This window comes from Pelophylax lessonae, assembly GCF_965119305.1.
Source record: "Pelophylax lessonae genome assembly, chromosome: 3".
Taxonomy (NCBI): Eukaryota; Metazoa; Chordata; class Amphibia; order Anura; family Ranidae; genus Pelophylax; species Pelophylax lessonae.
In genome coordinates, this window is record NC_138770.1 from 250,954,273 (window position 1) to 251,098,451 (window position 144,179).

The 144,179-nt window shown below is 46.0% G+C and overlaps 1 protein-coding gene across 1 annotated transcript; it reads right to left on the reverse strand.

Annotated features, from left to right (window-relative positions):
- Positions 1 to 41,002: 41,002 nt before the first annotated feature.
- KPNA4 (karyopherin subunit alpha 4) lies at positions 41,003 to 108,207 on the reverse strand. The gene is made up of 17 exons (XM_082249524.1): positions 107,777 to 108,207; positions 80,885 to 80,929; positions 80,029 to 80,118; positions 79,219 to 79,248; positions 79,066 to 79,118; positions 78,886 to 78,981; positions 78,718 to 78,803; positions 61,078 to 61,164; positions 59,920 to 60,089; positions 59,406 to 59,450; positions 47,009 to 47,140; positions 46,781 to 46,909; positions 45,395 to 45,499; positions 45,198 to 45,269; positions 44,179 to 44,341; positions 43,071 to 43,162; positions 41,003 to 42,012 (listed from the first exon to the last, which is right to left on the reverse strand). The coding sequence occupies exons 1-17, from the start codon at positions 107,843 to 107,845 to the stop codon at positions 41,914 to 41,916; spliced, it is 1,563 nt and encodes a 520-aa protein (XP_082105650.1). The 5' UTR covers positions 107,846 to 108,207; the 3' UTR covers positions 41,003 to 41,913.
- Between the last annotated feature and the right edge of the window lie 35,972 nt (positions 108,208 to 144,179).

Sequence of the window (144,179 nt, forward strand, 5' to 3'; positions counted from 1 at the left end):
CCCGATGAGGCACCGGAACCATCACCCCCTGAGCCCTCAGGTCCCGCACCGCTGGGTGCAGATCCCGCAAACGCTCCGGAGACAGTTGAAGATTTGAGGGAAAAAATCTGCTCTCCGGCCGAGAGAGAAACTCGATCTTGTATCCAGATCGAACGATTTCCTGAACCCACCTGTCCCGAACACGGGCCAGCCAGGGCTGAAGAAAACCGAGCAAGCGTCCCCCCACCCCAGAACTGGGTGAGGGCGCCCCTTCAGGCCGCATTGTTATTGGCAGCGGGTCCGGACTGGCCGGACTTCTGCTTACCTGACCACGGCTTCTTTTGGGAGCCTTGACCTTTGAACGGCTTGCCCTTATAGTGCGACCGAAAGGCACGAAAGGACCCCTGAGAGGGCCGAAAGGAAGCATGCTTCTTACCAGGAGCCGCCTTAGCCTTGTGGGATTGGGGCAAGAGCGTGCTCTTACCACCCGTGATCCCCTTTATCAGAGTATCCAAGGATTCTCCAAAAAGGCGAGATCCATCATAGGGCAGATTGGCTAAGGTCTTGCGCGAAGATTGGTCCACAGACCAACACTTCAACCAAACCAGGCGGCGAGACAATACCGCCACGCTGTGTACACGTGCAGCCAACGGTACTATATCCAAGTCCGCATCACACAAATACATGACACCCTGATGGATTTGATCCACCATATCCAACGTCGCCGGTGAGGCAGAATCAGCCACCAGGACGCGTCTAAGCAGCTGCGTCCAACTCGCGACAGCCTGGGCTGCCATAAGAGAAGCAAATATAGCTTTTAGCATAGAACCCATAATAGAATAAGTATGACGGGCAAGAGACTCCAGCCTCCTGTCCGTGGCATCCCGGAACACCGGGGCATCCTCTGCAGGAATCGCAGTGGACTTATTCAAAACCGCTATCACGTGATCCACTGGAGGCGGTACACACCAACGCTCATCAGTAGCGGGCGTGAAAGGATAGCGCAGCTTGAACCTACTTGGCACAGCAAAAGGCTTGCGTATATTGCGCCATTGTTCCTTAACAGCGTGCTGAAAATCATCCGTGCAGGGAAAATCCTGTGATGTCTTGCGTCTTTTCTGCGTCCCATAAGCTGCCAGGGCAGCAGGAGGACATGGTTCATCCTGCAAACGCAGTGTTTGTTTGATAGAAGCAACCAATTCATCCATGAGTGCAAGCTCTTTAGACGAGCCAGGGGGAGAATTATCCACCCCTTCAACCTCAGCCTCCACCTCGGACCCCACAAGATCCAGGGAGGAACGGGACCCCGATAAGGAGACCCCAGCCATAGCAGCCCCATCACCATCACCCTCTGAATCAGAGGAAATTGAAACTCTGGGCTGGGTTGAGCAGCCACAAGCATCTGCACCTGAGCAGCAAGGTTAGCCACAATCTCAGCCAAATCCCCCCCTGGGGGGGGAAACAGCAGTCCTCTGGCCTCCCACCAAAGTGGTAGGAAATTTGCTCTCCTGAGAATCCATTGCCCCCAAAAAATATGCTGGAGAATAAAGGGTTAACTGCCCCTTTAACAAGCGCGGCGAACGCAGCCCACCGCACATACACACTAGCACAAGTAGACCCCCACAGAGATAAAAGCTCAACTCAGGCAAGGATATAGGGATAGAGAGGATAAAAAACTGGAGAGACCACTGCTGCTGCTGCTGCTGCCTCGATCGGTGTGCCCAGGGAAAAGGAAGCGATGTAACTCAGGGCGCTCTATTAAAGCCTATGGAAGGCTACAAGAAAATGGCCGCCTGCAGTGTTAACATGCGGCCGGGGCGAGCGCTGCCAAAATGGCGCCGTTTGGCGCCGAAAGCGCCGCTCCTCCACCACAGTGAGGACCGCTGAAAAACACTACAGTACAGTAAAACATGGCGGACCGCCGCAGCGGTCACTGTAATGTGCCCCAACACGATACAATCATGCCCCACAGCACACAGCCTGCCACACAGTCACAGTCTGACACAGAATAGTGCAGCACAGCCCCCCTCCTTGCAGCCCACAGAATGCAGCCAGACAGACAGGGAGCTTAACAGTGTGAACAGAGGTAGGGTTACACAGTCCCAGACTGACACCCCCCAAACAGACAGGTCCCCACACTGATACACTTACCTCCTAGATGGCGTGGGGAACCCGCACAGGCGAACAAGCCACTGCACATGTGACAGGGAGAGTCGCATCCAGGACGCAGAAAAAACTGGGGTTGAGAAACCGCACAGCGTCCAGTGAGGTAGCCACCTCACCATAGCATCCCTGCAGCGAACAGGGATGGGTCGTTCATTGTGCCAGGAGCATTACCTGACTGAACGCTCGAAGGCAGGCTGGGAAGCCACTGACCCACAACCTGCGACCAGGGGGATCAGCCCGAGACCCAGCCCGCACGAATCCTCTTCATCAGAAGAAATAACTGATGCTGACAAAAAAAACAGCCAAGTAAGGAGAGAGAAAAAAACTCAAACAAAAATCAAAAAAAGAAGAGAAAGGCTGAGACAAAATGCCCCAGCATAGAGACATCCAGCTACTCCTGACAAGCTAGACATTGAAACTGAGGTATGGATACAGGAAGTAGGAGGGTATTGACTGAGGGGACCACCCCCTGGGGGTGGGATATGTTAAAAGCTTTAATATTAACATATTCTGTTGCCTAGCTACTCCTACGGAGCAAAGTCTAATACCCCATTGTGACGAATATGAAGATGGCGGCGACTGTCAGAGGACGTAAGAGAAAAACTTTTTAGCTTCTCTTGGACCTCCAGGGCCAAGGCAGTGCCTGGATCTCCATTCTACAATAAACCATGGGCCCTTAAGTCCTCCTCACAATGAAGGGTTGACCCCACTTGCCAAAGTAATGGGCATCTGTTGGCCTTTGCAGCCATCTGCTCCCAGAATTTTCAATTTGTTTGGGTCCAGAAATATGTATCGTGAGGCTAGAAGCTGAAATTTCAGTCTCTGCTCCCATCCACTTTGTTGTTGAATTTTCCATCATCCCTGGAAAGATTAGAAGACCTTCTCTGCTCAGCTCCCCTTTTTAGGGGTCATAGCCATTATTAGAGAGAGTTTTTTTTTTTTTTTTCTCACACCTGCTCACTGTTCCTTACAGGTAAAAGGTTGCATCCGGCCTATGCTGGATTCAAAGGTTCTCAACACCTTCTGCCAAATATAAAAATTCTGTATCAGACTGATCAGTAACTGCCTCTGGCTTCTGTGTACATCAAGATTTTCTAGTGGCTCCAGACTGGCCTCGCTAGTCTTGGTACGCAGACCTGATAACGCTGGTCGCTGATACCCCGTGGAGACTTCCTCTCAGGGAAGATCTGCTGTGTCAAGGTCCAATCTTCCATCTTGCTTTACAGTCACTGGCTTTAACGGCATGGCTGTTGAAAGTCAGGTGTGATTCCTAGACTCTTGAAGGCTAGAAGGTCAATTTCCAGGAAGATCTACCATCGTACATTTCATGATGTGAACCGCTGAAAGTGCACCCTCGCTTGTTTTCGATCGCTAGGGTTTTGACCTTTTTGCAGAAAGGGGTTGAACAGCGGTTGGCTTTGGGTACTATCAAAGGCCAAGTTTCAGCTTTGGCTATATATTTTCAACGCCCATTAGCCCCACATGTCCTAATCCAGACTTTTATCCAGGGAGTGCGCCATATGGCTCCTCCAAGGCGAACCTCGTTACCTCCGTGGGATCTAAATCTGGTGTTATCTGTTCTTCAAAAGCCTCTTTTTGAAAAAATTCCGGAGATTTCGCTGCTTTCTTTGTCTCAGAATGTTGCCTTCTTGGTGGCGATCACTTCTGCCCGAAGGGTATCTGAATTGGCGGCACTGTCTTGCCGCTCACCTTATGTGGTGGTACACAGGGATAAAGTGGTACTTCGACCTAATCAGTCGTTCCTTCCTAAGGCGATTTCTGATATTCATCCTAATGAAGACGTTGTGTTGCCTTCACTTTGCCTTAAACCTCAGCATCCTAAGGAATATGCCTTGCATTCTTTGGATGTGGTTCGGGCAATCAGGGTTTATTTGGAGATCACTGAGTCCTTTAGAAAATCAGACGCTCTTTTTTACTGATGGACCTCATAAGGAATTGGCTGCGTCTGCTGCAACCATTTCCAGATGGATCAGGCAGACGTTGGTACAGGCCTATTTACTGAAGGGTCAGGTTCCTCCTTCCCAGTGAAGGCTCATTCTACGAGAGCGTTGAGTGCTTCTTGGACTTTTCGCCATCAGGCATCGGTGCTACAAGATTGCAAGGCGGTAACTTGGTCATCTGATGCCTTCGTTCACAAAATTCTACAAGGTAGAAGGTACAATGTAGAACAAGGCCCCAGGTGTGTACAGGTAGATGTGTTGGCATCCGCGGATGCTTCTTTTGGCCGCAAGGTTTTGCAGGCTGCAGTTTAAAAGAGAACTCTGTTTAGTTTCTATTTAAGGGTTCAATTTTTTCCGGGTGAGCTCCAGTTGTTTATGGTTGAGCTCCATGTTACCTGGTTGGCTAAATTTAGCCATTGGGGACTTACGTTTTGTTTCTGCGTTGTTTCCCACCCCTCAGGATTATACTGCTTTGGGACATCCCTATGAGTAATGAAGATAGGGAGCTCCATCTGTTTATGAACGATAAACTAGATTTTTGTAAGAACTTATGGTAAAATCCTTTTCTCCTGCCCCTCTAATTCTGAGTTATGGGAGTTTTTTTGTCTTCTAAACACTGCCTGCAACTAAAACGTTTGATGATAGCAGAGTCTGAGGGGTTATGCCTGCAGGGACAGCCCCCATAGGCGCGGTTATGTTTTTTTTCCTGCCTAGTGCCTATTCCTAGAAGGAGGAGCATAACCCTATAAGTCATGAAGATAATGATCTGCGTCTGTCGAACTTCAGAGAAAAGGATTTTATGGTAAGTTCTTACAAGGAAGAAGTATTGGGAAGGAGTTTTCTGCTCCATCCCCTGCAGCACCAGTTTCACTAGTTGCTGTGACTATCTGTGACTCAGATTCAGGATCCCCTCGGTCTCTGAGATGGGTTTTGAAAAATCTGTCTCCTGCCATTACCTCAGATATACAAGAGATCATTTCAGTCTCCTATTGATATGGTTTGTATTTACTTGGCCTTCTATCTTAACCCTTGGATCATATAGCGCCCCTACAGCTCTAAAGACCTTTCCACCATACCTACTAGTGGCGGTTGTCCTCTGTGAAGATTGTAAGCACCCTCTGTCTTTAGGAAAGATGGATAAGCAGACATGTGGATAAAGAGTGAGAGTCATTTATTACATACAGGTATTCTGTATCTCAAGCTCTTCCATCATACTGTTGTGCAGTAATATTGATTTCTGATTAAAGGCAGTACACTACAATCCTTTATCTGAAATGAGGGTGCAGTGGAACCTTGGGGGAAGGCAGTATTTCTGCTATTGGAAGAATAATAATGAAATACCTAAATCTTGCTCACTTGATATTCTCTAGACCTGCTGAGAGTGAGAGAGAGAGAATGTGTGCTGCAGCGAGATGATACTCTGACTGTCCTGACTCCCCGTCTCTATACACAGATCGGGCACATCACTCGGGGGGGGGGTTCAACAGTGCTGGTCAGTAATGGAGACTCACCTCGGAATTGGGGGTGTCCGGTGCTCGCAGCTCTACACTCACCAGCTACTATATATCAATGCAGCCGCATATCGCCCAGTAATCCCTCCGGGGTAGTGGCAGTAATTCGATCACATGCCCCGCATCATACCACCCGTTGTTCTCCATGGACCGGACCAGGATCGGACTGATAGTGTGTCCGGTGTGAGCTGTGTGCCGCCTCCTCCTTCCCTCTCTGCTCAGCGTAGCTGGTTTCCCTGGCCCGGGAATGGAGAGGACAGCAGCAACAGCACAGCACCGGGAAGCCAATATCATGATCGGACATGGGATGACAGACAGTCACAGTGTAGGACTTAGGATGGCGCAGAACTAGGACGTCACTGGTTGCTAGCAACCAGTGTAGCTCACACTAAAGCGCTCGGCGGAGGAACAAAGCGGAGATACCCGCCTGACAGGGAAGTGTTGGGCTCAGTTATTAGCGGCCGCTCGCTCTACCGCCCGGTGTACTTCATCTGCATTGCGACCATTCATTTTCGGCATCTTTGGTATGTTTTCGGCCGAAATGGGATAGGCCCATTTTCGGCCGAAAATTTCGGTGCACCACTACTGGAAACAAAGGAAGAAACAGAAGGCGCTTCCAAGTGCAGTATTAAAGGGTAAAAAAAAAAAAACACTTACAATGTAGTAGATCAAATGAGTATAACAATAAGCATAACAGGCATCCTGTAGAGTCCTTTGCCTCTAGTGGGACAGAGAGTTGGCCCCAGGAGAGGGAGAAGTGAGGATGTAAGATTGCTAATGGACTTTCGGGACCACACTGCATAGACCGAACGTCAAGGCGGTGGCAACACGTTTTGTAGCATGCGCAATTCGCTCCTTCATCAGACCTCCATCGGCCATCTTGCTTCCTCGCTTCTCCCGCTCCTGTCACAGCTGCTCTCCCTCCCCCTAGAGGTGGACTCTACAGGTTGCCGAATATGCTGACCGATAGGCACATTTAATCTACTACAGTTTTTTAAACGGCTTTTTATGAATAAATACTCTTTAATTCCTCTAAGTCAACATACGCTGCTCTAGGTAAGCCCAAAACACAGGGATCCACTTGTTCATCTCAGAAGGGTGTCAACCCAGGACATAGATGCATACCACAACTAAAAAAAAAAAAAAAAAAAAAAAATGTATATTATATATCTCTATCTATCTATATAAATTTTCTCTTTTGTTCATTGACAGACGCATCTCCTGATCTTCTTAACCATTGGGTTATACTGCCCCCTACAGGAGTAGGACACTAGGCAGAAAAAAAGTCTGAGTATGCAGTGTCAGAAGAATTACAACTCCACAGAGGGGTGGGTGCTGTCTGTGTCTGTCAATGAACAACAGAGAAATAGATTTTATGGTAAGTCAAAAATCCCATTTTCTCTTTTGTTCATTGACGGGACACAGCTTCTAAACTTCTTAACCATTGGTACCTCCCAAAGCAGTGTTAAACATGAGGGGTGGGAACAGCGAAAAATAAATTCCCAAGGCTAACTATAGCCAACCAGGTAAACAGGAGCTCAACCAAAACAACTGGAGCCCACCTGAAAAAAACAATACACCCTCAAATAGAACCAGGTCCTCTAAACAGCAGCCTGCAAAACTTTGCGGCCAAAGAAAGCGCCCGCAGATGCCAACACATCCACTTTATAGAACTTTGTGAAAGTGTGCACCGACAACCAGGTGGCCGCCTTGCAAACCTGCGTCACTGACGCCGGATGATGGAAGGTCCAGGAGGCACTGAACGCCCGAGTAGAGTGCGCCTTGTCAGGGAAAAGAGGAACCAGACCCTTGATGGATTAGGCCTGAATCATTGTCTGTCTGATCCATCTAGAAATGGTTGCAGAGGAAGCAGACAACCCTTTCCAAGGCCCATCCGTAAGCACAAATAGTGAGTCTGATTTCCTAAAAGACTCCGTAGCTGCCAGGTACATCCTAATCGCCTGGACCACATCCAAGGCATGCAAAGCAATTTCTTTTGGATGTTTTGGCCTGGGACACAGCTAAAGCAACACAATGTCTTCATTCAAATGAAAATCAGAGACAACCTGAGAAAGGTAAAGTAAGGCTGGCCATACACTATACAATTTTCTTATTCAATTTCCTTTAGATTTACCTTAAACTATGTAGTGCAAGGGCCTGCCTGACCGCATACAAATTGAAAGTGTTTAGGTTTGACCCTATATTACATGGTTTTGGTAAATCTAAAGGAAAGTTGAACAAGAAAATTGTATAGTGTATGGCCAGCCTAAGGTAAACGACAGGGTAACGCCGCCAATTCAGACACCCTGCGCGCAGGGGTTAAAGCCCCCAAAAAGGCCACCTTCTGGGACAGCGTAAGCAGGGGAATCTCCCAAAGATTCTCAAAAGGAGGCTTCTGGAGGACTAAGAGCACCAAATGAGGTCCCAAGGCAGCAACAGAGACCGCACTGGAGGGGTCAAGTGCCTAACTTCCTAAGAAAAGTACGCACCAAGGAGACTGCTAAGGGGGACACCTGAGCCTTGATAGTACTCAAGGCCACTTTTGCTCAAGCCCCCCATTGAAGGAAGGACAAGATCCAAGCCACCAAAAAAAGAGTGAGAATGAACCCCAAGAGACTCACACCACGCAATGTACGTCTTCCACGTACGATGGTAGATCTTCCTAGAAGTAAATTTCCTAGCTTTTAACAGCGTTGTAATCACCGGCTCAGACAAACCTCTATCCATCAGCACCTGGCGTTCAACAGCCAAGCCGTCAAAGCCAGGGACTATAAAGCAGGATGTGAGATTGGTCTTTGGGACAGCAGATCCTCCCTGAGAGAAAGTTTCCAAGTAACATCGGCGACCAGCTGCACCAGATCGGCATACCAAGCCCGGCGAGGCCAGTCCAGGGCCACTAAGATGACCGGAATCCCTTCTGCCTCGATCCTGCATAGAAGTCTTGGCAGAAGCTTGAGGGGGGGGGGGGGGGTGAGGGAGGCATAAAGCAGACGATACTAAGCCCACAGGGCCACCAAAAGAGCCTGTAAGCGAACCGGGACAGTCGCACGCTGGAAGGAGGAAGGAAGAACCTTACAAGAGGGTAAGAATGAAACTTGATCTTGTAGCCGGACGGAATGACCTCGTGGACCCACCTTACTTGTACCAGGGGAGTCCACGTGTCCGGGAACCAGCAAAGACATCCCCCCACCCCAGATACAGGTGATGGGCTGAAGGGGCATTGTCCGCAGGCCTAGAGAAGCCCGATCTCAACTTGCCAGACTAAGTTCACTTGGATCCTCCAGAGGGGCCCCGATCCTTTGTCAGTCTACCCTGAGGGACGGACGAAACAAAACTTCCTATGAGCCAAGGAGGAGGGTTCAAATCTACGACGAGGGTCCTTGCCCTAAGTAGCCTGCGGAAGAAAAGGTACTCTTCCCCCCTGTGAGACCTTTAATGATGTCATCCAGGGAAGCACCAAATAGGCGATCTCCTTGAAAGGGAAGATCAGTCAAGGCCTTCTTAGAAGTCTGGTCCACAGACCAGCATTTGAGCCAAAAGACACGCTGAAGGACCACTGCCGACAGAGAGCCGAGCCACTAGAGGGGCCACATCCAAAGAGGCATCACAGATAAACTGCAGCCCCTGGACCAGCTGGTTCACCAGCTCAGCAAAGGCAGGGGGGAGCTACTCCCCCTCTAGGTCACGGCAGAAAAAAAAAACCTAGCCCATTCAGTCAGAATCGATGGTGAATATTAGGTGCGTAAGGCTAGCGCTTAGGATTATATATAAAATTACTATGCAAATATAAATAATTGATAAGCTGCTGCTGGTAAAAAAAAAAAGGGGTCCCGCGTCCTTGACTGGTACCGCCATGGCTCACTGAAGCAGTGGGTGCGGTTGGAGCGGCTTTCAGTGAGGTTTCCTCCGGAATCGTCGCTCTGGACTCCCTCCTTTGCTCCAAGGGAGCTGTCTACTCACCCAACCATTGGCCCCACGTTGAAAGTTGGAAGACGGCTGTGTCATGGGGGCCAATTGGCTACTCTGCCGTCCCCCCTTCTCCCGGTTGTTGGTAGCCCGGACTTTCTGCCGGGACTGGAGTGCCCCGGATTTCAGTCCTTGGGGGCTGCCGGCATTGGACAGGCTCGCCACTACATACGGAATGGGGAGTGGATCTCAAGAACTCTCCTGCACTCCGATACTTCATTTTCTGTGCTGTCATTTTGGCAGCAGGTCCAACTTTCCCATTTCCTGCAGTCCCTGCCACCGGCGCGCTTGTTCACCAGGCGTCTCACCTATTTCGAGGAGCTCTGTTCCGAATCCTCTCCTCTGCGGCATACCATCTCCCTAGTCTATAGGGCTTTGGTCACACCGGAAGCTCCATACCGTCCTCCATATATTGCGCAATGGGAACGGGACCTTGGTCTGACTTTTACCGACCATCATGTCGACCGCCTTTTGTTCTTCGCTTACAAAACCTCGATCTGCTCACGCTACCAAGAGGTGGGATACAAATGCCTGACCCGGTGGCATTTCCCCCCGACGAGGCTACGTCGGATGTTCCCGGCATGTGCCGACACCTGCTGGAGATGTGGCAAGGAGGTGGGTTCCTACCTCCATGTTTTTTGGTCCTGCGAAGGGCTCCAGCCCTTCTGGGCCTCGGTGCTTCGCATAGCTCAAAAATTCACGGATCACCCGCTTGCCCTGGACCCGGCCCTCTTCCTTCTTCACCATCACGATTTTCCGAGGGCGTCCTATAAGAAATCAATCCTGCCGTTATTGTTTACGGCAGCAAAGAGTTGCATCCCCCCTTTGTGGAAACAGACCCAGCCCCCTACTGTGGCTATGTGGATCCGTAAGATAAAATGTATCAATGAGATGGAAGACCTGATGTCGACGGAGCGCGGTGACAGAGAGAAATTTCTGAAGCGCTGGTTTTACTGGCATGAATTCACGTTCACAGCAGAATATCGTGATCTCTTGATCTGAGGGTGCCGCTGTCATTGGGCCGGACTGCTCCTCCCCCCCCCTCTTCCTCCTGCCTCTTTCTGTTTACTTCCACCTCCCCTTTGATGTCTTCTTTGACTCTTTTTCTCTCCCCTGCTTCCAATCTGCTATGTTCTTGGGTGTCGCGGATTGGATCTCCCTCTTTTCTTTGCTGTCTATCTACTACCAGATTTTTTCTGTAGGCATATCTCTGCACGTCTTTATTAGTTACATACCCCGAAGAGATTTTGAGTGATATTCCCCCCTGGGGCCGCTGTGATACATGATGACTGCCCGGGGGACTTCCCCTGCGCGCCTGCTACCGGCCAGGTGATAGATGCCGGGGGGTGTCGTGGGGGGCTCTACCGTGGTCAGTACTCTATTGTCACTTGTTTTGCACTTTACGTTTCTCCATAGAGAGGTCTCAGGGGTGTTCTTCTTCTCTATAGCACATTACCTTGCGATATTCATATTGTTCTCCCAGTCATTTACTGGTATTTAGCATATTGTCAAGTTTTTCTGTACTGATATGTCACATGTGTTCTGTTTGCTCGCTTCTGCCTGCTATCGTTCCTTGCATTTCTCTGTTTGAACTGTGATGTGCCTTCTCTGTTTCTTCAATAAACGAATTTATAAAAAAAAAAAAAAAAAAAAAAGGGGGTGCCTTTTTTAGAACAGATAAAATATTGGAGTACCTGCGCTGCTTATCTACTAAATAATTATTATATGTGTAAAAACCATTAATATTGTGCTCAAAGTGCTAGTGCCTAAACTATATCAAATAAATCAATAATACAAGAATTTTACCAATTGTGCATAAATAATTTGCTTATGTGACAACCTGTGTAATATATAAATAAATCAATAAATATATGTAAATAAATAATTAAATAAACAAATAAATGATCTTCCACAATTAAATAAATAGTCTTCCACAACAAATCCTTGTGAAAAAAGTTCATATAATCTTCAATCAACTAAGTGATATTGGAGTGACAGTCTTAATGACCAACAAAAATTCGAAGTGCTGCGTGCTCATATAAAGTGCCGGTGCTCAATATTCACGAGTAGGTGCTCCCCTCCTTGTCCCCTACTCACCAGAAGCCAAATTTAAAACTGCTCTAAGTATACTTCTTGGTGGTGTTAGCCTCAAGGGACCGCCAAACGATCACAACTTCCAGGTATTGCTCATAAAAAAGAAAGGTGCTATCATCGTGCAGTATATTGGAACTTTATTGGTTGCGCATTTAAAATGACACTTACAGTGTTGAAGATAATCAAACGCCTTGACACTATCCCACGGGCCGCCAAACAAATGGCCGTGCTCTCCGCCCGTGTCCCCGGAAACCGGAAGTCAGATGTGGCTGGACGTGACGTAGTACGTATTCGGACGGACGGCTTGACGCGTTTCGCTCCGCCTCTCAGAGCGTTATCAAAAGGGCTTTTGATAACGCTCTGAGAGGCGGAGCGAAACGCGTCAAGCCGTCCGTCCGAATAAGTACTACGTCACGTCCAGCCACATCCGACTTCCGGGGACACGGGCGGAGAGCACGGCCATTTGTTTTGCGGCCCGTGGGATAGTGTCAAGGCGTTTGATTATCTTCAACACTGTAAGTGTAATTTTAAATGCGCAACCAATAAAGTTCCAATATACTGCACAATGATAGCACCTTTCTTTTTTATGAGCAATACCTGGAAGTTGTGAGATGCAGAGCACCTTATAAGCGGATCGTTTGGCGGTCCCTCGAGGCTAACACCACCAAGGAGTATACTTAGAGCAGTTTTAAATTTGGCTTCTGGTGAGTAGGGGACCAAGAGGGGAGCACCTACTCGTAAATATTGAGCACCGGCACTTTATATGAGCGCGCAGCACTTCGAATTTTTGTTGGGCACTAAGACTGTCACTCCAATATCACTTAGTTGATTGAAGATTATATGAACTTTTATCACAAGGATTTGTTGTGGAAGACTATTTATTTAATCGTGGAAGATCATTTATTTAATTATTTATTTACATATATTTATTGATTTATTTATATATTACACAGGTTGTCACATAAGCAAATTATTTATGCACAATTGGTAAAATTCTTGTATTATTGATTTATTTGATATAGTTTAGGCACTAGCACTTTGAGCACAATATTAATGGTTTTTACACATATAATAATTATTTAATAGATAAGCAGCGCAGGTACTCCAATATTTTAGATGGTGAATATTGACATCAGTGCCGAACCAGCCAGGGTGTTCATATTGCGGGCCACAGCCTCCACCTTCCTGTCAGTTGGGTCTTCAAAGGCCAGGGACTCGTCAACCAGAATCATGGTTGCCTTGTTAAATCTGAAAACCGGAGGGTCCACCACAGGTGTAACAGTCTACTTCTTAAGAAGGAACTCCTCATAGGGGAATTGCCTAGCAAAATCACTTAGGGACCCCAAGGGGACGCTTTGGTCATCCCCACTATTTAGTGACAATTCTGTAAAAATAAGAGGGGAAGGGGGAACTCCTTTTCCGTCCTAGATGGCTTGTGAATGCCAAAAGAAAACCTGCGCCTCCGCTGCAGCTTCAGCTGCGTCCTCTATCTTTAGGTCTCACGCACAAATACAATCAGTGCGTACACCAGCGCTTTTTTGTACGCGGTTGCAGAAGTGGAGGAATCCTCCTCACTATCTGAGGATTCAGGGCGCGTAGTTGCAAACCCAGCAGGGTGACCCGCGTCCGCGGCGGCCAAATCAGATTCAGGATCTGTAGAGACAGATGAGGCAGGGGAAGGCAGGGGGCGCTTTTTGCCAGTCCGTCACCCAAAAGCCACCTCCACGGGACACCAATATCTCCAGGACCGCCGTCAGTGCATCGATGGATGGATGAGACCCGGAGGGCCCCGAAGCCTCAGAGTGGGGATCAGTTGGGGAGATGTGCTCCAAGACTCCATGAGTCACCAGGAGAACCCCAAAAAAAGTGTAAAAAAACACTGCTAAGGGACAACCCCCACCGCTCTGGCAGCCCACCCGTTTGCCAGCCACAGAGCACCAATCGATCCTCAGTAGATAGGGAGAGGACCCAAACAGACTCACCACTCTGCAGAAACCAGGCACCGCAGCTACCAGGAAAATCTGCACTGCATGAATGGCGATCAGGAAATAAAAAGATCCAGGAGTCAGCACAAGGGATGAGGAGGGGCTCCCACCGCCGAAGTTGCCACCCAGAGGGCTCCACTGTCATGGCCACCGCAATTTTCAATGGCAAACCACCGAAAAATGGCCGCCGGACTACACAAACATGGACGTCGTGCATTGTGCACACAGGCTACAAGAAAATGGCGGCACCATGAGACTCCCAGGGACCCAGGAGTGATCCCTAGGCCTCAGAAAATAGCACAGGCAGGAAGGGTGGGCCCTGGCAGAAGCCCCTACAAGGTAGAGCCCCCCCACAGCCAATTGCTGGAGGCGCACCCCCCCATCGCCAGCACAGCACCCTGCCACCACCCCAGGCGGTGTACCAGACCACCTCACAGCCCCAGCGTCAGTGGAGGGAGGGGCAGATGGAGGGCGAGATAGGTCACAGGGATCACCAGACCAATGAGGGGGTTGCCTAACTGGGAGGGGAACCCAGGGGTCTGACCTTCCCACGGAGGGGCCAATGTCCACCCCAAAACCCTCCTTTGGGGGAGACAGTTACTTACCATACCAGGAGGGCACCGCTCCAGACAGAACCTCCTCTCCATCAAAATGGTGGGGCTGTCGGGCAGGAGGAAAGCTGCGGCTCGGGCCGAGACTCGGTCGTATGCAACCTCGCGAGGCGTTTAAATTGCAGGCCAGGCCAGCCCCAATCCGGTGTGGCTATGTCGCGGCTGACCTAGCGCGGAGCTGAGATGTTAAGGGTCATGCTGATGGTCAGATTTTATGCTAAGGGGCACGCTGATTGGCACATTTTATGTTAGGGGCACTCTGATGGGCAGAACAAAATGTGCCCATCAGTGTGACCCTTAACATAAAATACGTGCCCATCAGCATTGCTCTTAACATAAAATGTGCCCATCAGAATGCCCCTTAACACAAAACAAGCACATCAGCGTGACCCTTAACATAAAAAGTAGCATGCTTAAGGGGCACTCTGATGGTGAGGTAAGGGACACTGAGGTGCAGGTTGGTTGGTAAGGTAAGGGACAGGGAGGTGCAGGCTGGTTGGTAGGGGACAGGGCGGTGCAGGTTGGTTGGTAAGGTAAAGGACAGGGAGGTGCAGGTTGGTTGGTAAGGTAAGGGACAGGGAGGTGCAGGTTGGTTGGTAAGGTAAGGGACAGGGAGGTGCAGGTTGGTTGGTAAGGTAAGGGACAGGGAGGTGCAGATTGGTTGGTAAGGTAAGGGACAGGGAGGTGCAGGTTGGTTGGTAAGGTAAGGGACAGGGAGGTGCAGGTTGGTTGGTAAGGTAAGGGACAGGGAGGTGCAGATTGGTTGGTAAGGTAAAGGACAGGGAGGTGCAGGTTGGTTGGTAAGGTAAGTGACAGGGAGGTGCAGATTGGTTGGTAGGGGACAGGGAGGTGCAGGTTGGTTGGTAAGGGACAGGGAGGTGCAGGTTGGTTGGTAAGGGACAGGGAGATGCAGGTTGGTTGGTAAGGGACAGGGAGGTGCAGGCTGGTTGGTAGGGGACAGGGAGGTGCAGATTGGTTGGTAAGGGACAGGGAGGTGCAGGTTGGTTGGTAAGGGACAGGGGGGTGCAGGTTGGTTGGTAAGGTAAGGGACAGGGAGGTGCAGGTTGGTTGGTAAGGGACAGGGAGGTGCAGGCTGGTTGGTAGGGGACAGGGAGGTGCAGGCTGGTTGGTAAGGTAAGGGACAGGGAGGTGCAGGTTGGTTGGTAAGGGACAGGGAGGTGCAGGTTGGTTGGTAAGGTAAGGGACAGGGAGGTGCAGGCTGGTTGGTAGGGGACAGGGCGGTGCAGGTTGGTTGGTAAGGTAAAGGACAGGGAGGTGCAGGTTGGTTGGTAAGGTAAGGGACAGGGAGGTGCAGGTTGGTTGGTAAGGTAAGGGACAGGGAGGTGCAGGCTGGTTGGTAGGGGACAGGGCGGTGCAGGTTGGTTGGTAAGGTAAAGGACAGGGAGGTGCAGGTTGGTTGGTAAGGTAAGGGACAGGGAGGTGCAGGTTGGTTGGTAAGGTAAGGGACAGGGAGGTGCAGGTTGGTTGGTAAGGTAAGGGACAGGGAGGTGCAGATTGGTTGGTAAGGTAAGGGACAGGGAGGTGCAGGTTGGTTGGTAAGGTAAGGGACAGGGAGGTGCAGGTTGGTTGGTAAGGTAAGGGACAGGGAGGTGCAGATTGGTTGGTAAGGTAAAGGACAGGGAGGTGCAGGTTGGTTGGTAAGGTAAGTGACAGGGAGGTGCAGATTGGTTGGTAGGGGACAGGGAGGTGCAGGTTGGTTGGTAAGGGACAGGGAGGTGCAGGTTGGTTGGTAAGGGACAGGGAGATGCAGGTTGGTTGGTAAGGGACAGGGAGGTGCAGGCTGGTTGGTAGGGGACAGGGAGGTGCAGATTGGTTGGTAAGGGACAGGGAGGTGCAGGTTGGTTGGTAAGGGACAGGGGGGTGCAGGTTGGTTGGTAAGGTAAGGGACAGGGAGGTGCAGGTTGGTTGGTAAGGGACAGGGAGGTGCAGGCTGGTTGGTAGGGGACAGGGAGGTGCAGGCTGGTTGGTAAGGTAAGGGACAGGGAGGTGCAGGTTGGTTGGTAAGGGACAGGGAGGTGCAGGTTGGTTGGTAAGGTAAGGGACAGGGAGGTGCAGGTTGGTTGGTAAGGGACAGGGAGGTGCAGGCTGGTTGGTAGGGGACAGGGAGGTGCAGGTTGGTTGGTAAGGTAAGGGACAGGGAGGTGCAGGTTGGTTGGTAAGGTAAGGGACAGGGAGGTGCAGGTTGGTTGGTAAGGGACAGGGAGGTGCAGGCTGGTTGGTAAGGTAAGGGACAGGGAGGTGCAGGTTGGTTGGTAAGGGACAGGGAGGTGCAGGCTGGTTGGTAGGGGACAGGGAGGTGCAGGTTGGTTGGTAAGGGACAGGGAGGTGCAGGCTGGTTGGTAAGGTAAGAGACAGGGAGGTGCAGGTTGGTTGGTAAGGGACAGGGAGGTGCAGGCTGGTTGGTAGGGGACAGGGAGGTGCAGGTTGGTTGGTAAGGAACAGGGAGGTGCAGGTTGGTTGGTAAGGAACAGGGAGGTGCAGGTTGGTAAGGGACAGGGAGGTGCAGGTTGGTTGGTAAGGTAAGGGACAGGGAGGTGCAGGTTGGTTGGTAAGGTAAGGGACAGGGAGGTGCAGGTTGGTTGGTAGGGGACAGGGAGGTGCAGGTTGGTTGGTAAGGTAAGGGACAGGGAGGTGCAGGTTGGTTGGTAAGGTAAGGGACAGGGAGGTGCAGGTTGGTTGGTAGGGGACAGGGAGGTGCAGGTCGGTTGGTAAGGTAAGGGACAGGGAGGTGCAGGTCGGTTGGTAAGGTAAGGGACAGGGAGGTGCAGGTTGGTTGGTAGGGGACAGGGAGGTGCAGGTCGGTTGGTAAGGTAAGGGACAGGGAGGTGCAGGTTTGTTGGTTGGTAGGGGACAGGGAGGTGCAGGTTGGTTGGTAAGGTAAGGGACAGGGAGGTGCAGGTTGGTTGGTAGGGGACAGGGAGGTGCAGGTTGGTTGGTAAGGTAAGGGACAGGGAGGTGCAGGTTGGTTGGTAAGGTAAGGGACAGGGAGGTGCAGGTTGGTTGGTAAGGTAAGGGACAGGGAGGTGCAGGTTGGTTGGTAGGGGACAGGGAGGTGCAGGTCGGTTGGTAAGGTAAGGGACAGGGAGGTGCAGGTTGGTTGGTAAGGTAAGGGACAGGGAGGTGCAGGTTGGTTGGTAGGGGACAGGGAGGTGCAGGTCGGTTGGTAAGGTAAGGGACAGGGAGGTGCAGGTTTGTTGGTTGGTAGGGGACAGGGAGGTGCAGGTTGGTTGGTAAGGTAAGGGACAGGGAGGTGCAGGTTTGTTGGTTGGTAGGGGACAGGGAGGTGCAGGTTGGTTGGTAGGGGACAGGGAGGTGCAGGTCGGTTGGTAAGGTAAGGGACAGGGAGGTGCAGGTTTGTTGGTTGGTAGGGGACAGGGAGGTGCAGGTTGGTTGGTAAGGGACAGGGAGGTGCAGATTGGATGCAGAAGCAGCAGGCACTATGGCTGTACAGACTGGATGTTATAAGAAAGTGCAGTTTTCATGTATTGCAGACAGTAGAGTAGTAGAGGATGGGAGGTATAGAGGATAGAACGTCCCGGGCTCCCTAACATGACATAGTCTAGCCGTCTGTGAAGTCCTCTATTCCCCGGATACATGTCTCCGTCTACATACACATTAGTTATAGTATATCAGGCGCTCACCTGTGTTAATAGGCGCGATGTATCCCGAGGTCCGCTAAGCACCGAGTGATTCTGTACAGTTCACTGACTCGTCGGGTCCGTCCAGCAATGCGTGCTGCGCATGCGCAATGTTTTCAAACCGGGAGTCGGCAAATGGCAGAGCTGGATTTCGAATGTAAGCAGTGCGGCGTGTCAGTGAGCTTAGTGTCGCCTTACCCATAGAACGCTCTGATCTTTTAAGTAAAAGTAAATAGCGAGTATTACATGAGTCATACAGCCTGAGCACGTTATACTGGAATGTGGGGAGGTAGCCATGGCAGACATTATTTCCTGAAGGAGATATTCAATCATGTGATCAGAAAATTCTAGTTTCTCTCCCGTTTATTGATGACACAGCTCCCTATATTCTTGACTATTGGGTTATACTGCCCCCTACAGGAGTAGGACACTAGCCAGGAAAAAGCTTGTATATGCCTATGGGGCACTCCCAGGGGGATAAATTATCTCTCTCGCACTCTGTTTTTTTTCTGACTGGTCAGGACCTGGTTTCTTGCTGGGATCTCTGGTTCTGGCATTTTTTCCCCCTTTTAAACTGAACTTTTTCCTATTTTTATTGTGTTCCTGTGAGAATCTAAATCAACTGCCAGACTGGGCAACGGACTGGATAATCTAGATCCAGAGGGTCCCCCCAGTCTGGCCAGCAAGCGCGTGCAGACCTCAGCTCCACGCTAGGTCAGTCGCAACATAGCCCCACTGGATCGGGGCTGGCTTGCATGTTAAACGTCTTGCGAGGTGCATACAACCAGGCCTCGGGCCTGAGTTGCTGCGTTCCTGCTGGCTGACAGCCCCCACATTAGGATGAAGAGGTGGTTTGTACGTAGCGGTGCCCACCCTGTTTCCTGGTATGGTAAGTAGCTGTCCCTCCTCTACCCCTGGAGGGTTTTGGGGTGGAGGTAGGCCCCTCCTTGTTCCCCTCAGCCTCTCTAAAATTTAGGGAGGTCACTGTGGGTCTTTTGCCACATGCTCTAAAGGGGGGGGCTTGTTGGAGGCACCCTGGGGGTTGGTGCCTAGGTCAGGGATGTCCTCTGGGCTCCCTGCTTCAGTTGTTGGGCTGGGGGAGCGGATGGTTTAGCAAAAAGGTAGGCTGCCGCTTAGCGGCCTACTGGTCGGGAGCTATGTGGGGCAGCCCCAGTGAGGGTGGCTGAAGCAATTACCCTCTGTTTGGGCATCCGCCCTCCCCTCCGCTGCCCCTGGGTGGTCGGCTCTACTGGGGCTGGCGCCCAAGTGGCTGGGCATCCACGAAAATCTAGGCCACTGCTTGCGGCCTACTAGGCCATGCTGCGGAGTCAGGCGCCTCCGTTGGGGGCAGCCCCAGTGGGATTAGCTGAAGCCCCTGCTCTTCCTTTGGGCATCTGCCTGGCTGGGATCCCTGCACTTGCAGCTGGGCCTCCAAAAAACTTTAGGCCACAGTTGCGGCCTACTAAGCTATGCGGCTAGCTTGGCGCCTCCCTTGGAAGGGGTGGGTTATTTTTTGGGCATATGAACATTTCAACTACTTTTGTTGTCTGACCGTGGTGGCCAGTTAAGGGCATTTTCAACCTTCGCCCCAATTACAGTAGTTACAGTAGATACTGCGCATCCTCGTCATGGCGGGCAGTCCCCTTTTAAGGGGGCTATTTCTTATTATGCAGGCCTTTATGGAGGGTGACCCCCTTGTTTTTTTGCAGGGTCCAGTAGGTGGTCCATTCGTGGGCCCTTGGTCTGCATCCCCTTTGCAGGATCGCAGTCGGCGACCGTTCCCCTAATTGTTATGTTTTCCGGGTGCTCTTACTATATAGCGCCCCTCCGCCCTCCCTTGCCTCATCTGTCTCATCAGATCCTAAAGGGCCATACACACTATAAGATTTTCTGAAGACTTTTTCCTTCAGATTTACCTTTTCTATGTAGTATAAGGGCCTGCCAGATTGCATACAAATTGAAAATGTTTAGGTTTGACCTCATATTATATGGTTTTGGTAAGTCTGAAGGAAAAAGTCTTCAGAAAATCTTATAGTGTGTATGGCCCATTAATCTGATGAGAAAGTCTGCGTCCACGCACCATGAGTGCTCAGATAGTGAGGATTCATCTGCTCCTCTAGCCGCGCATGAAAAGGCGCTAGTGGATGCACTGCTTAATACTGGAGGATGCGGCTGATGCTGCGTCAGAGGCGCTGGTCCCTTTTGGCACCCACAGGTCCTCCAAAGTGGCAAGGGCATTCCCCTTTCCCGCTTACTTTGACAACAGTGTCACAAAACAGTGGGGTTGTTTAACCGGTTGCCGACCGCCGCACGACTATATACTGCGGCGGTCAGCCCCGGCCAGGCAGAGTGACGTATCGGTACGTCACTCGCCTGTCACTGACTTGCGAGCCTATCGCGGGCGGGCGCGCGCCCGCCGCGGCTCGTTCACAGACAAGTCAGTGCGTGTGACCGGCGGACTCGATGTCCGCCAGTCACACTGCGATCGCTCCTGTGAAGGGAGAAAGACAGAGCAGCTTGTCTAAACAAGCTGCCTGTCAGTTCTCCCTGTGTAAAAGTGAAGATCTGTCCGTTCTACTATGTAGAACGGTTGATCTTTGCTTTTACACCAATAGGAATGTCCCTACACAGTTAGAATCACGCCCCTAGGACACACTTAACCCCTCCCTGTCCAATAAAGTTAACCCCTTCCCTGCCAGTGTCATTTTTGCAGTAACAGTGCATATGTATAGCACTGATTACTGCAGTAATGTCACTGGTACCCCCAAAAGTGTCAAAAATGTCAGTCAAGGGTCCGATCTGTCCGCCGCAATGTCGCAGTACCGAAAAAAAAATCGCAGATCGCCGCCATTACGCGTTAAAAAAAAAAACACCAAAAATGACAAAAATCTTTCCCTTTGTTAGTAAACGCGATAACTTTTGCGCAAACCAATCAAAATACGCTTTTTGCGATTTTTTTTACCAAACATAGGTAGCATAAAACAAATTGGCCGAAAAATGTTAAAAAATTTTGATTTTTACTTTTTTTTTTGGGGAATTTCATATAAAAAAATGTGAAAAATTTTCTTTTTTTGTTTATAGCGCGTGATCAAAAAATCGCACAGGTGATCAAATACCACCAAAAGAAAGCTCTGTTTGTGGGAAAAAAAGGACGTCAAATTTGTTTAGGTACAGCTTCGCACGACCTCGCAATTGTCCGTTAAAGTCACGCAGTAAAAAATCGCAAAAAAACCCCTGGTCCTTTAGCAGCCAAATCCTCCGGGGCTTAAGTGGTTATAAAACACACTCTTGTGGTTCCCTAAGGGTTTTGCTATGCAGTATCCTGAGGCTCCTTTCACGCACTCCGTCCGTTGGACGGAGTCCGTTTTTCTCAGCGGGGGATCAAGCCGCCGATCCCCCGCTGAGCAGCAGGAGGACAGCTGTGTCTCCTCGCTGTGTGCGGAGACACAGCTGTCAGTTCCCCATGTATCTCTATGGGGGAAATCGGATGTCAACGGACCGTCAGTCCGTTCTCACCCAATCCCATCCGATCCGCTGGACGGATGGAAAATAGGGTTTCCATCTGTACAGATTTGACGGATCGGATGTCAGCGGACATGTCTCCGCTGACATCCGATGCCCCATAGGAATGCATGGGAGGACCGTTCAGATCCGCCAAAAAAACAGACAGGCGGATCTGAACGGTCCGCCTGTGTGAAAGGGGCCTAATGAGGATTCCCTGCTTAAGAAGTGGACAGTCCCACTTGTAGTGGACTCGCCAGTTTCCAGGGTAAATAAAGCTACCTTAATTCCAGTTGAGGAGTCCCCAGCCTTTAAAGATCCAGCTGATAGGAGGGTGGAGGCTCCGGCCCGCCATTTGTTCACTGTGGCTTGTTCGGCACTTAGGCCGGTATTTACTATTGCCCTGGTGTCGCAAACTCTAACCAAGTGGGCTAAACTTTTACGCCGGGACATGGAGAGGAAACAGCTTCCCCCTGCCTTTGCAGAGCTGGCAGATCAGTTGGTCCAGGGGCTACAGTTTATCTGTAATGCCTCTTTGGATGCAGCTCCTTTTATTTCTAGGCTGTCTGTATCTGCAGTGGTCCTTCAGGCATATTATCTGGCTGAAATGCTGGTCTGCGGATCAGACTTCTAAGAAGTGTCCTGCCAGCTCGGGAAGTAGCCAGCGTTCTAACGTAGGCAGAACAACTTGTTCCATCCCTGTCTGCTGTACACATTCCAGGGGTGGAAAATTGGCAAGCGGATTACCTCAGTGGACAGGTGTTGGACCAGGGGGAATGGTCACTTCATCCGGAGGTGTTTCATTAGTTGTGTTCTCGGTGGGGTACTCCTAAGGTGGACCTGTTGGCCTCTCGTCTCAACAGAAAGGTACAGAGATTTGTGGCATGGTATCGGCATCCTCTGGCCGACGCCACAGATGCATCTTTAAGTCAGTATCGTCTGATATATGCCTTCCCATGGGTGAGGAACACAATGCAGAAAATACAGTATACACTTCTAGGGATCTGCAGCTGTACGATGGCCATGATAGCACTCCTACAGTGCAGGGACTTGTCATAGGTGAGGAACACAAAAAATAGAAAATACAGAACACGCTTCTAGGGGTCTGCAGCTGTATGATGGCCATGGTAGCACTCCTACAGTGCAGGAATCTGTAATAGGTGTAGGGGAGGAACACACATTTCTGGGAGTCACACTTCTTGGAGTCTGCAACTGTATAATGGCCATGATAGCACTCCTACAGTGATTGCCTGAGAAAGAAGCACACATGGCACCTCCCACTCCACTTTCTACCTGGAAGTAAAGTCAGCGGCTCCATCCAAGGGACACCTCATGCCCAGGAGTGCTGGGAGCCACTAGCACAGCCCGAAACAGTGAAGATTCCCCGGCTCCCCGCTGCTCGTCCTCCCACTGGAGTGGATAAACCCTTTACATGCTGGTTTATCATGCCCATCCTGTGAGTTTGCATTTGTCTGTTGTTATTAAATGCATCTTTTATACTGCACTTAGATGGCGCTGCTCTCCTTTCTCTTTTGGAAGCACAAGGTACAGAACACATTTCCAGGGCTCTGCAACTGCCTGATTGCACTTCTTCAGTGCTGTCACAGCCCCTGGACATGTGTTCTGTATTTTCTGTACTGTGTGTTCCTCATCTACACCTAGGACAGCTTCCTGCACTGTAGTGCTATTACAGCCCTCAGCTGCAGACTTCTAGAAATGTCTTCTGTATTATCTGTACTGTGTGAAGGATCTCTGATTTAGACCTATGAAGCCATCAGCCCTGTGTTATAATCAGCAGGGGAGGTTATGATGACGATGACAGGTAAAAGCCACATGGGGCCCCTTACCTGCAGCTTCTACAATGTGGCCTATCAGGGATCAGGAACTCAGCTTGAGGAGGCAGAGAGCACAGGAAGGAGGCTTAGAGAACAGGGGGAGCACAAGGGGGAAGTGGGGAGCACAGCAGGAGAGGTGGGGAGGCAGGGAGCACAGAGGGGAGGAGAGCACTAAGGGGGATGTGGAGAGCACTGGGGGGTTGGGAGATTGAGAGCACTGGGGGGGGGGGGGGTGGAGAGCAGCAGAGGAGGCAGAGAGCACTAGGGGGGGGGGGGGGTGGAGAGCACTGGGGGGAGATGGAGAGCACTAAGGGGCTAGAAGTTTGTCTGGTGTTCATTTTCACAAGCTATTAGATTTCTGATGGGTTTCATATAATGGAAACCAAAGAAATGAAGCAACTGTGGTTTTGCACCAAATCTAGAACTGTGTGTTTGGGGGCAGATATGGATGCAGGCCCGGACTGGGACAAAAAAATAGGCCCAGGCATTTTGGACAGAGCAGCCCGTGACATGTTAACCTGCCCCTTTTCCCACTCTCCATCCTGACGGATCCCCCCGTGAGAAGGGAGGGGGGAACCCGTCAGAGGTGGGGGGGCTGGGAAAGAGCATGGGGGGTCAAAGAGCACAGGGAGGAACATGGAGAACCCGGGGTGGGATGAGAGCACAGGGACGGCTAGAGAGCACTGTGGGGGGGAGGGGGGCTGGAGAGCACAAGGGAGGATCTGAAGAGCACTGGGAGTGGGGGGGTCGGAGAGCACAGGGGAAAGAAAAAACACAGGGTGGGGTGGAGCGCACTGGGGGGGGGGGGGCTGAAGAGCACTTGGGGAGAGGCGGAGAGTACAGGAGGTGGTAGAGAGCATGGGGGAGAGGCAAGCACTGGGGGGGAGGGCTTAGAGCACAGGGGGAGCACATGGGGGAGGTGGAGAGTACAGGGTGGAGGTGAAGAGCATGGGGGGAGGCAGAGAGCACTAGAGAAGAGGCGGAGAGGACTGGGGAAAGAAAAAAAACACAGGGTGGGGTGGAGAGCACAGGGAGGAGGCGGAGAGCACTGGGGGGGGGGGGGGGGCTGAAGAGCACTTCGGGAGAGACGGTTGAGTACAGGAGGTGGTAGAGAGCATGGGGGAGAGGCAAGCACTGGGGGGGGGGAGGGCTTAGAGCACAGGGGGAGCACATGGGGGAGGTGGAGAGTACAGGGCAGAGGTAAGGAGCACGGGGGAGGCAGAGAGCACTAGGGGGGGGGGGGGGGCGGAAAGCAGTGGGGGGGGGGGAAGAGAACATGGGGGGTGCAAAGAGCATGGAGGCAGAGAGCGGGGGGGGGCAGCAGAAAGAGGCAGGATAGGAGGAGCGGGCAGTTGCTGCATATAGAAGGATCATTCTCTCCCTTTCATCCTGAAGTCTCTGAAGGCCTGCTTGCTTCTCCTCTCTCTCGAAGGCCTTCACAGGCTGCAGGAGGAAATGGAGAGAATGATCCTTCTATATGCAGCACCCCCCCCCCCCCGCTCATCCTATCCAGGTTACAGGGGGGCCCCACTCACTTTCTCCCTGGTGTCTGTAGCAGTTGAGTCCCCTATCTCCCCCCCCCCTTCATGGCTACATCCCCCAGCACCAACGGCTGAACTATGGTGGTGGTTGTACGGCCGTGGAGAAGCAGAAGGTGTCTCTTCTAGCTCCTCCCCTTCAGGTTTCCATCCCCCCAGGACCAATGCCTGAACTAAACTGGCAGCTCAGCGGCCACGGAGAGGCCAGGTAAGCGGTGCGAGCTCAAAGAGCAGCCCAGCTGCCTTGGGCCCGCAAGGACTTGCAGCTTGGTGGTCCCGGGCAGCAGTGCCCGGTGTGCCCTATGGCCTGTATGGATGTATAAGTATGGTGCGATCCTGCACTCATATTTTAATGTTGCAAGCTGATGACGAATGTGTTGTGTCAACAATTTGTGTGAAGCAGCTCTCACAAAGGTGACATTTCCTGCTTTGTACCCTCCACATGCCCAACAACTTACAACTTGAATAGTTTTGTTTTTTGTATCACTGATCATGGCCAGAGCCTTGGACTTTTTTTTTTTCTGTTTACCCTGCACAGATACATATGCTGTTGCATTCTTTCATTTGCTAAGAGAGTGTGTGTTCCTGATCCACAGGTGTAAGAACATAGTCGATTTTGGACCATCCGCTTGCTTCTAGGTCACCTGAAACAGAAATGGATAATTAAGATTTTTTTTTTTTTTTTTTTACTTACCTTGTAATTGCAGAAAAATATACTCACCTTTCTTCCACTTCCTCCCTCGGCAGCCGTGGCCCGCGCCGTCACTTCCGCTTTGCAATGATTCCTGGGAGCTGAACGTCATCGCTCCCAGGAATCAATGCGCCTGCACCGGTCCCGACGTCAGTTCTGGTGCCGGCGCGTCATACCTTGCTAAACAGCTTCTGGGCATGCCCAGAAGCTGTACAGGGATGACGCTGCAGCCCCGGAAGTGACGGCGGGCCGGCGCAGTGCATCGTGGGACCGAAGAGGACGCAAAAGAGGATCGCGCTGGCTTCAGCTGCCCACACCTGAGATGGCAGCGCTGGAGAAGAAATTTTCAAAGTAAGTATTTCTTCTAAAAGGTAAGTGCAAACCGGGACAGATCAGAGGCTATCCATTGTGGAATGTATTACCCCTGACTGTCCCGGGGGTTTTTTCATTGAATTTTTTTTTGGGTGGCCGGAACTCCGCTTTAAGGCATGAAGAGACAGAATGAATTTCACTGGTGGGTGTAGGTGTGCTTTCAATCCAACCTATGTTATATAAAGAGCTGCACTAGTGGGATTTGCTTTGCCTGAGAAGAGGCTACCAGAATCTTTGCTTGCATTTGTTATTAATTGGTATTTTGAGGGGAGGGGGCTTGGGAGTAGCGATAGTGTGCATAATGACTGACCCACACCCTACTAAGGCTGTGGTTTGATGATTGTTTGATCTGTTTGCTGGAATTGTTTTGCATTATGGCCCTCAAAAGGTTATTTTTGTGGGCATGGTTTCAAAATTGTGTGTCTTTGTCAAGTCTGACCATGCGTTTGTGAGCCTCTGTGGACCCATATCTTTTTCAAGTTACTTATAAACCTCACTTGTTAGACTTACAATTACTAATGTTAATATTATGGTGTAGATGGAAAGGAAGCTCCCTGCTAATGCTAACCATAGATGTACTATATTTTTGTCCGTTGCTACCTTTTTGGATTTCATTTTCATATTGTCTGTTTTGCTTATCTTGCACTTAAACTTTTGATGGGGTTTTCCTAAAATGTTTGTCATTGTTCTTATCAGCCTTATTTTTCTTCCTGTTCTATAATGTAACTGTTAAGGTGTGTGCAATTATTTGTGTCTTACCCTTGTAGATAGTAAGCTCTTTTGAGTAGGACCCTTCTAACCATATTGTAAAAAGGCTGTTAAATAATTTCCATGTTTTTGTTTTTTTTGGGCCAAGTACATTAATGTACCAAATGTTGATATTAATGTTCTAATAAATTGTTTTATTGTATTATGTTTTACTTTTGCAGACTAGAAATAAATGTTGGAGAAGTAAACTATTTACCTCTTCAAAGTGGTAGAAAATCTAATTGCATACCTAATCATTTTTCTTTTGCACACGTACAAGTACTTTTAATAAAGTAGAGATAATGTAACATGGGGGGTGGGGGATAAATGCAAATATTTAATAAATAATGGATTCATGCATTGCTCAATCACTTCTGTGGTGGCTTAGGTAAAACATGAAAGATGTCAACGTGTGTGAGGGATTTTAAGGATGGGAGGAGGGAACCTGCAGCCAGGTCCGACTTTCCCTGTATGTTACCACCCAAACAAATTCTGTCTGGAGCGTTATCCGTGGTGCAGGAAGTAGGGGCGCTGTCGGCCAAGGGAACGCCGCGACTCAGACCCAAGCCCAGACGTATGCGACCCTGCGAGACGTTTTCACTCAGAAGCCAGCCTCTGTCCAAGAGATTATCTTGCGGCCCACCCAGCTCATAGCTGCAGCCTGCACGCACTGGCTGGGCTAGGGGGACCACTGGATCTAGATTATCCAGCCTGTCACCCAGGCAGTTGATTGTAGACCTCCCAAGAGGAAAAAAAAAAAAAAAAAGTAAGAAAAGAGAAAAAAAATTGCCAGGAGCTTAGGTCCTTACACCTAACTAGACAGATTAAGGCTAAAATACCTAGAGCAGAGATGGGGTTATATACCAAGCTGAGGACGGCTAATGGGCGAAGCCAGGTTTTTTTTTTTGTTCTGCCTAGTCCTACTCCTGGAGGCAATATAACCCAGTAGTTCTGATATATGGAACGCTGTGCTGTGTCTGTTGAACAAAAGGGGGGAAAAAAGTTTTTTTTTTTTTTTTTCTTTCCTGAAGTCTGCGTCCGGAGTCCATTTGTGGTTTCCCAAAACTGTTTGCTGCTACAGTAGAATGCCGCATTAAAAACGTTACAGCTGAAAAACTCTTCAAACCCACTAGTTTTGTTTTTTTTTTTTTCCCAGCCAGAAAACGGCCCTGCCAAAAAACGCTGATAAAAGCCTATGTGCGCATGGACACATAGGATAACATGCTGGGAAGTTTACTGGCTGCAGAAAAACGACGGAAGCCAAAAACAGCAGCTGTAAAAACGTCCAGTGTGCATGAGGCCTTACCGTATGTACATTTCCTAGTTAGTTATACATAACTGTAAAATGTATATTCCATTTTCCAAAAGACCACTGAATAATTATGTAACAATAACTTGTTTTTTGTACTGTGTAGTTGACAAAAACACATCACAGCCAGTAGATTCTTCACAAAAAAAAATTTATTGTAGTTTTCCAAAATTAAACTTTCACATAAGGGGGAATTTTTTTAAAAAATGTTGCTTTTACTGAAAAAAAGGAAACAAATGTTATTTGGTTAACTGGGACTCCAGATAATGGTGAGAGGCTTGTGTCATGGCCAGCAGGTAGTGTGACCACATAACTAGATATAGTATCTATACAGTGATTTTATAAAAACATCCCACACAAGTATGCATGGTTCATCAGCATGCCACATTAACATTTCTGGCCTTCTACTTGTCCCATGCAAAAAATATATCAATGAACTTAGAATTAGGTCACTTAGGAGCCATTTCTTACATAGGTGTCAAATGCACCACAAGATCACTTCACTATTAAGTTTTCCTAAAATGGAAACCAGTAGCAATATGTTGGCCCCAATAAAGATTACAAAATGTGAGTTTTATCAGTGGAAACTAAAATCACACTTTATTATATACATACTTAAAAAATGTACTATTTGGAGTTAACTACTATGGAACACAAAACAATGTAAATAAGCATTTTGTGGGTATATTTCTTTTTAGCAATGATCACTCCTGAATAACTCTACAATTATGCCAATTACCCATTTATACCTCCTGGATAGAAAAAAAAAAAAAAAAGGGGGGGGGATTTTAGTAAAGGTTTAGGATTCTTCTTCTTCTGAAATATGAATCTGCACACGCACTCTCAGGAAGAAAGCCCATCCAGGCCTAAGATAGCAGAGCCCAATTACACTGCAGTAGCTCTTCAACAAACCAAGATTACATTTTTTTTCCACTGCTGAACTGCAAAGCATGTAAGAATTTAGAGAAAAAGAATGGAGCAAAATGGACTTTTAAGGTGCCAACAAATAACTCTTTAATAAAACCAGTATGTTATTACTCTAAAATGAGTCTAAAAAACATTAGGACATAGGCCATGAAACAGTCCACCCTTTAGGACCCTCCCACAGCAATCTGGCAAATCATTTACCTCATCAATGTGCTAGGTGCCAGTTTTTGCTGTGGGAGGGTCCTAAAGGGTGGACTGTTTCATGGCCTATGTCCTTTTATGTTTTTTAAACTTATTTTGGAATATATACTGATTTTATTGAAGAGTAGTTTACTGGCACCTTAAAGTCTATCTTGATCCTTTCTTTTGCTCTACCTCTTAGAATCCTGTAACAACTTTTAGAAGCAAAGGAAGCTGTACATTACTAAAACAGAAAACTACCAAAAAATAAGCGCTATACTAAATAAAAAAGCATTGGTGCCCTGGTTCCTAGGATTCATTAAGTCACTGATATTGCTTTCAGAATCTTAGTTTTAGTTTGGAATAACTAAATCGATCACACTATACTGGTTAAAGAAAATCAGGCAGTCATGTAAATCAACTGGTTTCAGTACTATGAGTCACTGACCCAGAATAGGTATACAGATCTGGAGCTCTGACTTGTCTGCCATTCTAACCTACATAATTATTCCATAATAGTATTTTCAGGTCTACAATTGTTGCTCTTGTTATTCTCTCACTACACATTCCCCTAAAGATGTTTTAGGCCAGTTTCTTTAAAAAGAGATAAAGACTATCACATGCACTGGCTAAAAGAGGAAGAGGTTATATACATATTCACACAATTCCTTTATTTTAAATCAAAAGTGTAATTTTACACCACTTATTTTACACAAGACTAGGTTATCAGCGCTAATCTTAGGATCACAGCTAAAAGTTATATCAAAGAGTCACTGAGAAATCCGGCATCACAATAGGTCTTATGTCGAATAGATGGAGATAAGAAAAACAGAGGTTTTGCAGCCAATTAGGCAAAAACGTCTGTTTTCTAACTTTTTTTTAAAAACAAAAGCTGGAATACGATTAATGTAGTTAATCTTATTTGACTCCAGTGTTTAAAAACACAGGGTGCCTGATGCGTTGCCTTCCCCTACAAGAGATGGGAACACGCAACTAGAAAAAAAAAAAAAAAGAAAAAAAAGACATAGGTTTTATTTTGAAACCTGCGCCAGCTTTAGATCTTTTCAGTGAAATCAGGCCTGGGCCACATGATTTTTTACTTTTTCTATACAGATTTAGCATGTCGAACCACTCAACTATACGTTATATATTTTTTTCCATTAAGTTGTTCTTCGATCTGGACTTAGTACATTTTTTCATCCAGTGTGTTTAGACTGGAGTGTCTTCTATACATAGAACACTTCATAGGTAGCAAAATGTATACATGACAATGGTCAATGACCCTGGAACAAAGGGATTATGCCACAAGACTTAAGGCCCGTACACACGTACCGATTGTCGTCATACAAACGTCGGCGGACGAAAGATCTGCCGATTGTACGCTTGTTAGTATGGTGCCTCCGACAGCTGTCTGCGCACATTCTGCGGACAAGAGTCTTTCTTGCAAACATAAAAATTTTTGTATGCCGACACCAGAACGGACGATTGTTCGCCAGTCAGTACAGAAATCAGCCGACAGACCGCAGATTTGCAAGACTGGGCATGCTCAGAAAAGAAAAAACACGGAAAGTTAACCATTACATGACATCACTTCTGCAGTCAGCTGAAGTCGGCGGACAAAATTCTTGTGCTGTCTTTGCACTTTTCAACAGACATCGACATCCCGGGGAGAAAAGACGAACGTTTGTATGACGACGATCGGTACGTGTGTACGGGGCTTTAATGTAGCATGCAGATTGTGGACATTTATTGAAGTAAACCAGTAGGAAGGACACCCAGCAAGGATATACTTAAAGAAAACATTACACCTGCTCTCCCGCTGCCTGAACAAAACTCCAATGATGTGAAATAGTCCCTCAAAATCTGCAAGCAGACACTTGCAGGAGTGTATCTTCTGGGTTCCCACAATTCTCACTGGTTCCTCCCACTGACCTCCACTCATTACAGATGCATTGACACGAAGGTCATTGAGAGCTACAGGGGGACCCATAATTACAACACTGACGTGTCGGTTTACCAGCAATCTTTGAGGGACCATTTCACAGAGTGCAGGCAGTAGGAATATGCATATTTTTTGCATATTTATAGGTACATCTCAAATTTAGAATATCATAATTTTGAGGCTTATGGCTTACAGCTAGTGAAAAATCAAAATTCAGTATCTCTGAAAACTAGATGACATGAGACCAATAAAAATCCCCTTTTTTTAAATACAGAAATGTTGGCTTACGGGAAAGTATGTCCATGTACATTATAGTATGCACTCAATACTTGGTCAAGGCTCCTTTTGCATGAATTACTGCATCAATGCAGTGTGGCATGGAGTCCATCAGCCTGTGGGACTGCTGAGGCATTATGCAAGCCCAGGTTTCTTTGATAGCAGCTTTCAGCTCATCTGCATTGTTGGGTCAGGTGTTTTTCCACCTTCCTCTGGACAATACCCCACAGATTCTCTATGGGGTTTAGGTTTGGTGAGTTTGCTTGGCACCTGCTTACACTGCCAAAAGTACCAATACCTGGTTTAATGATCATGGTATCACTGTGCTTGATTGACCAGCAAACTCACCTGACCTAAACCCCATACAGAATCTGTGGGGTATTGTCAAGAGGAAGATGAGAGACACACCAGACCCAACAATGTAGATAAGCTGAAGGTAGCTATCAAAGCAACCTGGGCTTCCTTAACACCTCAGCAGTGCCACAGGCATTGATGCAGGAAAATAATGCAAAAGGAGCCACGGCCAAGTATTGAGTGCATGCTATACTGTACATGGACATTCTTTTCAGTAAGCCAAAATTTCTGTAATAAAAACTTTTTTTTTATTGGTCTTATGTAATTAATTTTCTGAGATACTGAATATGGGGTTTTTATTAGCTGCAAGCCATAATCGTTAGAATGAAAAGAAATGCTTGAAATCTAATCACTGAAATAAATTAAACTTTTTGATGATATTCTAATTTTAGGAGATGCACCTGTATATATTTGCTGCATGATTTCTTTGTAGGACACCATTGATTTAAATCAGTGGTCTGCAAACTGCTGCCCAGGGCCGGATGTGGCCTTTTGCCTGCCTTTATCTAGCCCTTTGGGGGGGGGGGGGGGGGGGGGACTATTGCCTCCACAGACAAAATTATATGATACCATTTCTCCCACTGATAACAAAGGGGCACTATTCCTCCCACTAAAACCAATGATGGGGTATGGTTTATTCTCACCGACGTTGGGGCATTTTCTACTGTCCAAAGTCTGGTCCCCCTAAAGCCTGATGACAGTAAACTGGACCTTTGGAACATTTGGAGACCCCTGCTCTAGAGCAGTGGTCCTCAACTCCGGTCCTCGGGGGGGCCCCACTAGCAGGTCAGATTTTAAGTATTACCTTGGGGAAATGCAGACTAGAATACTGCAATCACTGAGCAGCAAATGAGATCACCTGTGATGCAATTTATTTATCTTGCAAACCTGGCCTGTTAATGGGCCCCGAGGACCGGAGTTGAGGACCACTGCTCTAGAGGATCTCCAATACACGCAAACATATTAGGTATTAGAGTCTGCTGGTGAATGAGACTGGGTCCTTGAAAACAATGTTTGACAAACTTTTCATAAAAGAAAAATTAACCTTAGTGAGCTAGGGAAAGGGAGGAGCACCTGATAAAGTAGTAGATGCAGAATTAGCCCAACAGATGCTTTAGAACATGTGTTCAACCTGCGGCCCTCCAGCTGTTGCGGAACTACAGGACCCATGAAGCAATAGAAGGAAAGTCCCATGAGGCATTGAAAAGTTGAGTTGCAAGCATGACTCCCAAAGGCAGAGCATGATAGGACTTGTAGTTCCGCAACAGCTGGAGGGCCACAGGTTGGACACCTATGCTTTAGAAGCTTCTCAATCTTTCTGCATTTATCTCCACCTTACATACATTTTAGACAAAGGTCAGGAGCAGATTGATGGTCACAGAGTGATCATGCCTCCGTTTGCTAAGAGACATGTTGCTTACAGTACAAAGGTGTAAGAAGGAGCTATTTATTGATCCTCTAGAAATACTCACTGACCCAGACCAGTGCACCAAGGTTTAAGCAAAAGAGGCTCTATGCTGCTTAGCAATGCAGGCAGAGTAATGTGGAGACTGTCAAAACAACAAAGCTATAGGGTAGGGAAAGAGCAGCCATCTGTACTCCTCAGACAACTAGTTGTCTTACAGCCTACAGAGCATGTTTAGAAGCAGGTGAGAGCTTGCATGTCCACTCTGCAATATACAATGGATAGCAATGGATAGCAGTAGCAGAGCATCAGCACACGAGTTGTGGGTAGATGAAAGAGCCACCAGAGTGCAACCAGAGCACTCATAGGGCAGACAATGAAAACTGACAGCAAGAGAGAAGTCCTTCAGTGTAAATTGCAAGGAACTCAAACCAGCAATGTAGCTTAGAAAACAAGCTTCCCAGCTGTCAGCACAGAAACACTGCCTTGCAGAAACAAAAAGGAGGGAAGTCCAAGTCCCCTACACATAATACAGACAAATAGCAATGGTAAAAAAGATATATTCTTTCATAAATGATGCATGCAAGACTATTGAAGTACAGAGCAAATCCCTAGCAAAGCCATAGTCACAGCACATACTCATGATCTACCACAGCCCTGGTCTCGACATTTAACAAGGAAACCCCAGACAAATATTAGACTGACCATCAATGTAGAGTCCTGCGATTGCTGGGACAGATTGAGTGGTCACTGCTAGGAATACAGGACATTTGCAGAGGTACATAAAACTGGGAAAACCTGCATTTAGCAGACTAGGGAGACTTCCAGGATTTAAAACATCTTGCATAAATCTAGCAGTGCTCATTGGCTGACTGGATAATTTTAAATATTGGATTTTAAATATCCAGCATGAATCTATCAGCAGCAGTTGACGGATAAAATATTTCCAAAAGCCAGCAAAAGCCCAGCAGAAGTAGACACCCCAAGTGCAACTAGCAAAGTGTGAGGTGAGAAGGATTAGTCTTAAGGGGGGAGACTTCAGTTTTTACCTGCCTCATGTCCATCTTTCCTGTAGGCTGCAGTATAACCCTTACATAGTAGGTGAGGTTGAATAAAGACAATAGTCCATCCAGTTCAATCTGTGTAGGTGTGTGTGTGGCCGTAATCATCTCACATAGCCCTGAATGTTCTGATCCTTGAGATGTACGTCTAAGAGTCTTTTGAAAGCCACCATACTTCCCGCAGAAACCACCTCTTGTGGTAGAGAATTCCACAATCTTGTAGCCCTAACAGTAAAGAACCCCCCACGTTGCCTGAGGTTAAAACGTTTCTCTAATCGCAATGTATGCCTCAAGTCCTCATGCACTCCCTACAACTAAATAGCTTTTTTTCTATGCCGAGATCACCATTGAGATATTTATAAATTGCTATCATGTCCCCTCTTAGGCGTCTTCTCCAGGGAGAATAAAGCAAGCAATTGCAGATGCTCTTCATAATTAAGGTCCTCCAATCCCCCTAATTAGTTTAGTTGCCCTTTTCTGGATCCTCTCCAGCTCCAACACATCCCTCCTGAGGACTGGCAACCAGAACTGGACAGAATACTCCAGATGTGGTCGGACCAGAGTTTTATAAAGTGGAAGGATTATAGTCTTATCTCTGGAAAACATCCCTTTCTTTATGCATGCTAATATTCTGCTGGCTTTGGCAGCTGCCGCTTGACATTGCATGCTATTGCCTAGTCTATCAACTACCAAGACTCCCAGATCTTTCTCCATTTGATTCCCCCAAGGGTTCCCCCCCTAACATATATTGTGCTTTTATGTTTTTAGTCCCCAAGTGCAAAACCTTACACTTCTCCACATTAAACCTCATTTGCCATGTCGTAGCCCACTCCGTTATTTTGCATAGATCATTCTGTAGGATATCTGCCTCATGCTGTGCAGTTATTGCCCTGCCCAATTTTGTGTCATCTGCAAAAACTGATATAGCACTACTGATCCGGTCCTCAATGCGGTTTATGAATAAATTGAACAAGGTTGGTCCCAGGACTGAGCCTTGGGGGGACCCCACTTACCACCTCAGTCTGAGTATGCGCGGTTTATTACCACCCTTTGGACACGCCCTTTTAGCCAATTCCGTATCCAAGAGCAAACCCTGCGGTTGATACCTGCAGACCTTATTTTATAAATTAGGTGCTTGTGGGGAACTGTATCAAACACCTTGGCGAAATTCAGGTACACCACATCCACTGGTCTGCCCCTATCTAGCTCACAGCTCACCTCCTCGTAGAATGTTAAGAGATTGGTTTGACAAGAACGCCCATTTGTAAACCAGTGCTGATCACTGCTGATGATGTTGTTGTCTTTAGCAAACTCTACGATATAGTCCCTTATCCCCTCCAGAAGTTTATATACTATCGATGTCAGACTGACAGGTCTATAATATCGGTATCACGTTAGCATTGCTTAAAACCATCAAGCTGTGACCCTCAATGGACAATATAAATAAAGTACACCCAAATTACACCACATGAACGAGTTTGGTGTGGAGGAACTTGACTGGCTTGCACAGAGTCCTGACCTCAACCTGATAGAACACCTTTAGGATGAATTAGAGCGGAGACTGGCCTTCTCGTCCAACATCAGCGCCTGACCTCACAAATGCACTTCTTGAAGAATGGTCAAACATTCCCATAGACACTCCTAACCCTAGTGGACACAGCTTTACCAGAAGAGCTGAAGCTGTTTTAGCTGCAAAGGGTGGATCAACTCAATATTGAACCCTACAGGATAAAAATGGGACGCCGCTAAAGTTCATGTGTATATAAAGGCAGGCATCCCAATACTTTTGGTAATATAGTGTGTATGTATATGTATATATATATATATATATATATATATATATATATATATATACACACATATTATATATATATATATACACACACACACACACACACACACACACACACACCCTTGCGAAAGTATTCGGCCCCCTAGAACTTTTCGACCTTTTGCCACATTTCAGGCTTCAAACATAAAGATATAAAACTTGTAATTTTTTGTGAAGAATCAACAAGTGGGACACAATCATGAAGTGGAACGAAATTTATTGGATATTTCAAAACTTTAACGAATAAAAAACTGAAAAATTGGTCGTGCAAAATTATTCAGCCCCTTTACTTTCAGTGCAGCAAACTCTCTCCAGAAGTTCAGTGAGGATCTCTGAATGATCCAATGTTGACCTAAATCACTAATGATGATAAATAGAATCCACCTGTGTGTAATCAAGTCTCCGTATAAATGCACCTGCACTGTGATTAGTCTCAGAGGTCCGTTTAAAGCGCAGCGAGCATCATGAAGAACAAGGAACACACCAGGCAGGTCCGAGATACTGTTGTGGAGAAGTTTAAAGCCAGATTTGGATACAAAAAGATTTCCCAAGCTTTAAACATCCCAAGGAGCACTGTGCAAGCGATAATATTGAAATGGAAGGAGTATCAGACCACTGCAAATCTACGAAGACCTGGCCGTACCTCTAAACTTTCAGCTCATACAAGGAGAAGACTGATCAGAGATGCAGCCAAGAGGCCCATGATCACTCTGGATGAACTTCAGAGATCTACAGCTGAGGTGGGAGACTCTGTCCATAGGACAACAATCAGTCATATACTGCACAAATCTGGCCTTTATGGAAGAGTGGCAAGAAGAAAGCCATTTCTTAAAGATATCCATAAAAAGTGTCGTTTAAAGTTTGCCACAAGCCACCTGGGAGACACACCAAACATGTGGAAGAAGGCGCTCTGGTCAGATGAAACCAAAATCAAACTTTTTGGCAACAATGCAAAACGTTATGTTTGGCTTAAAAGCAACACAGCTCATCACCCTGAACACACCATCCCCACTGTCAAACATGGTGGTGGCAGCATCATTGTTTGGGCCTGTTTTTCTTCAGCAGGGACAGGGAAGATGGTTAAAATTGATGGGAAGATGGATGGAGCCAAATACAGGACCATTCTTGAAGAAAACCTGATGGAGTCTGCAAAAGACCTGAGACTGGGGTGGAGATTTGTCTTCCAACAAGACACTGATCCAAAACAAAGCAAAATCTACAATGGAATGGTTCACAAATAAACATATCCAGGTGTTCGAATGGCCAAGTCAAAGTCCAGACCTGAATCCAATCGAGAATATGTGGAAAGAACTGAAAACTGCTGTTCACAAACACTCTCCATCCAACCTCACTGTGCTCGAGCTGTTTTGCAAGGAGGAATGGGCAAAAATTTCAGTCTCTCGATGTGCAAAACTGATAGAGACATACCCCAAGCGAATTACAGCTGTAATTGCAGCAAAAGGTGGCGCTACAAAGTATTAACTTAAGGGGGCTGAATAATTTTGCACGCCCAATTTTTCAGTTTTTTGTTAAAAAAGTTTGAAATATCCAATAAATTTTGTTCCACTTCATGATTGTGTCCCACTTGTTGTTGATTCTTCACAAACAATTACAGTTTTATATCTTTATGTTTGAAGCCTGAAATGTGGCAAAAAGTTCAAGGGGGCCGAATACTTTTGCAAGGCACTGTATGTATGTATGTATGTATGTATATATATATATATATATATATATATATATATATATATATATATATATATATATCCATCTATCTCTATATCTATATCACTCTCACACACACACACATATATATATATATATATATATATATATATATATATATATATATATATATATATATATATATATATATATATATATATACATATATATATATATATATATATATATATACACACGCCTGTACACCTGTGTAAGAAGAAGGCCAGAACTCCGCTTTAAATGCATTTTAAAAAGAAAAAATATTGCACTGGAGAAAAAAAAACAAAAACAAAAAAACAAAAGAACACAAAAACACACCTGCCTTAGTTAAAGCTGCCATTTTACCCACTTGCCGACCAACCGCCGTAGTTTTACAGCAGTAGGTTGGCTCTGTTACGCAAAAACGACGTACATGTGCATTGCTTCGTGTAGCAGTTAGTGTGGGTGCACGCACGCGCTGATTGGCTAGAGAGGGAGCCAGTCAGAGGGTCGAGCGGCCGCGATGTATGCCGGGCACCTGCAATCGCTCCCCATGGAGCCAAAATGGCAGTCTGCCGATGTAAACATGGCAGACAGCGGTTCTGTAAGTGATGAACACAGGGATCCTGTGTTCCTAATTAGGAACACAGGTCTCTGTTCACCCCCCCCCCACAGTTAGTAAGCACCCTCTAGGCAAACATTTAACCCTTTGATCGCCCCCTGGTGTTAACCCATTCCCTGCCAGTGTCATTAGTACAGTAACCCTTGAGGTCCCCTCAAGTGTGACAAAAATGTCAGTTCGGTGTCCGACCTGTCTGCCGCAATGTCGCAGTCCCGCAAAAAAACAAAAAAAAAAAAGAAACGCTGAGGTGATCAAATACCACCAAAATAAAAGCTCTATTTGTGGGGGAAAAAGGACATTAATTTTATTTGGGTATAGTGTCGCACAATCATGCAATTGTCAGTTAAGTAACGCAGTGCCGCATGGCAAAAAATGGCCTGGTCATTAAGGGGGTAAAACCTTCCGGTCCTTGGGTGGTTAAAACTACTGGACTTACTAACCTAGCCTATTGGCCTCCCTATGTTGTTCTGCAATTAGTATACAGCTCAGGAACTGGAGAATGTTTTTGTGTCAGACTTCCTATAAAAGCGTTGCACATTGTTACTGAATTAGCAGATTTGTTATTTGTGCAAAATGCTAGCTGCTAAACAAGTTAGCAGTGGCTGCCTAAAGTAAATTAGAGCTGGCATTGCCTACGATTTCGTTAAGTGAATTTTGGTGCCCATTTTTGTTTGCATTTTTACTCTTTTCCCAGAGAGGCAATTCTCTGGTCCATTTTGTTTCCTTATAGAAACATGTACTGTATATGCCAGTGTATAAGATGACTTTTTAACCTTAAAACACCCCCCCCCCCCAAAAAAAAAAAAATCGGAGGGTCGTCTTATACGCGGAGTATAAAGTGTGAACCTTAACAGAACACCGGGTTCAGGACTACTTTACATGCGTTTGGGCCAAGCAGACCCAAAACTATCATCCCTAATCTGTCAACCCCCACCGCCCCCCCCCCCCCGGATGTGTGGCAATACTGTATTGTACTATAGCTTCAGCTACATACAGTATACCATGCTGAGCCAATCATGGCGAGCGATGTATTCTATTAATACAAAGCCAGCCCTGATTGGCTGAGTCAGAGAGGCAGGCTGATGTTACAACCTCTGACTCAGCCAATCCGAGCTGGCTTTGTATTTACTAATAGTATTAATACAGTGATCGACGTGATTGGCTCAGCGCAGTACACTGTATGTAGTCGAAGCTACGGTACATACAGTATAACTGCACAGCCAGGGGGCTGACAAATTAGTGGGTGAAACAGAACGGCTGCTAGACAGGACCCCATCATGGCTCCACCAGCAAGAAGTAAATATAAAGCACGTTAGCAAGTTAGAAGTAAATATGAAGAAAGTAGTCTTATATGGCGAGTAAAGCCCAAAACCTATGTTTTAACTGAAAAATTAGGAGCTTGTCTTATACGCCGCCATATAAAAAGGTAGCCAAGATACAATGCTGTAATCATCCTTAAAATGAACCATGCCATAACATAATGGAAATCACGTTTGTTGACAGGGTCCATTAGCTAATGAAGAATAAAACTACATGGCACTAGATATTTAGATTGTAAGCTCCATTAGCAGGGCCCCCCTATTCCTTCTGTATTTAACGGTGTTGTAATTGTACGGCACTGTGCAAGCGGTTGGTGCTATATAAATCCTGTATAAAAGGAATATAATCATGTGCAGTTAATCAGTTAAGGTTTGCAAATTCATACATTAAATATATAGATTTAACGTCGTCTATACATTAAGGTGGTCCAATATTAGAGGAAGAAAATAAATAGGACAAAAGCTTGTCGTAAGGATTACTCTTTATTTCCCCATGACAGCCTAGCTTGTCTTCTACATTTTACAAGCTTTTTTTGTATCTAGTTTTAAACTTTAACCATGTTTCAGATGACAAGGAATGCTGCAAAAATATTCTAATCCAACAAAGTTTATAATCACAAAATAATCTGTATCCATTCTACAGTGTTTCAGAATTACCAGTTAAACTTTAAACACAAAAGTAGATATTGATGCTCATAGTGGCTAACTCAGTATGTTTATCATAGCAACTTGTTGTTCATGCAATACTTGTGCTCAAGGGGAAGGCACAGCAATTCCTACAATGAGCCACCTTATAAAGAGTTCAGCTATTTATACAAATACTTTTGCCTTGTTTTTAATTTAGTGTGCATTACCTCTGAAAGAGGCAGTCTGCCAATTAAAAAAAAAAATAATAAAAAAAAAATAAACACGACACTTGCATCTGTACAGCAAATGCAAGTTTTAAAAGATAGAAAGTTTATCTCTTTAAAGTGGCTCAAAATAGATTGTTCATGGCTGCCTACATCTAAAAGGTAAAACAATTATAAAACAGACTGCCTAGGCAGAGTAAAGGTGATGAAACCATGAATCAGTTTATACAGATAATCACACCTCCTAATAGTCTGAATGTAGCAGTACATATGCACCAAATACCATTGTGGGTTTCCATATCATTTTCATAGAAAACAAACGTCTGAAAACAAATAGGGTTGTAATACAGCACAGCTTCTACCACAACTGAAACAATCTGTACAGGACTGAACAAAATGGATCTAGAAATAAACTAGGTTGTCCATTTCCACATGCAAATAGATCAAGGTTATGTTATATTTCAAAACGAAAGGATTGCTTCGCTCAAATCACTCGTTACGTTGCTCTACACGTTCACCTATGGAAACGCTTGTACTGAAGGGGAGGGAGGGAGGGGGGGGGGGGGGGACAAAAAAAAAAAAAAAAAAACAGAAAAAAAAATAGTCTGCAAAGGGACAATCCTGTTCTTTTTGCAAATTCCTGTACACAAATCAGCTTTTTTAGGATATGGAACAGACTGCATAACAACCATTTTATCTGGTGCAAATGCACAGGGTTGCCTTCTTCCAACTCTTTGATGTATAAGCAACTTAAAAAAAAATTACAAGCCATACAAGTTAGAAACTAAAATGAAAGGAAAAACTGAGGCAAAGTAAAAAGAAAGCACACAGGCTGTAGGAGTAAACCAAAATCTGCTGCTATACCGGTCTTTGTTTTCACGTCCAGTGTAAGGTAACACTTATGAACTTATTGTGATTTTCTAGGTTTAGTATCATCCCCCTGAAGGCGATTCAAGCTTGCATGCGTCCACATACAGCACCACACCCATACTCTCGTACACACGCCACTCCTGGACTGGGAGTCTGCTTCATGATTGAATAGCCTCACGTTCGTAAGATGAGCCTGGCTCCACAACACTGTGTCCAGACATTCATTCAATGCTGTCCATTCATACGGAGCTTCTTAGCAAGGCCTGGGCTTATTCTCCTTGGACTTATGTGGGCATCCTACCCATAGGTTTCTTTTTATGCTTACAAGGCTTGATGATGAGAGTACTGCATTTTCCTCATTTGCTCTGTAAGATCAATGATCCCTTTCAGGCACTGAAAGATCTTTGACCTGTAGCCCTTTTCCTCTGCACAACCTATAAGCATTCGGTGTGAAGTTTTCATTACATTTGCCATTCATTCTCACTCGCACCCACTCGCCATCTTGACATCATTTGGTCTTTACTGTCATCCAAATGAAGTCCGCACATTTCTGTCTCCGATTTAATGCAGCAGCAGATCCCATGAGCCAAGCTTGATGGATCAAACCAGTTTTCAGTGCTGCACTGTACCTAACTTCCAACAAATCTTCCTAGAAATGAAACCCTTCTGCTGGTACGTTGGCAGACGAATTGAAATTGAATGTTCCACCTTGTATTGTCTCTGGAACAAGGCTAGAATCTTCATCAATCTGCCCAAAACAAAAAAGAAGAGCAATTAAATCATATAAACTTTAGAAAAAAAAAGAAAAGAAAAGTGAGTATGGATGCACTATTACATGTTTACAAGCAGCTAGTGAGTTCCTTCTGAAATTAGCCTTTTACAAATACACCAATCCTCAAGCCAGAGGATGTCAGGCTGATGCAATTTTATTAAAATGTTTAAGATCATTATCATTAATGCAACAAATACAAGTTTTGTCTGGGATAAGGAAAAACATTTTCAGGCTAGTGCAAAATAATGAGATCCAGAAGTGAGCAAATTCCAGCACAAGCAGAAAGTGAAGTGCAGAAGGAAAGACTGGCAAAATTTGTTCCATCACGCACACAGCAACAATACCATCACTAAGCTCTGTACTCCATTGTACCCATGCCACCAATAAGATCTATATCGTTCACAGGTCAGCATTTTACCAATGATTTTTGGATTACTGTACACACTCGCTTTTTATTATTCACAACAAAAATCAAGAGATTAAAAGTTCAGATTATCCCAGATAAACTTTTAACAATACTAGCATAAGCTGTGCAAGGTTGTGCTGCTCAAACAGCTTCCTCCCCAGCAAGTCTATGCAAGCCAGTACTATTTTTTACATACCACAACCAGGTGGTGGTGATAATACTAGATGATGCATTTAGGATTTTACAAGCCTACAAACGGGGACCTTCGACATGAAAGCAGTCATTGACATCTTCCTAAACCACTGCAGCTGCTCCAGATCATCACTAGAGGGAGCAAAAGGTAAGGACAAACAGCAAATATACCCCCCTTGCAAAGTTTGACTATTTGCCCTAGTAGTGGCTGGGGGCAGCCATTGCAAGAAAAGATGCAAGCAGATTGCTTCTGGCTTGGAGGCTCCTGTGTCTTAAAATTTAAAAATCACAAAATACACCAAGTTAATCAGTGCAAGTTCACCTGTACTTGCCTGAACAACAGCTGTATGCACAGCATTTATAGTGGAATTGGAAAGTAAAAATTTTACATTTTAGCTTGTCTGCACAAATTTAGCAACACTAGCATTAAACTTACGTCTGATGAGAAAAACTGGTCAATTATTTCAAAAGCCAGTTTGTAGATGTCTTCATTCTCATGGCTTTGCAGCTGTTCAATCTTCTCCAAACCTGTTTTAAGGGGTAGAGGGAAAATATTACACAAAAAAAATTCTAAATATAACATTTTTTCCCCCAAAAAGTAACCCAAAAAAAAAAAATCTAAAAACAAGCTTTATATGACTGGGCGCCCATTTCTATTACATATAAAAACGAATACCACAAAACGTATAAAGATGTAACTTGGCCCTGGCTAGTTTTTCCAACATAGGAAGATAAATGGCACAGAGTTTAGGGAGTTATTTACTTTGTAATGATATCTGAAGAACTATGCATCTGGCTTTGAGCCTCTGTTCTCCATTCTATGCATGGCTAATACCTTCTACATTTCAAGCGAATACACAAAGCATAACATTTGAGAGAAAACAGCCTAAAAATATTCTGTCCTGTTTTACATATCAAAAACGTGCAATTTAAATTTGCACTAAACAGTGACAGTTGGGGAATAAAATACTTCTATGGTTGGAAAAGCAATCTTCTCCCCTGGCAATCTAAGATCCATGGGCTCGACAAGGAACAATAATGAAGCCTAACAACCACTAGTAGGCATCACAAGGTGTCAGCACTTCTGCAATTTCACTATAGGCACTTTTTCGGCTGAGTTTGGTTTAATTAAAAAAAATAGGTTATAGTTGGGCGATTTTACTTTAGGCACTTTTTAGGCTGAGTTTGGTTTAAAGGAATGGGTTATAGTTGGGCTTCAGGGAGACGTTTGTGCAGAGCCATTTTAACTGTTTTGGATGCTTAAAAGCTACTCACCAAAGCCTGTTGGTGCTAGCCTCCTGGCGCATTATATAAAAGGCAATGGTATATAGGGGGCTTAAGTAAACCTGTATTCCTCTGTCTACTTCTAAACATGAAGGTCTTGGCTAAAAGTAGACAGTTATTACCTATAACCATTCACTTCATTACTAGAGTGTCTCCCCATTCAATGAAATTGCCTCAGTGGAAAATAAGGGAATGGCGTAGGCAAGGCAAATGTGAAAATAGGGAATTTAAAGCAAAGCTGGTCTGCATGTATAACATACCTCCACACTCCTCAATAAGGTTGGCTATGGTCTCAGCCTCATCATCGGCCATTTTCAATATATTGCTTAAACCGTCCAACACTACTTGTATGACCTGGGCATCTTTTACAGTCAGCAGATTGCAGAAAGGAGGAATTACATTCTGTTGGATAAGATATGCCACCTACAAGGAGAAAACCATTGCAATTTAAAAAAAATCACAAACTTCATCAAGCTGACTGAAAAGTCATTACTCACCAGCAGATTAGCTACATTCCCTTATATTTTACACACCAATACTACACAGTAGTGACTACTTCCTTCCTGTTGTCCTTTTGATTATAGTCAATTGCTATAGTGACAACAAAGCAAACACACATTCAGGCAGACTCTTTAAAGCTCCCCATGAAAAAAAAAAAAAAAAAGCTTCATGTTCTATAACATAAGGTTTCATTTACAAAGCTGCTGAAAATATCGGCTATATGTCCCATTCAGATGTTTCACACAACAACTTGTTGGCCATCATTAACTTACAAGACAGTCCAATTCTAATATTGTTCCACTCCAGGGGTCTCCAAACTTCGGCCCGTGGGCCACATCTAGCCTGCTACAAGATTTTACCCAGCCCTCAATTAGGGCAAATGGCCTATCCTCAATGTGCACAGATTGAGGATTTAGGTCAGCAGAAGATAAATGTGGTTTCCACTTCTCCCTTCTGACATCCTTGAAATCAATTGTTTGGCCTAGCATTCACAGAACAGCGATCAGACATTCTCCATCACCTGGCTCCTGCTACAGCCACTCTGTAAAAAACTTACAGTGGTAGTGGAGACTGATGGGGACGCTAAAGGGGAGACTATCATGAATTTTGATCTGATATGGAAATGGTACATACATTGTTATACAGGATTATTATAGCAACAACAGTTTACACAGCGCTTTAAAACAAAATGTCAACAGTCTTTATTTTATATAAAATGGAGTCACTGAAGAAATCTGAACTGATCAGAAAACTGTAAAAGAGGGGAGAAGTTACTCACTTGATCTTTCCTTCCACTGATCGTTAAATTGCTTATTGCCCATGCAGCCTCTTTTTGAGTTCCAAAATCACCCTGTACAGAATTAAATACAAAACACAATATTTAAGATATACATCATGTTACGGCTACAAAAAAAAAAAAAAAAAAAAATTAAAGCACACACCACAGACACCAACACAAATCACGTTCAACCTTACCTTATCCAATAAGTGTATGATCATTGGCACAAGGTTAGCATCAATAACTGCTTGAACTTGTTGTTGGTTTCCTGCAGTGATGTTGGACAAAAACCAGACTGCCTCCTGCAATATATACGTATTGCATATCAAATCATACATAATCACAAAATGCAACCATAAAATTGTCAATATGAGAAAGTCACAATAACTTAACATGAAACTAGCCCCTTTTTTGGCAGAACTGGGAAGGGTAAGATCCCATTTTAATCGCTGTATGTGTGCTTATTGGGGAAATGTCCACTACTTCCTGTTATGTTGTCTATCCAGGAAGTGAGCTGAATTTCTTCATGGAGCAAAAAGGGGTCAGGGGCGCCAACTCCTATTGTATCTCCCCCACAGACAAGTTTTAGCTAGAGGTACAACCTAGTATCCAATCCAAGTGATAAAGGCATGGCACCTAAAGCAGAGTTTCATCTGACTGTTGAAGTTCGCCGCCTCATGTTGTCACATTGCCATGTGTAATCAGATTTTTTTTTCAGATTACCCGTTTTGCCCATTATACAGATTGACTTCCACTCCGGCCGCCCTTGGCTCCTGGGATATATGCATCATCAATCTCAGGAGTCAATAGGCAGCCCCCGCAATACAAGTCTGCTGCACTGTGTATGCAGTGTGCATGCGCGAGATGGAAGGAGCTACAAATGGGCTTCAGATGCCCACACTGAAGATGGGAGTTTGCTTACTTAGGAGGCGACAGTGAGTAATTTCCACAACTAAAAATGTTCATTTACTAAATATGTCGGAAGGTATTATGCAAAATGTGACCATTGCGGGGGTGTTTTTTTTTTTTTATAGGCTGGAACTCCGCAGCAGCAAGGAGCGGTCCAATAAGTTTCAGCACATCACACCCCCAAACTCTGTACTTTATGCAGGTCTCCACGTGTTGTTTTATGCTGAATTGCAGCTATATGTGGTGCACAGTGGGAAAAATGCAGCAGGTCTACAATTTTCTGTATTACACATTACACCAGTGCTGTGATGTGAACGGGTCACAGAAAGAAAAAACAAAAAAAACAAAAACAACCCACTGTTTTCTATGTGCCTAGTGGTGACTGGCGTTTATCCAGTGCAGAAAAAATGCAGGTGTGAAATTTTAGTACTCATATTTTGGAAGGCAATAAACTATCACCTGTAGGCAAAAACCAATTAAAATGCCCTTAAAGATCTTAAATAGTCAAACTTCTTGGACAATGTGCTAAATACTTAAAATGTGATAATAGACTGTCTGCTACATAAACTCATGCAAAGATTTTCTGTGTTCAAGGCCTTTTTTTTCGAAATTAAAATGTACTCTTAATTGATGCTGATAAGTACACACATGTACAGAAAGTGAGAAGTACTTACCTTGTTAATCTTTTCCTTTACATGAGTAAGCAAGGCTGGGAAGTGTGACAGAGCATCACAGTTCAGAACAACTTGTGTCTGCTCATCTGTGCCAGTGACAATGTTACCTACAGCTCTTAAAGCAGCAGTCTGGAAGAGGAATACAAAGCAACAACTTACTCAGCATTGCTAGAAAACACAAAATACTTTAAATAGAAAGATGTTCTGTAGAATCTTTCTAAGGCTCACCTGCACTTTCACCTCTGGGTTACTTAGAAGAGGAACCAGGTTTGTCACAATCCCAGAGTCTATAACCATCTGTATTTGTTCATTACCAGCATCTGTCAAATAGGAAAGAGCCCAAACCGTGTCTACCAAAATCTAGGCATAAACAAAGTTAATTTGTTAAAAAGGTTTAACCTATCCTTATGTTTAATACACAAAGTAGGAATTTTTTCAACTGTGCAGTAAAATAATATTCTTAGAGTAAACTGATGACACAGAAAATTATACTGTCAGGTTAGGATATATTGCCACCTACAGAAGGATTGGACACTAACAAATTCTGTAGGCCAGCCCAGGGTAATCCCTCCTTCTCCCAACATGCAATACCAAAAGCATGATTAAAAAAAAAAAACACACAGATGTGCACTCCAGGAAAAGGACACAGGAAGTCCGTCATAAAATCTAAACCAAGTGATAAAACAGATGTGAGCAACAGTGAACAAAATGCTAAAAATACTAAGAATACTAATAATAATAATAATAATACTAAGAATACTAATAATAAAGTCTGCCTGGAAAAACTCAACTGCTAAAGCTCGCATCAGAAGAGGCTTTGGAATCTCTGAACAGAAGGAGGAGGCAATATACAATGCTCACCAATTTTGATAGCACAATCATTAATCTGTAATGTACGTTACTTGCTAAAGAACTTTTTTTTTTTTTTTTTATCGAGTCATCAGTAAAGTTACGCTTTAAGCCCATAGGCTTTAAAAATGGTCTCAAAGCCACCAAAAAAAAAAAAATATGGTAGAACGAGGAGCTGGTTCACCTACAGGGGAACTGAAGGAGAACAAGTGTGGGAGTGGAGATTTTTAATGACAAAAGTCAGTCTCTTTGGAAAGAAGTGGCTGTGGGAAATTCTCAGCCATAACATCCAGGCAATGCAGGAATGAGGAATGGAAAGACAATTTCCTGGTCAATTTGAAAGGCTTTTGAAGCTACCTTAGTTAAGCATGAAGTTTTGGGCTGCAACAGCACCTTGTTCCTGTGCAAGAACAGAGTGTTCTTTGCAGGATAAGGCTGCTAACCTCAAACTGTGAAGATACCATTAGCCACATGACTCATAAGTAAAAGTGAAGGGCTGGGTGACATGAACCCTGTTCTAAGGAGTCAGGGAGTGGAGACTTTGAAGTTTCTCCTGGGGCAGAAAAACTCTGGCTTTTGCAGAGTCTGGCACCAAAACAAGATATTCCAGCGATCACTTTCAGCATTTATCCAAATCAATGCAACGTCTGGATGGTCAGGCTACACTGCTGCTACAACCCCTATGCCAAATGTTTCCATATCAAGAGGTCATCTAGACACCCAACAATGAAATGACCCAGAGAGCAGAGTAGCACTAGCAATGAAGCACCTTTCTGAACGTCCAATGTGCAGAAAACAGGCTTGGATGGCAGGGGCACAAACTGGAGTTCAGAAGACCCATAGCAAAGCGAAAAACAAAACTGCCGATGTGCTGGGAAAATAGGGACATGCATATTCGTATCTTTGATCAGAGGTCAGAAAGTATCCCAGATTTAGGGAGGCCATGAACGACTTAGATTCCATACAGAAATTCTGGGCCTGAATTTAGGCTTTTTGGACCTTGAGATCCAAGATTGAGTTGGTACCCTCTTCTTGGTTTTAGGGCTGAACAAGTTGGAGTATAACCCCTGAAACTATTCTGGGACAGGGACAATGGCAATCTGTTCCAAATGACTTGCCAAGGCTGCATGGATATCAGCCAATCTGTACAGTGACACAGGAAAGTTGAAACTGACGACCCTGGGAGGGGGTTGGGTGTTAAACTGTAGCTTGTATCCTCCATGAAAACAACCTCCTGTATCCAAGCATCGAAGACGCAGGCTGTGCAAGTGTCTGTAAAAGGGCAATTAATACCACCTAGGGGAGTACCCCCATTCTGAATACTTGTCAGGGCGGTCTGAGACACTTGAAATATGAGCATGTCGCATAACAAAGAGGACATTTGCTGGGACCCATCGAGGAGTGAGCCTTTCCCCCCCTTTTACATAAAGGGTCCGATCAAGTCTGCCTGTGTTTCAGGTGGACCTGATGAGATGAACTATTCACCTCTATGGACCTGCGAAAGTAAAAAGGGAGTCCATTCACTCCCGACCACCCATAGAGCAGAGCAGGCTCTGTCCCGTGTCCACTCTGCATAAACTGAGGACATAGATGGCGCATTGCCCGCTCTGTTTGGATCAGCAGACAGATCTTCCTGCTGATCTCAACAGAGTCTGGCCCGTGTAACAAGGGTCTAACACAACCTTTATTTTTTTTTTGCTGAGGACAAGAGCTCTTACCAGTGCCACATGTGGCTCTTTTGATGAGGGCATACCAGACAGCCCAAAGCTAGGCTGGTTAAGAGTCTTTTAGATGTAGGCTTTGCAGTCCAACAAATACTAGTTGGACAACTAGTCAAAGATTCCTCCTCATATTAGCCAACAGGCAGTTTAGTCAAGGACCTAAAATGGCAGACCAACAATCCCTCCACAATATAGACCAGTCAACCAGGGTTTGACAAAGTAAGGTTACAGCTAGGGCTGGTTGTATAGCAGAACCTGTCGGAGAACAATTATCCAATAAGACATCATCTGCTCATTGGAGAGATCACGAATGACAGTTGTATTCTCCACTGGGTTGGTAGATGCTTCGTTAAGATGGGACACTGCCAGCTTTTAAACAAAGCTTCCCTCAAATTTGTACAGGACTGATGAGCTATTGGGCAGTACAAATACTTTGCCAATATATTTCCAGTGATCATAAAAGGAAGACCAACAGCAGGTGCACTGGAAAGGTCTAGGAAGTTTTAAAGAATCCCAAATTCGAAATCATACTGATGGAGGCAACAGGCTAAACATGGTGCATACCCCATTAATAAGAGCTCAGTCTTTTAGTTTGGGAGTGATGGCAGAAGACTGCTGCAGGTTTGTTCCTCAAACTAGCAGCAAACTCTTCCTTTGATAGAGAAAAGGAGGTGGCAATGCAGAATAGAGCCAAAAAAAAGTCCCTGAAGATGGCAAACTCTAGAAGAAGCAGAGGACAACATTCCAGGCTGCAAATGTTAGCCACATCAGTAGATATGCTGCAAGCAGCACTGGAGCCGTCACTGAAGTGTAAGCTGGGGGCACCCAGTACAGCAGTACTGACTTCCCTGCACCTACAGACATGTTGCTCACAGTACAAGGCAAGACCTCAAGGTACTCAAACCCTACAGCTGGAAGCAGGTGTAGGGTTAGACAGCCATAAGTGACCAAGTCACTGTAGGTAGGCAGAAAGAACAGATTAAGGTTCGTAGCACCATGTGACTCTTGTAGGCCAAGACAGCAGGGTATGTGCTTCATCAAGCTCATTCGATTTCACCCAGCGGATGACAGTGCTCAATTACCCTTCTGTGGTCAACTGAAGAAAGCAGAAAATTTAGGCTACTAAGCAGAAACAAGATCGCTTCTTGTACCTGTACACAATTTCTTGGTAAGTGCCACAAACTGACCCAGTGCATGAAGGTCACATTCCAGGCCAGCCACCCAACAGCCAGACCAAAAGGGTTTGGGTACAGCACTCCAAAGCTCAGCTAATGAAATTAAAAATCGGGATAACTGCCGTGTAGAGAGCAGCTCAAAAACAGACATACTGGGAGTAGGAGAGGTTATCCTGGGCTCGATTACAATTATGTTTGTTTTCCAGTGTCCAATCCTTCAGTAGGCAGCAGTATAGGACATCCTTTGCCCATCCATTGGGCAAAACAAACGTTTTTTGGCATCTTCAGTTTATTTAAGGTGAATGTAGATCAGGTTAATTCTGCTATATAGGATGCCCTGAATCCCCAGGAAATCCAATATGCAAATACTATCCCAGCTATCTAGATAACAGCTAGGTCCCATTCCCTCTTAAAATGTATTTTTACTTGCAGCCAAAACTACTTAACAGGTGCATCTCAAAAAAATGAATATCAAAAAAAGTTAATTTCCATAAAACAATTCAAAAAGTGAAATTCATTACATAGATTTGTTACAATGATATATTTTAAGCATTTCTCCTAATTATAATGGCTTACAACTAGTGAAAACCCAAAATTCAGTATCTCAGAAATTACATAGGACCAATAAAAATAGGATTTTTCACTTACCGTAAAATCCATTTCTCTGATATTAATTGACGGACACAGCTCCTGGTATTCATACCCTTGGGTTATACTGCCCCCTACAGGAGTAGGACAGTAGGCAGAAAAAAATTCTGGCTACACCCATGGACAGTCCCAGGGGGTATACTCCCTCTCTCTGCTATAGCCACTCAGTTTTGTAACAAGCAGTGTCAGGGGAAATTAACTCCACAGAAGGGTGGGTGCTGTGTCCGTCAATGAACATTAGAGAAATGGAATTTACGTTAAGTCAAAAATCCCATTTACTTTCGTTCATTGACGGACACAGCTCCTGATATTCATAACCACTGGGACGTCCAAAAGCAATGTTAAACATGATCGGTGGGAACAACCAAAAAACTCCCAAGGCTAAACATTAGCCAACCAGGCAACAGGGGCTCAACCAAACAACTGGAGCCCACCTGAAAAAATAATACACCCTCAAAGAGGAGCAGGTCCTCTTAAACAGCAGCCTGCAAAACCTTGCGGCCAAAGGAAGCATGCACAGATGATAAAACACATCCACATAATAAAACTTTGTAAAAGTGTGCACTGATGACCAGGTGGCCGCCTTGCAAACCTGAGTCACTGATGCCTGATGACGGAAGGCCCAGGAGGCACTAAGCGCCTAAGTAGAGTGCACCTTGACAGGGAAAGCAGGAATCTGACCCTTGATGGAATAGGCCTGAACCACCATCTGTCTGACCCATCTGGAAATGGTAGCAGAGGAAGCAGACAGCCCTTTGGAGGTCCATTCGGGAGCACAAAAAAAAAAAAAAAGTGACTTACTGAAAGACTTCGCTGCCAGGTACACCCTAATTGCCAGGACCACATCCAAGGCATGCAAGGCAATTTCCTTTGGATGTTTAGGACTGGGACACAGGGAAGGCAACACAATGTCTTCATTCAAATGAAAGTCAAGACAACCTTAGGAAGGAACAACGGACAGGGGTGAAGAACTACCTTATCCTTGTGAATCACCAGGTAAGGTGAACGACAGGATAACGCAAGTTACGACACTCTGCGCGCAGAAGTAATAGCCACTAAAAAAGACCACCTTCTTGGACAATGTAAGCAGGGGAATCTCCCGAATATTTTCAAAAAGGAGGCTTCTGCAGAGTTAAAACCACCAAATTAAGATCCCAAGGCAGCAACTAATACCGCACTGGAGGAACCAAATATCAGACACCCTGAAGAAAGGTACGCACCGGGGTGTCACGGACACCTAGCCCCTTGATGGTACTCCAGACCAATTTCTGATCAACCCCCTTTGAAGGAAGGTTAAGATCCGAGCCACTGAGAAGGAACAAGGAGAAACCCCAAGCGACTTACACTATGCAATGTACGTCTTTCATGTACGATGGTAGATCTTCCTAGAAGTAGATTTCCTAGCTTTCAACATTGTAGCAATCACCGACTCAGATAAACCCCTATCCCTCAGCACCTGGCGTTCAACAGCCAAGCTGTCAAAGCCAGTGAGTGCAAATCAGGATGGAAGATCGGCCCTTGGGCAGCAGATCCTCCCTGAGAGGAAGCTTCCAAGGGACGTCAGCGACCAACTGCACGAGATCGGCGTACCAAACACAGCGCAGCCAGTCTAGAGCCACGAAAAATGACCAGAATCCCTTCCGCTTCGACCCTGCGTGGACTTCTGGGTAGAAGCTTGAGAGGAGGGAAGGCGTAAATCAGCCGATACTGACCCAACTTGGCCACAAGTGCATCTGTGTCTGCCAGAGGATCCTTTGACCGAGCTACAAACCTCTGCCCCTCTGATGAGCCGAGATGCCAACAGATCCACCTCGGGGTTGCCCCACTGGAGACACAGCTGATGAAACCACTCTGGATAAAAAAGGAACCAATCCCCGTGGTCCAACGCCTGCCGACAGATAATCCCGCCTGCCAATTTTCCACCTCGGAAATGTGTACGATGGAAAGGGATGAAACAAACAGTTCTGCCCACCTTAGAATGCTGGCTACCTCCAGAGCCGCCAGGACACTTCCCATGCCCTCTTAATGATCGACATAAGCCACAGCCGTGGCATTGCCGGATTGATTGCGCACTGGACAACCCTGAAGCCGACCAGTCCAATGATCCACAGACAGTCTGATCACTCGGAGTTCCAAGACATTGATCGGTAGTCTAGACTCTTACAGCGTCCAGATCCCCAGAGCAGAATGCTTACCGAGGACGACTCCCCAGCTGGAAAGGCTGGCATTTGTGATTTTCCCAGTCGAAGCGCCGGAGAATGAAGCCACTATTATCAAGGACTCCCTCGTTCCCCCAACTCAGCCGGATCTGATTTTCCAGAAACTGGGGAGTCTTGTCCCATTTGGCCAGAATCTCCCTGTGCGGAGACCTCATATGGAACTGTGCAAAGAGATCTGCCTCGAAGGTAGACACCATCAGGCCCAGCACCCGCATACAAGTCCGGAGGGACAACCATCTGTTGGACAGAAGGAGGCGAATTGCAGTCTGCAACTTTTGAGTTTATCCAGAGGAAGGAGCACTCTGGCTAAGGCAGAGTCCAGAGTCAGGCCCATATAGTCCAGTTTCGTGGATGGAACCAGAGCAGACTTCTGAAAATTAAGATTTCAGCCGAAATTCTACAGTGTTCCTATTGTGATCTCCAGGGTGTCCACCAGAGCAGGAGGGAGACTCCGCTTGCAGAAGGAGATCGTCAAGAAACCCAGTACCGCGATCCCTCGTTGGCGTAGCAAGGCTAGCACCGATGCTAACACTTTTGTGAAGACCCGAGGAGCAGAGGCGAGACCATAGGGTAATGCCACAAACTGATAATGCTCCTCCCCCACAGCAAAGTGGAGAAAACACTGGTGACTGGCACATATTGGAATGTGAAGGTAGGCATCCTTGATATCGATAGGAGGCGAGGAAATCTCCCTGACGCAGGGATGCCACCACCGTTCGAACAGAATCTATTCTGAACTTCTGTACCCACAAAAAGCAGTTCAGCGCCTTGAGGTCCAGGATTGGACGCACCTTGCCCTCCCTTCCTGGGGACTGTGAACAGGTTTGATTGCAAACCCTGAAAACATTCTGAGGTCGGAACCGGGACAATCACCCCTTGAAGGAACAGGTCTTTGACAGCCCCAAAATAGGCCCTATAAGCGGTCTGGGAATAGGCTAAGGATGAAAGGAAAAAACCTTGCAGCTGGACCGAAAGACTTCATGGACCTACTGTCATGCACTAGGGAAATCCACAGGTCCAGAACCAGCAAAGATGTACCTCATCCCTGATACGGGTGAGGGCGTACCTTCATGCTGAAGGAGCCTTGTCCACAGGTCTGGAGAAGTCCGATCTTGGCTTGCCAGACCAGGTTCGTTTGGATCTTCCTGAAGAGGCCCTGAAAGGCTTCAAGCCCTTGTCAGTGGACCTTGAGGGACGAAAAAACTTCTGAGCTGAGAAGGAGGGCCCATGTCTACGATGAGGTTCCTTGCTCTTAGTAGCCTGCAGAAGAAAAGTATTCTTCCCCCTGTGAGACCTTCAATGGAATCCTCCAGGAAAGCTCCAAACAGCTGATCTTTTTGGAAAGGAAGATCAGTCAAGGCTTTTTTTGAAGTTCGAGCCGCAGACCAGCCCTTAAGCTTTGGGGTTGGGCGCTTTTTGCTAGCCCATTTGCTGGAAAGCCACCTCCACCCTGGACAAAAAAGGGACTCCAGGACCGCCCTCAGGGCATGGATGGACAGTAGGGACCCAGGACCTCAGAGGATCAGGTGGGGAAATGTGATCCAAAGACTCCATGAGTCACCAGGGAGCCCCACAAAAGAGTAACACTTCAAAAAAGGGACATCCCCCACCGCACTGGCAGCATCACCCGGTCACCAGGCACAAAGCACCAGCAATCCTCAGCAGAGAGGGAGAGGACCCCACCAGAGTCAAGCACCTACAACCACTAGGATAATTTGCACTACATGTGCGGCGATCAGGAAGTAAAACAATTCTGAGTCAGCACCAGGGGATGGGGAGGGGCTCCCACTGCCGATTTTCAATGGCAAACCACAGCAAAATAGCCGCTGGACTATACAAACATGGCCGACATGTATAGAAAACACAGGCTACAACAAAATGGCAGCCCTACGAGGCATACAGGGATGCAGGATTGGGAAACCAGGCCTCAAGGACAGACTCAGGCAGGCTGGGGGGCCCTGGCAGGAGCCCCCACCAGGTACAACCACCCCCTGCACAAGTTGATTGTCCGGTCGCCGGCGGCACAACCCCCCCCCACCCCAGAATATGGCCAGACCACCCAAACAGCCCAAGTGTATGTGGAAGGGGGAGGCCAGGATAAGGCAGGGGGGGGGGGGGGCTGCCTGTGGGAAAGAAGGGTAACTCGGAGGTCCGACCATCCCAAGAAGGGGCACATGCCCACCCCAAAACCCTCCAGGGGGTGGGGACACACACACAGCTACTCACCATACCAGGAGAGCACCCCTCCAGACAGAAACCATCTCAATGGAAATGAGGGGGCTGTCAGCCAGGAGGAACGTTGTGACTTGGGCCGACACCCAGTCGTATACAGTCGACCTCCCGAGGCGTTTAACTGGCAAGCCAGCCCCTGTCCATCCAGTGGGGCTATTTCGTGGCCGAAATAGGTGATGAGGTCTGTGCGCGCTCGCTGGCCAGAGTGGGGTGACCACTGTATCTAGATTATGTCCTTCGCCCAGTCCGGCAGTCGATTGTAGATCTTACAGCAAAAATCCAGGAGGAAAAAATTTGCCAGGACCAAAGATCCCAGCAAGGATCTAGGTCCTTAATCCTGACTAAGTAGAAAAAAAACTGGAGTGGCTATAGCAGAGAGGGTGTATACCCCCTTGGGTGTGGCCAGAATTTTTTCTGCCTAGTGTCCTACTCCTGTAGGAGGCAGTAAACCCAATGGTTATGAATACCAGGAGCTGTATCGGTCAATGAACGAAAGAGAAAATTTTTTTCTCAATACAGAAATGTTGGCCTACTGAAAAAGTACATCCATGTACAATGTAGTATGCACTCAATACATGGTTGGGGCTCCTTTTGCATTAATTACTGCATCAATGTCGTGTGGCATGGAGGCGATCAGTCTGTGGCACTGCTGAGGTTATGTAAGCCCAGGTTGCTTTGATAGCAGACTTCAGCTCGCCTGCATTGTTGGGTCTGGAGTCTCATCTTCCTCTTGACAACAGCCCACAGATTCTGAAAGGGGTTTACGTAATGCAAGTTTTCTGGTCAATCAAGCACAGCGATACCATTTTTATTAAACCAGGTATTGGTACTTTTAGCAGTGTGGACAGGTGCCAAGTCCTGCTGGAAAATGAAATCGGCACCTCCATAAAGCTGGTAAGCAGAAGGAAACATGAAGTGATCTAGAATTTCCTGGTAGAGGGCTGTGTTGACTTTGGACTTGATAAAACACAGTGGAACACCACCAGCAGATGACATGGCTCCCCAATTCATCACTGACTGGAAACTTCACACTGGACCTCATGCAGCTTGTATTCTGTGCCTCTCCACTCCTCCAGACCCTGGGACCTTGATTTCCAAATGAAATGCAAAGTTTACTTTCATCAAAAGAGGACATTGGACCACTGAGCAACAATCCAGTACTTTTTCTCCTTAGCCCAAGTAAGATGCTTCTGAGGTGGTCTCAGGAGTGGCTTGACACAAGGAATACGACAGTTGTAGCCCATGTCCTGCATACCTGTGTGTGTGGTGGCTCTTAAAGCACTGACACCAGCTATAGTCCCACTCCTCGTGAAATCTCCCCCAAATTCTTGAATGACCTTTTTTTGCGTCTCAATCTTCTCAAGGCTGCAGTTAACCCTGTTCCTTATGCACCTTTTTCTACCATACTTTCCATCCATTCAACTTTCCATTAATATGCTTGGATACAGCACTGTGAACAGCCAGATTCTTTAGCAATGATCTTTTGTGACTTGCCCTTCTTATGGAGGGTGTCAATGACTGTTTTCTGGACAACTGTCAAGTCAGCAGTCTTCCCCATGATTCTGTAACCTACTGAAGCAGACCGAGACCACTTAAAGGCTCACCAGGAAATCTCTACAGGTGTTTGAGTTTGAGGGTTAGAATTTGAGATTACGAGTCTACAGTATTGAACTTTTTCACAATATTCTAGATAAATTTTGGGTTTACACTAGCTGTAAGCTATAATCAAAATTAAAAGAAAAATGCTTGAAATATATCATTGTGTCCAATTAATCTATATAATATACAGTAAAACCTTGGATTGCGAGCATAGTTTGTTCTGGAAACATGCTTGTAATCCAAAAAACACAAAGTAAATTTTCCCTCAAGAAAGGATGGAAACTCAGATGATTTGTTCCACAACCATTTATTCATAAATCCCTCAGTTTATAGTCCATATAAATAGATTACAGCAATGCGATAGGTTGTGTAACCATAAAACATCCATCCACAAATGGCAGCCTCCACAAGGATTAGAAGCAAAATTCAGCAGGAGCTACAGAGTGTAAAAGAGAAGAGATTAACCTCTAAGTGTAGCAATATGGTTACCTGTAATGAAGGTTCAACATTTAGCAACTCACATGGTTGTTGAATAAAAGTACCCCAAGTATGCAAGCATCTGGTGTAAAGCTGTGCACATAGACCACCCTCCACACCAGCTCTCACCACTGTCAGTCTGAAGTCGTGACCAGGAATACTACCTTGCAGTAGAGCGATCTGAAAGCGAGGCTTGAAGCGCTCGTGGAAGGGATGACGTCGATGGAGGTGTGGAGAATGGTCTATGTTGACAGTTATACCCCAGATGCCTGCATACTTGGATGTGCCAGTTTTAATAATCAACCATGTGAGTTGCTAAATATTGTACCTTCATTAAATGTAACCATATTGCTACACTTCGAGGTGCCTCTCTTCTCTTTTATACTCAGTTGTGACGGGGACGCTACTTCTAGATCAAGACATCACTTGTTTACCAAGTCAAAATTTACCTAAAGTTTTGCTCGTCTTGCAAAACACTCAAACCAAGTTACTCTCAATCCAAGGTTTTAATGTAGACAAGTTTCACTTTTTGAATTGAATTACTGAAATAAATTAATTTTGATGATTTTCTAATTTGAGATGCACCTGAATATTTGTTATATCTTCCAATTAACATAGTACACCTTAAAAATATTTAAAAGATTGTCAACCCAGAATTTCATATTCTTGATTATGTGCCTGCTGTAGCATGTAAAAATTTACGACGGTTGGAGGAATATGGCCGCAACCACCGGGAAGAGGGAGGCCAGCAGTTCCATGGAATCACCTAGATGACTAGATGATTGAGAACCACCATTGAAATATCCACCAGCCTGGGTGGTACCATTGCCTGATTGCCAAACACGACACAGTGTAAGGCAACAAGATGTGGTGAGTGCAGACCTTATGGGGAAGTGGCGACATGCTTGGCACGTGGTGTGGAGAATATTAGAACACCAGAGATTCAGCACGGATTACATCCTAACTGGATATATGTATTTTTGGATGTTATTTTCATTTAGACACTGAACTTTCACTAAATGTCACTGTTTGATTTTGCTTTGATTTATATTGTTTGTGGACTCGCATTGCTTTTGCACCACTTTATAGCATTATTGGTAGATTTTGGTTACACTTAAAGCGGCAGCATTTATATCACATTTTACTCATATTTTGTATACGTTGTTACTGTGGCGCAGTAGTAGGATCAACAGCTTAGAAGGTTTCGATCACTTTAGAACCTGTGGGGTGTTTTACTCTACCATGTGTGCTTTGGTCTCCTTACCCATTCTAAAGCTGAATGCGCATTATACAAACGCCCCTAATTAACTGCCTATTAGTTCTAAGAACTATTCATTATTATTTATGTGCAAACCAGTGAGAGTTATGCAATATAGTCAACAGGAGCATCTAGAGCAGGGTTTCTCAACTAGGGTTCCCCCTGAGATTGCTAGGGGATCCCTGAGCAATGGGCAATTTCTGCCTCAGATAGGTTTCCAATTACACCATTGTTCCTTTTAGCTATCTGTAAGGGGGTAATTCTTCCCAATGACGACAAGTGTCATCATTCTTCCCACCGACTGTCACGGGTTGTAAATTTTTAGATTTTATCAGGGGTTCCCAGAGACCAGAAATTTCAAGGGTTCCCTCTGTTAAAAAGGTTGAGAAAAGCCGATCTAGAGGTTAGATTACAAAACATAAAAAAAACCCTTATTCAGATACTTACATTTACATCTGTGTGGTGGATAAGGACACACAGCGCTGGAAGAATCTGTAAAATATAGGATTACCAAATAAATTCTTTACGAATTAAAAATGCATTCCAACATAAATGGGGGAAGCGCTCTTTGGTCAGATCACAGATACACAATGTGAAGCATATCTGTTAGAGAATTAGGGTTTAAAAAAAGGTTATCAAGGAGACAACAAAGGGCCATAATCACAGGAATTGCTGCATTAAAGCCCCTTAGTTTGCAACAGTCCTCAGATGCACTCCGAAATCAGCAATGTAATTTCAGAGTCCCCCTGTATAACCCAACACACATTCGAACACTCACACTTAATATCAATACAAAACACTATCTTCATCAATATATATTAAATGTATAGACTACATTATAAAATACTAACGACTCATTCTCACAACACCCTGATGCCTCCATATCATCATTTTCAAGAGCAAATAAGTTTAAAAAAAAAAACTGCCATGCATTCTTTACTGTTGGAAATTGTTGCATTACCTCCTGTATGGTTTCCATAGGTGGAGGAGGATCTTTATGGCGACACAAATTGACCATTACCCAGGTGACATTTCTCAAGAAAGTAATGGGAATAGTGGGACTGATGAAAGACAGCAAAGGCTTGACCACTCCAAGGCTGATAACATAATCCCGACACTGAGGTCCATCACCTGATCACCGTGACAGGAAATTAAAAGTAGTTGTGGTTGTGAACATACAATGTTAGACACTTTCTAATGAAGTTATATCTATGCAGGCACTTTTGCTTAGTTTAAAAAATGACACTTTTTTTTTTACACAAGTTTAAAAGGTTTGGTCAGGTCATCATGTTCTCTTCTTCCTGATAGGGCATGTAGAGGGGGTTACAGGACACTGTGCTTGTATTCCATAGTCTTAAGCCTAAGACAAGATGCTGGCTGTGCTTGAGCAGGGTGTATGTCTTAAGCCTAAGACAAGATGCTGGCTGTGCTTGAGCAGGGTGTATGATCAAGAGGCAGACTGATTGGGAGAGGGTGTGCCAGAGGCAGGCTACAATTTGTCTAGGGACAAGATGGCTGGACTACCCAATTCAGGCATGCTGTGCATCTGCACAGTGTCCTGTACCTCAGAATGACCAGCCAAAGGATGCAAACTGACCATGCAATGCACAGATTGGCTTCTGTGCTTAGTGTGGTCAGTTTAGATTAGGAAAGAAAGGACACTTGTAGGTTCTACCACATACTTCAGATGAAGTATATGAAAAATGATAGAGACTACAATTTATCAAACACAAATAAATAAAAATTAAGGGTATCCCTTTAACTGCAACAGACAACATTTTAGGCCAACTGGATTATTGTATCTTTAAGGCCAGGTTCACGTTAGCTGCGGCCCACACCAGGGGTCCGGTGCATTCTCTGTTTCAGGTGCAAATCAGGTCCGAATTTTTGCCCGAATTGGAGCCAAAGACACACAGGACCCTTTTCCAGTGCGGACCGCGTCCACCCCAGAGCTGTGGGAACCGGCTCCATTGAGAGCCGGTCAGTCTCTGGTCATGCAAACTGGATGCGAGGAAACCGGCATTCAACTTGCAAAGGGTGAACCCAGCCTAGAGTAGTAAAACAATTCAACATGAAAAACAGTAGCTCAAGATACAAGAGGAAATACATAAAGGCTTACCAATTATATTTCCCAAAGCCCACACAGCTTGCTCACATACATTCTGATGAGGAGAATGCAGAAGCCTCAAGAAAAGAGGAACAGCATCTAAAAGATAAAAATAAAACAATGTGTTAAATACAAAAAGGCACAAAACATCCATTATCACAAGTCAATAACTGTAGTAAAATGTTGAATGACAGGTATACATTTGACTCATAATATATGCAAACACACTGATATTTGACGAGCCAAAAGCAAAATAAAGAGATTAGAATGAAAATATCTAAAGCCACATTTTCCCACTGCATTTTGAATGGATTAGTGAATAGCTGCAACCTTTTTCATGTTATTTTGCCATCGGTTTCCCATTACGTCCTGTAAAATAGGCAGAGGAAATCGCTCCAAAATGAGGGACCATCCCATCAGATGTTTCTGAAATAAGTGTCCGTAGTGAAAAAATTCCTCTATTCTTGCTCCAGTGACAGCAATTTAGTGGAGGGCACATTTGTTCCACTCAGGACACAGACTGCAATAAACCCAAATGCAGTTCTAACCCTCATATCTTCCCGCAAAAACTGGATTTTTGACTTCTCGTAAAATATCTTTCCCTGAAGTTCATTGACAGACGCAGCTCCATATTCTTCTTGACCATCAAGTTATACTGCCCTCTACAGGAGTAGGACACTAGGCAGGGAAAAAAAAAAACCCTTACCACACCTATGGAGCAGTCCCTGCAGGCATACACCCACACACTCTGCTATAGGCTTCAGTTTTGTTGCAAGCAGTGTTTAGACGAAAAAAAAACCCCATCCCACTCAGAAGAGCGGATGCTGCGTCTGTCAATGAACTTCAGAGAAAAGGATTTTACGGAAAGCTAAAAAATCCAGTTGTTTTCTCCATTGTTCATTGACAGACATCTCCATATTCTTCTTGACTATTGGGACGTCCCCCAAAGCAGCATTTGCATGAGGGGAGGAAAAAAAAAAAAAAAAAAACAAACACAGAAAAGAACGTAATTCCCCAAAGGCTAAACTTTGCCAACCAGGAACAATTGGAGCTCACCTAGAAATAACCCACACCCTTTAAAGAGAGACAAATTTCTCTTTTAAATAGCAGCCTGCAAAACCTTGCAGCCAAAAGAAGAATCCGAGGATGCCAAAACATCTACTTTGTAGAATTTTGAGAACGTGTGCAGAGACGACCAAGTTGCCGTCTTGCAAACTTGCATTACTGACGCCTGATAAGCCCAAAGAGGCACTCAGCGCCCTAGTAGAATGCACCAGTACAGGGAAAAGAGGGACCTGATCCTTCAGTGGATAAGCCTGTACCACCGTCTGTCTGATCCATCTGGATATGGTCGCAGAAGACGCAGCCAATCCCTTAGGTGGTCCTTCAGTTAGGACAAAGTCTGATTTCCTGAAAGATTCAGTAGCCGCCAGGTAAACTAATTGCCTGAACCGTATCCAAAAGAATGCCAAGCAATTTCCTTGGGATGCTTGGGCTTAGGACAGAGTGAAGGCAGCACAATGTGGAAATCAGAAACCACCTTAGGAAGAAACGACTGATTAGGTCGAAGTACCACTTTATCTCTGTGGACCACCAGATAAGATGAACGGCAGGACAGCACCGCCAATTCAGATACTTTGCAGGAAGAAGTATTAGCCACCAAAAAGGCAACCTTCTGTGACAGTGGAAGCAGATGAATCTCCCTAATGTTTTCAAAAGGAGGTTTTTGAAGAACAGACACTATCAAAATTAAGACCCCACAGAGGTAGCAGTGATTGCCTCAGAGGAGCTATATGGTGAACCCCCTGAAAGTTCTAATCCAGGCATGCGTAGCTAAAGGACATTGGAAAAACACAGCCAAAGCCGACACTAGACCTTTGATAGTGCACAAAGCCAACCGCTGTTCAACCCCTTTTTGAAGAAAGGTCAAAATCCTAGCCACTGAAAAAAGGCGAGGATGCGCCTTCAGCGATTCAGACCATGAAATGTATGATTTCCACGTACGATGACAGATCTTCCTAGAAGTAGACTTTCTGGCCTTCAACAATGTAGGAATCACTGAATCAGAAAGACCCATCATTCAATACCTGGCTTTCAACAGCCACGTCGTTAAAGCCAGCGACTAAAGCAGGATGGAAGATCTGTCCTTTAGACCACTGTTTCTCAACTCCAGTCCTCGGGGCACACTAACAGGCCAGGTTTGCAAGAGAACTGAAATAGATCACAGGTGATATAATTTGCTGCTCAGTGATTGCAGTATTCTAGTCTGCATCTCCCTAAGGTAATACCTAAAATCTGGCCTGTTAGTGTGCCCCGAGGACCGGAGTTGAGAAACACTGCTTTAGACAGCAGATCTACCCTGAGAGGAAGTCTTCAAGGAGCAACAGCCACCAACCTTACAAGATCTGCATGCCAAGACAGGTGAGACCAGTCTGGGGCCACCAGAATGACCGGAATCCCTTCCACCTCTATCCTGCGCAGAAGCCTCTGCAGGAGTTTAAGCGGAGGGAACGCATAGATCGGTTGATACTGACCCCAAGGAGCCACCAGTGCATCTGTGGCATCAGCCAGAGGATCGAGACCTGGATACAAACCTCTGAACTTTCTTCTTGAGGCGAGAAGCTAAAAAGGTCGACGACCTCCGGGTGCAGAGACCATTTCCCCTGATCCAACATCTGACGACTGAGGTAATTGGCCTGCCAGTTTTCCACACCTGGGATGTGCACTGCAGAAAGGGCTGGAACAAAATTTTCCATCCATTTCAGGATCTCGGCCAACTCCCAGGCCGCCGAGACACTCTTGGTGCCACCTTGATGATTGATGTAAGCCACGGCCGTGGCATTGTCCGATCGAATACGGACTGGAGAACCCTGTAAACGATTTGTCCAATGACTCAGGCAAAGCTTTAATCGCTCTGAGTTCCAGAATATTGATCAGAAGTTTTGACTCTTCTACTTTCCAGGACCAATGGACCACACAGCTTCCCCAGCACTCCTCCCCTGCCAGGCAGGCTGCCGTCAGTGGTTACCACAGTCCAATACAAGGGGAGGAAGGACATGCCCTGGAGTAGTGCTAACGAGTGAAGCCACCATAGAAGAGCAGTCTGGGTTGTGACTCAACCAAATCATAGTGTCCAAGGACTTTGGATCTTTGTTCCATTTGACAAGAATTTCCCTTTGTAAGGGTCTTGTGTGGTACAGAGCAAACCGAACCGCCTCAAAAGGTTGACACCATTAGACCTAAGGCTCGCATGCAAGTCCCTAGAGAGGACAGATTGCTGGATAGCCGTAAACGAATCACCCCTGCAACTTTTGCAGCTTTTTCCAGGGGAAGAAAAACCCTTGCCAAAGCGGAATTCAGAGTCAGGCCCAGATCCAGTTTTAAGGATGGTACCAGGGCAGATTTTTTTAAATTTATGTTTCAACCGAACTCTTGCAGAGTCCATACAGCGATTGTCAAGTCGGCCAACAGGGCTGAATGCGAATGTGCTCTTAAGAGGAGATTGTCTAGGTATCTCAGTACTGCAAGCCCCCATTGTCACAGTAATGCCAATACCTGATCCTTTGGTGAAGACCCTGGCGGCAGAGGCGAGACCAAAGGGTAACGCCACAAATTGATAATGCTCCTCTCCTACAGCGAAGCGAAGAAAATGCTAGTGTCCAGGGTAAATTGGGATGTGTATCTGTGTCCTTGATGTCGATGGAGGCCAAAAAATGTAGATTTTTGTAAGAACCTACCGTAAAATCCTTTTCTCTGAAGTTTGACAGACGCAGCTCCATATCTTCATTACCATTAGGTTATGCTCCTCCAATCAGAAAAGAGTTATACTTACTGGTAACTCCATTTCTAGTAGTCTTCCAGGACAGCCCATGAGACCTTAGGGCTCCTCCCCCAGGGACAGGAAACCCATTCCAAAATTTAAATAAAAAGGCGGTCCCTCCAGTCCTCACCTTCAGTATTTCATGAGACCCGTAGGACATTCTGTAAAACATACATAATATATATATATATATATATATATATATATATATATATATATATATATATATATATATATATATATATATATATATATATATATATATATATATATATATATAACACATGTCATACATTATACCAGATAAACCGGGTGGGAATCCTGCTGTCCTGGAAGACTACTAGAAAAGGAGTTACCAGTAAGTATAACTCAGCTTTTCTCAAAAACGTCTTCCAGGACAGCCCATGAGACGATGAGCAAGAAACTTACCAGTCTAGGGAGGGACTACTGTCTGGAGCACCTTTCGACCAAATGCCTGTTCCTGAGAAGAGAGGAGGTCCAGGCGATAATGTCTAACAAAGGTCGAAAAGTTAGACCAGGTAGCTGCCTTACAGATCTGGTCTGGTGAGGCACCGGCCCTTTCAGCCCAAGACGTGGACAAAGCTCTAGTAGAGTGTGCATTAATGAAAGGTGGAGTCACCTTCTTCACCAGATAGGCTTCTGCGATGGCCTGTTTTATCCATCTTGCTAAAGTGGCCTTAGAAGCTTTTTCCCCCTTTATGGGAGCCGGAAAACTGTATAAATAAAGTATCACTTTTCCTGAAGGTTTTAGTCACCTCCAGGTATCTCAGAAGGGCTCTTCTGACATCTAAACAACTTAATTCTTTTTCCTTATCGTTATTTGGGAAATTACAAAAGGTAGGAAGAACTATGTCCTGAGTCCTATGAAAGGAAGAAACTATTTTGGGCAAAAACCCTGGATCTGTTTTTAGCACAATCCTGTCATCAAAAATCATGAGAAAAGGTTCTCTGATTGAGAGAGCCTGTAGTTCGCTTACCCTTCTAGCTGAAGTAATAGCTACTAAAAATAAAGTTTTTAGGGTGAGCAATTTTTCTGACAAATCTTCCAAGGGTTCAAATGGACTGGTCACCAAAACCTGAAGTACCAAGGATAGATTCCAAGCTGGACACGTTTTTATCACGGTCGGCTTTGTCCGGGCAATTGCTCTGAAAAAAGTATTTACATTTGGGTCTTCTCTAAGGGAAAACTGAAGAAAGACACTAAGGGTGGCAGCCTGTACCTTTAAGGTTCCCAGGGAGAGACCTTTGTCTATGCCCTCTTGAAAGAATTCTAAGATAGTTGGTATATATCTGGAGAATGTCTCTGATTCTCCATCCAAAAATGAAATTTCTTCCAAATTTTAGCATACATCTTTCTTGTGACTGGCTTTCGACAGCTGGTTAATGTTTGGATTACTCTGTCTGAGAACCCCTGAGAGCCTAGTATCTGTTCCTCAGATACCAGGCCGTCAGGTTTAGGGTCCTGAGGTATGGATGGACCACCGGACCTTGTGTCAATAGGTCCGGTCTCCAGGGTAAGACCATTGGAGGTTTTGCCGCTAGAGCCTGAAGGCGTGCAAACCATGGCCTTTTGGGCCAGTACGGGGCTATCAGGATATTCTCTGTGTCTTCCTGGATGAATTTCTGAAGGACCTGTGGGATCAATCTGACCGGAGGGAATGCGTAACAGAGCTTGACTTTCCAGGGGTAGACAAAGGCGTCGATGCCTAATGCCTGATCCCCCAGAGTTATGGAGAAAAACCTGTTTTCCTGTTTGCCTGGGCAGCAAATAGGTCCACTACTGGAAGACCCCATGAGGTTGTGATATTTGCAAATACCTCTGGGCTGAGGGACCAATTGTCCCGATTCACCTGGTGGCGGCTGAGATGGTCTGCTAGACAGTTCTGCGTCCCCTTCAGGTGGATAGCCGAGATGGATGTTAGATTCCGTTGGGCCCAGATCTTCTGTGCTATGGATTGTAGACCCTGACTTCGAGTACCTCCCTGTTTGTTCAGGTACGCCACAGTTGCTATATTGTCTGACCGAATTTGTAGATGGCTTCCCTCTACATCTACCTGAAAAAATTCTAAGGCCTTTTGGACCGCCATAAGTTCCTTTTGGTTTGATGAAGTTTTTATCTGTGATGGGGACCATGTTCCCTGCGCCCATTTGTTCTGCAGATATGCCCCCCAATCCGGAAGCGCTTGCATCCGTGGTGATCCTCTGTGACACCTGGATGGTCCAGCCTAGCCCTTTTGATAGGTGAAGAGAGGATCTCCACCACCAAAGAGTTCTTTTTATATTGGTGGGAATCTTTACTTTTTGTTCCAAGGAACTTGGCCGTCCGTCCCAACTCTTTAGTAAGAATTTTTGGAGTGGACGTTGCTGGAATCGTGCCCAGGGGACTGCTGGGAAACAGGAGGTCATCAAGCCTATTACCCTTGTAATGTCCCTCAAAGAGACCCATAAATTGGTCTGTAAGGAGGCTACCATCTGGTCCATCTTCCCTATCTTGGACTGAGGGAGAAAGATCATCTGACCCAGAGAGGAAATCTCGTATCCGAGGTAAGTTACTCTCTGCGAGGGTATTAGGCAGGATTTTTGCCTGCTGATGATCCAGCCTAGGGAAGTCAGAAATTCCTGAACTTTTAGGAGGAGGTCTGCCTTCAGTTTCTGGTATGATTCTGCCACTACCAGGATGTCGTCCAAGTAGGGGGTGATCATGATGGACCTTAGGTCTTAGTGGGGCTAGTGCCTCCCCCAGGATCTTGGTAAAGATCCGTGGGGCTGAGGATAACCCGAAGGGTAGTGCCTGGAATTGGAAGTGTTTGACTTCTAGTCCTATCCTTACTGCCAGTCTCAGGAACTTCTGGTAGGATTTGTGTATCGGGATGTGAAAATACGCATCTTTTAGATCCAGGGTTGCCATGTAACACCCTGGATACAATAGGTTCCCTATGGAGTATATTGATTCCATGCGAAAGTGTTTGTATGCGATTGAGAGGTTCAGATTGCGTAAGTTCAGGATCAACCGATGACTTCCTGAAGGTTTTCGTATCACGAAGATGTGAGAATAAAACCCTGTTCCCTGTTCTTCCTTGGGGACTGGGATTATCACCTGTTGATCAAATAGGTCCCCTAATTGAAGACTCAGGGCGGTGGCCTTGGCTGGATCCCTGGGCAGACTTGTAATCAGGGTTCATTCTGGAGGTTGGAGACAAAACTCCAGTTTGTGTAGTAATTCCCCTCCACTGTGGGAGGAAGGCCCTTAATCTCCCTCCCACTTTGAGAAGGGAGTCATTGGGGCTTGTTGGGGCGTTGGAGGGTTAAACAAGATGTTACCCCTCCCCCTACCTTTATGCCCAGTCCAGTGCTTCTTGAAAGTTTGCTGAGTTTCGTTAGATCTCTGCTGTTTGCCCCTGCCACGAAAATTCTTTGGGGCATAGGGGTACTTTTTCTTTTCTGGAAATCCCTTCTTTTTATCTGCTGTGCGCTCCAGAGCCTCTGTTAGGCCTGGGCCAAAGAGGTGGTCGCCTGTGAAGGGAAGACCACAGAGGCGTGACTTGGAAGTGAGATCCCCTGACCATGTCTTGAGCCATAGGCTTCGTCTGGCTGTGTTAGCCAATGCTGAGGTTCTTGCTGCCATTCTTACAGCCTCAGCTGAAGAATCCGCTAAGAATCCTACTGCCTGAAACAAGAGTGGAAAAGACTTTATAATCTGTTCTCTTGATGTTCCGGCAGATAAGTGCGTTTGGATCTGAGATAGCCATAACTCTAGGTGTCTGGCTATGCAGGTGGATGCCAGGGCAGGTTTTAAACTCATAATGGAGGCTTCCCAAACCCTACGTAATGTGGTGTCAGTTTTCTTATCCATAGGGTCCTTTAGTGACCCTGAATCCTCAAATGCCAAGTCAGTTCCCTTGGATATTCTGGAAAGAGAAGCATCCAATTTGGGGATTTTGTTCCAGGGCTGCTCCTTACTGTCATCAAATGGATACCTTCTTTTCAAGTTTCTGGGAAAGAAAGGTTTCTTATCAGGTGAATTCCATTCCTGTTTAATTGTATCCAACAGGGAGCTATGCACAGGGAGCACTCTAGCTTGTTTCTTATGACTGGCGTACATAAGGTCATGCTTAGAGAGCTGCACTTTCTCCTCCTCAATTTCTAAAGTGACATATACTGCTTTGAGTAGGTCATCCACATCCTCCAAGCTCAGTTTGAAATTGGAGTTACCGTAAGAATTACTTTCTTTAGGTTCCTCCCCTGACCCTGATCCCTCCACAGAGGAGTGGGAAGACTCTGATTCTTCCTCCTCAAAGCCTTGTGATGGCTTGGTCAGGGATTTGAACTGAGGTGGGGATCTGGGTTGGTGCCTGCATTTTTTCCATGAGAGTTCTAAATGAACTGAAAGTGTTTGTCAGTTCATCTCTCACTGAGGACAGCATCCTCTGGGTAGAGACCGTAGGGTCATCTCTGACCAGATTTTCTATGCATGCACGGCACACTGTTTTATTCCAAGAGGAACTTAATTTTGCTCCGCATACGGCACATTTCTTTTTGGGGGGCTGAGGTTGGATTTTGTCCTGAGCCTTGGTCTAAAAGATGGGAAACAAAAATACAGTTTTTTAATTTAGGGATTTGTGCCCCCCTCCTCCCGCTTTTCCCCTTCCACCTCGTGGAAATGGTGCTCTTTTTACCCTTACAGACAGAGGAAGGGAAGGAAAAAAAAAACGGAGTTCCTAACAGGTATCTGCAAATAGGGTATACATATCCCCCTTGCTTACCTGAGAGGTGCCGATGCCAGAGCCGACTTCTGCCGCCTGTGCGGTTGCTGCCGTGGGGTCCATCGCTCTGTATGGTGGTCCCAGCAACTGCTGTTTCACCTAACATCGGTCGCCCATTTGTCTTCTCTGTTCGCGCCTCCGGAAACTGGAACGAGGGTTTCCTGGCGCCCGCGGATGTCGTCACTGCGCCGGAAGTAACACTGTCACTTCCTGTGAGGCCAGAGTGGACGCGCCTGAGTTCCGCCCCCTCCGTTTTTGGCGCCAACTTCAAATTTCTTCTAAGTCGGCGGGTCACGGGTACACAGCACTGCTGCTCCAAGGACCCGGCCGAAAATGGAGCGGACTCCCCAGCGTTCCACCAGACAACATCCGTGGTCCTGCTGGGTGGCCAAGAGAACAGGAGACAGCGGTCAGCCCCTATTGCGGCACTTAAGGGGTACCGCTATGGGCAAGAGGAGATGCATTCTTTCCAAGTCTTTCCGTGGACAGTCCAGGAGACCGGGAGCTTCAGTTCCAGGAACATGTTACCCCCTGTCCGGAGGAAACACTAAATACTGAAGGTGAGGACTGAAGGGACCGCCATTTAAATTTTGGAATGTGTTTCCTGTCCCTGGGGGAGGAGCCCTAAGGTCTCATGGGCTGTCCTGGAAGACGTTTGAGAAATAGGCACTAGGCAGGGAAGAAGAAAATAAAAAAAAAAAAAAAAAACTTAACCACACCCATGGGGCTGTCCCTGCAGGCATTACCCCACACACTGCTTCAGACTGCACTTTGGTTGCAAGCAGAGTTTAGAAGACAAACCACCCCAGACACACAAAAGAGGGGTGGGCACCGAGTCGGTCGATGAACTTCAGAGAAAAGGATTTAACAGTAAGTTCTTTCAAAAATCCAATTTTCTCTTATCGTTCATCAACAGACGCAGCTCCATATCTTCATTCTGGATATAGTCATAGTAGACGCAGCTAATCCCTTACGGACGTCCCTTGGTAAGGACAAAAAGAGCATCTGATTTTCTAAAAGATTCAGTGGCCTCCTGGTAAACCCTGATCACCCGAACCACATCGAAACAATGCAAAGCAATTTCCTTAGAATGCTTAGGTTTGGGACAGAGTGAAGGCAATGAAAGCAGAGAAATCTCACAAAAGTTAACAAAAGGAGGCTTTTGAAGAACAGATTGAGATGCCACGGAGGTAGCGGGGACCGTCTCGGAGGAGCCATATGGTGCACTCCCTGAATAAACGTACGAATCAAGTCAGGCGTGGCTAACGGGCGTTGGAAATATATAGCCAAGGCTGACAGTTGGCCTTCGATAGTGCCCAAAGCCAACCGCTGTTCAACCCCTTTCTTTCATCAAGGCTGACACTTGGCCTTTGATAGTGCCCAAAGCCAACCGCTGTTCAACCCCTTTCTTTCATGAGACTGCCAGCATGCTCTGTGAAAACTAAGTAAAACTAATCTGCACAGGAAAAAGGAACGAACAGCCTGTGTCTTTGCTAGAGTAAAAGTGCCATGCCGCTTGTCTGTCCAGTGATCGTGGACCACAGGAAAATGGCCGCCCCATGCATTCCTACGGGGAATAGAAAATGCCTGCCCATGTAATACAATAGGATAAAGAAAACATTGATTCACAGCAAAATGGCGGCCCCCACGGCATGCCATGCAGTCTCCAAGACCCCCAAAAGGGGCCCCAGAACATGGAGGCATCAGAGGATCCCTAGGAAGTGACCGCACTAGAATCAAACACCCCCATCAAAAAAAAAAAAAAAAAAAGTGCCACAGCAGCTGCAATTATTTCCACCCCCCAAGGTAGGAACCTGCACAGGGTAGAGAAAACAAACTGAGGGGTTTTGGCCTAGTCCTCCCGAGAGGCCAGTGGAACCGAGGGAGCCCAGAGGGTCCGACCATTACAGTTGATAGGGTCCAAATCCGCCCCGAGACTGCTAGAGGTTTTGGGGGCACAGTTACTCAGCATACTACGATACCAGGTTGGCGCCACTCCGAAACAGATATCCTCCCACCTGGGATGGGGGTGCTGTCAGCCAGGGGGTATGCCACGCCTCAGGGCGTTCCAGGATGATTGTGTCCCAGCGAGATAGTTCACTCGCAGGCTCGTCCCCATCCTTCGAGGCACTGTCGTGGCGAGGTCTAGTTCTGGACTAGAACCTGCTCACACTCACTGGCCAGGCTGGGAGACCTTATGGATCTAGATTATCCAGTCAAAATGAAAGCCGGCTGTTGCTTGTAGTTCTCCAGGAACTAACTAGTGGAGGAAAAAAAAAAACCAAAAAAAAAACAAACAAATATAAATTCCCCATTTACAGCTAAGGCCGAGCTAGGTCCTATTCCTAAACTAGGCAGAAACAAACATCAATCCGAAGCAGAGTGTGTGGGGTTATGCCTGCAGGGACAGCCTCATGGGCGTAGTAAAGTTTTTTCCTGCCTAGTGCGTATTCCTGATTGGAGGAGCATAACCCATTGGTAATGAAGATAAGGAGCTGCGTCTGTTGATGAACGATAGAGAAAGTCTCCTTGGTGTAGAGATGCCACTGCCCTGCGAATGGACTCCATTCAAAACCTCGGTTCCCGCACAAAGCAGTTCAGAGCCTCGAGGTCCAGGATTGGATGTACTATGCCTTCTTTCCTGGGCACAGTGAACAGGTTTGAACAGAACCCCTGAAAGCGTTCCCGAGAAGGAAACTGAACAATCACACCGTGCGACAGTAGATCTTGTACTGCCTCTCGTAGATCCATAACCGGTCTGGAGATAGGCATAGATTGTACAGAAAGAACCTGTCTGATGGTAGAGACCAGAATACGATCTTGTAACCCGATCGGATCAGTTAGTGGACCCAATTGTCTTGAATCAAGGAAGTCCACGGTTCAGGAAAGAAGCAAAGACGTCACCCCCCCCACCCCAGATATGGGTGAGGGCATCCCTTCATGCAGACGGGGATTTGTCTGCAGATCTGGATTGGCCTGTTCTCTGCTTACCCGACCAGGTCGTCTTGGACCCCCCAGAAGACCTAAATGGCTTAGATCCTTTCTACTGTGTGCTGGAGGCATGAAAGGGCTGCCTGTGGGCTGCGAAATAAGGCCCCCAGTCTTACGCGGTGGCTTGCCCTTGGTGGACTGAGGAAGAAGAGTACTCTTCCCGGAGTCCTTTGGTTCCTCATTTGATGAGTTAATCAAACTGTCTCCAGGAAAGGGGAGATCTGATAGAGCCTTTGAGGCCTGATCTGCAGACCAGCTTTTTAGCCACACCATGCATCTAATAGTCAACCCCACCGCGGACACTGGCTACAAGGGGGGCCGCATCTAATATTGTAGGTATAAGCAGGGCTTGGACCATCTGGTCCGTTACCTCTGAGGCCTGGAGAGAGCTGTTCTGTTTCCAAGTCACTTTTTAGTAAGTTTGCCTATTCCGTTATGGTCTGGGACACCAGAGTGATCACGAAGATTGGTTTAAGTATTTAGCCCGCTATCACGTGTAAATGGCAGGAAAGAGACTCAATCTGTCTATCCACACTCCACTCCTCGACCGGGACCACAGTAGATTTGTTCAGTCTGGAAACCGGATTGGTCCACCTTCGGTGGTACGGTCTATCTTGCGGACATTGCATCCGCACGTGGGTAGCGCCTTTTGAAACGCTTTGGCACCACTAACATCTGTTTAATGCGCCCCCACTGTTCATTGACAATTTTGTCAAAAAGTACCGGACAAGGGAAAACCTTGCCCGACTTCTGGGATTGGAGTGTGCCAAATGACACCTGCGTCCCTGACGCTGCAGAATTATCTGCCATTTTTAAAGTTTCCCGCACTGACACTAAGTGCCTCCACCAGCGTGCTTTCCCACGTGGCTACAGGAGGATATGTCGTCCTCGCATTCGAGTGCGATGACAGATACCTCAGGGTAACCTGCGTCTGTAGCGGCCATAACTACCTCAGAATCTGAGGATACGGGAGAGGCAGGGGAGGGCAGAGTTACTGAAAAGTAATAACCGCCAGCAGAGATATAAACCAGAAAAAACAGCAGAAAATCCCCCAGAAGTGCTATACTGTACCCACACTGCCAGCTCAATCTGTGTGCCAGGAGAAGGAAATGATGTCACGCCACTAGAGGCAGAACATAGTTCTGAGCCACAAGAAAATGGTTGCCAATGTAAGTCTATGGGGGAGGCTCCGAGAAAATGGCCGCTGAGCACATTGAGGAAACATATTGCCCACACTAAAGATGGCGCCCGAAGGGTGCCAAAGCATTACAGGAAATGGCTGCTGCCCTCACAATGAGGCCAAACAGCCTGACCACACCTGAAATGGCGGCCCCATAGGTTTTACACCGATTGCGGCCCCCACAAGCATGTCTGTACCCCCAAAACGTTGCACAAGCAACACAGGGACCCTCGCAAACCCCCCACACCACGGCAGAACCGCTATAGCGCCCCCGCTGGGACCGGGAAGGGACACAGGAACCGTACTGACAGACATGAGGGGGATATCACAGACTCCACATAGACTGCCATCCCCATAACAGAAGCCCCACATACACCCCCTCCGACAGATAATGCCATAGACAGAGGGGTAGCATGGTACTCACCATCCAGCGAAACGTGGGTACCGCTGACAGGAAGCCTCCCACTCTGGGTGGGGGTGCCGCCAGCCGAACAGGAAGCTAGCAGCACACCGCGTACCGCAGTTCAGACATCCTAACAAAGTAGCCACTTTGCAGGCTTGTCCCTGAGGACAGGGACAGGTCGTTTGCGAGGCCTGGGCGTACGCAAAGCCTGCTAAAGCTCGATGGCAGGCTGGGATTCCGTAAGGCTCTAGGATAACCAGTGCGATTTCCAGCTCCGCAAACGCTGTAGTCTTCCGAAGTCTGACTAAGCGCAGGAACAAATAAAAAGCCATCAGTGAAAAGAAAAACACTTTCAGAAATAAAAAATAGGAAGAAAGGCTGAGACTGCAGCCCCAGCCAAGGGAAACCTGCCTACTCCTAACTAGGCAAAAGACAAAACTGAATTGGGAATGCTGCTAGCAGGGGGGTATTGGACCAGAGGGACAGCCCCCTGTAGGTGTGTCTATACAAGGTTTTGTGAATGCTTTCTAACAAACTCTTCTGCCTAGCTTACTCCTGTGGATAAGACCAATACCCCAGTAGTGAAGACTGAGTGGGCGGCGACTGTCAGAGGACGTAAGAGAAAAAGGATTTTACAGTAAGACAAAAATCCAGTTCTCTATCGTTCATTGATGAACACAGCTCCATATCTTCTTGATCCTTGGGACGTCCCAAAGCAGTGTCAACCTGAGAGGTGGGAAGAACACAGCAATAAACATACTTCCCAAAGGCTAAACGTAGCCAACAGGGTAAAACTGGAGCTCACCTGACAAAAAAGTACACCCTCAAAGAGTGCTAATCCTCTCCCAACAGCGGCTTGCAGAACCTTGCCAGGTGGCCGTCTTGCAAACCTGCACCACTGACGCCTGATGATGGAAGGCCCAAGAGGCACTAAGCGCCCACGTAAATTGCACCTTAACAGGGAAAGGAGGAGCTTGACACTTGGTGGAATACGTCTGCACCACAGTCTGCCTGATCCATTTGGAAATGGTTGCAGCAGACGCGGCCAGCCCCTTACAGGGTCCACCCATAAGGACAAACATTTAATCAGATTTACGGAACGTCACCGTCACCGCCAGGTACACCTTGATTGCCTTACATTCTTTGGATTTGGTTAGGTCAATCTCTTTAGGATGCTTAAGACAATGCAAAACAATGTCTATTTAAATGGAAACCAGAGATGACCTTAGGAAGGAATGACTGGCAGGAACGAAGCACCACTTTATCTCCGTGCACCACTGAGTAAGGTGAACCACAAGACAAGCTGCCAGCTCCAACACCCTCTGTGCAGAAAAAAAAAAACACCAAGGCTACCTTCTGGGACAATATAAGCAGAGGAATCTCGCGAATATGTTCCAACGGCAGTTACTGAAGAACCGACAGCACCAAGTTGGGATCTCACGAGGACAATGGAGACTGTACTGGGGAACCCAAGTGGCCAAACCCCTGAACAAAGGTGCGAACCACAGAAGCTTAGCCAAAGGACGATGAAAGCAAATCGCCAGGTCCGAACCTTGCCCTTCATGCTACCCGAGGCCAGATGCTGCTCAACACCTCAGGGGAAGCCAAACTTGAGTCACTGAAAAGGAGCAGGGATGAACCCCAAGAGATTCACATCCCCAAAGTAGGCTCTTCAAACGAGATGGTAAATCTACATAAAAGTAGATTTACTAGCTTGCAGCAGTGTGGAAATCACTGATTCAGACAACCCTCTAGGATTCAGCACCTGGCTTCCGACAGCCAAGTCGTTAAAGCTAGCAACTATAAAGCAAGGTGGAAGATTGGCCCTTTAGCCAACATATCCTTATTAAGAGGAAGTCTCCAAGGAGCACTGATGACCAACCGAATCAGATCTGCATACCAAGACCGGCAAGGCTAGTCTGGAGCCACTAGGATGGTCGTAATCCCTTCTGCCTCTAGCCTACGCAGGGATCTTGGCAGAAGTTGTAGAAGAGGAAAGATGTATATCAGACGATACCGGCCCCATAAGAGCCACCAGTGCGTCTGGTGTCCGCCAGTGGATCCCGAGACCGTGCCACTAACGCAGGCAGCTCCCTGTTGGGACAAGATGCCAACAGGACCAACTCAGGAGTTGCCCACCACAGACACAACTGATGAAAAACACCTCCAGAGGAAATGTCCAGTATATCGATCGGTAGTCTGGATTCTTCCAGGAGTCCAGACCCCCTAGGCACAATCAGTTTAAAAAAGGCCACCCCACTTGGACAGGCTGGCATCCATGTTGACCACTGTCCAGTACAGGGGGGAAGGAAGGTTTACAGGGGGAAGGAAGATTTACAGGGGGAAGGAAGATTTACTCTGTCGAAGCGCCGGAGACAGAAGCAACTGAACCATGGTCCCTCACGTATCCCGTCTCAACAGGATCAGATTGTCTCGAGACTGGATTCTTGCCCCACATGGCAAGAATCTCTTTGCAGAGGGGTCTCATGTGGACAGATTTTGGAACTCATTCCATGGAGTTCAGAACAGACCCAGATAGTCCAACTTGGTGGACGGAGCCAGAGCCAACACCTGGAAAGACCCACCATGACTAGAGGGGCTAGGGGGATTGAGGGCAACCCAGGGGTCCGACCAGCCCAGGGAGGGGCACACGTCCATCCCGAAAGACCACCAAGGGAGAGTGGGGACACTACTTAAAACACCATGGAACTGGGTGGGCACCATTTCCGGTAGACCACCACACCCATCTTGGAATGGGGTTGCTGCAGGCCAGAGGCACGCTGCGAGACAGGTCGTGACCAGGGCTACGCGTCCTCGCAAGGTGTTTAACTTGCCAGCCCACATCCAGTGGGGATATGTCAGGGCAACCTAGCGCGGAGATAAGGCCGCTGGCCAGACTGGGAAGATAGTAAGGATCTAGGATATCCAGTGAATCGCCCAGTCCGGCAGTTGATTGTAGTTCTCACAGGAACAGAAAAAACTGTTGAAAAAAGGAAAAAAGTGGCAGGACCAGAGATCCCAGCAAGGAACTAGGTCCTTACTCCTGACTTGGCAGAAAAAAAAAAAAAAAAAACTGAAGACCTAACTGCAGGAAGTGGTAGTATACTTTCTGGGACTGCCCTATAGGCGCAGTTAAACTTTTTTCCACCTTGGTTCCTACTTGTGAAGAGGGCAGCATAACCCAAGGGTCAAGAAGATCTAGAGCTGTGTCAGTCAAAACGAAAGCGAAAAACACAAATTTCACCACATGCTGTTGGCTGCATCAATGGATGAGTCCAGTAGCGATGAACTCTGGTTCCTCACCCAATTTTCTACAACTTTGGCGCCTTACCAACATCAGGAGCATTTCCTCACACATGCTCATGGTGGGATCCATAGTAAAACACAAAAAAATTAAACAGCCATCTATAAGCACACTGCTGCTGCTCTCTCTTTTCACAGAATGGCTTAAATAGTTGTTTTTCATGCTTTGTGGGCATTGGGGGGGGGGGGGGGGGTGGTGCTTCTAACCTCATACGCTCATAACTGCTGCTAAACTCGTATAAACTCAGCATGTAAAAAAAAAAAAAAAAAAAAAAAAAATTTTTCACCGGTCGGTTTCCAGCGTTCAGAAGGTTTTCAACTGCCCTATGTACATGAGCCCTTAAAGTTTTTTCCCCCCAGCATATTTTTATACTCTAACTGAAGGTGAACTCAAGCTCTAAGGCTACATTTACAGTAGTAGCAGTAAACATTTTACTGACCTTTTTACACTTTTTTTGTTTAACAAACATTTCAGCGTATTGATCAGTAAATACTTGCATAAAACTGTCTTACCCCACCCTAAATACCTGCATCTGGCATACATATGCTCACAGATGCAGATTTTTGGATTGTGTGTTATGGATCTGCATACAGTGCATGTTTTTTCTCTACCCGTGTAAATGTTTCCATTGAAAACTTTGTAGCTGCGCTCAAATCCATAAAAAAAAAAAAAAAAAAAAAAAGTATGTATATACACTACACACACACACTTGTAAAACGCCCCCCCTTTGCATGGCTGTGTGAATGAGGCCTTCTAAGCCGCTACATCAAGCCATTGTTCACCTTTGGAATAAAGGTTTTAGATACATAAAATCTGATTATTTTAAGTACCCCATCAGTGGTAAATTGTTTGTCTAAAACTTCTAAAAGCTTGCTCTATTGACAAACAGATTTACTGGCTAGATCATCCAGTGAAAAAAGAAAGCAAGCCTATAAAAAAAAACAAAAAAAAAACAACAAACCCCTAAATGCAGCCAAATCAACAAATGTTTTCTGTTGCTTTTACTGCAGGGATAAAGTAAATGTGACCAAAGCCTTGCTTGGTGAGAACACAATGGTAAAAATTTAAAGCTAAAACATCAATTTAAAAATCAGCCTGAAATTCACACAGGACAACAAAGCAAAAAACACTAATTTTTCTTTTATCCAATATATATATATATATACTGACGTGATTGAACCACCGCTTGCGTTTGTTCAGATGTTCCTGAAGCAATGTTTGTAAGAGCCCAAGCAGCTTCAAACTGGAGAGAAGGGCTAAAGAGAGAAAGATGGGCAATGAGCAACTAAACCTAGGTATGTTCAAATATTATGAAACTTGTGAACACCACAAACTTACTTGTCATCTCTTTCCAGACAGTGAACCAATATTGGTAAAATCCCTGATTTAATTAAATCATCAATCGGTGGATTTCGATCACTGGACAAGAGTTTCCTGTAAAAAACAAACAATTTTTAAGTATAGGTAATTTACAGCAAAAGGTGCCTGTTTTGGCCTTTATATTAAATTACGTTTTACCTTGCAGCCTGGACAGCACTAAGTTGAATTCCTTGGTGGTCACTAGATGCATTCTGTAACAAGAGGAGACCGTTAAATAGAAGAAAAAAAAAAAAAAGAAAAAAAAAGAAGAAGGTCAAGCAACGAGAACGCCACACTCAAGCAACATAATACCTGCACAATTGCTTCCAAAGATGTGTTTTGCTAAAGAAAAAAACAAAAAGCACAGATCAGTCCTACTGTACTATGCTACAAAAGAGTAGTGTAAACATAAAAGACCTACAACACCGTAAACATTTTTACACACCTTTTAGTAGGGATGTGTTAACAGTTTTTCCAGCGCGAGTACAAGTACTGATACTTTTCCTCAACTACTCGCCAAGATCAATTACAAATAACAAATTTTTAGTGCGGTGCAATTTGAGCCCATACAAAATAAATTGGCTTAAACATTGCAAAGAATCATGTGATTTGATTTGAACAGAAATGCGGTGTGATTCCTGTCCGAATCACATGTGGTTTACCGCACTGCTCCTGTGTGAACCCAGGCGGAAGTACCTGACAAGCCTTGGTTCACACAGAAGCGGTGCAGGAATCGCACTGCATTCCTGTTCAAATCACACACAATTCTTTGCAGTGCAATTTGAGCCTATGCACTTTGTATGGACTCAAATTGCACTGCACACACAAAAAAAAAAAAAAAAAAAAAAAAAAAAAAAAGGTATTGGAGCATTTACACGAGTACAAGTAGTCATGCAAATGCTTAGTATCAGCACCGATGAATCGGTGCAATGCTACATTTCAGCGCAGCCTAACAGTTAGTATAAAATCTCATTCCTTTCTGTATAGCTGTTAACTAGCAGCTGTTTGTATTAATATGCAAACATACAGATTCAGGCATGTCACAAGATAGGAAAACCTGACAACCATGCCAGCAAATCACTTCCACTGGAAAGTAGAATCAACCATTTTTCTAAAACTTACCACTTTGAATTCTGCATCCACATCAGAGTCTTCACAGACATCCTCCTGGGGAACATTTCTCCTTTTTAACAAGTGCTCATCCCTTTTATTCTATACAAAAAAAAAGAAAAACAGTTAAGGTGAACATGTTTCCTTCATGTGCAACTTTAAAAACCTCCATTTGATGGAAGCAGAGCACAGCAGGAATTAAAAAAAAAAAGAAAAAAAAAACAAACACGATAGAACTAAAAGCAACTTGGTGTAGCAGTTTTGGTATAGAAAATTAACAAAAGTGACAAATACTTCCTGGTAACTATTCTAATAAATTTGCTATGGCTGCACTTCCAAAGGAGATTGCCCACACAAATACATTTAAAGGCTTCAATTCCCTGCCCTACCCAACAACCTCACCGCATTCCAAATAAGGTGCAGTGGGAAAAAAAAAAAGTAATGGAAAACTAGAACACACCAAGAGGATTTCAAGTGTAGTTCTGCATTACACCATTCATCCCCCAAGACAGCCAAAGGAATCTGTATATTAGCTTCAGATGCAAAACAACTGGGGGAAGGGAGATGCATATACATTTAAATAAACTTCTTAAACATTACACCAAACCCGTATGTGTCAAGTCTAGTATTTAAAAGGTTCTAAGACTGAGACTATTGTAAACATACACCCCTGGGCTTCAATGGAGCAAAGCCGGTACCACCCTAGCCACAGTATCCAAGCTAATGCAAATACTAACCAGATTTATTAAAAGGCACCAGGCATAACTGAAGGGTTGAATGCTTGCTACTTACTAGTTAGGTGGTTAACTCCTTTATATCCAAAGATCTAGAACACAACATGTAAACTCAAAGTACATATGAAGCATACCTTTCTTAGTTCCACGACAACTTCATTTCTCTGTCTTCTCATGCTCTGCAAAAAAAAAAAAAAAAAAAAGTATACATTAGTTAATCTATAAAAGAAAAAAGCATACCATCTGTTTGTATAGACACAGGGAACACTCCAGGTAATAAAAGTGAAAGAAGCAATATAGAATTTCATATACAGTAAAACACCTTTATCTTTTAGGCAACTGCACAAATCCTACATTTTTAAAATAGGCAAGTATGCTTCTTACTACAGTTGAGTCAGCCACAGACTGTTCAAATCTCCAGCCAAGGTTCAAACAATGTCAGGGCACACTGAATGGATCTATTTGATCGATCAACTTGGGCACAACCCACCTGCCGGGTTTTACATGCAATTATTTTTAGCAGCTGTAATAGCAGCTAGGGATAATCACTCTGTTCTCCCGGTGATGGTGGCTTCCCCCGCCAGGAGAACAGACTGACTTGACTTTTGATGGGGGAAAAGCAAGAAATTTTCTCTTGCAACTCAAAAAAAATCGCTCTGTCTATGGCCGGCTTCAGAGTCTCTCTCCTACACAATTTTCAAACATAAGCAATGCCTTAAGCCTCCTGGTATATCTCTAGTCTTTACCTGACTGTCTCAAGTTTTTGGCTGGATTCACACACTTCCAGTGTGTTGACGCACACCCACAGGCTCCTTTTTGTAGTTGTCTAGTCAGATACTCCAAGGCATCATCCCGTACAATGCAGGATCAGTTTTTCTGTATCACAAGTGAGGATCCTGAAGGTCTACCTGGAGCATCAGAGGGAGCTCTGGCTGTCAGAGGCCGAGGGACAAGGTGAGTTAGAGTGCTTTCTAATGACACCCTAGGCAAAAATTAGCATTTAACCCGTGCAATACAGGGGAAGCCCCACTGCAAGGGTAGTTTTTTCTCTTTCATTTCCCTGGAAATCACCTTTAACCGATTGCCGACTGCCGCACGACGGTCAGCCCCTCACAGGCAAAGCGACGTAGGACTACGTCGCTAGCCTGTGAGGCTCTAGGGAGCGAGCGCGCGCCACCGGAGGCACCCCCCGCATGTGTGCCCGGCGGACCCGATGTCCGCCGGGCACTCGCGATCGTCCGTTACACCGGAAGAAAGGCAGGCGGCTAATGTAAACAAAGCCGCCTGTCATTCTTCCCTGTGTAAGAATGGAGATCACACGGTTCTACCATGTAGGACCGTTGATCTCTGTTCTTACACTAGTAGCCACAGCCAATCACAGTTAGAAACCCACCCCTAGGGACACACTCAACCCCTCCCTCTCAAAGTTAACTCCACTGCCAGTGTCATTTTTACAGTAACAGTACATATGTATAGCACTGATTACTTCAGTAATGTCACTGGTAACCCCAAAAGTGTAAAAAATGTCAGTCAAGGGTCCGATCTGTCCGCTGAAACGTTGCAGTCCCGCAAAAAAAAAAAAAAAAAAAAAAATTGCCAAGGCCAATACCTGGCCCTTGATGGTACTCAAGGCCAGCCCCTGCTCGACCCCTCGCTGGAGGAAAGCCAAGATCAGAGTCACCGAAAAGAAGGATGAACCCCAAAAGACTCGCACTGTGCGTCTCCCAAGTACGATGGTAGATTTTCTAGCTTTTAAAAGTGTGGGAATCACAGATTCAGACAACCCTCTATCCTTCAGCACTAGGCTTTTAACAGCCAAGCCAGCGATTGTAAAGCAGGATGGAAGATTGGTCCTTGAGACAGCAGATATTCCCTGAGAGGAAGTCTCCAAGAGCATTAGCTACCAGCCGTACCAGATCTGCGTGCCAAGACCGGCGAGGTCAATCTGGAGCAACTAGGATGAACGGAATCCCTTCTGCCTCTATCCTGCACATGAGTCTCGGCAGAAGATTGAGCAGAGGAAAGACGTATATCAGACGATACTGACTCCAGGGAACCACCAAGGCATCTGTGGCGTTGGCTAGAGTCCCGAGTTTGTGCCACAAATCTCTGTACTTTCCTGTTGAGGCAAGAGGCCAATAGATCCACCGCGGGGAGTCCCCCACCGGAGACAACTGACGGAATAGCTCCGGATGAAGTGACCATTCTCCTGGGTCTAATGCCTGTCCACCTGCCAATTTTCCACTCCTGGAATGTGCACAGCAGAGAGGGCTGGAACTAACCGTTCTGCCCACCTTAGAATGCATGCTACTTCCCTGAGCTGCCAGAACACTTCTTGTGCCCCCTTGGTGATTGACATAGCCCATGGCCGTGGCATTGTCCAACTGAACCCGTACCGGGCACCCCTGGAGTTGATTTGTCCAATGATCCAGACAAGGTCTGAGCGCTCAGAGCTCCAGTACATTAATCGGTAACCTGGACTCTTCCAGAGTCCAGACCCCTTGGGCACACTCCGTGCCAAAGGACACTTCCCCACCCAGAGAGGCTGGCATCCATGGTGACAACCGTTCAGTACGGGGGGGGGGGGGGGGGGGGTTGCTGGGGAAGACCAGCACTTTATTCAGATAATGCGCCGCAGGACTACTGCTGAGACAGTCTAGAATGCAGGGGAGCGGCATCACAGAGGAACTGTAGCCCTTGGACCAAATGATCCAGCAGCTCCACGAAGGCAGGAGGGAGCCGTCTCTCCTTCAGGTCCCGGCATAAAAAAAAAAACTTTTGCCTATAGTCAAAGCTTGTGACACAAGGGTGATGGTAAACACAGGCCAACCCAGCCACAGTGAACATATAGCAGGTCAAGGACTCCAACCTCCTATCAGCAGAATCAGAGAAGACCGGGACTCTTCTACTGGTATTACAGTGGCTTTATTCAACCTGGAAACCGGCGAGTCCACTACGGGAGGTACCATCCATTTTTTTAAGGAGGAGCTCCTCATAAAAGTGCCACATTGCAATCCCTAAGTGTTTTGCAAAGGTGCGTTTTGGGGGGCCTCCACTGTTTGGAGACAATATCGTCAAAGAAGGCAGAAAAGGAGAACAGCTTCACGGCTTTGGAGGACCTGTGGGTGCCAAAAGGTAACCCACACATCTGATGCTGTGTTAGTCGCATCTTCTATATGTAAACATTTCCCGCACAGACACATCAGTGCATTCACTAGCGCCTTCTCATATTCGGCTAATAGAAACCATATCAGAGTACGCAGGGTGGGTGGACACAACCCCGAAGGGTAGATAGCATCCGCGGTGGCCGGCAGAATCAGACCCTAGATCTGATGAGACAGAGGAAGCAGGTGAAGGCGGGGGATGCTTTTTGTTAGCCCGTTTGCCCAGGACCAAATCGACTTTGGCCACCAAGGACTCTAGAATCGCTGTCAGTGGAGCCAGTTGCAGGGCCCCGAAGGGCCCGACAGCCTCTGAGAGGGGATCAATTGATGAAACATGCTTCAGTGACTCCATGAATGGAGAAGGGAAACCGCACAAAGTGTAAAAACATTGCAAGGGACACCCCACCATGCTGTCTGCACCACAAGGCCCAGCACAGCACTACCACTGTATAGCAGCAAGAGGGAGAGACCACCCCACCAGGCACTCACCACCACCCGTTAGCTCACAGCAGCGATCTGCACACCACACGGCGATCAGTTAAGAGTATTAGCTCTATATCAGCACTAGAAGCCGAGGAAGAGCTTATCACCGCCAAATCCCCAAGCGAACCAATCAGGTGTGCAGGCACACGTGATTGGTTCCCTGTGCCGCTGTTAACCACTCAGTCAGGAGCGCTGCAGGACGGACTTAACATGTGGGACGGATGTCGGGCTGTATACTTCTACCTTTACTGTGAGTCCCCAATATCGCATGATCCAGCGATGTGACTATTGCCCACGCACGCAGCACGATATTTTATGTTACATCGAATAACGTTCAGCCCTACTCCAGGGGTAGAGGGGGGGGGGGGGGGGGAGAAGAGACCACACCAGGAACAGAGTGGGCACCAATCCGGATAGGACACCGCTCCATCATAATGTTGTCGGCCAGGAAACACTGCGACTCAGGTCGAAGCCAGTTTGTATGCGTCCTCGCGAGATGTTTAACTCGCAGGCCAGTCCCTGTCCAGTGTGACTATGTCGCGGCCGACCTAGCGCCAAGCTGCAGGTTGCACATTCTCACTGGCCAGACCCTAAGGATCTATATTATCCAGTTCATCGCCCAGTCCGGCAGTTGATATTCTGTTCCTGTGAGAATCTAAGAGGAAAAATTCCATTTAAAAAATAAAATGCCAGGACCAGAGATCCCCAGCAAGGAACTAGGTCCTTACTCCTGACTAGGCAGAAAAAAAAAAAAAAAAGAGGAAATCCTTTAGCAGGAAGTGGGAGTATATCCCCAGGGACTGCCCCATAGGCATGCTCAAGCTTTTTTCTCTGCCTAGTGTGCAGGGGGCAGCATAACCCTACGGTCATGAAGATGAAGAGCTGTGTCCTTCAATGAACAAAGAGAAAAGGTATTTAGCAGGTTAGATTTACTAAAATAATTGCATTTTGTGTTCGATGTACTGTCAGATATAGTGAATGCATGGCCTGAATTTAGTACCACCAAGGCACACATTTTAAATCAACTGGCTGACATGCACCATTGCTGGCCATTCAGAGCACTACAATGCACAGTAGTGCATTACGGTGCACCACAACGCACGTGATTTGGGAGTGTCATGGCTCTAATGCATTGGGGTACCACTGAAAATGATAGGGCATCAAGCACACCAATACATGCAATGTGCACCACATCAGAAAAGTATGAACCCAGCCTTTCACTTCGAATGGATTCAGTTATGCATTGTGGTAAAACATGCATGTATACATGTTGTCAAAGCATCAGTAAAGGCAAAATTTTTTTCCATAGAGTAGGAGGGTTAGAACTCGTTAGTTTTTTTGCCATGTCCCATTGGGGGAGATTTCCCTTCACTTCCTGTCCCATAGCCAAAACAGGAAGTGAGGAAATCCCTCTCTCTTACTTTAAACCTGGAAAAGATTCTAAAATGGTGTATATAAAAAAAAAAAAAAATGTAACTTGTTACACTTACCCACACAATTGTTTTGCACAGAGCAGGGGGCAGGAGCCAGGACCGCTGGCAGGGGACCCAAAGAGAAGAGGATCAGAGCTGATCATCTTTTTGGGTTTGGTGGTCCTGGCTCCTGCCCCCAATTGCAAGCTTCGTGCTAGAGCCGCAGTCCTGTGATTGGACACCCTCCTCACACTCAGGGAGAGGGAAGGGGAAGCTGCACCCAGAAGATTTTTTTACCTAAATGCATTTCTGCCTTTAACTCCAGTCTACAAAGTTGTACAAGCTCCTCTCCTGTGCTGAAATTGCTCACTTTGATTTCATTGCACACTGAGCTTATAGCGTGCATTAGAACTGCAGCAAACCAGACAAAGCCCATCTCATTTCTTCGCTCGAGTATATCCAGCTTTATTTAGCTCTTTCCTCCCAGCCTAACTGTCCCTGGCCGATCCCGTTCATTCAGGGGATTTCAGGCATTTATATGGATCTCTGGTCTTTCAATCATGTAGGCTCAGTATCACGTTGGCAATATCTAGGACCCAAATGTAGAGTTCCTAGGCCTGCATAACTTCTCCTATGAGCCATATCACTGCTTGTGACCGGACTGAGGGTTCTTGGGGCAGTTGTTGTGGTGTTTTCAGAAAGTTGTGTACAGCACCCTGCCAGAACTCCTACCCACCATGACCCTTCTGCATGGCATAGGGAAGCACCAAAACCTTGTGAGGTGGTCACTGGGTTTAAAATGAGATAGTTGCAAGACATGTGGCACCAAGAACTTTACGGAGATGAACAGGGCTCAGCAAAAATAAAAAAAATAGGAGCAAAAAACATGTATATAGCAGAGTAAAGCTTTGGGGGGGGGGGGGGGGGTGGCGGCGGCAAAAGAAGCATCCGCAGATGCCAACATATCCACTTTTTAGAACTTTGTGAAAGTATGCACCAATGACCAGGTGGCCGCCTTGCAAATCAGTGTCACTGAAGCCTGATGACCGAAGGCCCAGGAGGCACTAAGCGCTCTAGTAAAGTGCGCCTTGACAGGAAAAGGAGAAACCTGACCCCTGATGGAATAGGCCTGAATCACCATCTGTCTGATCCATCTGGAAATGGTCGCAGAGGAAGCAGACAACCCTTTCCGAGGCTCATCCTTGAGCACAAATAGTAAGTCTGACTTCCTGAAAAACTCCATAGCTGCAAGGCACACCCTAATTGCCCAAACCACATCCAAGCAATTTAATTAGGATGTTTTGGCCTGGGACACAGGGAAGGCAACAAAATGTCTTCATTCAAATGAAAATCAGAGACAAACTTTGGAAAGGATGGCGGACAGGGGCGAAGAACCACCTTAGCTCTGAATCCCCAAGTAAGGTGGACGACAGGATAACGCTGCCAGTTCTGACACCCTGCACGCAGAGGTGATGGCTACCAAAAAGCCACCTTTTGAGACAGCATAGGCCAGGGAATCTCCCTAAGGTTCTCAAAGGGAGGCTCCTGGAGGACAAAGCACCAGTTTGAGGTCCCAAGGCGGCAACAGAGACCGCACTGGGAGGAACCAAAATGTCGGACAACCTGAAGAAAGGTATGCACCAGGGAGTGTATGGCCAAGGGTCGTTGGAAGACTGCCAAAGCCAACACCTGGCCCTTGATGGTACTCCATGCCAAATTCTGTTCTATCCCCCGTTGAAGGTCAGTCAAGATCTGAGCCACCGAGAAGGCGCAAGGATGAACCTCAAGAGACTCATACCACGCATTGTACGTGGAAGACATACAATGAGATTTTCCTAGAAGTAGATTTCCTAGCTTTTAACAGCGCTGGAATCACAGACTCCGATATACCTCTATACACAAGCATGTGGCGTTCAACAGCAAAGCCGTCAAAGCCAGTGACTAAAGCAGGATGGAAGATTGGTCCTTGGGACAGCAGACCCTCCCTGAGAGGAAGCTTCCAAAGAACGTCGCCCAACAGCCGCAACAGATCGGCGTACCAAGACGAGCGAGGCCAGTCCGGAAGCCACTAAGATGACCGGAATCCCTTCTGCCTTGATCCTGCATAGAAGTCTTGGCAGAAGCTTTAGAGGGAAGGCGTAAATCAGACGATACTGACCCCACAAGGCCACTAGCGCATCTGTGGCCTTCGCCAGAGGATCCTGTGACCAAGCCACAAGCCTATGTACTCTTCTTTTGAGCCAAGACTCCAACAGATCCACCTCAGGGATGGCCCCAACGGAGACTCAACTGATGAAACATCTCCGGATGGTCCAACGCCTGCCGACTGAGGTAATCCGCCTGCCAGTTTTCCACCCCAGGAATATGTACAGTGGAGAGGGCTGGAATGAACCGGTTTGCGCACCTTAGAATGCTGGCTACCTCCAAAGCCGCCAGGACACTTTTTGCGCCCCCTTGGTGATTGACGTAAGTCACAGCCGTGGCACTGACCGATTGAACGCGCACACAACATACCTGAAGACGATCCGTTCAATGGTCCATGCACAGTCTGATCGCTCGGAGTTACAAGACATTGATTGGTACTCTGGACTCTGCCAGTGTTCAGATCCCCTGAGCAGAGAGACTGCAGGGTCTTGTCACATTTGGCCAGAATCTCCTTTGCAGGGACCACGTATGAAGTGTGAAAAACGGAACCACCTCAAAAAAGGTGGACATCCGGCCCAGCACCTTCATGCAAGTCCAGAGGGATGACGATCTGCTAGACAGCAATTTCCGAATTTTGCCCAGAGGAAGGAGCACTCTGGCTAAGGCCGAGTCCAGAGCCAGACCCAGATAGTCCAGCTTTGTGGATGGAACCAACGCAGACTCCTGAAAATTCAGAATCCAGCTAAATTCCTCAGAGTTCGTATGGCGATTTCCAGGTTTTCCACCATTGCAGTAGGGGACTCCACTCACAGAAGGGAGGTTATCCATGTAGCCCAGTACTGTGAACACCCGTTGGCATAACAATGCTAACACCGGGGCTAACACTTTTGTGAAGACCCAAGGAGCAGAGGCGAGACCAAAGGGTAACACCAAACTGATAATGCTCCTCTCCCACGGCAAATCGGAGGAAGCGCTGGGGACCAACCCATATTGGAATGTGAAGGTAAGCATCCTTGATGTCAATAGAGGCAAGAAAATACCCCTGATGCAGAGATGCCACCACCGTGCGAATGGACTCCATCCTGAACTTCTGCACCAGCAAAAAAAGCAGTTCAGCGTCTTGCCAATTCAGCACCTTGCCGTGCTTCCTGGGAACTGCAAACAGGTTTGAGTAAAAACCCTGAAAACTTTCCGAAGTCTGAACCGGGCAATCACCCCCTGATGCAACAGGTCTTGTACTGCCCCAAACAGAGCCTGTAAAACGTTCAGGGGACAGGTACACGTTGGAAGGAAAGAACCTTGCGGGGGGGGGGGGGGGGGGCAAGAGTGAAACGATCTGGTAGCCAGACCGAATGACTTTGTGGACCCACTTGTCTTGTACCAGGAAGTCCACGGGTCCTAAAACAAAGATATTCCCCCAAAACAGGTGAGGGCACACCTTCATGCTGAAGGAGCCTTGTCAGCATGTCCGGCTCTTGGCTTGCCAGATAAGGTTCGTTTGGATCCTCCAGAGGAGGCCATGAAAGGCTCCGAGCCCTTGTCAGTCGACCCTGAGGGACGAAAAAAAAAAAAAAATTAATGAGCTGAGGAGGGCCAACGTCTACGATGAGGTTCCTTTCCCTTAGTAGCCCACGGTAGAAAAAGTATTCTTTCCCCCGTGAGACCCAAACAGGCGTTCCCCCTGAAAGAGGAGATCAATCGGGGGGGGGGACGACGACACACCTACTCACCATATCAGGAACCAGTCGGGCACCACTCCAGACAGAACCTCCTCTCCATCAAAATGGGGGGGGGGGGGGGCTGTTCGCCAGAAGGAATGCAGAGAATCTGTCTTATACAACCTCGTGAGGCATTTAACTCGCAGGCCAGCCCCCGTCTGGTGGGGCTTTGTCGTGGCCGACCTAGCACAAAACTGAGGTCTGCACGCTGGCCTGACTGGGGTGACCACTGGATCTAGATTATCAAGGCCGTTGCCCAGTCTGGCAGTTGATTGAATATCTCACAGGAAAACAGGAGAGAAAACGTCTAACTAAAAGGAAAAAAAATTTGCCAGGACCAGGAGATCCCAGCAAGGAACTAGGTCCTTACTCCTGACTAAGCTGAAAAAAAAAAAAAAAAAAAAAACACTAAGCACCTATAGGTGAGAGGGAGTATACCCCCTGGGACTGCCCATAGGCATGGCCAGATTATTTTTCTGCCTAGTGTCCTTCTCCTGTAGGGAGCAGTATAATCCTATGGTTACAAAGATCAGGAGCTGTGTCTGTCAATGTACGAAAGAGAAAAGTAATTTGCTTTTCATTTAATTGGATAATTAAAAAGTGAATCTTCACTCATTGTGTCTACTTCTCTCTTCCAGGAGCCCTTCATTGAAATTATTATTTTTTTTTAAGTCTCATTGTAAATATCACTTGGATTTCTGAATACAAATGCACTGGACATAAGCCACTCTCCCCAAGTACACAGTGTCCTACAACAGAAGCCAATAACAGGAGGCATGAGTGTGCAGTATAAATTTAGACAGACTTTGAAATAAGATAATGCTGCATAGCAAAACATAATAGTTTGCTTTTAAAATAGCAAACATACATACATTTCTTCAGCAAAAAAATTAGTTATGTGAATGCAAGACAGTGCTAAAAACATGCATTCATCCATATACATCACATTAAATAGAAGAGACCTATACATCACATTAAATAGAAGAGACCTTTAAACAAGCAACCTGTACAAAGCAGGTTGGTTCTGTCTCATTATGAATGGGAAACGAGGGGACAAGTGTGGACTTGTTTTATCTTGGGTATTAAAGCTGTATTCAATCCAAAAAATTATTTATTGAAGACCACCAACGCTGATGTGGTGGCTGAATTAGTTTTCTTTTTTTGGCCCCCACCCCCTTTTTTTCATCTGGCAATTAAACCAGTAACACTTTCTGGTTCGGGTGGCATCACTCTGTATAAAGGAGCAACAAAACTACCCTTGGACAGTAGCATGGTCAATTCCATCCTGGAGACAAAGCAATCCAGCTGTAGTATTGTCTGACTGAACCTGAACCACATGACCAGTCAGCAAAAGGGACTAATAAAGCAATGATACAAAATTGCTCAACACCAGGATGTTGTCTGAAGCTTGGCTCCCCTTGGAGACAAACAACCCTGTACAAATAGGTCCAGAACTCTGGCCACCCCGGAAGAATGGCATTCGCCCTGAAAATCTTTCAATGTAATGGATGAAAAAAAAGCGCTGACAGGTGCAACCAGCCAATCTTGTCCAGAAAAATTTTGGACTAGCCCCACATCAAGAAAATCCATGTAAAGTTTTGAAGTAAAATTGATCGTAAAGAACCACTTTAAAAAGGTGGACACCATCAATCCAAGTCCCGCAAGGAAGACTAGACAACAGGATCAAAGTTGCCTAACCTGACCCTACTGGTTCATCCACTTCTCATACGGTGTGTAGACCCTGGCTTAAAAAAGTATCCAGGAGAAAGCCCACATATTCAGTCATCATGACTTTTTTTTTTTTAAAGTTCAGGATCCATCCAAAGTCCTCCAGAATCTGCAGCAATATTGACATAATGTAGTCTAATGTTGCTTCACAAACAGTCCTTCCAGAGGTTCTGGGCCTTAGGTCTAAGGACTTAGTCAGACCTCTGGAATACTCTCGGCCAAGGCAAGGCTGAAGAGAAATGCCTAAAACTGATACTAGTGCTGGCCATCTGATGTTGTGCCTCTGATCCAGCTCTTAGCCACATGCTGTGACAGATGAGTGTCACACAGCTGGTTGGATCACGACAATATGGTCACAATGCTTCCAGAGCCTGGTGCGGCTTTGCCACTTCTGCTAATAGCATGAAAAAGCCCATCAGTAGATTCTGGGTCACAGGAGATCAAAAGTAAGTGCACTCCTGTGACCCACAAGAGACGCAGTAAAGCTTTTGAGCATCCAGAATAAATATCCTGGCATTTAAGACAAGACACTGGAGAGTCAACCTTGGGAGCAGTAAACTATATTTTGACAAAACCTTCCAAAAAGGTTGTCTGAAAAGAAACTAAAAACTTCTTGTCCTTGAAATAAGGGATGAAGAGGAAAGACATTTATTTTGGGCTGGCAAGGCTGGAGAGACCTCCACGGTTTCATGTATCCAGAATCAAGTGAAAAAATTCTAGAAGAGATGAAGACATTATCCTGAGGATACCAAAATTAAAGCAGAAGTCCCCCCATAGGGGGCTTGTCTTCCTCTCCCCCCCCCCCTTTGCTGCCACATTTGGCACCTTTTGGGGGGAGAGGGGGGGGGGGAGCAGCAGACTGAGCCAAAAGTTCACCTTCTCCTTTCCCCGCAGCCTTCTGGAACACTTCACAGGTTCCAGAAGATAGAGACCCATTCACAAAGTGCAGCACACTTCGCGAAGCATAGGCTTTATTGCCGGTTTCCCTTAGTCAAGATGTCGGTGCCAGGACCCGATAGCCAAATGAAGAATCGGCTCGGGTGAGGACACCGCTGGATGCCTAGACAGGCAAGTGCCCCAATATAAAAAAAAAAATCAGCAGCAGCTACAGTATTTGCAGCTACTGACCTAATTTTTTATTTTTTTTTTTAAGGGGGGGGGCTGGAGCTTCTCTTTAGAGAGCAAAGGCTAGTCTAAGACCCCATTCAGACTAGCGCGATGGTCGGTCGCTCGCCATTGAGTACAGGACCCGTTCTAATAGGAGCGACACAAGTCGCTCCGACTTAGAAAAAGGGTCCTGTACTACTTTGGGGCGACCTGGGAGCGACTTACATAGACTTCCATTATGTGAAGTCCCTGCAAGTCGCGGTGCACTTCACAGGTCGCCCCCCTCGAAGTCAGATCGCCTCAGTGTGAACCGGCTCTAAGTCTGTTTATAAACATTGCCTCCCCACCTCTGCACACAGTTTTTAAGAGAGGCCCATTTTTTTTTTTTTTTTTTTAAATCAGTTTCAGTGCGTTCAAGTAATCGAGAAGCTACAGCTACGTGTCAGCTATTTGCTAAAAGGGGATGGGAGTGAGCTCTGATTTGATTCCCCAGTTCATGTGTGAACTACTTTGGCTTCTGTGTGTGATGTCCTTCATCACCGTGCTGGCCATTTGGAGTAAAGGCACAGGCTTAGAGCGGCTGCTTGCCTAGTCAGCCAAGGCTAACCCTTCGATGTGTTCCCGTGTTATCCCCCCATGATACCTTTTCATGATCTCTAAATTGGTATTAGAATATACTCTACATGAAGAATCAGGCCCATTAGGCATTTACCAAGTATCACGACCATTGATCTAATTTATTAACGCCCCTGAAGAAGTCTCCGGCGAAACATGTTGGGCGCTGCTCTAGTGGACGAGAATTGGAGTGTTCACTTTGAGTAGCTATTTATATATCATCTCCATATGGTCATGTATACATTGTTACATCTATACATCTATGTGATTTATTCTACCAATCATGTTTGTTTTTTTGATGTTTGTTCATTTTTTGTTCTTGGTATTTTCTATATTATTCATCAAGCTTATGCCAAGCCAGGGCTTGACAAATTTGCCTGAAATCTAGGAGCCAGCTAAAAAAGTTAGGAGCCAGTTTTTTTTTTTTAAACTAACAACCAAGCTTTATTTTATAAAACGGATACTAAATTTACACATAAATAGGACTAGAACCCCACTCTCCTCTATAGCGCAATTGGATGGAAACAGACTGTCTCTTTCCATCCGATGCCATCTGATCCGATCCACGGGATGGATAGAAAATAGAACCACCATCCGTCTGTTTTTGGCGGGCAGGGTCAGATGGCGGCAGATTACTGCTCCATAGAGGAGACTGAACGGTCCGATCAGGTCTGCCTGAAAAACTGACAGGCGGACCTGATCAGACAGCCCGTGTGAAAGGGGCCTTCGGCTGTGGCACGGTGATGAGGAAAAAAAAAAAAAAAAAAAAAAAAAAAAAAAAGATATATATATTTTTTTTTTTTTAATAAGAATTGAAAAAAAAAAAAAATAAAATTATTTATTTTTACATTTAAAAAATAAATTATCAATAATAACCACATTCCCTGTCCACTTACCTTTAAGCAAAGGTAACTGGACAGAGAGATGAAGCCTTAAAAAAATTCCCTCTCTTCTCCGCTTTGGCATTGAGAACATGCATTACTCCCGGCCACCACAAGAGGGCGTCAGTTCCCCTAGCTTCTCATCTCACAGAAGAAGGCCGAAAAGCCGGGGACTAAATTTTTGGACGCCGCGGAAGTCCGTGAACTCGAAGAGGAGGTGGGGGGCGCAAAAGGGACAGGACACATCCTACAGGGCACCCCAGGTCGCTAATTCTAGTCGCAAATGCGACCTGGCGCCCGGGATTTGTCGAGGCCTGTGCTAAGCGGATGATTTTTTTATCCCAATGAATAAAGTTCCAATATTTTTAACCCTCCTGTGAATATTTTGTCTACTGGTACCGTTAAAGTCCCACCCTGTTGGTTTTTCCAAGCCCTCACTCATCTCACCTAGGCGAAAGCTCTGTAATTTCAGAGATACACTTTATACAAGCATAATCTTATTAATTTCAATGGCCCCTGTTCACATAAGCATTTTGTCGACTGAAGCACAGCGCCTGAGACCCCGTTCACACTGGGGAGACGCTACTTGCCGGGGCGACCTCACAGATCGCGATGCGCAGCTCGCACCGCGACCTCGGAGCGGCCGGCACGGACTTCATATCATTTAAGTCAATGCAAGTCGCTCCAGGTCACCCCAAAGAAGCTCCGGACCCTTTTTCTAAGTCGGAGCGACTTGTGTCGCTCCTATTAGAACGGGTCCACAGCTACTCTATGGCAGGCGACCTACGGCGACCTGTCAGGCGACCAGGTCGCCCCAGTGTGAACGGAGTCTCAAGCTCAAAAAAGTACGTGAGTTTTTTTTTTTTTGGCAGATTATAAGTCAACAGCTGCAAGAAACGCCTAAAAAACAAAAATTAAAAAAAAAAAAAAAAAAAAAAAAAAGCCATGTATGACAAATAAGAATGTAAACATAAATACAGCATCCAATAAAGTGAACTACTGAGTGGGTAGCCCAACACCTAGACACACTACAACACTCTAGGAGCGCTGCTGTAATCAGGGAGAGGGAACTTCTCCTGTCAAGACAAAAGCAAAGGAAAGGAGAAATTAGCACAGACCTCTTAGGCCCCTTTCACATGGGCTTTCCGATCCGATTGTCAGTTTTTCAGACAGACCTGATCGGACGCTCCATGCAGCCCTATGGAGCAGTGGCTGTCAGCAGAGACACCTCCGCTGACACCGGCTGTGATCTGATCCTGTCCGTGAAATCCAGATGGATGGAAACCCTATTTTCCATCCTTCTGGAGGATTGGATGAAAATGGACAGATGGTGCGTTATCATCCAATCTCCCATAGAGGAGAGAGCAGGGATCTGACAGCTCCGCCTCTGTATAGTAAGCGGAGACGGAGCTGTCATCGACCTGCTCATCGGGGGATCGCCAGATCGATCCCCGCTGAGCAAAAAACGGACTCCGTCGAGCGCACCGCCCCTACGAAAGGGGCCTTTATGTAGTAAAAAGATCAAAGGGCTTTATTAACCACTTCGACTCTGGAAGGTTTTACCCCCTTAATGACCAGGCCATTGTTGGGGATACGGCACTGCGTTGCTTTAACTGACAACTGCATGCTCGTGCGATGCTGTACCTAAATCAAATTGATGTCTCTTTTTTACAAACAGAGTATATACCGTATATACTAGAGTATAAGCCGAGATTTTCAGCATGTTTTTTCATGCTGAAAATGCCCCCCTCAGCTTATACTCGAGTCACTGTCTTAGTGTCTTTTTAAAAATGGCGCTGCTCGGCGCCGACATCTTACCGCGCATGTGCCGCATGCCCGGGAATAGCCGATTGTGTACAGGTTTTCCCGAGCATTGGTGGCACATTCGCGGTGACGTATTGGCGCCGGGAGGCACGATTTTTGAATCGAAGGTGCCTCACCGAAAGGTAAGGGAGACTCCTCCACAGCCCCTGCATTTCCTCATGCAGTGCTGTGGGCATTGTACAGGACATTCTCCTGTACCATGCCCGCAGCACTGCATCTCCTGTGCTATGCCTATACTAGCTCCTGTGCCATCTCCTGTACCATGCCCGCAGCCCCTGCTTTGTGTCTCGTGGTGGTCCAGTAGCTGCTGCATTTCCCACCCTAGGCTTATACACGAGTCAATAAGTTTTCCCACTTTTTTTGTGGTAAAATTAGGGGCCTCGGCTTATACAAGAAAAAAAAAAAAAAAAAAAAAAAAAAAAATTATATATATATATATATATATATATATATATATATATATATATATATATATATATATATATATATATATATATATATATATATATATATATATATATATATATATATATATATATATATATATATATATATATATAATTTTTTTTTTAAACTTTAAACCTATAAAAAAACATTCCCAATAAAATGTTTAGATTTTTTAACAATTTAGGCCAATTTGTATTCGGCTACATATTTTTGGTAGAAAAAATCCTAAGTGTTTATGGATTGGTTTGCGTTCCAGTACAGTCCCTGCGCAGGAAAAATGCAGAATGTTCTACTTTTTTCCGTAACTGCAAGCACTGTTGTGAACTTCGCCATTGAAAACCATGTAACCTACTTTCTATGCGTTTTAGATAAGGACGAAAAAAGCATTGGAATGCATGTGGTGTGAACCAGCCCTCAGAGAATGAAAACATTTCCAGCTCAGAGTCCACTTATCTACACTTTTCTAGTTAGCACATGGCCCAAAGTAATGTGGCAAAAAGATAGCAAAAAAACACTACAACGGGAGGATATCTACCACCAAACATCTGTATGCAAATGTTAAATATCTAGTCTTATCTGCTACAAAATTGTTTGAACAAAGATCATCTAAGTCCCGGTTCACACTTATGCGATGTGGGAACCCTGCAAATCCACTGCGGGTTCCCGCATCGCATTACCAGCGCAGGCAGTTCACACTGCCATATGCGAATCACTGGGGGTGTCAATTCAAAGTTAATGACACCCCCAAATCAGTTCACATATCGCAGTGCGAACTGACATTCGAACATGAATCGGATCACATAAGTGTGAGCCACCATGCGATCAGATTCTGGTGCGGACCCAAAAAAGGGTCCTGTGCGTGTTTGTGCCGAATCAGATGCAAATTCAGACATACTATCTGTATGGCTGAAGTCGCATCGCACAGATATAGCATGTGATTTTCAGAGCAGCGAGTTCTGAATCACATGCAATGTCTGCCATCGCACTAATGTGAACCGAGCCTTAATTATTTTCACTGTGACAGAAATGAACAATAAAAAAACAAATCTAACATTTTGAGTGGTCACTAGATTAGAATTGGAGGGGAAATCTTTCAAGGACTACACTTCAAGTGACTGTGTACAACAGAACTTTGTTACTTTGGACAGATTTTCTCTCACCACTGTCTCTCTGAGACAAATGAAGGAAAAACTCCCCAATAGGACAATATACATGTGCAAAAATGTTTATTCACCCATAGGATTTTTTTTTCTAAACATTGCTGTTAGGAGAGATCAATCCTGACGGCTCTTCATGATGCATGTTCTAAGGTCCAGTTCCCACCTGTGTGTTTTTAGGTGCACTTTAGTTTGCGGCATCTATGATGATTTTGATACCCTTTAAAAAGCATGTCAACACTGGCAATAGGCCTGCGGAATATAAATCGCCAAATCGATGCATCGCGATGAGACCCTTCGTGATTCTGCATCGATTCGGGGTGACTGCAAAATCGATTTCTAATGACATCAGTTCCGGGGGTGGGGCTTGAGGAGAGTGGCGGCGGCCGGGCTTGTGGAACACGGAGCTCCTCGCAGGAGAGGAGGAGAGCAGAGCTATCAGCGCTCTGGCCCCGGGAGGGTTCGGGGCGGCCGCGGCCTTCCCAGCCAGAGATGGGACGGTGGAGGATGAGGAGGCCTCGTCCGAGTCGGAGGAGAAGCGGCAGAGCCAGGTGAGGGGGCGGACAGGGGGAGCCGGACTATCCGGCATGGTCACAGCACAATGTCACTGTATAGTATACATATCCTCAATAAACTGTGATACATATATATTCCTCTGCATTTACCCTTCACTGTATACATATCTTCTAATCTTCTCAGTATACTAATCTATATACATTTTCTCCATATACACTGATCTATAAACATATCCTTTATATACTGTTCTGTATATACCCTTCACTGTATACATATACTCCCATATACCCCCACCTCCTGTATCCACCACCATACCAGTCACCATCCCTGTATACTGTACCCCCCCCACCATACCTGTCCCCATCCCTGTATACTGTACCCCCCACCATACCATTCCCTGTATACTGTACCCCCCCCACCATACCTGTCCCCATCCCTGTATACTGTACCCCCCACCATACCTGTCCCCATTCCTGTATACTGTACCCCCCCCACCATACCTGTCCCCATCCCTGTATACTGTACCCCCCACCATACCATTCCCTGTATACTGTACCCCCCCCACCATACCTGTCCCCATTCCTGTATACTGTACCCCCCACCATACCTGTCCCCATTCCTGTATACTGTACCCCCCACCATACCTGTCCCTATCCCTGTATACTGTACCCCCCCCACCATACCTGTCCCCATCCCTGTATACTGTACCCCCCACCATACCTGTCCCCATTCCTGTATACTGTACCCCCCACCATACCTGTCCCTATCCCTGTATACTGTACCCCCCACCATACCCGTCCCCATCCCTGTATACTGTACCTCCCTGTCTATACTCCATCCCTATTTACTGTACCCCTTCCATATCCTCCCTCATCACTGTTGTGTACTGTACAGGGACAGCACAAAGACTCAATTAAAGTACGCTGGATTCCCTTTAAAAGCACACAATACTTCTTACAAAAAAAAATTAATTATTTTTCATTTCTTGTGCTTTCCTTGCAAACAGATAAACAGTAAATTATTAGTACTAGACCACATGTAACCAATAAACATGATTTCTAGAAATAATCTTCCCGCTTCCCAGCACATTGTGTACAAGGAGAATTTATCAAGAAAATATTGTGACTGTCACCAAGTCTAGAGTTAGAACACATAAAAGTGCCAGGTAAGACAGTTTTCAGAGTTTTATGGATCCATAATCCCCATTTGAAGGAGCCTTATCAGTCTATCCCTGAGGAGACCCCCATCCAAAGCCATGTATATAATATATATCACATCCCTGAGGAGACCTCCATACACCAGTGGTGTATGGAGGTCTCCTCAGGGATATCCAGGATGTGATATATGTATGGGGGTCTCCTCAGGGATGTGATATATACATGGTGGTGTTACACCACCATGTATTACATCACATCCCTGAGGAGACCCCCATATACCGCCATGCATATATCACATCCTGGATATCCCTGAGGAGACCTCTATATACCGCCATGTATTCATCACATCCCTGAGGAGACCCCCATATACCGCCATGCATATATCACATCCTGGATATCCCTGAGGAGACCTCTATATACCGCCATGTATTTATCACATCCCTGAGGAGACCTCCTATATGTTTGCAGTGCACTATGCAGGGCTTGCAGGCCATGCCAGGGTCCAGGGAATTGTCCTTTAAAAGCAAAATTAAAATAAAGATGATTCTTTAATTTGTGACTGCTTGATTGTTTGTTTTATTTTTATAAAGTTTTGAAAACCATTGGGCTGGGCATTGGGCAGTAATAGTGATGCATCGTGGAATCGAATCGTAACCCTAATAATCGTAATCAAATTGAATTGTGGAGGTGAAGATGCGCAGCCCTAACTGGCAATGCACCTATAACCCATGTACAACGCAATGCACAGATCTGATGCAAGGCTAAGGCTGTTATGATCCTTACCTCACTACCTGCTGAGTCACTAACGTTAAACAAGCATAACAGCCAAGGAGATCTGAAAAGTCTAGACTTCGAGCTGGTATCCTTGTTTCAAACCAATGATCAAATAGGCAGTGACAGTCACACTCACATGAAGATAGGGCTGCAACTAACAATTATTTTAATAATCGATTAGTTGCCGATTATTTTTTCGATTAATCGGATAAAAAATAATAAAAAAAAACTCAATATGCCTTTTTTTTTTCATTTATTTAAAATAATAATGAGCAAACAGAGTGTAAGTGCCGGTTCACACTTGTGCGATGCTGGAAGGCTGCGTATTCGCAGCCCGTTCCCGCATCGCATCTGCACAAGAGGCAGTTCACACTGCCATATGCGATACGCAGGGGTGTCAATTAAATGTTAACGACACCCCCAGTTTGATCGCATATCGCAGTGCGATCTGACAGTTTGCACAGGATCGGATTGCACAAGTGTGAACCACCATGCGATCTGATCCTGATGCGGCTGAAAAAAAGGGTCATGTGCGACTTTTGTGCGGGTGCAGTGCGAATCAGCGCACCCGCAGTAGTGTGAACCAGCACTTAGTGCCGGTTCACACTTGTGCGGTTTGCGAGATCGCATGTAATTCAGAGCGCACTGCTCCTAAATTACATGCGATCTCATGTGCGGATGTGAGTTCAGCCATACACTTTGTATGGCTGAATTCGCAGCGCATCCGCAGCAAACTCGCACATGAGGCATTTTTTCAGCCGCATCAGGATCGGATCGCACAGTGGTTCACAGTTGTGCGATCCGAATCTGTGCAAACTGTCAGATCGCACTGCGATATGCAATCAAACTGGGGGTGTCATTAACATTTAATTGACACCCCCTGCGTATCGCATATGGCAGTGTGAACTGCCTCTTGTGCGGATGCGATGCGGGAACACGCTGCATATTCGCAGCCTTCCCGCATCGCACAAATGTGAACCGAGCCTAATACCAAAACTTTTTTTTTTTTTCTTAATTAAGCTCCTATATACTGTAAATAATATAATAAATGCTTATCTAGATAAAAGTTAATATTCCTTATAAGGTGCAATATTATAATAGAAAAATAAGTGAATAAAAACATCCATGTCAGCCATAGATATGAAATAGGGAGCATAGAAAGACCCCCATATGTGCTATATGGATGTTTTTAATCACTTATTTTTCTATTAGAATATTGCACTTTATAAGGAATATTAACTTTTATCTGGAGAAGCTTTTATTATATTTTTTTGGCGGGCTTCATTGCATGGACAGTCACAGGACACTGTAGCTCCAATCTCGGCACTCACGTTCTGCTGCTTCTGTCTTCTTTTCTGCCTCACCTCGATATGACTCACTCCCTCACTGACATCAGCAAGAGGGCAGAGAGGAAAGGAGGAGGGAGGGGGGAGGAGGTCACGGAAGTGCAGAGCTGTGAGAGAGAGAGAGAGAGACAGGAAATGCAGCCGTCGGCTTCACAGAGCAGACAGCTCGCTGACAGGCGGGGAAAGTTCACAAAGCAGCACAACTAATCAACGGAGCAACAAATCGAAATTACAATTGTTGTCAACGATTGTCATTAATCGATTTAGTCGATTAGTTGTTTCAGCCCTACATGAAGACTCAATGAACTACCTAGAGCGCTCAACAGCACCTGGTAATTCATTGAGAATTACAAGCAGACAGCCACAAAAGATGACGGTAGTTGTAGTTTCACATGCACAGAATTTTTTAACGCGACAGCGAGCAGGATAGGGGGGCATGCCCTGCTCACTGTCAAAACAGGGGATCAGGGGTGTGCGAGGGCTGGTGCATCTGTAATATTATATATTACACCGTGAACATGGTTGTGACATTAACAAAAGGTGAACCTATCCTTTAAACCAGGCCTCGACAAAACCCGGGCGCCAGGTCGCATTTGGGACTAGAATTAGCGACCTGGCGCCTGGGGTGCCCTGCAGAAGGTGTCCTGTCATTTTTGCACGGACTTCCGCGCACGGAGTGCACGGACTTCCGGGCCGTCCGAAAATTGAGGCCCCGGCTTTTCGGCCTACTTGAGATGAGAGGCTTCCAATGGGGAACTGGCGCCCTCTTGTGGTGGCCGGGAGTAATGACTGTTGTAATTACTATATATTATATATAAAATCTTTTTTTTTTTTCCCCCTCATCGCCATGCCACAGCCAAAGGCCCCTTTCACACGGGCCGTCTGATCAGGTCCGCCTGTCAGTTTTTCAGGCAGACCTGATCGGACCCTTCATTCTCCTCTATGGAGCAGTAATCTGCCGCCATCTGATCCTGTCCGCCAAAAGCAGACGGATGGTGGTTCTATTTTCTATCCATCCCGTGGATCGGATCAGATGGCATCGGATGGAAAGAGACAGTCTGTTTTCATCCAATTGCGCTAGAGGAGAGTGGGGTTCTAGTCGTATTTATGTGTAAATTTTGTATCCGTTTTATTAAATAAAGCTTGGTTGTTAGTTTAAAAAAAAAAAAAAAAAACTGGCTCCTAACTTTTTTAGCTGGCTCCTAGATTTCAGGAAAATTTGTCAAGCCCTGCTTTAAACAGACAAAGCAGTCCATTATATATTATATATATATACATACATATACCAAATGCACTTTAAAAAATGCTTGATAAAGGAAATATGGGGCAGCTATTGCTGGCCTCCTAAAGCCATTTTTTTTTTTTTTACCTCGGTGTACCTTCAATACTAGGTCAACAACACAGATGACTGGACAGTGGACAGGTGAGAATAAAAAGCCCTTCTATCACAAGGACCTGATTTTTTGGAACCCAACATAGTGGGTTTAACAGTGCACAATAAAGTGGAAGTAAATCTTCCTATCGTTTTCAGTCAATAAAGATGCCAACTTGGCGTCTGTTTAATCTTCAATTGCCATGATGCTGCACGTGATCAGTTATGACACCAGCCATTGGTTGGTTTGACAGTTGACAGCACAAGCAAATGAGAATTAGCAATCCTGGCATGCCAGGAATGTAACTGTTTTCAAAAACCATCAAAGTTTTAACAAACTAGCAGCAACGAGTCGTAATGCAACAGGGCAGTCCAAAAAGCCCTTAGAGGTAATGTTTCCCTCACTTTAGAGAGGTTTCCTCTAATATCCTGTCGTCTCTGGGACAGAAAGGGAAATCTTATGAATGGGCCACAGAGCAGAAAAACAGTCCAGTCTTTCATTTTCCGCTGCTCCATAAAAGTAACTTTTTGTCATGTACAGTAAACCTCACTGAAGCCTACTATTGGCACTTTGTATTTCTTTGTACAGGCATAAAGTAGAAAGTCACTTTTTTGTTTTGGACAAAGCGGGGAGGGGGTTAAAACCACCATCAGGCTTTTTTTGTCCTGGTGTCCATTGTCATTGGGACTAAAAGTAGGACAATCAAAATGTTTCAGTCTTTCAGTGGGGACATGTTTACAGCAACATCTGTCTAATGCTGGCCAAAAGGCGGCATAATTACTTGATTTCTGCGTTGAAAGCAAGTCGGCTTGTGGCTGGTATCACAAGCACCACCCATATCAACAAAAGTTTGAATTAACCACTTAAGCCCTGGAAGATTTGGCTGCTCAAAGACCAGGCCCTATTTTGCGATTCAGCACTGCGTGAATTTAATGGACAATTGCGCGGTCGTGCGACGCTGTAATCAAACATAATTGACATCCTTTTTTTCCCCACAGAGCTTTCTTTTGGTGGCATTCGATCACCTGTGCGATTTTTATTTTTTGCGCTATAAACAAAAAAAGAGCGACAATTTTGAAAAAAAATATTTTTCACATTTTTTTTATTTGAAATTCTAAAAAAAAAAAAAAAAAAAAAAAAAAAAATTTTAACATTTTAGGCCAATTTGTTTTCTGCTACATATGTTTGGTAAAAAAATAAATAAAATCGCAATAAGCATATTTTGATTGGTTTGCGCAAAAGTTATTGCATTTACTAACTACGGAAGAGATTTATGTCTTTTTTTTTTTTACTAGTAATGGCGGCGATCTGCGTTTTTTTTGCGGGACTGCGACATTGCGGCCGACAGATCGGACCCCTGACTGACATTTTTGGGAGTACCAGTGACATTACTACAGTAATCAGTGCAATAAATATGCACTGTTAAATGTCAAAATGACACTGGCAGGGAAGGGGTTAACTTCATCCCTAGGGGCGTGAATCTAACTGTGGGGGGGTGTGGCTTGCGATGTAATCACAGAGGCATACGATCCTACATAGGATTGCATAGCCTCTGTGCTTACATCAGGGAGAATGACAGTTGGCTGTGTTAACATCAGCCGTCTGTCTTTCTCCCTCTGCAGTAGGAGATCATGAGTGACCAGCGGTCATCGGAGCCGCCGTTCACTCGCGCTAGCTCCCCAGGGAATGTGCAGGGCGCGCTCGCCCCCCTCAGGCGGCTGAGCGAGCAACATACCCCTACGTCACTCTGCCCAGAATTGGCTGACTGCTGAAGTATATCTGCGGTGGGCGACCGTTATGTGGTTAAAGAGTAACCACTTTTGTGGAGGAAAAAAAAAAAAAAACAACCTTCCCCTCTAGGTGATCTATGTACTTTACAGAGATTTTGACAAACTGTTGCAGATTCCTACCTTTTATTATTCTGAAGAAATCCCTGTGCGTTTGCCTGTGTCCATGTGGTAAGCAAATTTAAAGGGAGTGGTTTAATAATTAGCTGCTTCACCTGCAGGGCTCTAATGAGGAAAAGTAGGGTCTGCATCCGTTTAGACGTGGTTTCCTATTTTGAGTATCTCCCAAAAAAAAAAAAAAGACATTTTTGTTGCAGGGGATATCTGATTTATATGTTAGTGTACACGTCCGGGAAAAGCAATGAGCCAATCACACAAGCAGGAAATTACGTTTCTGCGGGATATTCTGGATGTGCTCCCAACCGTCAAACCATCCAATGGCTGGTGTCATAACTGATCACATGTGCATAATCATGACAGTTGTAGATCAAACAGAGGCCAAGAAGACAGCTTTCTTCTCTGAAAATGATAGGGGAGAGTTTAGTCCTGCTTTAAAAGTCGACAATTATCAATTGATATCTGTTTGTAGATTGCCTTTAACACATCTAACAGTGTCTTTGTGCTCCTCTTTAACCTCTTCCCGTCGAGAGATTTTTTATTATATATATTATATATATATATATATATATATACATACACACACACATATATATATATATATATATATATATATATATATATATATATATATATATATATATATATATATATATATATATATATATATATATATATATATATAGCGCCTCTCTGAGGGTGGGCTGAGAGCATATATGCAGTCCTGTCATAACTATTATATGCCGCCGTCCCCAGCACAATTACCATTGGGAACCGGAAAGCCCCCAATGTAGATTTGTGATCGGGAGCTTTGCGATCATGTGACAGCTGTGAAAGCCAATTACGGTGGTTACATGACCTGAATGCCCACCTCCTGGCATTCAGAAGCTCTTAAAGAGTAAGCAAGCAGCAGTGGGAAGGGGTTAAATGTTGTTTCTAAATTATTTTATTTTTTTTTTTTTAAACAATGCTCTAAGGTTAAAAAAAAAAAAAGCCCCACTGCCATCCCTCATTCCTAAACACTTACCTGACTCCTCCACCAATCCACTTGTTCCATCGGCAGCACTTTTCCCCTCACTTCCTTTGTCTCTCAGGGAAACGGGAGCCATAGGCCCCTGCTGCTATCAGTCAAACTCTACGAGAGACAAGCCATGCTAATTTGCACAAATCATGCAGGTAGAACATCCTTTTTAATTTAATTTTTTTTTTAAATATAAAATCACTTTAACCACATCTGGATCGCCCACTTCACATAGATTAAAATAGGTTGTAAACCCCTTTTTGTTTACATTTACCTATAGGTAAGCCTACATTAAGGCTTACCTATAGGTGCCAAAAATATCTCCTAAACTTGCACCGTTTAGGAGATAATTACAGTGCATGCAGCCGATGATGTCATCGATGCATGCGCTCTGAAGGAACAGCCACCCGTGCCGTTCCTTCAGATCCCAGTGCCGGAGCGACGTTACTCCCGCGCACGCGCGCGAGAGCCGACAGTCACGGCACGGGACTCTGAAGGAACGGCACCAGCAGCCGTTCCTTCAGAGCGCATATGCCAGTGACGTCACTGGCTGCATGAAAGGTAAATATCTCCTAAACGGTGCATGTTTAGGAGATATTTACAGTACATATAGGTAAGCCTTATCATAGGTTTACCTATAGATACAAGTGTCAGAGGAGGGTTTACTTCCTCTTTAATGTTGAAAAATGTAAAGCAATGCACCTGGGTGCCAGAAACCAGAAAGCAAGCTACTCACTAGGGGGGAACCTCTGGGTGAGTCTAAGATGGAAAAGGACCTGGGGGTACTGGTAGACAACAGGCTTGGCAGTGGCATGCAATGCCAAGCCGCTGCAAGCAAAACCAACAGAATACTGGGTTGTATAAAAAAGGGGATTCTCCCTCTCTACAAGACTCTGGTCCGGCCACATCTGGAGTATGCTGTCCAGTTCTGGGCACCGGTCCTCAGGAAGGATGTGCTGGAACTGGAGAGAGTACAGAGAAGGGCAACAAAAATAATTAGGGGAATGGAGGACATCAGCTATGAGGAGAGGCTACAAGCACTGAACCTATTCTCTCTGGAGAAGAGACGATTGAGAGGGGATATGATATCAATGTACAAATACTGTACTGGCAACCCTAACATAAGGAACAAACTATTCAGAGAAAGGGAATACAATAAGACACGTGGCCACTCACTAAAACTAGAGGAAAGGCGGTTTAACCTTAAAGTACGTAGAGGGTTCTTCACTGTAAGAGCAGTAAGGATGTGGAATTCTCTTCCACAAGCAGTCGTATCAGCAGGGAGCATTGATAGTTTCAAAAAACTATTAGATGGGCACCTTAGAGACCACAACATACAGGGGTATACAATGTATAACAGCAAACACACACATCATAGGTTTAACTGGATAGACTGATGTCTTTTTTCAACCTCACTAACTATGTAACTATCAGGCACAGCAGGAGCCAATCAGCGGGTCCGGTGGCTGCCGGCCACCCGTGATTGTGTAGGGGGATGACAGAACGACCGTCTGCCTATGTAAACAAGGCAGAAAGTAAAAAAAAAAATATATATATATTTTTTTTTTTCAAAATGGTGAGTCCTTTTTGTTTATAGCGCAAAAAAAAATAAAAAACCGAAGGTGATCAAATACCACAAAAAGAAAGCTCTATATGTGGGGAAAAAAAGGGCATCCGTTTTATTTGGCTACAGCATCGCACAACTGTCAGGTAAAGTAACGCAGTGCCGTATTGCAAAAAAATGGCCTAGTAATTAGGGGTAAAACCTAACAGAGCAGAAGAGGTTTATAAGACATTCCCTCACTTCCTGTTGTGTCTGTAGAACAGGAAGTGAAGGCTCCCTCCTATGATCCAATACAAAAAAAAAAACCTGACCTGGGTTTGTTTTTTTTATCATTAGCCAAAAGAATGGCACTAGATGCGATTGGCCCCTCGGGAGAGGGACAGTGCTGACTCCCAATACATATATACCAGATGGTAAGCTCCTGTGCTGCACCTGCCTCCACACTAGGGGGGTCTCGTGGTACAGGACAACCGCAGCCACCCCGCACCAATCAAGCCGGTGGATAGTCGGCGGCTGATGTAGAAGCGGGATCCGCCCTAGTGTGGAGGGGATCGGCCTCTTAGCAATCAAGAAGCGGCAGGCCCAGGCTCAGCGACGTCACAGCTGGGCCCAGGAAGCGCGTCGGGCCGCCCTTGTGCGCGCCGGAATCCCGGAGCCGGCCTCAGAGCAGAGGGTGGGGGAAAGGTCTACCTCTAAGTCGCGCCCTTTGTTCTTGAAGTTCTTCAGCCGCTGGTTGTCCAGCTTGTCGTTGTCAGCCATGATGGGAGCGCCGGGGCCTCTCGCCCGTCTGTGTCGGAGTGTTCGGAGAAGGAGGTCGCTTATGGATACGGACACGGCTCCTCCCGGATTGGAGAAGCGCTCCTCACACCGAAGCTCGCCGCTCACACAATACTAGCGCAATCAGCAGCCGCTCGTCAGGGCGGAAAGCCGGTAACAAGAAAGCCTCGAGCTGAGAGAAATCACCACGCCTACACGCAGGGATCCCCGAAGCTGATTGGTAGCTGCTTGACCCTGGGGGGGCTCGGATTGCGCAAGACTTCCGGTGGCTCGTCGCTCCCCCAACCACTTAGAACGCTGCGACACCAAGAAGAACGCGGGAGGATGGCGCAACCGGGAGCCTGTACGTTGTGCGTCATGTCCGGCGGGGGCGTCACGTATAGCGTGACGTGCGGCTGTTATGAGGCAGTGTTTGGTACATGGACACGGGCATGAACTGGCGTTTTCAGTGACTGTTCCGTGTTGTGGGTTCTCTCTGTTAGGGCGGGTCTACTCGGGGTACACTCAGATGCTGTATAGGGGACGAGCTGAGACAGACTGTAAGCCAGTAACCCTCTACTGGTGATAAGCGGTACTACAGGTGCCTCCAGTTGTGTATGTCAGGGATTCCCGAACTACGGTCCTGCAGCTGTTGTAGAACTACACATCCCATGAGGCATTGCAAAACTACTAGGCATGATGGGAATTGTAGTTCCTGAACAACTGCAGGGCCATAGTTCGGGAATCCCTGGTGTATGTTATATGGCTGGTGACAGAAGTGCTCGGAGGTTAATTGGTAGGGAATGAATGTGAATTTACAGTATTACAGAGTTATTGGAACCTTTCAAAATAAATCGTTCAAAGGACATCAGTGAATCCGTTTTTTTGTTTGTTTTGCCTCATATGCCTAGTGCAAACCGTTTGGGTGAGAAACACATTAACCTTTCCATTTATCCTTTCTTCTGGAGATTTTTCCAAACTGTTCTTTTGATTTTTCAGCTCTGAAAAGTTAAAACCGATTTTCTGTTTGTGCCCATTAACCACTTGCCGACCAGTCACTGGGACTGTACTGCGGCAAAGTGGCTCGATTCCGTCCAGCGACGTAAACCTACGTCGCTGGACTCCTCCCCCTGTAGGCGGCGCTCCCGCTGTTTTCAGTCACAGCGGGAGTCGGGCCAGGGGAGGAGCGGCGGCGATCGCCGCCGCTCTTCCCCGATCGTCGGGGAATCGAGTCTGGAAATCCGCCCGCTTGTGTAAACAGAGCGGGCGGATCTCCTATGTGACAAACAGTGACAGATTGCAGGGTTCAGCATAGCTGAACATGCGATCTTGTCACTGAGTCACCTCCCCCCACACACGTTAGTAAGCACCAGGCATACATTAACCCCTCCCTCTCCAATAAAATTAACCCCTTCCCTGCCAGTGTCATTTTTACAGTAACAGTGCATATGTATAGCACTGATTACTGTAGTAATGTCACTGGTTCCCTCAAAAATGTCAGTCAAGGGTCCGATCTGTCCGCCGCAATGTCGCAGTCCCGCAAAAAAAATCGCAGCTCGCCGCCATTACTCGTTAAAAAAAAAAACAAAAATGACAAAAATCTTTCCCTTAGTTAGTAAACGCAATAACTTTTGCACAAACCAATCAAAATACGCTTATTGTGATTTTTTTTACCAAACATAGGTAGCAGAAAACAAATTGGCCAAAAATTTTAAAAAATTTTGATTTTTACATTTTTTTTGGGGGGGGGGGGAATTACATATAAAAAAATGTTAAAAATATTGTTATTTTTTCAAAATAAACGCTCTCTTTTTGTTTATAGCGCAAAAAGTAAAAATCGCACAGGTGATCAAATACCACCAAAAAAAATCTCTGTTTGTGGGAAAAAAAGGACGTAAATTTCGTTTGGGTATGGCGTCGCACGACCGCGCAATTGTCAGTTAAATTCGCACAGCGCCGAATCGCAAAAAGTGGCCTGGACGTAAGACAGCAAAATCCTCCGGTTGTAAAGTGGTTAACTGGACGAAAAATGAAGGGTCCAAATGACAGAGTTTTGAACGATTTAACCAGCATTATAGAAGTTCATTTTTTTTTTTTTTAAATCATACCTAGGTGGATGCAGCATAGTTCCCCCTCTGGCTCTAAGGCTGAGAACCAAGAGATCAAAGACCACTGATCACTCAGTTCTCAGAGCTCCCTGAGCAAAGAGCTGCTGACTGTCGGTTATCAACTCTCTGCTCTGCCCCCCCCCCCCCCCCCCCGTGTTCACTGGAGCACCGAGCTGTGGAGAGGTGGGAGAGACTAGCTCAGGCTGGCTGTGCCAGATGCCAGTGCAGGGTTTTGCGCGGATCCCAATTTTATTGTAACGATCATGCCCCAGCCGGGACCAGCTCTGTGACATCAGCTAACAGTGGACTTCAGCCCGTTGTCTGCTGAAAACAGGTCACTGGCGTGCAGAACGAACTGCACTTCTGTGATCAGGAGAAGTAGACCCAAACAAGTTTTGGCTGTACTAAGCAGAATTTTGGGGCGATAAAACAAACATACATACTCTTTGCTGTACTGTACCACCTTTGTGACACTGCAACCGTGCCATGCTGCTTCGAAGGCTTCCATCACGTAGGCCTAGCTGCTAACTCATGCTCTGCAGTGAATTGCATTGTCATCATTAGCTAAACTGTTAGGATGCGGATGGTAAGTGATATGCCGCCTCCTGTACGTCCGTTATAAAAGGGACTTCCGAACCAAATCCTTCCTCACCACACTGCATCCATTGAACGTGGTTGTGGTGGAGACCCATTTGCCTCTGTTGATGAAGTGGCAGGTATTACCTTCCAAACATGACACATCCTTATTTTATTTATTTTTTGCTGCACTGCAAAGTGCAACTTCCCAGCTGCAGCAATGAGTATGGACCTGTCTGTCGGTCATTATCTGGTTTTGACAGATGGCTCAGGTGAATTAAAAACACATCTCAACCTCCTGTTTCTGCTGCCCGACACAGCTGTGCACATATGAAAGGGGCCCAAGGCCAGGAGCTGAGCAGTCACCTGACCAATTATCAGTCAATTCTTGGTCAGTTGACAGCAGCAAACCGTGCCAGAAGTTCAGTAAAAGCAGAGTCAGCTATCAATCAGGAAGCCAGATTGGTCCCAGCAATATTGTGGGGATCCTTCCCAAGCCTGGCACACCTACTCCCTATCAGTTGATAGTGGGAAATAGCCCACTATCAGCTGGCTCTGGATCACAGGAGTACAATGGCAAATGTGCTCCTGTTACCCAAAAGAGAACAGCCAAAAAATGTTTGTCAATACTTCTCTTTAAGAGCCCATTCACATTAGCGCGACTTGTCAGGCAACTTGTCAGCCTGACAAGTCGTGCTCGGTCGCGGTCCATTGATTAGCACAGGATCCGTTCTAATAGGAGCGACACAAGTCGCTCCGACTTAGAAAAAGGGTCCGGAGCTTCTTTGGGGCGACCTGGAGGCCACTTGCATAGACTTCCATTATGTGAAGTCTCTGCAAGTCGCGCTGAAGTCGCAGTGCACACCGGTGCACGCGACTTCACAGGTCGCCCCCCAAAGTCGTGTCGCGCTAGTCTGAATGGGCTCTTAAAGTAGATCTTTCTCCCTCCCTCTCCCAAAAAACAGTCAACACTTTTTAACAGTAGGTATACTTAAGTGTAGCGACACTCTATCTATATTTCACGTCATCCACATCAGTCTGTTTAGCCCTTGCTCTGCAATCTACTGCAGTTTTTTGAGCACCAGGTTGAGAGAGAGGAAGCACAGGAGAAAGCTGATTGTCGGCATGCACTAGAAAAGGCCAGGCTCCAGCAGCAGCAACAAGCTTAAAACCTTGAATCCCTAGATTACAAGGAAGCATCTCAGTCTGTGAGCCAGGCAGCCAAATTTCTGGTATTGGACAAAGACTGTGACACAGATGTTTACCTGTTGTCCTTTGAAAAAAACATGCTGTCAGTACCATTTGCCACGAGCACTGTGGGCCCAGTATCTGACACAAGGGCTGCTAGGCAAAACCCTGGATGCTTATGTAGAATTGCTACCAAAGCAGGATGATGGTTATGAGGCCACAATGGACACAATAATCTGAAAATATCAATTGACACTGGAAGTGTACCATAGGAGATTCATGTCAATGCAGAAAGGACCTGCAGACTCTTACATGGATGTGGTAAGTTACGCGCCATGTTCTGGCAGTAGACCAGAGGCTTGAAAGCAGATTCCTTTGAATCCTTGGAGGATCTGATATTCCAGGATCAGCTGCTACACATCTGTCCTGCAGACATCAGACAGTTTGTGTTGGAGTAAAAGCCAGCATCTGCCAAAGTGGCAGCAGAACTGGCAGACACATATATCAACACTCAAATATCTGACCATCGCAGATCTCCCCTAAATGGCTGGAAAGGAGGGAAATCATCCATGGCTGCACCTGATAGCAAAGTTCACCAGCAACCGGCACCTGCAGTTCCTGGTTACGTTTACTGAAAACCTAGACACCTCAGGACTTGGTGCCCTGAGCAGAAAATGACATCACCTGGCTAGCAACCATTCCTCTTTGCTGTTAGTCAGCAGGAAAACTGGTGGAACCAATGCTATCTTGCAGCCAGTCAACGTGGGCAACCGGACTATAACTGGTTTCAGCAACATTGGAGCTGAAGTCACATTAAAGCGGAGTTCCGGGCACAAAAACAATATTTTTTTTTGTGCCCCTCCGCTAGGAATGCCTCACCTGAAAAGGAATTGGATAGTTATTTTTTTTTTTTTTTGTTTACTTACCTTGCAATTGAAGATCGAAGATACTCACCTCAGAGTACTTCCTCCCTCTGAGCCGCGGCTTACCCCGTCACTTCCTGCCTCGCTATGATTCCTGGGAGCTGAACGTCACAGCTCCCAGGAATCAATGCGCCGCACCGGCCCCGCTCGTCATTTCCGGGCGACGCAGCGCCGGAAGTGACGAGAGGGGCCGGTGCGGCGCATTCTGGGACAAGAAGACGCGGAAGAAGACACAGAAGAGGACCGCGCTGGCTTCAGCTGCCCACAAGAGAGATGGAAACGCTGTGGAAGAAATTTTCTAAGTAAGTATTTCTTCTAAAAGGTAAGTGCGAACCGGGACAGATCAGAGGCTAGTCATTGTGGAATGTGCTAGCCCTGACTGTCCCGGGGGTATGTTTATTAAAAAATGACATCTGTGCCGGAACTCCGCTTTAATCTAACCAAAGTTGATAGGAAAATAAGGCCTCATTTTGGAAAAGTTTCTTACCCTTACTGGAGTTTAGGGGACCCATTCTTGTGTACCTCGTGCCTATGCTTTCAGTGATTGGGGTGCAGGAAGTGAAATGAGAGAGGTGGGAGTCTCTGATGAGATCCCCACATCATTTTGGTTGGGAACCTAAATCTTTAACCAACCAAACTGATGTGGGAATCTCGTCAGAGACTCCCACATCAGTTTGGTTGGGTGCAGATTTGGGGACCCTCCTTTCCTACTACGCACCTGCTGAGAACACCCTGGATACAACCAGAGAATCCAAGGTAATGCGTACAGATGTTGGGTTAATATCTGGGCCAGCTGTGGATGGACAAAGGGAGAGTGAAGTGGAAGTACACGGTTCTTCTTCTAGGGAAGGAGAGGGGACCCCCTTGCATGTGCAGGTATCAAATCCATGTGTGTTTGGTGTTAACAATGTTATTGCTGAATGTGATGATGATGCATTGCCAATATTGGTGGGCACTTGCAGTGCCTTAAAGGCAGCTGAGGCGCAGGCTCTGATTGCAGAACAGTAGGATGAGGACTCCAGCCCAGCCCCTCTCCTTGTTCTGACTCAGTGAAAACCACCTCTGTTGAGCCTTAGCAGCTGTCTTTGTTAGCGACAGGGCAGTTGGCTGTGACTTATGGTGCAGCCTTTGAAACAGCACTGCAGAATAATCAAGCCCTAGAGCAGCTCAGGAGTCTAACTGATTCTCCCCCTGCAGAATATGATAAAAGGTCTGCTGGGACAAAAGGAAGCTGTACAGGGGGAGTTTGTCCACGGAGGGGAATGAGACCAAAATGGGTAGAAGACAGCTCATTGTACCCAGTCAATTTAGGGGACTATTGCTAAAAGTGGCACATGAATTTCCCCTAGCAGAATACTTTGGGCTAATTAAGACCAGGGCACAAGTGATGCATACATTTTACTGGTTTACCATGCTCACTGACATAGCTGACTACTGTCAGTACTGACCTGTTATATTGCTTTTGTGCCACCTAAAGTAGAGGTGAAATATATCCCTCTGTCCCAGAACATGGGGTTCATGCTATCCTGATACCAATCCAGAGGGCTAGTAGGTGTTAGGATGAAAGTATCGCCGCTACTCCAGACCAGCCCAGGTGATTAAACATTAAGGAGCAGCCCCCATACACGTCTCCACATCCCAGTACACCCTTTTGCATCTAACCCTGCCCACCTGACCTTAGTTATAGTCCCTATGATTAAAGTGATTGTAAACCCTGTCCTTGTGAAACAACCTATTCAGTTTAAAATAGAAATGAAAGGCAAAACATTTGTGAATAGTTTTTTTTTAAAAAAACATAACTTTCTTTTTTTTATAAGTAATCACATACCCTCTGTTCTCAGCTGCATAAGAGCTGGGGGAGGAGAACCAGCAGCACACTAACCTTCCTGGTGAAAGGAACACCAGGGATTTCACACAAAGGAAGCAGGATACTTTTTCATATGAGTACATGGTACAGAAGGCAGATATCATGAATATGAAATGTTGGGTTAACATATTCTTTAAACTCTGGTCGGAGGGGCGGACAGAGGGTTTGATGGCCCATGGACCTAATGTGTGAGACCCAGGAGGGCAAAATTACAGATCCTGAGGTCTGTAGTGAATTATGTGCCAAAATTTTGACACAGATAGTATGGGAGAAAATGGCATAAGCCCAAACCAGACAGAAACATTGGTATGACCACAATGCCAGGGAATGGACATACAACATTGGTCAGAAGGTGTATGTTTTACTTTCTGTGAGGCAGGGCAAACTCCAAGCCCCCTGAAAAGGCCCATACATCGGATAAGTCCCCTGTTGTCAAAGATGACTGGGAATGATGACCCTAAGGGTTTTTTTTTTTGGGGGGGGGGGGGGTGTTTTGGGTTTTTTTTTTGTTTACCACTCTTGAAAGGACAGCTGAAAAAGAAAGTTGGCCTAAAGAATAGTGGACTGGACTGGTGCCCCCTTACTATCTGAAGAGTCAAAAAAGGCTTCCTATGACCTGGAGGCTGCAGAAGCCAGAAACTGTGGTCATTTAAAAATGAAAATACTGAAAAAAAACACCCTAGTCACAAATGTATAACCTCATTCATCTGAACAGGAAATGGCTGCAGCCAGATTCTTTGTCCAAAAACTGTAGATTGTAGGTTTTTAGAAGGAAAGAAGAGGCCAGGAAACCATAAACTGCTGGGGACCTGTAACCCCAACATAAATATTTCCACACTCTAATCCTAAATCGTAGAATTTTCAAGGTTGTGAGGTTGTCATAGATATAAAAAACACATTCTATTAAAATATGCACTTTTTATTGTAGTATCAAACAAGTAAAACACTGATATATCAAAAATGTCAATAAAATCGTTATACAAATAGTGGTGGCTCATTTGACTGTTAACATTCATTGTAGATACAGCATTCAATGTAAATTCATAGTCAATCAGTCCAACGCGTTTCGCAGAGCATTCTGCTCATTGGAATGCTTCCTCAGGGACAGTATATGACATTCAAAAACTGTTTCCACAGGCTTATAAATAAAGAGAACATAATTTACATTTTTGATATATCATTGTTTTACTTGTTTGATGCTACAATAAAAAGTACATATTTTAATAGAATGTGTTTTTTCTATCTATGACAACCTCACAACCTTGAAAGTCCTACGATTTCAGATTAGAGTGTTAAAATATTTCTGTTGGGGGTTACAAGTCCCCAGCAGTTTATTGTTTCCTGGCCTCTTCTTTCTTTCTTAATATATGACTAAGGATGTGGTTGTGATTGGTTGTCCTTGGAACCAATATCTCTTAACCATTTCTTTGTAGATTGTAGGTGGTCATGGACAAATTTCTGGGGTCCCTCCCTACCTCATTACAAAAATGGGAGAGTCATGGAGATCCAATAACAGCAGACAAACTTGTGGAGCTAGTGGAAAGGTACCTAGCTACTGAGAATATTAGATTTACTCTTACAGACTTTCCACCCCAAGACTAAACCACCCCCAGCCATGAGTAAGACAGCACCAAAGGAAGGAGGTGGACTGAGTGAACTAAAGATACTTTGGGGGCTCCTAATGTCTGCCTGGAGTGACCTGGAACACCAAATCTTTAGGAGGTGACACGAAGGATAATTTGTTACCACTGCCAGGAAGAGGGACATGTACTGGCAGATTGCCTAGTTGTAGATGAGCAAATCACGTTCTTAGAGAGAGAATCTGGTCACAATTTGCAACTGTTTACATGCATTGCAATAAGGGGAAATGAGAAACCTTTATGCAAAATGTGTATAAATGGTAAAAATGTTGTTAGAAATAATTGCATTCCACGTTTGTGATGCTTCTGTAGTTTGTAATTAAATTCACTTTTATCAATTAACAGGTGCTGACAATATAGAAATCACACTGGTAACCAGTTAAAATGGTGGAAAATGGACTCATGGAGCATGGAGAAGAGAGCAGTTAAAGTGGTTGTAAACCCACTTTAAAGACCTTTACCTATAGGTAAGCCTATTTTAAGGCTTACCTATAGGTGCTATAAATATCTCCTAAACAGTCACCGTTTAGGAGATATTTACAGTGCATGCAGCCGATGATGTCATCGACGCATGCGCTCTGAAGGAACAGCCACTCGTGCCGTTCCTTCTGAGCCCTGTGTGAACAGCGGCTGCCGCGCGCATGCCAATCAGATGGCCGGAGGACGCGATCCAGGAAGCAGGATGGCCGAACATGTCGTCTGTCCTGTCGCTGAGTGGGCGGCACTGCAGGGTAAGTACTTCATTATGATGCATACTAGCTCATTATGCCTTTGTCTTTACAGGTTTTTTTTTTTCAGAGGGTTTACTTCCTCTTTAAGAATTGTCTGAGGATTTGAGAATAAAAATTGTGAAAAAGCATAGACAATCTCAAGGTCCATCTTCAGAGATCTTAATGTTCCTGTGTCCACTGTGTGTAACATTGTCAAGAGGTTTACAGCCCATGGCACTGTAGTTAATCTGCCTGGATCTGGAATCAAGAGAAAAACTGATCAAAGATTGAAACATAGGGTTGTTCGAATGGTGGATAAAGAACCTTGATCAACTTCCGGACAAATTCAAGCTGACCTTTAGGTATAGGGTACAACTGTGTCAGCTCACATTATACATCGCCACCTGAATGAAAAGGGACACGATGGTAGGAGACCCAGGAAGAGGGCCTGCCGTAGCATAGGTCCCGCTGGGTCCATCAGACCCAGGCAGAACTTTAAAAGGGGCGGCAGAGGCGGCTCTTAAATTAGGAGGACATCTTAAGCCTCGCAAGCACCTAATTTGCCTAATTAACCACCTCCCACCCGGGCCATTGTACATATACGGCCGGGTGGGAGTCTCCTCCTTCTGATCGGACGTTCCGGAACGTCCTTCAGAAGGAGAGAGATCGCGCCGCCGCGGGCACGCGCAGCGGCGCGATCTCGATGTGCCTGTGTCCCTAGGACACAGAGCAACAAGTCTCGGCAGGAGGGCCCTGTGATTGGCCCTCCTGATCACATGACGGCTGTGTCCAATCACAGCCGTCATGTAATGTTAATACAGCCGTTGTAACGGCTTCGATTTCTTCTCCTCCTGACAGATCCTGTCAGTGAGGAGAAGAGCAGAGGATCGATACTGCAGCCGGGGTGATCAGTGAGTATTTCTAATTACTCACTGATCACAAGGGGGGTCTGTGCTGGTAATCAGATGATTGATTACCAGTGCAGCCCTGGGGAGAGGGGGTGCCACTAGAGCCACCAGGGATGACCACCAGGGATGCCCACCATGGCCACCAGGGATGGCAAACAGGGCTCAGAGAGCCTGCCAGTGGTGCCCCCCTATTAGTGCTGCCCACCAATGCCATCTATCAGTGCTGCCCACCAGTGCCCATTATTGCCATCTATCAGTGCAGCCCACCAGTGCTCATTATTGCCCACCAGTGCTGCCTATCAGTGCCCCCCATCAGTGCCGATCAGTGCCGCCCATCAGTGCCACCTATCAGTGCCCATCAGTGCCCATCAGCGCTGCCTATCAGTGCCCACCAATGCTGCATATCAGTGCTATCTATCAGTGCCACATATCAGTGCCCATCAGTGCTGCATATCAGTGCTACCTATCAGTGCCCATCAGTGCTGCATATCAGTGCCACCCCATCAGCGTCTCCTCATCAGTGCCTGTCAGTGCGGCATCATCAGTGCTCATCAGTGCAGGAAAAAACATATCTATTTACAAAATTTTATAACCTAAACAAAAAAACTTTTTTTTTTTTCAAACTTTTCGGTCTTTTTTTATTTGTGCACCAAAAAAGAAAAAACCTGGCGGTGACCAAATACCACCAAAAGAAAGCTCTATTTGTGGGGAAAAAATGACACAAATTTGGTTTAGGTACAGTGTTGCATGACCGCGCAATTGTCATTCAAAATGCAACAGCGCTAAAAGCTGAAAATTGGTCTGGGAAGGAAGGGGGTGAAAGTGCCCAGTATTGAGGTGGTTAAAGAGCCCCCTCTGGGCTCTGGAGATATACCACCTCACTCACCCACCCGGGCAGCAACTCTTCTCCCTCCTCCCAGCCAGGCAAGGGACCGCATCGCTCAGCTAGGATTGTCGCACGCACAGGCCAGCTACAGACAGGCTTCGATCGCTGCCCCCATCTTGTCTAAGGGCATCAATGAGAGGGTTCCCCAGCCAAATAGCAGAGCAGAAAGCCACCACACGGGATACAGCAACGTCAGGAAAAGATAGCTTTGCTTAGACTAACTTATCGCTGCCCTTCGGTGACCGATAGATCAGTATAGATAGAACGGCTGGCCACATCCAAAATGTCCACCCCTCTTCCCCCAGGCTGTGATGTCTCCAGAGCGATGTCTGCTGTCTGAGGAATCCGCAGCCCCACGCCTCCTGCCTGCTGGATGTTTTTTTTTTGCAGCAAATTATCTTTATTGAGACAATTTATTGTACAGGGGTGCAAACTCCCGGGATGTGAAGAGAGATGAATGGCTGCAGAGCTGTGAGCTCATTCTGTGGCCTGGGCTGCCCTGAGCCCCTTACACAGTGTACACAATGCATCATTAGCCTAAGAGATCCCGTCACAAATCATATTCATATAATATTGTAATAAAATGGTTCATACAGACCACACAACCTGCTGAGAAGACTAAAGAGAACTTATCACCAATCATATCCATTTCATATTGTAATAAAATAGTTCATGCAGACCATACAACCTGCTGAGACATAAAGAGACCCTGTCACAAGTCACATTCATATTATATTGTAATAAAATGGTTCACATAACCTGCTGAGGAGACTAAGGAGTACCTGTCACAAGTCATATCATATATTGTAATAAAAATGGTACGCAAAGACCACACAACCTGTGACGAGACAAAAGAGAACCTGTCACCAATCATATCCATATGATATTGTAATATATAATGGAACACAGGGCCCACACAAAGCTTCATCAGTGGCTAAGGTGTGCTGTGTGTGCATTTCCCATGCAGCAGGTGCACACACTACCCTTGCGATCTTCTGCATGTGGGTGCCAATGTATTGTTAATGGCACCTCAAATGCAGATTGGAATTCAGTATGTTTACAGGCACAAAAGTGCATGGTACCATAGAACCTTGCGGATTGGTGCAGTGTGTTTTTAAAAGTAGTACAAATACTACTTTGTCCGCAGTCTGTTACTTTCTGCAGCCCATTCAAATGAACGGACCATCAAAATGCTCCCCACAATGATCCTGGCCCTTAACCTAGGTTCACACTTCTGTGTTTAGTGCAAAATCCGACTTCCCGATAAATTTAATTTTAGTTTTAATTATCATGATATAAAATAATAGATGTGGGGGGCCTTTTGGTGGGCATGATTTTTTTCTGGGGGGGTGCGGGGGGCAGCATTTCATTCTTGGACCCAGGAAGCACAATGTCTTTGGCCAGCCCTGCCCAGGAGGACCACACTGCTGACACAAAAACATAAAAAGCCAGATTGGAGTTTGCTAAAACCTACCTGAGGAAGCCAAAATCCTTTTGGGAGAAAGTGCTGTGAACCAATGAAACAAAATTACAGCTTTTTGATAAAGCCCATCATTCTACTGTTTTCAGAAAAATAAATGAGGCCTTTAAAGAAAAGAATACAGTCTTATATGGTGGAGGTTCACTGATGTTTCTGGGGTGTCTTTGCTGCTTCAGGCACTGGATGTCTTGACCATGTGTATGGTATTATGAAATCTGAAGACTACCAAAGAATTCTTTTGTGCAATGTAGGGCCAAGTGTAAGAAGGTTGGGTCTCCATCATGGGTCTTACAGCAGGACAATGACCAAAACTCACCTCAAAAAGCTCCCAGAAATGGTTTAAGACAAAGCACTGTAGAGTACTAAACTGGCCAGCAATGAGTCCAGATTTAAATCCCATAGAGCAGTGGTCCTCAACTCCGGTCCTCAGGGCCCACTAACAGGCCAGATTTTAAGTAATACCTTAAGGAGATGCAGACTAGAGTACTGCAATCACTTAGCAGCAAATTATATCACCTGTCATGTATTTCAGTTATCTTGCAAACCTGGCCTGTTAGTGGGCCCTGAGAACCAGGATTGAGGACCATTGCCATAGAGCACCTGTAGAGGAATCTCAAAACATCAGTTGGGAAAAGGAACCCTTCCAATCTGAGAGACCTGGAGCAGTTGGTGAAATAATAGTGGTCCAAGATTCCAGTAGAGAGGTGTAAGAAACTCATTGATGGTTACAGGATGCCACTGATTTCAGTTATTTTTTCCAAGAGGTGTGCTACCAAATATTAAATTGAAGGTGCCAATAATTTTGTCCTGTCCATTTTTGGAGTTTTGTGTAAAATGTGTCAGATTGGCTTTTTGTTTCTCCACTTATTTTGTGTCATACCAAAACAAACAAAAGAAATAAACATGAGAATGCCTATAAATTTGTGATTGCAACAATTTTTTGGGCGAAGTGGTGCATTATCTCTGTGGTCCTCAACCCTGGCCTACAGGGCCCACTAACAGGCCAGGTTTGCATGATAACTGAAATACATCCCAGGTGATATAATTTGCTGCTCAGTGATTGCAGTACTCTAGTCTGCATCTCCCCAAGGTAATACTTAAAATCTGGACTGTTATGCCCTGTACACACGTGCAGATTATCTGCAGACTTTTGTCTGCAGACTTACCTTTTCTATGTAGTGCAAGGGCCTGCCGGATTGCATACAAATTGAAAGTGTTTAGGTTTGACCTCATATTATATGGTTTTGGTAAGTCTGCAGACAAAAGTCTGCAGATAATCTGCACGTGTGTATGGGGCATTAGTGGGCCCTGAGGACCGGAGTTGAGGACCACTGCATTATCTGACAGAAATGCAGTGGTGTCAATATTTTTGGCCATGACTGTATATGTGGTACGGTACATAGCATGCAATTCATACAGGAATAGCACCACTTTCCTGTGCAAATCACATGCGATGTCTGTGCGGTGCAATATAGGCAATTCATTTGTATGGTTCAAATCGCACCGCATCCACACAAAAAAAAAAGGTGCAGAACCCTCTTTTTTTTCCCGCACTGGAATTGGATCGCATAGGTATTCACGCCTATGCGATCAGATTCTATCAATCGCACTGTTTTGCGAACCGTTTTGGGATGTTGTTAACCTAACATTGACACCCGCTGCTGTTCGCATGAACGCTGTGCGATTTCAATGCGGAAAAGTACAGGATTCGCTGGTTTCCTGCACTGCATATATGTGAACCCAGCCTAAGGCTAATTGGATGCATGATAGGAGAGAGTGACTGGCTGTCAATGGAGCTGCTTCACACAGCTCCAGGATGGCTGCAGTCCGCATTTGGAAAGGGTCCTGTGCGTCTTTGATTCCAATTCAGGTGCACTGCAGCCATAGCATGTGTGAACTCAGCCTTGAGGTAACACAATTATGTACTTCAGTATACCACCCTCAGGCCAATTAATTATTTGAAGGGTTTAACAAAACATTAAGGCCTCATTCACACCATACGTGCATAAAAAACTGATGAAAAACAGATTTGGCTAGCATAAGCTTGTTCACACCATGTACAGAGACATGGACAGACCTGTATTTATTATGTACGTCTCTGCAAGGAGACAAAGAAAACCATAGTTCTCTGTGTTCCCTGTTCACACCATAATGCTGCTGTCGTGTTATTTTTTTCCATGCAGAAAACTGCATACACTTTGCAGATTCCTGTGCAAAAAAAAATTACATGATACGTGAACAGAGCACATAGAGAACATTTGTTTTCTTTGTGCCCTTGCAGAATGCATGCAGAAATAACTTGCTTTGCTGTACATTGCCCTGTGTAGACGTCCAATGGCGAAACGTACATTGGGTGTGAGCTGAAGAGATTGCTATCACATTGAGTCGGGTCCGCTCGCAGCAGCTGAGAAGTTGGAGCATATTATTCAATGCTGTATACTTGTGTCAGGGGAGATACTTTTAAATGTGAGTGTAAAATTGTTTTAATAAAGTGGAAATATTTTTAAAAGATCTTGTGCTATGTCGAGTTCTTTTCTCTTTCATTGATTTCCTCCTTGCCTGGGATATCTATTGAGAGAGGGAAAGGAGAGTTCTAAAAGCTTGATCCAGAGGGCTGAAGACAGTTACTGGCAAAAAACAAAGGTGACCAGTGCTATGGAGTGTGCGGTGAGCAGTAAAGTAAATACTAGGTGTAAGCAGCCAACAACCAAACCCCGAGGGGTTAAGAGTTAACCACTTAAGCCCCGGAGGATTTGGCTGCTAAACGACCAGGGGGTATTTCGCGATTCGGCACTGCGTGACTTTAACGGACAATTGCGCGGTCGTGCGATGCTGTACCTAAACTAATTTGACGTCCTTTTTTTCCCACAAACAGAGCTTTCTTTTGGTGGTATTTGATCACCTGTGCGCTTTTTACTTTTTGCGCTATAAACAAAAAAAGAGCGTAAATTTTGCAAAAATAACAATATTTTTCACATTTTTTTAAATGAAATTTCCCAAAAAAAAAATGTAAAAATCAAAATTTTTTAACATTTTCGGCCAATTTGTTTTATGCTACATATGTTTGGTAAAAAAAATCGCAAAAAGCATATTTTTATTGTTTTGCGCAAAAGTTATCGCGTTTACTAACAAAGGGAAAGATTTTTGTCATTTTTGTTGTTTTTTTTTTAACGCGTAATGGCGGCAATCTGCGATTTTTTTGCGGTACTGCGACATTGCGGCGGACAGATCGGACCCTTGACTGACATTTTTGACACTTTTGGGGTTACCAGTGACATTTCTACAGTAATCAGTGCTATACATATGCACTGTTACTGTAAAAATACACTGGTAGTGAAGGGGTTAACTTTATTTGAGAGGGAGGGGTTGTGTGTGTCCCTAGGGGCGTGATTCTTACTGTGATTGGCTGTGGCTTGAGGTGTAAGGACACTGATCAACGGTTCTACATAGTAGAACCGTGTGATCAGTGTTTTTACACCGAGGAGAATGACAGGTGGCTTGTTTACACAAGCCGCCTGACTTTCTCCCTCTCCCCCGACGATCGCACGCTCGCTCCCCAGACCCTTCCAGGCTAGTGACGTTAATTAACGTCACTTTGCCTGTGAGGGGCTGACTGCCGCAGTAAATCTACTGACGGCAGTCGGCAAGCGGTTAAAAAAGAAGTGCAAAGGAGGTTGTACACGTACACCCTCCTGATCACCAATAGGTAGCGCCGCCTCAACCTCCTTTGCACTTCTTTTTGAAGACAGTTACTCCCTACAAAGGAAAGCGCTTGTATGCTGGTTTATCATATTACCAGCCATTCCGTCTGGTGAGTGAGTTTATTAGAAAAGGAGGCGGATCACTTTTTTCTTGATGTGGTATTAATATAGGAAGACAAGAGGAACACACCAATTTTTCATTTTTTTCACATTAATTTGGCACAATTTTTGGACACTTTATTTATATTATTTTAATGAATTGTTTCAATGGACTATGAACACTAATGATTGATGAATGCACTTGTGGGTATTGTTGGAAACATTGTTGCATTTTTGTGTTATATTTGTTATATGTTTGTTGAATCAGTTTGACATATTTATATGTGGGTATTTATGGAAGCACCAGAACACTTTTTTTTATTACATACTCGAATAAGTTAATAATTTTTGATACAATATCAGTTTAGTAATCATTTTTATTTGATTTCACACAGTAGTAGTTATAATTTTAGCACTTTAAGGATAGTAAAAGTATTTATTTCGGTATACTTACACACAGCGCTGTCATATTTTTGCCTATATCTGTGCTGTGGACTCATCCAGGAAGTTAAACACACTCTGCTGCTGATCTAATCCCTCACTCTTCCTTGTTTTAAGGAGCGTAGAAATTACAGATTCAGAAAACATCCCTACCCTTCAGGACTTTGGCTTCAAAAGCCATGCTATCAAAGCCAGTGACAGTAAGCAGGATGAAAGATTGGACCCCACAATAGAACTTCCATCCAATCTGGAAGAGCCCACGGTTTGTCTACCAAGATATTTACAATGTCTACATACCATGTGGCATTGTCTGACTGCACCCTGTGGGGGTGACTCTAAAGATGGACACATCAGTGTAGGAGAGCCAGCCGACATGCCTGAAATTTAAGGATTTGGATTGGCAACGTCCACTCCCCTGAAGACCATGTTCATGAACAGAGAAGTTCTCCAGAAAACCTCTCCAGCCTCACAGGCTGGCATCTATTGTCAAGACCTTCCAATTCATCAGAAGGAAGAACTTCCCAGCATCCCACATCTGAGTGGATATCCACAATTGTGAGCTGACCTGGTCTTGGGAGTCAGATGCATTGGCAAATCCAGGGACTCCTACAGGATATTGAGCAGCAGAGCTCTGGACTGACACTGGGCATTGGTGAGGCCACATCAAAGACAGCTACCATCTTGCTCAAAACCTTTATACAGGCCCAAATCAAGGGACCTGGCTTTTAGTGACCTCAGGGACTCCACCCTGGCTTGATGGACAGGCATTTTTCCTGCTGTGTTGAAGCAGTACATTCACTTGTGTGGTGTCAAGTACAAGGCCCAAGTACTCCAGACGTGTCAGGACCAAGGCTGACTTCTGAAGGTTCACAACTCAGCCAAACCTCTCCAGGACATGCACTGTCTGCTGGACATTTGGCATCAGCTTCTGAGCTAATTGCTTCCTGAGAAGCAGGTCATCCAGATATCCTATAACAGGGATACCCTAGGTCCTAAACAACACCAGAACTTAAGCCAACACCTTGATACACACTCTGGAAATCCCACTGATGAAGTAAAGTAATCACCGGTCAGACAGACTAGACTCCTTCTTGAAATTCTGTACCTTCTGGAATATGAGACCCTATGGTCCAGAATAGGCCGTTTGTCTCCTTTTGGCTAGAGAAGCATAAACAGGTTGGAATAGAAGCTGTGCATACGTTTTCCCCTGACCCTAAGGGCTTGGCCAACTCCTACCACAGGATACAGAAACGTTCCCACCAAACAAAAAGTCTTAAAGTTGAACTCTGACCTCATATCGTCTCTAAAGACCAGGACCCCATCCAGCAGGAGGGTTTTATTCAAGTAGAAAACTACCTGATCAACAGCCAGAGACTAATTTTTTTTTCCTCTATGGGGACCACTGAGCAAAATGCATTGGCAGTGTAAAAACCTTTATTGAGTGAACCTTATTGGCATACGTATATCACTTTCTGCAAGAGAAAATGCACTTTAAAGGACTTGGGATTTTTTGATAGCTGCCAGGAACCAAAACCAGTGACTTTAGAGGAGGAGGATTGCGTCAGGTTAGTGCTCACCACATCTGCCAGGAAACCTACTGTGGCCTACTGTGTCTTAGACAGACCTGGGCCTTGGGATTCCTCCTGGGTGGACTCCTCTACAGAGGATCTCTGATCCTCAGCAGCTTTCTCACCTCCCTCAGTATTCACAAAAATGCCTGCTATTACTACAGAACCTAACAATGCCTCACATCATTTCCCCTTTGAGCACCACTAAAACAACACCTTTATGGACATTTTAACTCCTTTGATGAATGCATAACATATATGGTGTTCAGGAAGTGGGATTTAATCTTGGACGCTACATACTAGGCCTGCGGAATATAATCGCCGAATCTATGCATCGCGATGCAACCCTTCGCGATTCTGCATCGATTTGGGGTGACTGCAAAATCGATTAGCTAATGACGTCACTTCCGGGGGTGGGCGGCGCTGGTGCTTGATGAGAGCGGCTGGCGGCGGCAGGGCTTGTGGAACACGGAGCTCCTCGTGCGAGAGGAGAGGAGGAGAGCGAAGCCTGCAGAGCAAACTGCCCCCCGACCCACGGACTGCCGCCCCCAATGGACTGGCCGAGGAGGCCCTGCCTGCCCTGCTTTCTGCCTGTACCGTGCATGATATGCGCTACGAGTCCGAGCTCCAAATGCCCGACATCATGAAGCTCATCAACCGGGACCTGTCCGAGCCCTACTCCATACACCTACCGCTACTTCATCCACAACTGGCCGCAGCTTTGCTTCCTGGTAAGTCGGGGCACTACAGAGCCCAGCATTACTCCTTACCAGGGCCTATTGTATTACAACTAGGGGGGACTACAGAGCCCAGCATTTCTCCTTACCAGGGCCTGCTATAATACAACTAGGGGCACTACAGAGCCCAGCATTCCTCCTTACCAGGGCCTGTTATACTACAACTAGGGGGACTACAGAGCCCAGCATTCCTCCTTACCAGAGCCTGCTAATAGGCTCTGGTAAGGAGGAATGCTGGGCTCTGTAGTCCCCCTAGTTGTAGTACAGTAGGCTCTGGTAAGAAGGAATGCTGGGCTCTGTAGTCTCCCTAGTTGTAGTATAACAGGCCCTGGTACAGAGCCCAGCATTCCTTCTTACCAGGGCCTACTGTACTACAACTAGGGGGACTACAGAACCCAGCATTCCTCCTTACCAGGGCCTGTGATACTACAACTAGGGGGACTACAGAGCCCAGCATTCCTCCTTACAAGGGCCTACGGTACTACAACTAGGGGGACTACAGAACCCAGCATTCCTCCTTACCAGGGCCTGCTATACTACAACTAGGTGGACTACAGAGCCCAGCATTCCTCCTTACCAGGGCCTACGGTACTACAACTAGCATCAGGTAACTCTTCTAAACTGATACCCGTGCCTGCCATGATCGGTCTCAGCAGTGCGCAGCATGCCCCAGCCCCCCCGGGTTCCAGCTTCTCATAAGAGACGTCACATGAGTAAATCAACTCTTCATTCATTCTGCATTGTGAGTGTCCTCCTATAACAGCGATTCCAGACTTTAAAATTGGAATGGATCATTAAAGGAGAAGTGGGGGACCCTGCCTAGTGCCTTGTTTGCTCTAAAGGGAATATATGGAGGACCCTATGTGGCCTGCTCTAAAGGGGGATCTATGAGGGGACCTGCTCTACTAAAGGGGGATCTATGGGGGGACCTGCTCTACTAAACGGGGATCTCTGGGGACACTGGCCTGCTCTAAACGGGGATCTATGGCGACCCTGCACTAAAGGGGATCTATTCCATAGATCTCCCTTTAGAGCAGGGTCCCCCTAGATCCCCCTTTAGAGCTCAGTTCCCCTGGATCCCCTTTAGGGCAGGCCCAGGCTCCCCATAGATCCCCCTTTAGAGCAGGGTCCCCATAGATCCCCCTTTAGAGCAGGGTCCCCATAGATCCCCCTTTAGAAAAGGGTCCCCATAGATCCCCTTTTAGATTCTATGGGGACCCTTCCCTAAAAGGGGCATTGGGCACATTGTGGGCAGTAATCGTGATGCATTGCGAAATCGAATTGTATCGAATCGTTGCCTTAATAATCGTAATCGAATCGTGAGGTAAGTGAAGATGCGCAGCCCTACTACATACAGTATCTCACAAAAGTGAGTACACCCCCTCACATTTTTGTAAATATTTTATTATATCTTTTCATGTGACAACACTGAAGAAATTAGACTTTGCTACAATGTAAAGTAGTGAGTGTACAGCTTGTATAACAGTGTAAATTTGCTGTCCCTTCAAAATAACTCAACATACAGCCATTAATGTCTAAACCGCTGGCAACAAAAGTGAGTACACCCCTAAGTGAAAATGTCCAAATTGGGCCCAAAATGTCAATATTTTGTGTGGCCAACAATTTTTTCCAGCACTGCCTTAACCCTCTTGGGCAAAGAGTTCACCAGAGCTTCTCAGGTTGCCACTGGAGTTTTCTTCCTCTCCTCCATGATGGCTTCACGGAGCTGGTGGATGTTAGAGACCTTGCGCTCCTCCACCTTCCGTTTGAGGATACCCCACAGATGCTCAATAGGGTTTCGATCTGGAGACATGCTTGACCAGTCCATCACCTTTACCCTCAGCTTCTTTAGCAAGGCAGTGGTTATATTGGAGGAATGTTTGGGGTCTTTATCATGTTGGAATACTGTCCTGCGGCCCAGTCTCTGAAGGGAGAGGATTATGCTCTGCTTCAGTATGTCACAGTACATTTTGGCATTCATGGTACCCGTAATGAACTGTAGCTCCCCAGTGCCAGCAGCACTCATGCAGCCCCAGACCATGACACTCCCACTACCATGCTTAACTGTAGGCAAGACCCACTTGTCTTTGTTCTCCTCACCTGATTGCCACCACACACGCTTGACACCATTTGAACCAACTAAGTTTATCTTGGTCTCATTAGACCACAGGACATGGTTCCAGTAATCCATGTCCTTAGTCTGCTTATCTTCAGCAAACTGTTTGTGGGCTTTCTTGTGCATGATCTTTAGAAGAGGATCCCTTCTGGCATGGCAGCCATGTACACCAATTAGATGCAGTGTGCAACGTATGGTCTGAACACCGACAGGCTGACCCCCCACCCCTTCAACCTCTGCAGCAATGCTGGCAGCACTCATAATACGTCTATTTCCCAAAGACAACCTCTGGATATGACGCTGAGCATGTGCACTCAACTTCTTTGGTCGACCATGGCAAGGCCTGTTCTGAGTGGAACCTGTCCTATTCAACCGCTGTATGGTCTTGGCCACCATGCTGCAGCTCAGTTTCAGGGTCTTGGCAATCTTCTTATAGCCTAGGTCATCTTTATCTAAAGCAACAATTCTTTTCTCTTACGTCCTCCGACAGTCGCCGCCCCTCATAAGTCATCACTAATGGGTATTGACTTCCGCTCCGCAGGAGTAGCTAGGCATAAGACTTAGTTAAGAAACAAAAGCATTTAGCATAGACACACCCATGGGGGCTGTCCCACTGGTTAATACTCCCCTGCAGTAATCCATCCCAACCCAGTTTGTCTCTGCCTAGCGTCAGGAGTAGTCAGGCTTCCCTGTGCTGGGGCTACAGTCTCAGCCTTTCTAATCTTTTCTTTGATTTTTATTTGCAAAATGTCAGTTTTTTCTTTGCTTTACTAGCTGTTTATTTTTGTCAGCTTTAGTTTAGTCGGATCTTCGGACGAAGATGGATTTGCGGAGCTGGGAATCGGACTGGCCGCCCTGGCTCTCCAGGGCTTAGGGTCAGAGGGATCCCCAGCCCGCCATCGAGCGTTCGGCTACGGTTCGCCCTGGCATTAAGAACGACCCATCCCTGCTCACAGCAGGGATGTAAGTCTGTGAAGTGGCTACCTCACTGGACACATCTGCGGTGCTGAAGTGTCCTGTGTTTGGCTAACGGCATTCCCTGTCATCTGAGGACAGCGGCTTTCCATTCATAGAGGCACCCCACAGGTAAGTTCCTTCTGTGTGGGGCCTCTGTCTGGGGTGGCAGACCTGTGTTGCTGTGTGTTTCCCCATGTCTGTGCTTTTGTGGGGGTCTCTTTTATTACACTGCGGGCGCGGTGTGGGTTTGGGGGCCCCCTCCCCTGTGTCACTTTGGTGTTTTGGGGGTGCAGACTGTGTGTACGGCGGCCACAGCGGGTGAAAACCGCGCGGTCCGCCATTTTAGGTATGGGCAAGCATGTCTGGCTTCACTATGGGCTTGTAACAGCTTGCTGTGTAGTGTTTTTTGGCGCCGTCCGGCGCCATCTTGTGTGTGGCAGAACGATCGTTCCGAGGACATGTCGGCGGCCATCTTGCCGAAGCCTCCCATTCATTTCTATGGGCAGCCATTTTCCCTTGGCCTTGCAGCATATAGTTCAGCCTCTGATGACCTTACTTCCTTTTCCCTGGAGCAGCGATCGGTGTGGTAACACTCTGTGGGGCTCTGCAGACTGTCTCTTCCATAACTCTCTGTTTTGTCCTTCCTGGCTCAGCTTTGTCCCTTTTGGGGGGTCTGTGTTCACTGTGTATATAGCGGTGGGCTGCGCACTCCGCAGCAATTTTAAAGGGCCAGTACTTTTTTTGTGACTTTGTGCAATGGAATCTCAGGACAGTAAATTCCCTCCAGCCTTGGTGGGGGACTCCAGTTCTGCTGAAGCCCCTGTTATACCTGATTTGGCCGCTGTAGTGGCGTCTCTAGTGTCCAAAATGGAGCTGCTGATAGCTGAACGAGCTGCTAGGAAAAGGCCTAGACTGTCTTTCTCCACTGATTCAGATGGTGATGTGGCTGCTGTGGCTGGCGTGCCCTTTTCAGGGTCTCGTTCGTCCCTGGACCCACTGGGGTCTGAGGGGGAGGCGGAGGTGGAGGGGGTGGATGATTCTCTCCCGGGGTCGCCTGAATAACGCATGACTATGGATGCGTTAAATTCTTCTGTGAAAGAAACACTGCATTTGGAGGATGAGCCCCATCCTCCGGGCATTGTGTCCTCTTTTGGTACACATAGGACCCGCCAGTCGGCGCAGGTTTTTCCCTGCCATGCTGAGTTTCATCACACTGTGAATGAATTATGGTGCAATTTAAAACGTCCTTTCACGGTGCCTAGTCGGTTTAAACTGCTTTACCCCTTTGCGCCCTCTACGGATTCGTGCTGGTGTGTGCCTCCCCAGGTGGATCACACGGTGGCCGTGTTGAACAATGCTACTTTGGTTCCCACTGAGTATACCCCGGTGTTCTGGGATCCCACGGACAGGAGGTTGGAGTCTCTTGCCCGCCATTCCTACATGGTGGCGGGTTCCTTACTCAAACCTATTTTCGCTTCTGTCATGGTGGCTCAAGCGTTGGCGGATTGGACTAAGGTGCTTAGGCGCACCCTCGAGTCTGATTCTGCCCCAACTGCCATACTGGCCATGGTGGACCAAATTCATCAAGGGGTCATGTATTTGTGCGATGCGGCCTTGAATGAGGCCCCTTTGGCTGCACGCCTGTCCAGTGTCTCGGTGCTTAACCGTCGACTGATCTGGCTGAAGAGCTGGTCGGCTGACCAGACGTCACGGAAAACGGTGGCTGATTTTCCCTATGCAGGGTCTCGCCTTTTTGGCGAGGCTTTAGATACCTTGGTGAAAGGAGTCACTGGGGGCAAGAGCACTCTGCTGCCCCAGAATCTGAAGAACAAGTCTTTTCGTGGCAAGCGGCGTCCCGCCTTTAGACCCACTCAGGGGTCTTTTCGTGCCTTTAAGCCACAAAACAAGGGCAAACCCTTCAAGGGCCAAGGTGGCCAGAAGAAGCCCTAGGCGGGCAAGCAGAAGTCCGGCCATGCCGGTGCGGCGGGTCAATCCGCCTCTGCCTGAAGGGACACCCTCACCCCTTTCAGGGGGGGGGGGGACGTTTGCGCGGTTTCCTCCAACCTTGGCTGCTCCGAATTCCGGACAGGTGGGTTCAGGAAATCATTCGATCGGGGATACAAGATCGTATTCCTTTCCCGGCCAGCGGACAGATTCTTTCCCTCAAATCTTCATTTGACCCCAGGGTGCCTACAGGACCTGCGTCGGGCGGTGCAGGACCTCCTTGTCCAGGGGGTGATTGTCCCGGTGCCTCATCGGGACAGGTTTCGGGGGTTTTATTCAAATCTGTTCACTGTGCCCAGAAAGGAGGGCAAGGTGTGTCCGATTCTGGACTTAAAAGCTCTGAACCGCTTTGTGCGCGTTCGAAAGTTCCGTATGGAATCCCTCCGCTCGGTGGTGGCCTCCCTCAGTCCAGGGGAATTCCTGGCCTCTATAGACCTGAAGGATGCGTACCTCCCCATTCCCATTTTCGAGGGTCATCAGAGGTACCTCCGGTTCGCCATAGCGGGGGACCCCTATCAGTTCGTGTCGCTACCTTTCGGTCTCGCTTCGGCTCCAAGGGTCTTTACAAAAGTGCTGGCGCCTGTTCTGGGCCTGCTGAGGGCTCAGGGCATTGCGGTCTTGGGATATCTGAACGATCTCCTGTTAAGATCGAGTGCCAGTCAGAGCCTGCTGTGCGATCTGTCCACTACGGTGCAGACGCTCCAGGAGTTCGGATGGACCATCAACGTACAGAAGTCGACCTTGTCTCCTTCGGTTCATCTTCCCTATCTGGGAATGGTTCTGGCTCTGCTCAAGCAAAATTGTTTCTGCCGGAGGACTAGCTCCGGACCCTTCAGGACGAGATCAGGTCCCTCAGGGACAATCAATCCTCGTCACTCAGGACCTGCATGCAGTCCCTGGGGATGATGGTATCAGCCTTCGAGACGATACCCTTCGCTCAGTTTCACACACGGTCTCTTCAAGCGGAGATCCTGGCCAGGTGGGACAGGCTACCTCAGTCCTTGGATCTGAGTGTCTCATTGAGTCGCCGGACCAGAATGGATCTTCTGTGGTGGCTTCAGTCCCCGGCGGTGTCGGAAGGAAGATCCTTCCGTCCGTTACTGTGGACAGTGATTACCACGGATGCCAGCCTGTCAGGCTGGGGTGGAGTACTGGGCAACCTGTCAGCCCAAGGCACTTGGTCGGAGGAGGAATCCTCCCTTCCGATCAACATCTTGGAATTGAGAGCGATCTAACTGTGTCTCTTCCAGTGGTCGGATCGACTTCAGGGCCGTCCTGTACGGGTACAGATGGACAATGCTACCGCGGTGGCTTACATCAACCACCAAGGGGGCACCAGGAGTGCCCGGGCGGCCCGGGAGGTGACCGACATTCTGTCTTGGGCCGAGACTCATGTCCCGACGATTTCGGCAGTTCACATTCCGGGTGTGGAGAATTGGCAGGCAGATTATCTGAGCCGCCAGACCCTGGATCAGGGGGAATAGTCCCTACACCCGGAGATCTTCCAAATGCTGTGCGCGAGGTGGGGATCCCCAGACGTGGATCTGTTCGCGTCTCGGCTAAACCACAAGGTGGAAAGGTTCGTGGCAAGAACGCGCAATCCTCTGGCGGACGCCTCGGATGCGCTGGTGGCCCCTTGGCATCAGTATCGTCTGATGTATGCCTTTCCTCCGATTCAGTTGTTATCCAGGTTCCTTCGCAGGCTGGCCTCGGAAACCGAACTTGGTGATTCTAGTGCCATCAGACTGGCCATGGACATCGTTCACCTAGCTGTCGAGCCTCCTTGGCGGCTGCCAATGCGAGAAGATCTGCTGTCTCAGGGACCGATCTTCCATCCTGCTTTACAGTCGCTGGCTTTAACGGCCTGGCTGTTGAAAGCCAGGTCTTGCGAGATAGGGGTCTCTCCCCAGAGGTCATTCCTACTTTCATCAAGGCTAGAAAAGCCTCGTCTGGTAAGATTTATTACCGTACATGGAAAGCTTATTTCGCCTGGTGTGAGTCCAGGGGGTTTTCTCCTCGCTCATACTCGGTTTCGAGAGTGTTGGCTTTTCTCCAGACTGGGGTGGATCAGTGCCTGGCGCTGGCCTCGATAAAGGGCCAGGTTTCTGCACTGGCTGTTCTTTTTCAATGCCCTGTGGCGTCTCATTCCTTGATTCGCACCTTCATTCAAGGTGTGTGACATTTGGCCCCTCCCCGGAGGGAGCCTTTACCTCCATGGGACTTGAACTTGGTTCTGTCCGCGTTACAGCGTTCTCCCTTTGAAAACATCTGGGAGATATCTTTGCCTCTGCTGTCTAAGAAGGTTGCCTTTTTAGTGGCGATCACTTCGGCTCGCAGGGTGTCGGAGTTGGCGGCGTTGTCTTGCCGCTCTCCTTACCTGGTGGTTCATAAGGATAAGGTGGTCTTGCGACCTAACTCTTTGTTTCTCCCTAAGGTAGTGTCTGACTTTCACCTTAATGAGGACATTGTTTTGCCTTCGCTCTGTGCGAAGCCTAACCATCCTAAGGAGGTTGCGTTGCATTCCTTGGATGTTGTCAGGGCAATCAGGGTTTACCTGTCGTCCACTGAATCCTTTAGGAAATCGGATTCCCTCTTTGTCCTTTCTGAGGGACCTCAGAAGGGCATGGCTGCGTCTGCGGCGACCATTGCCAAATGGATCAGACAGACGATTGTCCAGACTTATGCTTTGAAGGAACGGGTTCCATTCTTCCCTGTTAGGGCGCACTCTACCAGATCAATGAGTACGTCTTGGGCCTACCGGCATTAGGCCTCGGTGACCTAGGTGTGCAAGGCTGCGACTTGGTCGTCGGTGCACACCTTTTCCAAATGCTATAAGGTTGATGTTCTGGCGTCAGCTGATGCCTCCTTTGGCCGCAAAGTTCTCAGTGCGGCAGTGCCATAGGGGACCCTTGTTTTTTTGTGGATCCCTGGCTGTTGGGGTTGTTCATCCCCTGGGTTATTTGCTTTTCTGGGTTGTTGCTCCTGTTGAGCCTTTTTCTATAGCCCAACCGGTTCTCTTACTGTGTGTGCAAGGTTCCTTTCTCTGATGTGGGTACTGCGTTGCCTTTTGTGCGGTTGCGTCTCCCACCCCTCATGTCTACACTGCTTTGGGACATCCCATTAGTGATGACTTATGAGGGGCGGCGACTGTCGGAGGACGTAAGAGAAAACTGAATTTTTGTAAAATCTTACCGTAAAATGCCTTTCTCTGAGTCCTCCGACAGTCGCCACCACCGCCCCTCTTTTGGGGTTTCTTCTTGTACACTTACTGCTATGCTACCAAACTGAGTTGGGATGGATTACTGCAGGGGGGTATTGACCAGTGGGACAACCCCCATGGGTGTCTCTATGCTAAATGCTTTTGTTTCTTAACTAAGTCTTATGCCTAGCTACTCCTGCGGAGCGGAAGTCAATACCCATTAGTGATGACGAGGGGCGGCGACTGTCGGAGGACTCAGAGAAAGGAATTTTACGGTAAGATTTTACAAAAATTCATTTTTTTCTGATCCTCAGAGAGTTCTTTGCCATGAGGTGCCATGTTGAACTTCCAGTGACCAGTATGAGAGCGTGAGAGCGATAACACCAAACTTAACACACCTGCTCCCCATTCACACCTGAGACCTTGTAACACTAATGAGTCACATGACACTGGGGAGGGAAAATGGCTAATTGGGCCCAATTTGGACATCTGAACTTAGGGGTGTACTCACTTTTGTTGCTAGCGGTTTAGACATTAATGGCTGTGTGTTGAGTTATTTTGAGGGAGCAGCAAATTTGCACTGTTATACAAGCTGTACACTCACTTATTTATATTGTAGCAAAATGTAATTTCTTCTGTGTTGTCACATGAAAAGATATAATAAAATATTTACATAAATGTGTACTCACTTTTGTGAGATACTGTATGTGTTCCTCTGTTTAATGTGGAAGCGCTCATAATTAGATGCTCCCAGCACGGAGACTGGGCAGTCAGTGACAGCACTGGGTCTCCTACTAACAAATGGGACCCATGGGTACTGAATCCTGATCACATGATCACTGTGATAGCCTCTGATTGGCTATCACAGTGATCATTCACTCTATAGCCCCCCGACTGTCACTCCTCCTCTGTGAAAAAGAGAAACAAAAGACTTTGTTTACTGTTTATTGACGAACACAGCCCTTCTGATTCTTGCTCATTGGATTTATAGCGCCACCTACAGGAGTAGGACACTAGCTAGTATAAACCCTTTCTCTGCTATAGGCAAGCCAGTTATTCCTGCCTAGTGATTCAGGAGTCAGGACCTAGTTCCCTGATGGGACCTGTGTTTCAGTAGCTTTTTTTCTGGTATTTTTTCCTGCGGAGATCTTCAATCAGCAGCCGGGCTGGGCGAAGGGCCAGATAATCAAGATCCAGTGGTCACCGCAGTCTGGCCAACTAGCGCACATAGACCTTTAGCTATGCGCTGGTTCTGCTGTGACAGCACCATCCTGGACTGAGGCAGGCAGTGAGTTAAACATTCTGCGGGGACACATATAACCAGACACAGTGTTATCCTGGCTGCCAGCCCCCCCCCCCACTTTGGGAGAGAGGAGGGTTTGTCATGGGACTGATGGATGGGTAAATAGATGCCTCCTCCCTTCCCTCCCCTGACGTGGTGTGGGGCACAACTGTACCCTGGGATGGGCTCCATGTGGTGTCCCCTGGTCTCCTCTGCCCTGGCCTGGTATGAATGAAGGTAAAAAATCTTCTGTTTGAGGCTCCCCCCACAGCTCCCCTAACACTCACCTGGGCCCCCTCTTGATCCAGCGATGTGCATGAGAGCCTCAACTGTCCCAGGACTCCCTCTCCTCATTGGCTGAGACAGCAGTGGGAGCCATTGACTCCCACTGCTGTCAATCACAGCCAGTGTGCCAATGAGAAGAGAATGGGGGTGGGGCCTAGCCACAGCTATATGTATCTTAAGGACGCATAGAGCAGGGCTCGGGGGCGAGCACTTACCAGTTCCCCTATAACAAGCAGGTTGCTATTGGGGATGCTGGTCACGGGGGAGGAGCACTGGTGGGGAACCCAAGAAGAGGAGAATCAGGGCTGCTCTGTGCAAAACCATTACACAGAGCAGGTAAGTATAACATGTTTGTTACTAAAAAAAAAAAAAAGAAAAGCTTAACCTTTATTACCACTTTAATTAAATAAAACAAAACCAAATCCCCTGGAATGTTTTTTTAACCTCTAGAGAGAGTGTGAAAAATTCCTGTTGCCTGGCTGTGTGGGGGAAAAATCCCAAAATCCAATGGCCCTTGCAGTGGTAGTGCTACGCATAATCTACAGTACATACTGTATGTCTCTATGTTCCTATTATATAGTGGTCATTAGTGTCACTAAGGCTCGGTTCACACTATTGCGATGCGGGAAGGCTGCGAATTCGCAGCCTGTTCCCGCATCGCACACGCACCCCCGGCAGTTCACACTGCCATATGCGATCCGCTGGGGGTGTCAATGTAATCTTAACGACACCCCCAGTTTGATCGCATATCGCAGTGCGATTGTGCAGTTCGCACAGGATCGGATCGCACAAGTGTGAACCGCTGTGCGATCCGATCGTGATGCGGCAGCAAAAATGCCTCCTGTGCGTCTTTGCTGCGGGTGCGGTGCGAATTTAGCCATACAAACTGTATGGCTAAACTCGCACCGCACAGCTGATCGCATGTCATGTCGGAGCAGTGCGCTCCGACATGACATGCGAACCCGGCACACGCAGTAGTGTGAACCGGGTCTTAAGCTTTATACAGTACATATATAGGCATTATGTTCAAATGCTTATGTATTTGATCTTACTTGTAAAGAAAAAAATCAATCTTCAGAGGCTGCATGGGCTGTACAAATCATCTTATTTGCTCCACAGATTATTAAACTGCCACTAGATGGAACTATGGAACAAGAAACAAGAAGAAGTGAAAGGTGCACAAAAATGAACCTACATCCCAGATAGCAAGCAATTGAGTTGCAAGTTTGAAAATGACTTGCTAAGCTATGGCTAGTCTTGCCAGGTTTACAAGTTTGTTGCACAATAGCTGCAAATCCACATTGCATGACTCCAGATCAACTTTCTTTGCAAACATTCTGCAAGTCTGCTGCAAGTTCTGGTTCAGTTATGTCATGCAATAGTAATCCCACCACAGGGGTCACTGTGACTTGCAGAGCACTTGCTGTAGACTCACCACTGCAACTTTGCTCTTGCTAGAGACTTGCTACCCAAATTTGCTACAAATTGGAAAAGTGTCAACTAGAACTTGTGCTTCAAGTGCTCTGCAAGTGTACAATTTGCCAGTGAAAATGTGCAGAAAGTTAACAAGACTTACAATTCAACACTGCCACAAATTTGTGGCAAGTTATCCATGCTATCTGGAATTAAGAGGATGGATTGTGTTTGTATTTTTTGAGTAGTATTCTTCAAGTGCAGTCAACAGTGGCGAGCATCTGTTTTCAGGGAATTACTGCAGTTATCCTAATATGGATATATTTGAAAAACCATATAGGGCACAGCAGCAAGGAAAGACTGGTACTTTCTGTCTGTATAATGATGTATGCATAAAGCAATAGCCATTTGTAAATTATTTTTTTTATGAGCATATATAGTATAATGTAGTGTTACTGATTTAAAATGATACAGGTTGCAGTAGAGCAGTCATTCTCAATCAGGGTTCCTCCAGAGGTTACTGTGGGTTCCATTAGCTGTAGCTGATCAACCTTCTATTTGATAGTGTCTGCATAGTTCCAGGGCCATTGCCACTTGGCAGAGTTAGTGGCTTGACATCACTAATCTTTTTAGCTATCTGTAAAGGGGCATTCTTTCCACTGGCCACCAATGTATAGGGGCATTTTCACCACTGACACCTGATGAATTGGTTTTAGCTGGGGTTCCCTTCAGACCTGAAAATTATTTATGGGGTTCCTCTAGGGCAGGCATCACTAAATGGAGGATCATGGTCCAGGCTTGGACCAAGTGACAGTCCTGTCTGGACCATGGCACCACTTAGCAGTCTGGGTGTCCTCTCCCTGCCATGTTCCCCTCCTCGTTGGGTGCCAAGTGCGGTTCACTTAGGAGGCCTACCCCGGGATGGGTTCTTTGGGCTACGCCAGGCGATGAACGGGGTCATTCATGTTAGCACAGGGGTAACACCTTGCCCAACGACGTGCTCACCAATGCCATGGTCATGTGCAGAAGCAAACATTAAGGCAATCTCAGAGATGAGCCACTTATGTGTAGTGTTGTATGCGGAGTTCCTCTGGGAGATGTTGTCCCTTGTCCTACACACTTGTACAGGTGTATGGATTGTATTAGGAGAGACATGCATTGCAGAGCCTATGCCCACTCCACCAGTCAGCATACCCCTGGTACCTCACTCCCAGTAATCGAATGGGGTCCCACTGAGCACACAGCGTGGAACTCATGCATGCTGTCACCTTAATCCTTCTCTTTCTGTACCAAGTGACCAGGCATAGACCTTCATAACGTTAGTTCACTCCCGGTGACCTATGGAGACAGACAGCTAGGGAGGGAGCTGCACATTGAACCCCCTCGCTACCAGAAAACCTATCACCTAACCCAACTTCTTCTTTCTTTTGTCACATAAGCAGGTACCATGTCAGCGACTGGTTGCTGTTTCCTTTTGTGGTTACCCATGGCAATTTCTTCTCCTGTCAGACTCACAGACCAACCTTGAATTGCAGTGATGTTTCACAGACCATGGTATGCTATTTCAGACTCTGGTTCCTTAGAGAGACATCAGGACCCCACATACAACCCTTGAATAACTTCAGACCAGGCCTCAAGCAGTTGTAGCAACTTTACTAAACTTTTGGCTGAAAATGTATAATATGCAGTCACATCCTTTCCCTAACTAAACCTAACTGTGGCTGCTCAAGTATCTGCACAGGTGTAGCATCCAAAACTGGAGATAATTTGAGCAAAGGAGTCCATGTCTTTGGGAGCATTCTAAGGGTTTGGCATTCCATGCTAACCAGCAAGCTTCTAAAAGCATAGTTCTGAGTTTCTGTGTGTGCATCTCTGGTCCTTCTAGGTCCTACTCAGGATCTGGGCCTCTTCCCTTTATATCACACAGGAGGGAGGCTGGACCACAGGGGAAAATTCACAAACACACCATAAAAGGCGGCAAAAGCTTTACCCCTTCCCTCCCAACCTGGAAAGCTGGGTGTTAACTAAATACACACAGTGGGCAACCTGCCTACAGGTGGGCCTGGATGGGAGGGTGGCAGCTTCCCAACCTTCCAAATTAAAATGCAGATGATTGGTTACTAGGATGCAAGGCAGTCCTAGCAACCAATTACCTGCTTGTTAACTTGAAAAACTGTGCAGCTATTGCCCTCCCTCCAGAGCCACTGCTCCTCCCACCCTCTGGCCCTGCTGAGCTGAAGTAGGGCTGTGAAGGAAGAGGGGATGTGATTGCATGGGGGACTGTAATGGCAATGGTAGGGCTTTAACTGTAAGGTGGATTGTGATGTAAGGAAGGGGCTGTGATATAATGGGCTAACTTTGTTGTAAGGGGTTTGGCTGTGAGGTATGAGGGGACTGGATAGGGAGATGGATGTGACATGAAGGGGACTTCAATGTAAGGGGGAGTTGTGCGGTGAAGAGGACTGAAATCTAAGGAGGGGCTGTCATGTGAAGATAGGACTGCAATGTTTGTGGTGGGGAGAATGGAGGGGTTGTGATGTGAAGGGAACTGCGATGAGGGGGGCTGAGATGTGAAATGGGGCTGTGATGTGAAGAGAAGGGCACTGTGATTTAAAGAAAGTGTGAAGTGCGAACTGAGGAAAAAACTGCACTGCTGTAAAGGGCAGACTGTGATGTATATTTGAAGACTATGATATGAAGGGGGTCTGTGATGTAAAGGGGTGGGAGGCACTAATGTAAAGAGGGGGCTGTGATGTAAAGGGAGTGCTGAGGACACGGACGTAATGCAGGTGCTATGATGTGAAAGGAGAAATGTCATCAGCACACCAAGGATTCCACAGAAGGGTCCAAAGCTTTATTCACACGGTCACACAGTACACATATGGCAATGTTTCGGAGCCACGCAGGTCCCCTTCTTCAGGTAAGTGATGTGAAAGGGGACTAAGGAGACTGCTGTAAAGGGGGGACTGTGATGTGAAGAATCTGAATCATAGCAGAAATGTGAGATTTGGACCTCTTAAGGAAAAATATTATACTGACTGTACCTCCATGAATTTTAACTCAATACCCATGCTCTAGTGTAAAAAAAAGTATTAGAAAGGCAGCAACAGAGTGTTTACCTTTAAGATAGATATTGGTGCTTATCAGTGGGGGGCTATAGTGTTATGTTGGGGCCCCTACCACCCATTGTTACAGTTTTGCACTCCAGTATGGTTGAAGAAACCTTTTCTGTTTCCCCTTGGCAGCGTGAAAGTAACTATATTGTTGAGTAAAGCCTAAGAAGAACCTTTGGTATCTTACTATGGAACAGGCTTCCCAGCTGTCAATAAAATACAAGTCTCAATATGCCTCAACAGCCATAGGCCTCATACACACATGGCTTCAAAAACGCCTTTTTACAGGCTTTTTTAAGCCTGTAAAATTAGAATATCATCAAAAAATGAATTTATTTCAGTAATTCAATTCAAAATGTGAAACTCATATATTTTATATAGATGCATTACACACAGAGTCATAAATTTCAAGCATGACCTTCTTTTATTTTGATGATTATCGCTTACAGCTAGTGAAAACCCAAAATTCAGTATCTCAGAAAATTAAAATTTTACATAAGCTCAATATAAAAATAATTTTTAATACAGAAATGTTGGCTTAATGAAAAGTATGTCCATGTACAGTATAGTATGCATTCCATACTGTGTCGCTGCTCCTTTTGCATGAATTACTGCATCAATGCAGCGTGGCATGGAAGCAATTAGCCTGTGGCACTTCTGAGGTGTTATAGAAGTCCAGGTTGCTTTGGTAGCGGCTTTCAACTTGTCTGCATTGTTGGGTCTGGTGTCTCTCATCTTCCTCTTGACAATACCCCACAGATTCTCTATGGGGTTTAGGTCAAGCAAGTTTGCTGGCCAATCAAGCACAGTGATACCATGATGAATAAACCAGGTATTGGTATTTTTGGCAGTGTGGGAAGGTGTCAAGCCCAGTTGAAATCAGCATCTCCATAAAGGTGGTCAGCAGAGGTAAGCATGAAGTGCTCTAGAATTTCCTGGTAGAGGGCTGCGCTGACTTTGGACTTGATTAAACATAGTGGTCCAACACCAGCAGATGACATGGCTCCCCAAATCATCACTGACTGGAAACTTCACACTGGACCTCATGCAACTTGGATTATGTGCCTCTCAACTCTTCCTCCAGACTGTGGGACCTTGATTTCCAAATGAAATGCAACATTTTCCAAAGTCCATGATGACTATGGAGATGCTGATTTAATTTTCCAGCCAAACTTGGCACCTGCATGCACTGCCAAAAGTACCATTACCTGGTTTAATAATAATGGTATCACGGTGCTTGATTGGCCAGCAAACTTGCCTTACCTGAACCGCATAGAAAATATGTGGGGTATTGTCAAGAAGATGAGAGACACCTGACCCAACAATGCAGAAGAGCTGAAGACCTCTATCAAAGCAACGTGAGCTTCCAAAACACCTCAGCAGTGCCACAGGCTGGTTGCCTCCATGCCATGCCACATTAATGCAGTAATTCATGCAAAAGGAGCCCTGACCAAGTATTGAGTGCATATTATACTGTACATGGATATACTTTTCAGTAAGCTACATTTCTGTATTAAAAATCCTTTTATTTATTGGTCTTATGTAATATTCTAATTTTCTAAGAAACTGAATTTTGGGTTTTCACTAGCTGTAAGCCATAATCATCAAAATAAAAATAAAGAAATGCTTGAAATATATCACTGTGTGTAACGCATCTATATAATATATGAGTTTTGATTTTTAAATTGAATGACTGAAACTGTTTGATGATATCCTAATTTTCTGTTTCAAGTGCTTTTATTAATATTTTGACAGTATAATAGCAACAGAAGTACTGTAGAGTGTAGAGCGGCAAACAATCCTTGCATGCTCTATTTTGACAAAAAGAAATGGTACAGAGTTGGGGGAAGTAGAACAACATCTTAGAAATCAAATTAGGTCTTCTCTAAGATCACAGGTGCACACCTAACCATTAAATAAAGTGAACTGAATGAGAATGTTTTGTGTGATAACACGGATATAGAACAACAAGAACATTATAAATTCTGGTGGTTGGTCATCTATTTGATCATCGCTTGAATCATTATATGGAACGGTAAAACCCTAGACTTTGAGATCGAGACCATCCCAAACCATAAGCATCAGCTGTAGGCCCACCAGGTTGGAAAGCCCACATCCAGTAAACACGGCTCTCAACAAGTTCTATTCATTTTCAAACATTATAACCCACATATGGGACTTCGGACCCCCAAATGTAATATTGATAACTTAAAAAAGAAAAGAGGAAACTAAAAGGGCAAGATACAAAGGCTGGCAGGTGTCTGGGAAACAATGAAAGAGAAGAAAAGGAGAAGAGAAAAGGAAAGGAGATGGATCCGTCCAGGTGTCCTGTATCAACACATTCGGACGATTAGATTAGTTCATCCGGAACCTGTAAGTAGGCAAGCCAAGATGATTTTCTAATTTTATGAGATGCACCTGTATTAGAAGAATAGCATTTACAGGCTGAAAAAAAACTCATAACCAGCATATTCAGGAGAGGAGCTTTTGTGCAAATAAACTGCTTGATGCACCTAAATGGGCTTAAACTCTTAACTTTATCATTCATTCATTTATTCCAGGCCAGAATAAATTAATATTCTGGGCAAGGGAATTTAGTAATGCTTAAATGCTTGACACACCTAAACACGTCTAAATGCATGTACATGTACATGCGAAATAATCCATATTGTCAAAACAGCTTGAAAGTCAAGGAATTTGTTTGCGACACAGCATATTAATTGTGATTTCTAACTTTTTTAGCCACGCCATCATATGTTCTGAATGTTATTGTTTTTTGACAGTATTGTTTCAATAAAAGTAATACTTACTGTGAAAGTAAAATTCATAGTAAATATTTGTAGCTTCAGGTGAAAATGTTGTATTAATTCTATGTAGTAAACAATCTTATACATTTCTTCTATCACATAGAGTATAAACCATTCAAGTGGAAAAAAACAATATGCCAAGATTAGGAAAAAAAGCTAATTTTATACTGTAATGGAATTGCACAAATGTAATTTCATGTTTGACATGATGAATACATAAAGTAGTATACCACATATAACTTCATTTTTCTGCTTTATTCCTAATTTAATTTGAAAATACTGACTGAATAAACAGGTATAACAACAGATATGGTTAACACTTTGCATAA

What these genes read in the sequence shown, in the direction of transcription:
- KPNA4 (XM_082249524.1), bottom strand. Translation starts at nt 107,845, where the DNA reads ATGGCTGACAACGACAAGCTGGACAACCAGCGGCTGAAGAACTTCAAG. An exon ending in GGCTTTGGGAAATATAATTG is followed by an intron (nt 60,090 to 61,077) that starts GTAAGCCTTTAT and finishes CACGGTGATCAG; the next exon opens with GTGATGGACCTCAGTGTCGG. An exon ending in ACCCAGAGGTGAAAGTGCAG is followed by an intron (nt 46,910 to 47,008) that starts GTGAGCCTTAGA and finishes TTCCTCTTCCAG; the next exon opens with ACTGCTGCTTTAAGAGCTGT.